We start from the raw sequence: 144179 nt of genomic DNA on the forward strand, positions 1-144179 counted from the left end.
CAATTCATAAACTGTCAAAATAGCCTGTTTGACATCTGCATCATCTCTTGTCCCCTCATCTGACAGCACTGCAAATACCTCACTAGCTCTGCCTGAACTGACATTACCCATAAGTTCTCTGGCCACCCCATTTGCCTAGCCATTTTTCAAATGAAATAAAAATGGCTTTGACAACTTTCTCACCGAAATGTGGCAATGTTTTAACATATTTGTATACATCCCTACCTTCTCCCTTCATTCTCCATCATGTTAACTTGACTTTTCTGACTAATTCACAACTTCTGAAGTTTCAATTCTCTCTCCCTTTCTCTTTCTTTTCTCTCTCTTTCTCTTTCTGCTCAGCTAAGAATCTTTTCTCCCTTTCTTTATCTTCTAACTTCAGTTGCCTCATTTGCAATTTAAGTTTTTCTAACTCCACTGCACTTGTCTGTTTCCCTGATATACCTAAGAGCTTGATCAACTCCATTACAATTTCAGCTTTCCTTTTATTTCTGGTGAAACCCAATTCTAACCTGTTTGCTAATTCTAAACGTGTGTCCTTCCTCTGTCTTTCTAAACTTTCTTGGCAATTTTGGGAAGCATGTTCAAACCCCAAAACCTTTTTTAGCAATGTTAAGAGCCATTTCCCTCACTGTTATTTTAACCAACTACAAGTAACTGAAATTAAACAAATTTTCTCAGTTAAGTTTTACTTAAAGATATAGAATACGAATCACCAAGTATTTAAATCTGCTGGGATCTTTCGTACCCCAAATCTGTTCAAATCTGAATCCCGGACGACGAGCCCCCAAACTGTTTCGACATGGAGGTCAAACCCTTCTGTTAATTAAAATCAAACATTCAGAAAAGCTCGTCTCGCTTCGTAATCTGTTAAAATGTGAGTGACAAAGAACTTCTAACTTCCACTTATAAAGAAAAATAATAATTTATTTTCCTAACTTTAATAGTGAACATTAAACAAAAGCTATTCACAAATCGACATCCCCTTTTTCTTAACTACACATTGGCTGACCCAAATTCTATAAAAAATATGCTGTTCCAAAAACACATTTATAAAACATTACATTAACTGAATCTCAAGACCACACAGTCTTTGTCTTCTCTGTGGTCTTCAACCTTCTGTCTGCTGATCTTTTTTACTGCGAGAATGTTTTACATGAAAAGGTACCTTTCATTGAGTGTTTTCTAATTTCTTTAACAGCAAGATGTGAAATTGTTAGCTCTATGGCAGTTGCTCTCTCCCTAATTTTCAAAATGCCAAGTTTATATATCCCAAATGACACATTAAATTCTTATATTTCCATTGGTTTCTAGGTGTCAAAACAATAAAATTCAAATTCCATTGGCTTTGGTATCCTGGGCATAATTTATACTAATTGGTTAAATTTGAACTACTGTCAAAACAGCAACTAAAACTCAGGTATCCAATTAACAGCCATTTGCTCCATGATTCTATTTTGGAACAGCTCATCTCCCAGCTTTTTCAATTGAGCAGCTGAGCCTGCACTTTATGTTTACTTCAATATTCAGAAAACACTTCCTATTTTAAAGTGAACATGCGTATTTTCAGCTTCACAACAGATAATGTATTGCAACTCATCAAGACTGTTGCTAGGTGCTGACTCAGATTTGTTCAAGTTATGCTTACCATTAAGCAATAGAAATTTGGGTCTTAACTCAATTGCCTGAATATTGAAATTGGTTAAAATATTTAGCTGTAAAACATTGGAAGGGAAATAATTTGTGCCACTGTAAATCAGCAGCTAAGTTGATTGTATATTCTGATGTCCAGCTATGTGAAGATATAGACAATTGTGAAGCAGCTCATTTGAATCTAAAATCATTTTTACGATATTGGTACAGTCGCACATTGTGAGCCAGGAAGACATAAAGTGAATTTTGAACATTTGAGCGATTTACTCATTTGGCACAGATTACATTGTGCACTAGGAGTATGCAGGATTCAGGGTGAGACAGCGGATACAGATCTAAACAAGCATATAGTTTGAGCAGTGGCAGTTTGCACTGCAGCCTGCTGTCTGTACTTTCGAGTTACCAAGCAAATCAATGCAATTTCCCCTGTGAGACTGCCTCTGGCACAGGTCAGAAAACCATTGAGCCCAATTTGAGGAGGTTGCCATTGCATATGGAACTTGCAAGTTGCTTTCAATGGAAAATATATCAGCAACACACACCAGATAAATATCATTGGACAACCTTTTAAGTTTGTCACATAATCACAAGAGAACTTGTAATTAATGATACATTTACCAGTTTAAAAATAAACCCCCCAGTGAAATGTCTCCTTGGTACAATAATGTTTCTCACAACCACTGGCATGCTGCACATTTGCTTCTTTGTCTCGCAGTTAGGTCAATGAAACACCTTGAGACGTTTTGTTTTATGAAAGACAATAAAAGTAAGACATTATTGCAGCTTTAAGGGCTCAATCTGTGAGGAAAACCTACATACACAACAGATTTGGGGCTGTTCAAGAAGAGCCTATTTCACCAATCTGTTTATGACTAAAAGGGTAGGAATCCTAAAATAGAAAGAGTCAATGAGTAACGTGTGAAGGGTGATCACTGAGAACTGGTGAAGGATGATGCAAGAATAACCAGTGAAGAATAATCAATGATCAGTGAAGGATGATCAGGAGTAAACAATGACAGCTGAGAAGAGAGTAAGTACTGAAGGATGATGAGTTCAAAGTTTGTGAGAAGATTTGTAGCTCGGGTGCTCGTTGTTGTGGTTCTGTTCGCCGAGCTGGGAATTTGTGTTGCAGACATTTTGTCCCCAGTCAAAACTGCACAAAACACTACATAGGACAAACAGGAAGACAGCTAATGATCCGCATCCATGAACACCAACTAGCCACGAAACAACACTACCAGCTATCCTTAGTAGCCACACACGCAGATGACAAGCAACATGAGTTTGACTGGGGCAACACTACTATTTTAGGACAAGCCAAACAGAGAACAGCCAGGGAATTCCTAGAGGCATGGCATTCATCCACAGATTCAATCAATAAGCACATCGATCTGGACCCAATATACTGACCACTGCAGCGGACAGCTGGAACTGACAACCGGAAGCAGCAGGTACAAACCACTATAAATGCCGGAGGAAAGATCACAGAAGCGCTTCACAGGAGGCTCCCAAGCACTGAGGATGTCACCTAGACAGGGGACGAAATGTCTGCAACACAAATTCCCAGGTTGGCGAACAGATGATGAGTGATTGATCAGTGATGGGAGATCAATGAGTAACTAGTTACAAATGATTAGTGAATAACCAATGAAGGTGATCAGAAAATAACCAGTGATTTGTTGATCAATGAGTAACCAGCGAAAGATGATCAGTGAGTAACTAGTGATGGATGGGAAGCATAGTGAGTCTGGCTGGGAGAGGCATGGGCCTTAATTTATTACACGGGGAAATGTTCATAGCAGTCACTCTCATAAAGCCAATGTACTGCTGGCAACATCTGGACAGAGAGCTAGAAGCTGTACAAAGTTGTCCCAGTGCTTTCCCTGGAGCATCAGAGGCTGAGGGGTGACCTTAAAGAGGTTTATAAAATCACAAGGGGCATGGATAGAATAAATAGAGAAGGTCTTTTCCCTGAGGTGGGGGAGTCCAGAACTAGAGGGATTAGGTTTAGGGTGAGAGGGGAAAGATTAAAAAGGGACCTAAGGGTCAATGTTTTCACACAGAGGGTGGTGCATGTATGGAATGAACTGCCAGAGGAAGTGGTGGAGGCTGGTACGATTACAACATTTAAAAGGCATCTGGATGGGTATATGAATAGGAAGAGTTTAGAGGGATATGGGCCGAGTGCTGACTAATGGGACTACATTAATTTAGGATATCAGGTCAGCATTGATGAGTTGGACCAAAGGGTCAATTTCTATGCTGTACATCTCTTTGACTCTGAGTTTGATTGAAGTCACTCGAGAATGTGAAACTTTCCTGATCTGCAGTCAGCAGTCTCTGTCAATCCCTCCACTCCAAACAAATATGGCATGAGCTGTAATTTATTCATCAGTACTTTGGAATAAGTCCCAAGTTCTCAGTTTGGTTTTGGGATTTTGTCACAGTCACTTGGAGAAAAAGAATGAGAGTTGTTTATAGGAGTAGATGTTGATACTGGCCCAAGTAATGCATCAGTTTAAAAAACAAAGCACTTCACCAGAATTTCCTTTATATTGTTCTTGGTCTTTTGGAAAAGGAAGATTTGAATTTATATAGAAATTTTTACAGTAACTGGAGGTCTCAACACGCTTTGCTGTCAATTAAGTTCTTTTGAAATACAGTTGCAGTTGTAACATACAATTCATCAGAAATCTGACAATAAGCGGAAGAGCTTGAAGAATTTCCTGCAGAAATTATATCCAACATAAATCATAATTTCTGGGATCTTTTGTATACATTTAAGAAAGTGCCATGCTATAAAATGACCCTATCCACTGACCTGATCATATCCCATAGCTTAACTAAATGGGTAAACAGTTAATATTTCTTCTCTTGAGATGGTTGAGAGTCTTTGGAACTCCTTGTACAAAGAGCTGTTGGTGCAGAGTCCTTGTGTGTATTTAAGGCTGAAATAGATTCTTGATCAGAAGGGGAAGCAAGAGTTAGCGAGGTTGGATGTGAGGAATGTCAGATCAGCCATGATTCTATTGAATAGTGAAGCAGGCTTGAGAGGCCAAATGACTTACTGCTGTTCCTATTTCTTATGGGCCCTGATCAAATTAATTACACTTGTAGACTTTTAGAATGGTAAAAATTAAGACATTTTTAAACTCTAAGAACACTAATGGGCATTTTTTAAAGTGCTTAAGTAAATGTTTAATTAGCTCTAAAATTCTGCTGGATTGCACTGATTAGTAGAGTTTATGTTAGCCAGTATGCAAACACTTTTAAAAGCTAAACAATTTTGAGCAGAAGTTTTAGTCAGATAGCCAATTGCTCTCAGAACTGTAGGCCAAATTTCTGTCACGATGCCCTCATAAATATTTTTACTGCTCAAACAGAAACATTAGATTAAAAAAAAACAAAGAACAGTGGATGCTGGAAGTCAGAAATTGCTCGGCAAACTCAGCAGGTCTAGCAGCATCTGTGAAGAGAAAGCAGAGTTAATGTTTCAGGTCAGAGAAGAAGGATCACTAGACCTGAAATATTAAATCTGCTCCCTTTATAGATGCTGCCAGATTTGCTGAGTTTTTGCAGACATTAGAATGTTTAAAGCTAATGTCTGGAAGAAGTACTAGAGCAGCTGCTGCTAGTTTGATTTGACTGGAAGTGCAATATAAAAATCGATCCATTTACACTGCAGTTCAGAAATAGTAGTACTGGGAGGGGAGGGAAGGGGCCTGAGTTATTTATTGTCCTGTGATCTTTGAAATAATGTACAGGACAATTTTACACAGACATAAGCCATTGTGTTAGACATCTCCAAAGCCTGATGAATTGTTCACTGTACTTTTATCCAAGAAAGTCCACATGCTAACTATAAATATGTTGTAGATATAATATGATCCTGCTTCTCAGGATTGTTGAGTTCCTGTTCAGTGAATGTGGGGTTGACCTTTCCTGTGTCAGCTGGTCCTTCCAGCTCATCCTTGGTAATCGTATTCTGTGGGTAAAGAGAGGAAGGGTGTCGAAATGAACAACATCAAGAGTCATTCCAGCACATACAGTTTCAATTCAAGTCTTTCAGAAGCAAATGTGCCATCTAGTTTTGTGTATAGGAATCTGAACCCGCGAATATATGTAGCCAGTAACATCCTTACATTCTTCTCTCAACTGACTAACTGCGATGTCAGTGCAACTGATTTTTTCAGTGAAGCTCTGGTGAAATATCTATATAAGGAAATAAAATTTTCAGTTCAGGGCTTTTGTAGTGCAGTGGTACTGTCCCTTCATCTGGGTCTGGGTTCAAGTCTCACCTGATCCAGTTTGTGTCACAGCATGTCTGAGACAGATTGTTTAAAAATAACATGCGATATTTCAGTTTGCAGAACAATCTGCAGTACCACTTTGGGTGGGAGCACCAGAAATCATTCATTTGTGTTCTCAGCAGCTGGGTACATGGTGCTATTGCAGCTCCATCACATTCATTCTGGAGCCAGTTCTTGTATTCATTCTCAGGATGTGGGTGTTGCTGGCCAGCATTTATTGTCCATCCCTAATTTGTCCAGAGGGTAGCTTATCCTCTCGGATTGCAGAAGACTGGACACTTTATCCCACCTAGGAGACATCTCAATGTCTCAGATCACATGATAATTTTAAGTAAGGAAGGTCCCTTGGCCTCTGTATTTGTATCAAATCAGATAGCCTACTCACCCAAACAAGTTCTCACTGTCAGCCCTACTGTTTTGCATTCCAGTTATTTTGTGTCCACAGTTCATTTCATGTGTTGTACAATCCTCATAGGTAAAGTGAGTTCACAATTTGAGTTGATGTCTCATTGTCCTATTATTATGATTTTGTTTGGAGCTGTATTCTGGCTATAGTAACATAACAGTTAATTTCTAACTAGTTAATACATCATTTAGTGAGAACCCCTCTCTCATTTCTCGGCAGAAAAGCCAAGTTTTTCCAGTCTTGTGGCTGTCCTCTAAATATCCTGGAGTATCCCGAGGCAGCAGATCTCTGGCCTGGGACTGATTGCAGATGGGAAGTAGTCACCCCACTCAACATTTGATTAGCTAGTGGAGGACACCAACTTTGCTAATTTTGCTGATGCACCATTTGGAAAATAACAGTGAATTGCTTTTCAGCCACACCCTGAATTCTGAGTTGGTGTTATTGGAAAGCCTTGTGTCCCCAGATGTGCAGCTCAATACTCAGGCACAGAGATTTTCTGGTTCCTGTTCAGCCAGGAAGGGACAAACTGAAACTCATACAGCTGGGGAGATTTACTAAAGATATCAGTTTTGGAGAATGAAGATCTTTTTAAACATAGGACCGACTGGCGAATTTTGCTTGAAAATTGGATTTAACACACCACCAGCAGCATGTGGAGTATCTTGTAATTGTTTGCTATGAGGAGTTTAGTAATTTACTCTATGCATTAGTCTGTTCACTTACAGCTTGAAAGTTACCTACAATGCCCCATTCCCAGTCCTTCACCTGAATGCCACTTCTGACCATGCTGTGTTATAACTGGCGGAAAAGCAGGAGCACAGTTATGTGACACAAAACATGAAAGAATTTCTAATTTAGAACATAGAACAGTACAGGCCCTTTGGCCCTCGATGTTGTGCCGACTTTTTATCCTACTCTAAGATCAAACTAACCTACAGACCTTTCACTTTACAGTCATCCATGTGCCTATCCAAGTGTCACTTAATGTCCCTAAAGTACCTGACTCAATCACCACTGCTGGCGGTGCATTCCATGCACCCACCACTCTATGTGTAAAGAATCTACCTCTGACATCTCCCCTAACCCTTCCTCCAATCATCTTAAAGTTATGCCCCCTCATGATAGCCATTTCTGCCCTGGGAAAAAGTCTCTGGCTATCCACTCTATCTATGCCTCTCATCAAAATGTACACCTCTATCAAGTCACCTCTCATCTTTCTTGCTCCAATGAGAAAAATCCAAGCTCCCTCAACCTTTCTTCATAAGACATGCCCCCTAGTCCAGGCTGCATCCTGATAAATCTCCTCTGCACCCTCTCTAAAGCTTCCACATCCTTCCTAATGAGGAGAACAGAACTGAACACAATATTCCAAGTGTGGTCTCACCAGGACTCTTTAGAACTGCAGCATAACCTGGCAGCTTTTAAAGTCAATCTCGCACTAATGAAAGCCAACATACCGTACACCTTCTTAACAACCTTATCAACTTGGGTGGCATCTTTGAGGGATCTATGCATGTGGACCCCAAGATTCCTCTGTTCCTCCACACTGCCAAGAATCCTGCTTTTAACCCTATAATCTGCATTCAAGTTTGACCTTCCAAAGTGAATCACTTCACATTTCTCCAGGTTGAACTCCATCTGCCACTTCTCAGCCCAGCTCTATATCGTGCCAATGTTCCTTTGCAACCTACAACAGCCCTCCACACTATCCACAACTCCACCAACCTTTGTGCCATTGGCTAACTTACTATCCCATCCTTCCACTTCTTCGTCCAAGTCTTTTGTAAAAATCACAAAACGCAGAATTCCCAGAACAGATCTTTATGGAACTCCACTGGTCACCAAGCTCCAGGCTGAATACTTTCCATCTACCACCACCCTCTGTCTTCTACAGACCAAACAATTCTGTATCCAGACAGCCAAATTTCCCCGTATGCCATGCCTCCTTTTCGAAAGAACCTATGATGGGGAACCTTTTCAAACTCCTTGCTAGAATACATACACATCACACCCACTGCTCTCCCTTCATCAGTGCGTTTTGTCACATCCTCAAAGAATTCAGTAAGGCTTGTGAGGCATGACCTGCCCCTCACAAAGCCATGCTGACTCTCTTTAATCAAACTATCGTTATCCAAATAATCATAAATTCTGTCTCTCAGAAACCTCTCCAATAATTTGCCCTCCACCGACATAAGACTGACTGGTCTGTAATTCCCAGGGTTATCCCTATTCCCTTTCTTGAACAAGGGATTAACATTTGCCACTCTCCAATCACCGAACACTACTCCAGTGAACAGTGAGGACACAAAGATCATCGCCAAAGGCACACAGCAATCTCTTTCCTTGCTTTCTTTAGTAACCTTGGGTATGAAAGTCAATGAAAGCAAGCAAGCAGGTACAGCAGGTAGTGAAGAAAGCTAATGGCATGCTAGCCTTTATAACAAGAGGAATTGAGTATAGGAGCAAAGAGGTCCTTCTGCAGCTATACAGGGCGCTGGTGAGACTGCACCTGGAGTATTGTGTGCAGTTTTGGGCTCCACATTTGAGGAAGGACATTCTAGCTATTGAGGGAGTGCAATGAGGTCAACTCCTGGAATGGCGGGACTATCATATGTTGAAAGATTGAAGTGACTGGGCTTCTATACCCTTGAGTTTAGAAGGATGAGAGGGGATCTGACTGAGACATATAAGATTATTAAAGGATTGGATACTCTGGAACTAGGAAGCATGTTTCTGGTGATGGGTGAGTCCAGAACCGGAAGACACAGTTTAAAAAGAGGGGTAGGCCATTTAGAACAGAGTTGAGGAGAAACTTCTTCACCTAGAGAGTGGTGGGTATATGGAATGCTCTGCCCCAAGTCTTTGGATAGTTTCAAGGAAGAGATGGATAGAGCACTTAAAGATAGTGGAATCAAGGGTTATGGGGATAAGGCAGGAACAGGATACTGATTGTGGATGATCAGTCATGATCATAATGAATGGTGGTGCTGGCTTGAAGGGCCGAATGGCCTACTTTGCACCTATTGTCTATTCTATATCCTGTCTGGCATAGGGGACTTAACAATCCTCATAGTTTTCAAAATTTCTAGCACACCCTCCTTCTTAACATCAACCTGTTTGAGTGTATCAGCTTTGTTTCACACTGTCCTCAGAAACGTCAAGGACACTCTCAATAGGGAATAGTAAAGCAAAGTAATTCATTAAGGACCTCCCCTACGTACTCCAACTCTAGGCACAGGTTCCTCCACTATTCCTGATTGGTCCTACCCTCACTCTGGCCATCCTCTTGTTTCTTACATAACTGTAGAATGCCTTAGGGTTTTCCTTAATCCTACCCACCAAGGCTTTTTCATACCCCTTCTAGCTCTCCTAAGTCCATTCTTCAATTCCTTCCTGGCTACCTTTGAACCCACTAGAGCCCTGTCTGATCCTTGCTTTTTCAACCTTAAGTAAGCTTCCTTCTTCCTCTTGACTGGATGTTCCACATCTCTTGTCATCCAAGGTTCCTTCACCTGACCACCCCTTCCTTGCCTCAATGGGACAAACCTATCCAGAACTTGCACAAAGTGCTCCCTAAACAACCTCCACATTACTGTCGTGCAAATCCTTGAGAATACTGTTCCCAATTTATGCTCCATAGTTCCTGCCATTGTAATTCCCCCTCTCCCCATTAAATATTTACCCATCCCATCTGCTCCGACCCCTCTCCATGATTGTAGTAAAGGTTAGGGAGCTGTGATCACTATCACCGAAATGCTGCGCCACTGAGAGATCTGACACCTGACCTGATTTGTTACCAAGCACCAAATCCAATATGGCCTCCCCTCTAGTCGGCCTATCTACATATTGAGTCAGAAATCCTTTCTGAACACACCTGTCAAAATTTGCTCCATCCAAACTATTTGCACTAAGGAGGTTCCAATCAATATTAGGGAAGTTGAAGTCACCCATGACAACAACCCTGTTAATTCTGCACTTTTCCAAAATCTGTCTCCCAATCTGCTCCTCTGTGTCTCTGTTGCTATTTGGCGGTCTATAGAAAACTCCCAATAAAGTGACTGCTCCTTTCCTGTTTCTGACTTCCACTCATAATGACTCAGCAGACAAGCCTCAATGACCTTTCCTTTCTGCAGCTGTGATACTAACCCTGATTAGTAATGCCACTCCCCCACCTCTTTTACCTCCCTCCCTGTTCTCTTTGAAATATCTAAACCCTGGAACATGCAACAACCAATCCTGCCCTTGTGATCTCCAAGTTTCCGTAATGGCCACAACATTACTGATCCATGCTCTATTTTCATTACCCTTATTCCTGATGCTTCTTGTGTTAAAATAGACACTTTAAACAAACAAATTTGATTTAAAACATCCATGAAAGTAAAAAACACAATTTAAACTGTGCAATCACTCTCATCAAGTACCTGTGAGTGAACACTTCTGTTGGCAAGGTAAGTGTGGCATAGCATATCCCTGTATGTGAACAAGAGCTTCACGTCCACCGTGTTCTTCTTCCCTCCTGTGGGAATCAGTAGCGGGTTTAGTGCACAACAATCACATGACAAGAACAACAGCTCTGAATGTAATTGAAGAAATGCTATGTTATTTCAGAACTAATTCTCCTCAGAGCAAACTGCTGATCACAGTCATCATTATTAGTGGGGTTCAAACGGGACTTATAGCCACACAGATCTCAAAATGACTGATCTTGGATGCTTAACAAATTCAGGTTTGGTTAGGACCTGTATGGGAGACTTCCTGGGAATATCAGGTGCCATAAGCTTTAGACGGCTCTTGATGTCCCTACCTCAGGGCCTGGAGGCCTGGGTTCAAGACCCATCGCCTCCAGAGATCAAAACCTTGTGGGCCTGAAATAAACCTTTGCTGTTGATGTCAGCAGCCACTAAATGTGGGGTTGTGTTCAATGGCTACTGACATCAATAGGAAAGTTGTATTTCTGATCTGCGAGCCCCCACGAGTCACGTGTAGATCCTGTAACTCATAAAATTATGAGTCTGCTGAAAAGTATAGATCTCAAGCTCACTCAGCTGTGGAAAAGCCTGATTAGGTCCCATGTGGATTATAGTGAGCAAATCTGGACACCACACATTAGGAAAGATATACTGACTATGGAGAGATTAGAATTTAGGTTTGCAAGAATGATAACCTGGATTCCAGGGATTGTTAGGAGGAGAGATTATACAAAGCTTTTATTTTCTCTGGGAGTTAGAAGGCTACGGGATGATCTAAATTAGTCTTTAAGACATTAACAGGAAAAGATAGGATGTCTAAAGATAGATTATTTCCACTGGTTAGGGATTCCAGAACTAGGGGGTATAGTATAGCCAGAGCATTTTAGATGAGACATCAGGAAACTCCAATACACTAAGGTTGGTAGGTGTTTGGACTGTCTTTCACAAGTGGCAGTTGATGGGAGTTCAGTTATTAGTTTTAATTCTGAGGTTTATAAACTGTTCTTAAGCACAGATTTTAAGGGATATGAGCCAAAAGCAAGTATATGGAATTTAGTCATAGATCATCCATGATCTTATTGAGTGATGAAACAGGTTTGGAGCCTGAATGTCCTATTCCCGTTACTATGGTAATTCCCTTTGGGATCTGCCATAAAGTGTAGATCCCTATACTCATTCCTGTAGGGATCTGGTGCAAAGTGCCGACCCTAAACCCCGTTCACATAGGAATCTGTGGTAAGGTATTTATCACAAACTCACTCCTGTGAGGATCTATTGAAAAGTGGGATCCCAAGCTCATTCCAATCTTGATCTGCTATAAGGTGTTAATTCCCAAACTTATTCCATAGAAATCTGCTACAAAGTTTGGTCCCATAACTCATTGCCTTCAGGACCTGCTGCAAAGTGTGGATTCCCAAACCCATTCCCATAGGGATCTGCTACAAAGTGCAAATTCCAAAACTCATTGCTCCCAGGATCTGATGCAACGTGTATGTACCCAAACCCATTCCCATAAGGATCTTATGGATTTGGTGCAAGGTGTGGATCCCTGATCTGGTTCCTGTGGGAATTTACTGCAAAGTGTGGACTCCCAAACTCATTGTCATAGAGGACTGCTGCAAAGTATGGTTCCTAACTCATTCCCATTGGTATCTGCTGCAAAGTTTGATTCCCCTAACTCACTGCTGTAAGTCTGGATCCCCAAATTGTATCTCTGTAGTGATGTGCTGCAGATAATGGATCCCAAACTCATTACCATCATGAACCTACTGTAAAGTGTGAACTCCCAAATACATTGCCGTAGGGATATGCTGCAAAGTTTCTCTCCCTAGCTCATTCCTATAGGGATCTGCTGCAAAATGTGGATCCCAACAACTCATTCCTATTCATAATGGACGGCAGCTATATTTGGACGGAGTTGTGTAAGAGAATCTTGGCTCTATCTGATTTTTTTTATTGCATAGAAATTGATATCAATACTTCTTTATGCCTCTTCAAAACAATGTTATTACTTGCCTTGCCTAATAAACTTGATAATGTAAGAGAAAGCACTAACCTGTCAGCAAACTGATTATGAGACCAAGGACCAATACAGTCATAGTTCCTATTGGGCTCAAGTAAAGATACGAGATTGAATACAAAGTGTCTGCAATTACTGGTCTGAAATTGAAGAAGAGAACATATTTCAAGATTGGTGTTGACATACAATAAAGACCATGTTGTGTTATGCTGTGAAATAGACTGAATAGATTTGTTGGTAAAGGGGAACTCAGTAAGAATGAGGAGAATAATCTGTCAATTTACTGTTGCTTGAAATCTTGAAATTGGGTTTAAATCCCAGCCAGTCTGATGAGATAGAAACCTAACTTCCTTCAGTCTGCATGTTGGCTAAGTATGGATATGATCACCTGATAGCACTGCTCATGACCAAATTGGTAGCCACAGAAGGAATCATTATTTATAGGAATTGAAAATGTCACTGGTAAAATTAAATCTTCTGTTCTGAAAGTGGTGTTTTTGATACTACAACTTTAGATATAATAATTCACCTTCAGACTCCCCAGATCCTGCCCACTATCTATAAGGGACAGGTTAGGAATGTATTGGAATATCCTTACTTGACTGACTGAGTGCAGGTCCAAAAACATTCACATATCTAAGCACAATCCAAGAAAAAGCAGTTTGCTTGATTTGCAACCCATCCACCATCTTCAGGGTTCACTGCCTTACGAGCAACACAGTGGCGATTGTACCATTTGTGCACCTCAGCAACATGCCAAGGCTCCTTGCTAAAGTTGTGATCTCTTCCATCTAGAAAGACAATGGCAGCAGATGCATGGGAACACCATCACCTGCAGGTTCCCATTGAAACCACACTCCATCCTGACTTGGAACTATGCTGCTGTTCTTTCAGTTTCTCTGGGACAAAGTTATGGAACTTCCTACCTCACATCAGTGGGGGTGTTCTTCCATCATGGTATCACATCAAGTTATATTTATATAAGTATTGGGTGAATTGTAGGGAATAAATTTCAGATCTTTAAGCCTAAGTAATTAATGGCACAACCACCAATCGTGGATTGATTTTAAATCAGGAAAGCTCAAAAGGCCAAAACTGGTGCAGTGTAGAGACCTCAGAGGATTGCAAGGCTGGAGATGATTGCACGGTTAGGAAAGTGTGAGGCCACAGCGAGGTTTATAAACAAGGAAGAGAATTGACTGGGAGCCAGTGCAGGTCAGTGACTAGAGGGATGATAAGTAAATTGGAGATGATGTCAGTTGAGAAACACGCAGCAGGGTTTTGGATGACTTCAGGTTAATGGAGGGTAAAATGTGGGTGGCACGGTGGCACAGTGGTTAGCACTGCTGCCTAACAGCGCCAGAGACCCGGGTTCAATTCCCGCCTCAGGCGACTGTGTGGAGTTTGCACATTCTCCCCGTGTCTGCGTGGGTTTCCTCCGGGTGCTCCGGTTTCCTCCCACAGTCCAAAGATGTGCAGGTCAGGTGAATTGGTCATGCTAAATTGCCCATAGTGTTAGGCAAGGGGTAAATGTAGGGGTATGGGTGGGTTGCGCTTCGGCGGGTCGATGTGGACTTGTTGGGCCGAAGGGCCTGTTTCCACACTGTAAGTAATCTAATCTAATCTAATTCTATTGGAATAAAGGAGTCTAGTGTGATTTAGCAGCACATGAGAGAACTGTTTTTGCCCGAGGTTGTGATGGTGTTGATATGTGATCAAAAGCACACCTTGGGATGATATATGTAACCAAGGGCAGCACTTGGACCACAACAGTTTGTGAATATGACTCACCACCAGCTTATCAAGGATATGGATATGGGTAATAAATGCTGACCTAACCAGCAATGCTCCCGTCCCATACATGAATAAATAAAAGTTTGAGAGATTGTTCTGATATTGACATGATAATACTCAACTCTGTAATATTGCTACTTTGCAGAAGGGGAGTGAGAGAGATGAGGACCCCAAATCAGGCAATCAGCATCATCTAGAGGACCCTGAGACAGGTAGTCAGCATTACCAAGAAGAATGAGTCAAATGAAGATCCTGAGACAAGCAATCAACAAGAGCTGGTGAGCTGAGAACCCAGAAGCAGATAGACTCGTGGTGAACCTGTGTGGCTGTCTGGAGCAGTGGCAGTTGGGTCAAAGGGAACAGAGAAGTTCCAGAAGCAGATAGACCCGCAGCAGGACTGCTTCAACAAAACTGGAGTGTGATGTTTCAGGAGACCAAGTAGGTCATTGGTGAGTATTTCTGTCTGACCGATCTTAACTCAACATCCATGAATACAGTTTAGGAACATTACAAAGTAATTTGTAATTTAGAACTTCAAAAAAAAAATTTAATAGAGTTGAGGGGTTCTACTTGTTTAACATAATCAAGAATAACATTTCTCTTGTCTAGTTAAGTCAGAGTAAAGGTAAGTTAAAAGCATAGGTCCATAGACTATGAGAAAGTGAAGATTGCAGATGCTGGAGATCAGAGTCAAAACATGTGGCGCTGGAAAAACACAGCAGGTCAGGTAGCATCTGAGGAGCAGAAGAGTCAATGTTTTGGGCATAAGCTCTTCATCAGTCCATAGACTGTTTAGTTATGATGTGTCTTGGGAGCTCAGGCCCTTGATTTGCTCTTCGTGCACTATGAGAAATCATAGACTCTTCTGGTGGTCTGGATAACTGAGAGTATAGGAGGTCCATTTGTCTGGAGAACTTGATTGGGCAGCTGGGTGATCATAATTTATCCATGAGGCTGAGAGCTTTGTTGATTGCATGTTTCTGACGTATTTCCTGTACACAAAAAGCAGGATAAATCCAACCTGGCCAAATGCCACATCACCGGTCTACTCTCAATCATCAGTTAGCTGATGGAAATTGCCATCAATCGTGCCATGAAGCAGTACTTGCTTTGCAGTGCACTTGTTTAGGAATTACCTGTTCGCTCATGTTCAGTTTGGGTTCCGTCAGGCACTCAGCTCCTAACCTCTTTACAAACATGGACAAAAAAGCTGAACAACTAAAGGTGAGGTGGATGTGACTGCCTTTGACTCCAGGGCTGCACTTCACTGAGTGTGGTATCAAGGAGCTCTAGCAAAACTAGATGGGAATTGTGGGAAATCTGTCTGCTGGTTGCTGTCATTTCTGACATGAAGGAAGAGGCCTGTGGTTGTTGGAAGTCAGTCATTTCAGTTCCAGAACATTCTTGCAGGAGTTTTGTACGATATTCGAAGATCTTCTCTACTCTTCATCATCCTATTAAGCATGTTAAGATTGTGCAAAGGAGCTGAAATTGGGCTAGGACCTGAAGCCCCCTTCTTGCACTGAAAAATAAGGCCGCAGCAGAATTGGTGCTTTGACCAAGGATAGTGGCTACTAAACTGAGTGAATAACACCATGTGGTGAAGCTGAGGCCCACCAGAGCTCCAAGCCTGTGTCAAATGTTGGTGTTATTTTTCCTCCTTAATTATATACCATTCCTTGCCCTCCCCTCCACTCTTTGATAATGGGGCCAGTGGGAAACCTCTCTGTCAGTGGATACCACTTACCAGTATTCCCAGTCTCTCCAGCACCCTGTCCCTTTTCCTGAATGTGTGAAATGGCTCCATTCATGAGAGCCTGTCTGTGATCTGAAAACAAAGCAATCCCCACCTGATATTTGAGAGATCATAGTGTTAGATCACACTGGTGAAGGTAGATGGCTCTTACACAGGGACAGTGGTGAAAGGGTCCAACACATTGCCTGATAATTTTGCTTTATTGGTGAACTGCTCAAAGAGCATAAGAAAGTAAGAAATTTTATTGACAATTCTCTGTGAACCAGACGCCAAATGTATGGATAGGATTTGTTGAAATAACTTATCCAGTTGTTACTTTAAGAATAATTAAGAAACATGTAACCTTAATAAGGAGGAGAAGGAAGAATATCTAATGCAAGGAGAAAGAAAGATAAAATGATACATGTAATTTAACAAAATGATTTCCACAGCAGAACCAGACTATTACACTTTAGGAACATGAATATCCATGAACACTTTGTTCAAGGCTACATTTCTTCTTGCTTTACCTGGAAGTCATCTCTGTAGTTTGGTTTATTGTTGTCCAGGGGCTTCCTGTCACTGGCTGTGGAGTGTCAGTGGTGTTAAAGAAGCATCCTGCTGTATTGAGGACTAGTGGTCGGGTTTGGTCAGGTAGTGGTCGATAAACTTGTCCACCGATTCCTATCCACAGTGTCAATATGAAACTGACAGCAAGGCCAGATAGTGCACCCTGGGATCAAATAGACAGTTATCAGATTTAGTGAGAACGTTTAACACCAGCATTGTAAAACAGTTACAAAGTCAGCCTCCAGCTTCCACCTTGAGATCAGCACTCTCCCTGGTCCCTCCTGTTGCTTGTGATCTGAGGGTTTTACCCCCACACCCTCAAAATAAATTCTAAATTCCATCTCAACCCAAAGGAAGCCAAACATTTGCAAAATTCATTTCAACTTGAACCTAAAGTTGGAAAGATTCAATTAATTTTGCCTAGACTTTTCCCTAATAATATGGATATTATGAATAGGAAATGTTTCTTCTAAACCTGGATCATATAATTTGACACTGTTAGACACAGTCCATTTTGTACATCATCTTACAGTGGAGTGGTGGAGGCTTTGATGGGTTTAATGAGCAGAAGAGGTATAGACTTTCAAGGAATCATAAGGACTTAGGTGAAATAGGCCTAGTCAAGATGAGATTTAGGTCCTTGATAGTCCAAGTAGTGCTTTCAATCTGCCTCAGCATGGGTGACAGATTGCAGTCGTCTGCTGTGCCTTGGCACTACAGAGAGTGAGGCTCTGGCTGTGGATGAAATCCCGGACTGAGAGCTTTCCTTTGGTAAGGATAGTGATAAGGAAGCTGAGGAGAGGCCTCAGTATCCATTTCATTTGCTGTGCCACTCAGACACCATCAAGCTTTTGGAGCCACGGACTGTCAAGAGCTGTCATCCTGGATTGCATCAAGCCAGCCTTTGGGTCCAAACATCCTTGTAACAGTCTCGATATAATGTATAACAATTCAGGTATCAGTATCTACAATGTCTTTTACAATGGTCTCTCCCATCAGCCAGATTTCATTATCAAGTAGACCCTGAATCACTACCGCCTACACACACATCAGTACTCTAAGTCAGTCATTAGTATGATGTCCTTTAAAAAAAGGAAGTTCACACAGGTATACATGTGATCACAAGTACCATTTGACCTGGCTTATCCCCCACTCAAATATCATTGTCAACCATGGTTCAATGGAGAGTACAGAGACATACCGGGAGCAACACCACACATACTTAAAAATGAGCTGTCAACTTGGTGAAGCTAACAAACAGGACTACTTACATGTCAAACAGCATAAGCAGCAAATGATAGTTGGAGCTAAGTGATCCCAGAACCAATAGATCAGATCTAAGCTGCCAATACAATCATGTATAATGGCAGACAATTAAACAAGTCACTGGAGGAGGAGTCTCTACCAAATCCCAATTGTTAGTGATGGAAGAGCCCAGCACATCAGTGTAAATGAAAAAGCTGAAGCTGTTGCAGCAATCTTCAGCCAGAGGTTCTGAGTGAATGATCCATCTTGGCCTTCTCCATTGGTCCTCAGCTTCACAGATGCCAGTTTTCAGCCAATTTGATTCACTTCATTTGATATCAAGAAATTGTTGGAGGCACTAGATATTGCAAAGGCAATGGACCCTGACAGCATTCCACAACAGTATTGAAAATGTGTGCTGCAGAACTTGTCACACCATTAGCCAATCTACCTGACAATGTGGAATATTGCCCAGGCATGTCCTGTACAAAGAAAGCCAAGACAAATTTAACCCGTCTAATTATCACCCCATCAGTCTACTCTCAACCATCAGTAAAGTGAAGGAAGGTAACATCAACAGCGCTATCAAGTAGTACCTACTTAGCAATGACCTGCTCACTGATGCCCGGTTTTACATTCTGCCAGGGCCACTCAGCTCCTGACCTCATTACTGACCTGGTTCAAACATAAACAAAAGAGTTGAATTTCAGAGGTGAGTTGAAAGTGACAGAGTGGCTGCATTTGAGAAGATGTGACATCAGGAGCTCTAGCAAATCATGGGCCAAACTCTCCTCTGGTTGGAATCATACCTGGCACATAGAAAGATGGTTGTAGTTGTCAGAGGTCAGTCATCTCAGCTCCAGGACATCTCTGCAGGAGCTCCTCATGGTTGCCCAACCATCTTCAGCTGCTTCATCAATGACCTTCCCTCCATCATGAGAAGTGGAGATGTTTGCTGATGACTGCACAATGTTCACCACGATTTGCAACTCCTCAGATACTGAAGTAGTCCATGTTCAGGTGCAATAAGATTTGGATAATATCCAGACTTGGGCTGACAAGTGGCAAGTAACATTATCGTCACACAAATACCAGGCCATGATTATTTCCAATACGAAACAATCTAACCATTGCCTCTTGATTTTCAATGGTGTTGCCATCAATGAATCCCCCACTATCAATATCTTGGCAGTTATCATTGACTAGAAACTGAACTGGACTCATCACATAAATACAATAGCTACAAGAGCAGTTCAGATGCTAGTAACTACAATTAGTAACACAGCCCCTGACTCCCCAAAGTCTGTACACCATCTACAGGGCACAAGTCAGGTGTATTATGGAATTGCCTGGATAGGTTCAGCTCCAGCAACACGAAAGAAGCTTGAAACCACGAAAGAAGCTGGACATGGTAGCCCACTTGATTGGCATCAAATCCATAAGCATTCATTCCCCCCCACCAGTTAAGCTCAGGAGCAGCTACGTGTACTACCTATAAGACGCAGCGAAGAAATTCACCAAAGATGCTTAGATAGCATCTTCCAAACCCATGACCACTTCCATCTAGATGGACAAGGGCAACAGATGCATGGGAACACCACCACTTGCAAGTTTCTCTCCAAGCTGCTTACCATCGTGACTTAGAAATATATTGCTGTGCCTTCATTATCAATGGATCAAAATCCTAGAATTCTGTCCCTCAGGAAAAGATTGTAGTGGCTTAAGGAAGCAGCTCATCACCACCTTCTCAAGGGAAACTAGGAATGGGAAATACAAATACTGGCCTGCCGGCAATATCAGTGTCCCATGTGTGACTAAAGATAAAACATACACTTTTTATACTACCTTCTGCATTACAACCACTGAACACCAGTTATCTTTTTTTTATCTAAAACATGTCTTGTTTCTAAAGTGGAAATAGAAATCGACTTTTTGCATCTCCACTTCGAAGGTTTCCGTTGCAGCACTAGAAAACTTTTTTTCATGCTCTCTTTGCCATTGCTTTGATTCTTGTACAATCAAAATGATCTTGTCACCTCCAGCAGTTACAGTGTTGCTTCTGTTTAAGAGACGCAGGTTGGATTTAAGTAATGCAGGTGAGATTTAAATAGTGTAAATTAGATTTAAGCAGTTTGGTTGGGTATATGAATAGAGTGATATAGGCAAAATGCTGGTAAATGGGACTCAGTCAGATTGGGATGTCAGGTTGGTGTGGAGAAGTTGGACCGAAGGGTCTCTTTCTGTGTTCTATGACTCTTTGATTCAGTGCAGGTTAGATTTAAGTAATACAAGTTAGACTTAATGGGAATTGGGGGCCCTCTTGTAGTACAGTGCTAGTGTCCCTGCCCCTAGTCTGAAAGACCTAGGTTCAAGTCCTACCTGCTCTAGAGGTGTGCAGTAACCTCGGAACATGTTTATTAGAAAAATAGGTTTGAAAAAAATGAATGAGAACAGGTTAAATTTAAACAGTGTAGATTACATTTGATGAGAGCAAGATGGATTTAAGCAAAGTAGGCTAGATTTAGCTAGAGCAGGTTAGATTTAAATCATGCAGGTTAGTTTTAAGTGTTAACAATATTGCGCACTCTGCTAATGCATGCAGAGTACAGGCATATGCATGCCCTCTGTGATCACGTTGCCACACGCTGCCACACACACCAGACTCAAATCAAGGGCTGGGGTTGTGAAATCATAGACAGCATGTCACTTGGTAAGTGCTAATGCATGTTAGTCCTGGCAACCTGGAGCCATCGTTGCATTGAGCAAGCAGCACAAAGTTGGCTGTCTGCATTCTCTTTGACTGATGTGGGGTAATTTCACATGATTCTCAAGCTGCTTTTGGGGTTATCTAACTTAACCCTGAGTTAGTGAATCCTAAAGATGTTAACCCATAAAACAAACTATCTAATCACTTGAGTGTTACGCCTGTAACTGCCTACAGCATCTAGTCAAGTTCAAACTATGGTAATTGGCTTTGAAATCCGAAAGTGCCTGTTTTAAGTGTTGTGTAGAGTAATTGCTTTGAAAGGTTTAATATTGGACATTGCATTAAATTCAAGCCAGTCTAAAGGTTCATACAAGTTTGGATCAGCATAAGGTTGAACATCTTAGGATCTTGTGAAGTACAGGTGCAGAGGTCTTCTCATAATTGAGTCACAAATGTCTGTCTCATTTGAGTATTGCTCAGAAAAGACATTTTGTTGAAGTTTCTTCTCTTGCACCCAGCAAGTCAATTTACAAGAAATACTAATGTCGTGGGAAGACCATTTAAACTATATGAGAGGAGAGTACTGATTTGTTGGCATTAGGAGTCTGATTGGTAGAGGAGCTGCCATGAGAATGCATCAGTTAATAATTGCTGACAGTTAACTATCAAGCTTTATTTAAATTTAAGAAGTTTGACACTGACTAGTCAAGGCATTGACCTGAGAAATGAACCAGGGAATGACTTTAACTTATTTTGTTACATACTTTTTGTCTGCAAAGAACAGGGCCTTAAGCAGTAATAAATGTGGCTTCCAGTGTCCACCTTAATTGCCGCCCAATAGACAAACCTTAACCAATATCACTTTGTTCAAGATACAAGAGCCACCTCTTGTTCAGTCACTAATGGTTGTGCCTCTATCATTGTAAACTAAATAGACCCTTCGAAATATTTCAGGCAAGAGGAATGGGCAACATTCTACAGATAAATACCCCTAAAAGCAGGTGCCACATTAGCATGGGGATGTGATAATCCCTACTAGGCCCATGAGTAATCACTAATTGATCTCTTTGTGGATTTAAAAAAAAGGATGTTTTAATGCTGGTGGTCAGTAGGATAAAAAAAAGCAAAAAAATAGTCACAGTGATTTTCGTGGCTAATGTGGCACCTGCTTTTAGGGGTATTTATCTGTAGAATGTTGCCCATTCCTCTTGCCTGAAATATTTCGAAGGGTCTATTTTCTGTTCTTCTTTTCTCAATTTTTTTCTCGTTTTGTTGGTTTTTCTGTACTTATCATCCGGAGGGAGCTTGTTTGCAGAGGTGATGACAGCAGTGGCTGGGGCCTTGAGTGGTTGGCTGTGAGGCGGTTGGTGTGGGTGGGCAGAACTCTGGTGGTCAGTGGCATTGCGGCTTCTTCTCAGTGAGGAACGCGGAAGCAGCCAGGGGGTGGAGGAGTACGAGAGCAGGCTGCCCGGTATGGCTGGTAACGAGGGTGGGAATAGGCAGCTCTGGGTGATCAGAGCAGGAGTGGACAGCCGAGAAGGCCGGCAATGACACTGGGAGCAGGCAGCTCAGGGCCAGAGACAGTGGGAGCAGGCATCTCAGGGGCAGTGACAGTGCAAGCAGGCAGTCCAGAGGCAGAGACAGTGGGAGCAGGCAGTCCAGAGGCAGAGACAGTGGGAGCAGGCAGCTCAGGGACAGTGACAGTGGGAGCAGGCACTTAGGAGCAGTGACAGAGGGAGCAGGCAGCTCAAGGGCAGTGACAGTGGGAGCAGGCAGCTCAAGGGCAGTGACAGAGGGAGCAGGCAGCTCAGGGACAGTGACAGAGGGAGCAGGCAGCTCAAGGGCAGTGACAGAGGGAGCAGGCAGCTCAGGGACAGTGACAGAGGGAGCAGGCAGCTCAGGGACAGTGACAGTGGGAGCAGGCAGCTCAGGGACAGTGACAGTGGGAGTAGGCAGCTCAAGGGCAGTGATAGACGGAGCAGGCAGCTCAAGGACAGTGACAGAGGGAGCAGGCAGCTCAAGGGCAGTGACAGAGGGAGCAGGCAGCTCAGGGACAGTGACAGAGGGAGCAGGCAATCCAGGGGCAGCTAATGGCAAGAGCTGGAGCAGGCAGCTCACGGCAGCGATGAGAGTTGGGAGAGACTTCCTGTGACAGCAGACGTAGCTGGAACAGGCTTCAAGGTGGCGGGAACGTGTTGCCCACATGGTGGCGGGATGGGGTGGGGTGGGTGTGTGGTGTGTGGGGCGATGTGGTAGGGGTGGCTGAGATTAATCTGAAGTGCAGAATGTCTAGCTCTTGTGGGGAGTGCGAGCACAGCATTACCAGGCACTTTTGGGCTGTGGTGTTGTACTGTTAACTGTGTTTCCTTGTTCTTCTGCTTTTTAGTAAGAAAGACTGTAATACCCAGCATCTTAACTTTGTTTTCCTTATTCTCTGCTTTGTATCTAAGATTCTATACCTAGGTACCTTTGCACTTAAGATGGCATTGTAAGTGCCGACTTGTAAACGTTTCACTGTACTCAAGTGAATACATGTGACAATAAACTGAATTGAATTCAGTTCAATTCAATTCACTTCATTTGTTGAGATCATAGCTAATCTCTGACCAAATCTCATCAGCTTTGACCCATATCCTTTTAACCAGCTGATCTAATGAAACTCTCTCAGTGAATCCCATCTTTAAAATTTACTCTTGAACCAACATCAGTTGCCATTTGTGGAGAAGAAATCCAAGCTATTACACTTTACATCCTTCAGTGTTTTCTAGTGTCATTTCTGAAAGTTTGAGCTCTAATGTTTAGGCTATGCTCCTTATTCCAACTCCCCAACTAGCGGGAACAGTTTCTTTCCACCTACCCTATTCACATTTTTTCATGAAAACTTCAATCAAGTACCCCTTAATCTATTAAATTACAGAGAAAACAATACCAGTTTGTGTGATCTCTTCTTATAGTTAACTCTTGGAGTTAATCTGGAAAAGTAAAGCTTCACTCCTCCTGAGGCTAATATATCCCTCCAAACATTCTTCAGGTGCCGTCAATCCAAAGCTCTCTCAGGTGGAAACATGGCATATCCCTTGTATTCTTTAGCGTTCTTGATTTTCTGTACATTTTTGTCATTTTTAATGATTGATGTACCCAGTCTACCAAATCTCTTTGGACCTCCACATATTCCAGATTTTCCCCTCAGTTTGGCATCACCCTTTCATCAGTGTCTGATGGCTGTCAGGTACTTACAAGTGAACTAGCACAAGGGAATATCATGCCAAGCAGGAACAAGCCAAGCAATGGACCACCAACAATCCCAAATATAGTGAGGGCAGCCTGGAAGACAGAGGAAAAAGTGGAGGGCTGTTACTTTTGTATAATGTCTGTCTGGAAAGGCCAAAAGCTGACATCAATGAAAATCACCAGATGTATTTTACATTGCTCTGCCTCTCAGTTTAAAATAGGTTTTAATCTTTTCACTGCTGATGTCACCAGAATAACTAGTTACCTTGAATCCTTAAGCTGCATGTTGTAAAGTCCTGCTGCAGCTTTGGAATTGACATATTTTAGTGAAATTTCCTGTTCTCTATTAAACTTTCTTTCTCCTGGAGGAACTGTCTCTAATAGTCCAAAATATTAATTGATTGAAAGCTCTGAATCAGAAAATGTTTCTTAATAGATATGCATTTCAATGTAATGCTATAACAATTGGAGTTGAACCCAACATAAACTGGCAGGCAGATAGAACAAGCAGGGCTTTCAGCACATTCTTCGGCTAGGAATAAAGGTGGGCATGCAGTTTCATATCACCGACCAGTGTGCCAATTTCCCAGCTCCTATCTGCGCCAGCGTCAATCTCTGGGTCCTTGCATGTGGCGAGGGACAGGTCAGCTGCAGAGAAACAACCTCCAAACAACAGACCAGTAATCAATATGCCAGGTAGACTTAGAGGCCTCCTGGTCTGCTTGAAGTGCAGCAGCAGGTCTCCCATCACAATGGTGGCCTGACTGCAGAGGTCATTGCATATTTTAAACGTGAAATGTTTGCAGAGAGGATGCCACCATTTTGAAGTGCCTTCTCCTTCTCCCTTACCATATTCTGTACTGTTTTCAAGATAACTGGCTTCCTGTTAGCCCTCAAGCCTTGAGAGGCACTTATCAATGGGTGGCAAACCCACCTCTGCCATCTAAATCACATTGAGTAATTCTATCCCACACAGCAGACGTCTGATCCCCATTTGAACCTGATAGCAGGTTTTTTTTAGATTAGATTAGATTAGATTAGATTACTTACAGTGTGGAAACAGGCCCTTCGGCCCAACAAGTCCACACCGCCCCGCCGAAGTGCAACCCACCCATACCCCTACATCTACCCCTTACCTAACACTACGGGCAATTTAGCACGGCCAATTCACCTGACCTGCACATCTTTGGACTGTGGGAGGAAACCGGAGCACCCGGAGGAAACCCACGCAGACACAGGGAGAATGTGCAAACTCCACACAGTCAGTTGCCTGAGGCTGAGGTTTCAGAAGTCCACAGGGAATATTCTGTCTAATAAAATCACAAGTAAATACAAGGTACAAAAACGTAGTCCAATACAATTGCAAACTTCAGATAATGGGGATAAATGATCAGGCTTTATTCTGTGACTGATATTGTCTGTTGCTGTTTAGGTGAAATCATTTCCTAGATATTCTCATCCAGTCTGATGCTAAATGCAAAATAGATTTTTTTTACACTTGACATAAATCTGAAGTAGATCAATAAGTGTCAATTTATTAGAACCCACCTATGTATTTTGCAGGGGTATGACATTTAGAAATTTGTTCAAAGAATAAAATTGCTCATAAGTGTTGTTAGGTGAAAGTTCTGCACTGAATTTTTATGTTTATTACTTTTACTATTGCGTGCATGATGGGATGTTGGTGGTGACTACCCTCTCTGTTTGGTGATTATGTTAAAAACAAATATTAAAAGGCATTAGTTTGCTTTTGGTTTAGAAAAATAAAAAGGCGATTTTTGCTAAGGGTAAAATATGCATCGACTGAAAAGCTTGGATGCAGTTTGCAGAACAGACCTAGTTGGTGTCAGATGTTGAGAACAGTTTGTCCTGCAGAAAAATTGTTATTTCAGAAGTGCCAGGAAATAGGGGTTACTTCAATGCAAGGGTTTTAGTTGGAACATTTCAGATCAGAAGTGTTTAGTGACAAACATAAATTGAAGCTAAGGAGGTTTGAGCTGAGTGTATGAGCAATTAAAGAAGTGGTAGTGAGACTGTCATAGAGTAGTAGAGTCATAGAGATGTACACCATGGAAACAGACCCTTCGGTCCAACCCACCCATGCCAACCAGATATCCCAACCCAATCTAGTCCCACCTGCCAGCACCCGGCCCATATCCCTCCAAACCCTTCCTATTCATATACCCATCCAAATGCCTCTTAAATGTGGCAATTGTACCAGCCTCCACCACTTCCTCTGGCAGCTCATTCCATACACATACCACCCTCTGCGTGAAAATGTTGCCCCTTAGGTCTCTTTTATATCTTTCCCCTCTCACCCTAAACCTATGCCCTCTAGTTCTGGACTCCCCACAACCCAGGGAAAAGATTTGTCTATTTATCCTATCCATGCCCCTCATAATTTTGTACACCTCTATAAGGTCACCCCTCAGCCTCCGACGCTCCAGGGAAAACAGCCCCAGCCTGTTCAGCCTCTCTCTGTAGCTCAAATCCTCCAACCCTGGCAACATCCTTGTAAATCGTTTCTGAACTCTTTCAAGTTTCACAACATCTTTCTGATAGGAAGGAGACCAGAATTGCATGGAATATTCCAACAGTGGCCTAACCAATGTCCTGTACAGCTGCAACATGATCTCCCAACTTCTGTATTCAATACTCTGACCAATAAAGGAAAGCATACCAAACGCCTTCTTCACTATCCTATCTACCTGCGACTCCACTTTCAAGGAGCTATGAACCTCCACTCCAAGGTCTCTTTGTTCAGCAACACTCCCTAGGAACTTACCATCAAGTGTATAAGTCCTGCTAAGATTTGCTTTCCCAAAATGCAGCACCTTGCATTTATCTGAATTAAACTCCATCTGTCACTTCTCAGCCCATTGGCCCATCTGGTCCAGATCCTGTTGTAATCTGAGGTAACCCTCTTTGCTGTCCACTACACCTCCAATTTTGGTGTCATCTGCAAACTTACTAACTGTATCTCTTATGCTAGCATCCAAATTATTTATGTAAATGACAAAAAGTAGAGGACCCAACACCAATCCTTGTGGCACTCCACTGGTCACAGGCCTCCAGTCTGAAAATCAACAGACCACCACCACCATCTGTCTTCTACGTTTGAGCCAGTTCTGTATCCAAATGGCTAGTTCTCCCTGAGATCTAACCTTGCTAATCAGTCTCCCATGGGGAGCCTTGTCGAATGCCTTACTGAAGTCCATATAGGTCACATCTACTGCTCTGCCCTCATCAATCTTCTTTGTTACTTCTTCAAAAAATTCAATCAAGTTTGTGAGACATGATTTCCCATGCACAAAGCCATGTTGACTATCCTTAAGCAGTCCTTACCTTTCCAAATACATGTATATCCTGTCCCTCAGGGTTCCCTCCAACAACTTGCCCACCACTGAGGTCAGGCTCACCGGTCTATAGTTCTCGGCTTGTCTTTACCGCCCTTTTTAAACAGTGACACCACATTTGCCAACCTACAGTCTTCCGGCACCTCACCTGTGAGTATCGATGATACAAATATCTCAGCAAGAGGCCCAGCAATCATTTCTCTAGCTTCCCACAGAGTTCTCGGGCATACCTGATCAGGTCCTTGGGGATTTATCCACCTTTAACCATTTCAAGACATCCAGCACTTCCTCCTCTGTAATCTGGACATTTTGCAAGATGTCACCGTCTATATCCTCCATATCCTTTTCCACAGTAAATACTGATGCAAAATATTCATTTAGTATCTCCCCCATTTTCTGTGGCTCCACACAAAGGCCGCCTTGCTGATTTTTGAGGGGTCCTATTATCTCCCTAGTTACCCTTTTGTCCTTAATATATTTGTAAAATCCCTTTTGATTCTCCTTAATTCTATTTGCCAAAGCTATCTCATGTCCCCTTTTTGCCTTCCTGATTTCCCTCTTAAGTATACTCCTACTTCCTTTATACTCTTCTAAGGATTCACTTGATCTATCTTGTCTATACCTGACATATGCTTCCTTCTCTTTCTTATCTCGTTATCTCATTTCTGAAAGCTTCCAATTTTCCTTTACCTGTGAACATTTGCCTCCAATCAGTTTTTGAAAGTTCTTGCCTAATACCGTCAAAAATGTTTAAATCAAACTGATAGATGTGATTGAGATCTCGCTCTGGTATTTAAGTGCTTTAAAGTGATGTTGGAATAGGTTGGATTTAATTTTGATGTGTTCAAAATCTTTCAAATTATGTTCTATGTAAGTAATTTGGTTTGTTCCTTTTTACCTTTTTTTTCATGTAACAAACTTGTGTTTTATTTTTAAAACCAAATTGGCAGTTTTGCAGCTTACGTTTCAGTGAAAGGCCACCACAACAATTTAAAAAAGACATGATCTATCAAGCTAGATTTCGGTCTGGAGTCAGGCTTGGCCAGTTCTGGGATTATAACACCAGTTTCTAAATCTCCTTACAAGGAGGGTAAAGCTATAGTCCTAAACTGGTCACCTTCGACAATCTGAACATGGGATGATTGCCATGAGAAGTTGAAATGTCACAGTCATGCAGTAGGAATGGTTGGGGTGAGTGACAAATGTGCATTGCTAGAGAGTTGACTAATTATCATTCCTCAGCCAGATGTGTTAACCCAGCAGTGGATGATTAAAATGAGAGAAATTTGTATTTATGGGCCTGAGCACTGGATATGCTGATGAAGAATAAAATTCAGCAAAAGTGAAGTCCAGTTACATCTATTAGCACAGGTGAATCCTACCTGCAGAACGCTTCCCATCAGAGAGGATAATGCAGCCATTCCAATGCAGATGATTCCAAACATTAAGCCTATAAAACAATGAGTATAGAAGAGTATATCCCTTTTAAATGCAGCATATTCATAACCAAACACAGTGATTTACAGTTATTTCAGAAAAATAGGTAGTCTTAATTGTGTTGGCAAAACTTTTGAATCCAATAAATTTAGAAAAATGATATTTGAGTTAACACAGCTGGAGGGTGGTTCACAGAAATAGAAATAGAATACTCGACTCAGGAATTTGGTCAATTGAGCTCTTTTTTTTCAAAGCTACTCAAATATTTAGTATTTAATTTAGTTTAGTTTCTTCCACTCTTAGTCAGTGGTAACAAGCTATCTGTTATTGAGAGCTACATAGGTTAATAAAGTGCATATTTGAAGTTGATTCCCTAGTCAGCAAGGCCTAATTTGGATTTCTAGCTGCAATACATACGGGAGGTCTTTGCTCATGCATGGAGTGGATAGGCCAGCCAGATGGTTGTCAGCTTCAGCAGCGTACTGAACCTGGTGGCTGAGGGTATTTAGAGAAGTTGCTGTTCTAAGTTTTGAAAAAAAGTCATCTGAGAGAGGTTGTGAGGGACAGTGAGACATGGGGACTGCAGTTCAGAAGCATTAATTAGATAAGTGATTGGTTGCTGAGTTTTAAGGTTCTTTTTCCTTTCTCTAATCTTGGGCAATCATTCCAGTGCCAAAGAAATATTAGATGTGAAGCTGGAAAAGCACAGCAGGTCAAACTGCAGGAAAGTCAACATTTCAGGCCAAAACCTTTCGCCAGGACTGGGAAGAGGGAGGAAACTCATAAGTATATTGGGGGAAGGGGATGGAGCTGGGAAAAGGATAGGTGGGACGGTGATAGGTGAATGCAGGTAGGGGGTTATTGTGATTGATCAATGGAAAGGGTGAAGTGGATAGGTGAGTAGGAAGATGGACAGACCAGGGAGGTGAGAAGGGAGTGGGGCTAGACATGGGATAAGGCTAGGGGAGGAGGGGCTTTGAAGCTGGTGAAGTCGATGTTGAGGCCATTGGCCTGTAAGCTTCCCAGATGATATATAAGGTGTTGTTCCTCCAGTTTCTGTTTGGCCTCACTCCTGACAGTGGAGTCCAAGGATGGACATGTCACCGGAGGGGTGGGAGGGGAAATTAAAGTAGATGGCAACTGGAAAGTCAGGTTGGTGCAGGGCACAAATGCTCTGTGAAACAGTCTCCGAATCTGCATTTGGTATCCTTGATGAAGAGGAGACCACGTCGGGAGCACAGATACAATAGATGATGCTGGATGACGTGCAAGTGAATCTCTGTCAGATCTGGAAGGATTGTTTGGGGGCTTGGATGGAGATGAGAGGGGAGATATGGAGGCAGGTGTTACACTTCTTGTGGTTGCAGGGAAAGATACTGGATGTGGTAGAGAAGTTGGTGGGGAGTGTAAAGTTGACGAGGGAGTCGTGGAGTGAAACATCCCTGTGGAAAGTGCACAGGGGTGGGGAAGGAACTTCATTTTTGGTGGCGGGATCTGATTGTAGGTGGCAGAAATGTCAGAGAATGATGCTTTGGATTCGGAGGTTGGTAGGGTGCTATGTGAAGACTAAGCGGACTTATCCTTCCTGTTGTTGGGGGAAAGGGTTAAAGGGCAGAAGTGTGAGAGATGGAGGAGATGCTGTTGAGGGCATCCTTAATTACCGAGGAGGAGAAATTATGGTTCCTGAAGTAGGAGAATATCTGGGATGTCCTGGAGCGGAATGCTTTATCCTGGGAGCAAATGCAGCAGAGGCAGAGGAATTGGGAGTATGGGATAGCATTTTTTCGGGAGGGTGGGTGAGAGGAGGTATAGTTGAGGTAGTTGTGGGAGTCAGTGGGTTTGAAATAGATATCAGTGATGAGTCAGTTTCTGGAGGTGGAAACAGAGAGATCAGGAAGGCGAGGGAGGTGTCGGAAATGGTCCAGGTGAATTTGAGGGCGGGATGGAAGGTATTGGTGGAGTTAATGAACTGCTTAAGCTCCTTGTGGGAGCACAAGACAGCACTGATGCAGTCATCAATGTAGTGGAGGAAGAGGTGAGGGATGGTGCTGGTGTAGTTTTGGAAAAGGGAATGTACCATGAATCCTACAAAGAGGCAGGATTAGCTCATGAGCTGAAAATGTGTTGCTGGAAAAGGATTAGCTCATGCCCATGCGGGTGCCCATGGCTACGGCTTTGGTTTGTAGGAAGTGGGATGAACCAAATGAAAAACTGTTGAGGGTGAGGACCCCAGTTCTGCCAGGCGGATGAGAATGTCAGTAGAGGGGAACCAGTTAGGCCTATGGGAGAGGAAGAAATGGATATTTAGACCCTCTGTGTGAGGGATATGTGTGTAAATGATCTGTACGTCAATGGTGAAGGTGAGGTGTTGGGGATGGGGGAATTGAACATTTTGGAAGAGGTGGAGGGTGTGGGTTGTGTCTTGAATGTAGGTAGGGAGTTCCTGCACCAAAAGGAAAAACAGGAAGTCGAGATAGGAAAAGATGAGCTCGGTGGGGCCGGAGCAGGCAGAGACAATCGGTCAACTGGGGCAATCACAGGTATGGATTTGGGTAGGAGATTGAAACGGGTGGTGCAAGGTTGGGGAACTATCAGGTTGGAGGCTATAGTGGATGGATTCTCTTCAGGCCTCTTTTCAAGAAAGAAACAGGGAGCCTTCAGTCCATCCTGATGGGCAATGAACATGTACAGGGATCTCCCGAACTGATGGTCTGGGAGATGATGGCTTGGTGATCAGAGGTGGGGTCATAGTCGAGGGGACGGTAAGAGAAGGTGTCAGAGAGTTGGTGTCTGGCCTCGGAAATATAGAGGTCAGTTTGCCATAATATCACTAACACCCCCACCACCTCTCCCTCTCCCCTCATCCTTATCAACAGGTTCAATAGTGAGGTTGGGCTTGGAGCTGCCTGCTGTTCAACATAGATGTATAATCCCTCTACATGTTGATTGCCCAACAGGATGGTTAGAAGGCTCCCTGTATCTTACTTGAAAACAAACCTGGAGAGTATCCATCCACTACCAGCTTTTTTTTTGCATAGTGTATGTGGAACATTTATTACTTCAGTCTATCCTAGGCCTCTACTCAACCGTTTATGCAATAGGTTGATTACATCCTTGGAGCTGCTTCCTGCTCTAATCCGGAATTGGAAAAATTTATCAGTTTGCTTCTAATTTCCATATTTCTCTCGCCTTTCTCTGGCTCATCTCTGACTTTTCCCTTCTTTCCTCAAATTCGCTGTTTTCCATTTCTGGGGACAGGGTGTCCACCAATATCCATTACAAACCCATCGAATCCCACAGTTACCTTGGCTACACTTCCTCACAACCTGCTTCCAGCAAGGACACAATTCCATTTTTCCAGTTTCTCTGTCTTTGTCACATCTGCACTTTCCACTGGGGTGCATCAAACACATTATCCTTTTACATCAGTCAAGATTAGGAGATGCCGGTGTTGGACTGGGGTGTACAAAGTTAAAAATCTCACAACACCAGGTTATAGTCCAACAGGTTTAATTGGAAGCACACTAGCTTTCGGAGCAACGCTCCTTCATCAGGTGATTGTGGAGGGCTCGATCGTAACACAGAATTTATAGCAAAAATTTGCAGTGTGATGGAACTGAAATTATACATTGAAGAATTGATTGTCTGTTAAGCCTTTCATCTGTTCGAATACAGTGATAGTTTCACTTCTTTCATGTGTAAATCACAAAACCCTTTTTTTTAAAGTTGCATTCTCGGGTTAGCTGTTAACAATGGTGATAGCCAGACAATATGTTGAAGGTGTTAGCCCCCTGTGTTCTCTGTCTATGACCTGATGTTTAGATTGATTCCAATCTAGAAAGTGAGATAACAGAGTTTTACATAAATTCATGCAGTTTTTGAGTTCAGAGTTCTACATGAATGTATGTAGTTTTTGAGCAAAGTGCAATGTAACTCTGCAAGTACAAAAAAATTCACCTCACAAAATATATGTGTGCATGTGGGTCTTTGTCTGTGAGGGGGTGCATGTGTGGGAGTGTGTGTGTCTATAAGGGTGTGTGTGGGTGTCTGTGTGCGCATCTGTGTATACCTGTGTCCGTGTGAATGTGAGAGTGTGTGTGTGTGTGTAGTGCAATGGTGATCACGTGTAATGTGACATGAACCCAAGGTCCCGGTTGAGGCCCTCCCTATGGATGGACTTCGGGACAGGCAGCAGAGGAAAGTGGCCGAGCAGAGGCTGATAGCTAAGTTCGGTACCCATAGGGAGGGCCTCAACTGGGACCTTGGGTTCATGTCACATTACACGTGATCACCATTGCACTACACACACACACACATACACAGATATTCCTACACACACACTCTCACATACACACGGACACAGGTACACACAGACAAGCACACAGACACCCACATACACCCTTGTAGACACACACACTCCCACACATACACCCCCTCACAGACAAAGACCCACATGCACACATATATTTTGTGAGATGAATTTTTTTGTACTTGCAGAGTTACATTGCACTTTGCTCAAAAACTACATACATTCATGTAGAACTCTGAACTCAAAAACTGCATGAATTTATGTAAAACTCTGTTATCTCACTTTCTAGATTGGAATCAATCTAAACATCAGGTCATAGACAGAGAACACAGGGGGCTAACACCTTCAACATATTGTCTAGCTATCACCATTGTTAACAGCTAACCCGAGAATGCAACTTTTTAAAAAAAAGGGTTTTGTGATTTACACATGAAAGAAGTGAATCTATCATTGTATTCTAACAGATGAAAGGCTTAACAGACAATCATTTCTTCAATGTATAATTTCAGTTACATCACACTGCAAATTTTTGCTATAAATTCTGTGTTAGGATTGAGCCCTCCACAATCACCTGATGAAGGAGCGTAGCTCTGAAAGCTAGTGTGCTTCCAATTAAACCTGCTGGACTATAACCTGGTGTTGTATGATTTTTAACTTTGTACATCAGTCAAGGAAGCTATCTCCACCCTGGCTTACCGGGCTCTTGGCCGTGTCCATATTATTTCCGGCACTTTTAGAACCTTGCACCCCACCATTCTCTGCATTAAAAGGATCGGCCTATGCCATTTCTACCACATCCAGCAGATGGCACCACCAAACAAATCTTCCCCTCCGCACTGCTGCCACCATTTTGCAGAGACTGTTCCCTCTGCCACATCCTATTCCACTTCTTCATTGCTCCTAACAAACTCTCATTCCCATGGCACCTTCCCATGCAATCACAGAAGATGTAACATTTGCACTTTCACCACTTTCTTCCTCACGTCTCCAAGGCATCAACCACTTCATCCAGATGAAGCACCATTTAGCTTGAATTTCTTTCAATCTAGTCTGTTGTATTTGCTGCTCACAATGCAACCTCTTTCACATTGGCAAGATTAAATACACACTGGGTGAACACTTTGAGAAACTCCTCTGCCAGTCCATAAGAATGACCCCAACCTTCCAGTTGCTTATCATCCTATGCAAACATTTCTGTTTTGAGCTTCCTATAGTCTTCCAGTGAAACAGGAATCCTGTGTTTTTGAGGTAGAGGAACAACACCTCATCTTCCCCTTTGGAAGTTTGCAGTCTTAGGGAGTTCAACAGCCAACAACGTTAGAGCATGATTTTGATCATCATCCCCTTTCCTCTTCCACTCCCCTCCACCCCCAACAACATCTTTTCACACCTATCATTTACATCTACTTTACATATGTGTATCCCCTACATCACCATTAGCACTTCCTTTGTCTTTTGCTGTGGGTATCTATTCCATTTGGTCCTCATACCTTCTGTTTAAGCTTAAACCCAACAATTTTCCAGCTCCTTTCAGCTCTGAAGAAGATTCATATTGGACCTGAAATGAAACTCTGTTTCTTTCACCACAGATGCTGCCAGACCTCCTGAGTTTCCCCAGCACTTTCTGTTCTTATTTAAGAATTCCAGCGTCTTCAATATTTTGCTTTTATTTGACACTGGGAATTTATTAGATTAGATTCCATACAGCATGGAAACAGGCCTTTTGGCCCAACAAGTCCACACTGACCATCCGAAGAGTAACCTACCTAACCCATTTCTGTCTGACTAATGCACCTAAAACGATGTGTAATTTAGCATGGCCAATCTAACCTGCACATCTTTGGAGTGTGGGAGGAAACTGGAGCACCCGAAGGAAACCCACTCAGACAATGTGCAAACTCCACACAGATAGTCACCCAAGGCTGGAAGCGAACCTGGGTCCTTGGTGCTGTGAGGTAGCAGTGCTAACCACTGAGCCACTGTGCTGCCCCAGACAGATTTATCTGTCAGTGCCGCACACAAATGTCATCCCCATATCAAAGCACCACCTACTCGTTATAGTATATCGGGCCACATACTAAGCGGATCTGTGGATCATCCTGCCTTCAACAGTGAGGCCATAAGAAATTGTAAACAAACACAGAAGTTGCTGGAAAAGCTCAGCAAGTCTGGCAGCCTCTCTGAAGAGAAATCAGAGTTAATGCTTTGGGTCTAGTGACTCTTCATTAGAACTGATGATAGCTGGGAATTGTCGAGTTATTGGAAATTGTAGCTAATCATATGAAAGAGTAAGCCTGCATGTCAGCTCTCGAGTACAACACCTCATTTTTCCTTGCGTCTCCTTGGCTTGCTGAATTCCTTTGACATATTATGCAACATTCCATGGTGATCTCAAGAGTTTTGGCAGTACTGAGTTCTGCCTTCAATATTTTCTAATCAACCTGTTTGGAGATTAGATTCTATACCTAAGACCATAGACCATAAGACATAGGAGTGGAAGTGAGGCCATTCAGCCCATCGAGTCCACTCTGCCATGTAATCATAGGTGCTGAGCATTTCAACTCCACTTACCCACACTCTCCCTGTAGCCCTTAATTCCTTGCAAGAAGAAGAATTTATCAATCTCTGCCACTGTAAATTCCACAGTCTCACTGCAAACTGAGTAAAGAACTTCTTCTGAATTCCTTACTTGGTTGCTGCTAATTTTCCAGTTCCCGCAAGTTAGAAGCACTCCCTCTGTATTTACACTATCAAAGTCTTTTGAAGACCTCCACTAAACCCCCCCCCCCACTCAGCCTTCTCTCTTCAAGAGAAAAAGACTGAGCCTGCAGCCCTATTGCCATGCTCTTGATAATTACTGCAAATTTGTTAAAACAGATCTTGACACTAAAAATATGTTTTGACACATTAAAAAAAATCAAAGAACTGTGGACGCTGGAAATCTGAAACAAAAATAGAAATTGCTGTAGAAACTCAGCAGGTCTAGTAGCATCTGTGGAGAGAAAGCTGGCTCAACATTTCGAGACCAGTCACCCTTCTTCAGAACACATTTTGATACTTCATTTCTACTGGGACAAACACAGTAACTGGAACAGTGCAATGTCTGTGCTTTTGTTCTGTTTTATCATTGCAAAATCAGTTTATTAAAGCCATATCCTCAACAAGATGTTAATACGTGCAGCACAACACACAACTATTAGCTGTAAATACAGATTATAAAGTTAAGCAGTAATTTCAAAATCTTAGGATAAGGTAAGAGGGGCCTCTCTAAATGGTTTGAGGCCTAGTATTGCTGATACTTCGTTTTAATTGCAACACACCAGAAAGGCACTTAAATTGGATTCTGTTGATACAGCACTTACAATGTAATTTAATGTAAGTTTAGCACTCCATTTGGCGCTCTCAGGACAAACAACACAAACAGAACCAGAGACCATGTAGGTATTATGTACAGGGGTTATACCTGCTCCATGCCTCTGGAGCAGGTGTAACTTGAGCCCAGGTCTTTTGTTTTAGAGGTAGGGACATTACCACTGAACCATTATATCTCCTCATGAGGGTTGTCCTACACTGGAATGTTGAATTAATTAACCAGTAGTCCATTGTCAATAACATTGAGTTAATGTTGAGTTCATTTAGCTTTCAAGTAAAAGCAGCATCAAAACTGTCAAGAACTGATTAGAGGCATCAGGCAAGAACAATTAGAAGATTACATTGATTTTCAGAGTTTACAGGTTACAAGTGGAGGATAAGTCTGATAGATAAAAAGTTAGATTGTTTTGAGATCTTGGTAAAGAATGAGCTGCTGTATAAATGCTGAGCTACCAGTGGCCTACAGATTGGCTTTCATTTCCCAACTGTCAACTGGATCAACTAGTACCGGTTCTACGGAAATTCCAACTTGGAAGAGGTTTCTACATGTATCTGAACATTTGTAGCCATGAAATTCAACTTACTGAGTCCCTTTGTGACCCAAGCAAGTTTCTGCTCCGATAAACCGAAGAAAGGCTTGATGACGTCCTCCACTGTGACAGCAGCCAATGCATTGATGCTAGAGGAAACCGTACTGGAAAAAGATGAAAGAAAGAGAATCAGGGCGTCAATACAGAAGGAAATGGCATTACAAACAGATGATTTGGAAGGAACAAGGACGTTAACAATGAGGATTATTGAATGGAATCAGATATTCAGTACCTCAAAGTCCCACTGTATGCGGCTGCAACAAAGAGTCCTGGAACACCAGGATAATCCCTCAGAATATCCATCACCAGGTATGGGAGCAACTGAAACACAAGAGTATAACAAACCTGATTTAGCACATTAAGACCTACTTAGAAGGAGATTTTTCTGCCTCATATGATGTGACAAATTACTAAGGAATACTGTGCATTGCAGTCCATTCAAGCAAAATCCTTGGCAAACATTACCCTTCCCAGTTTACTGAAGCAAGAACACTAACAAAAAATGCCCATCCCAATTTTTATACTCTATACTCTATTATGTTTCAGTCTTCCTGAAAAATGCTATCTGTCTCTGTCCGTTCAAGTGAGATTCTGACAGAATCCTGTCACTGAAGCAAAATCCAGGCAACAAAGATAAAAGTTGCTGAAGTAACTCAGCATGGCTTTGGGTAGGGGAAGGGGGAAGTGGACAGAAGTAAATGTTAGGTGGAGCTGGAGCCCAGAGAGAGAGAGAACACAGTTGGATAGATAGGTGAATGGGTAACAATCACTCTGGGAAAATCAGTGGCTGCTAATGAGGACCATTGGGCTAGTTGTGGTACCACGTTACATGTGTGGATTGAGATAAGGGCAAGGAAGAAGGTGCTCATGATCTAAAATTATTGAACTCAATATTGAGTCCTGAGAGCTGCAGGGTCCCAAACAGAAAATGAGATGCTGTTCTTTCTGCTTGTGCTGAACATTGCAGGAGCACTGTAGAAAACCCTGAGACAGAGATGTTGGCCAGGGAACACAGTGGTTCATTGACGTGGCAGGCAGCAGGAAGCTCACAGTCATTTTTGAGGACATTATGTAGGTGTTCTGTAAAGCTCAGTCTGTGTTTCATCTCCCCAGTGTACAGGAGACCACATTGTGAGCATCAAGTACAGTAGACCAGATTGAGTGAAATGCAGGGTAAGTCGCTGCTTCACCTGGAAGGTGTGTCTGGAACCATGCATAGTGAGGAGGGAAAAACTAAATAGGTAGATGTTACATGTCATGCGATTGCATGGGAAGGTGTTGGGGTGGTCTGTGGAGGTGTTGAGAGTGGAAGACAAGTGAATCAAAGTGTCCCTGCAGAAGGCTGACAAAGGAGGGGAATATAAGGGAGGAAAATCTTTTCAAAACTCAGTCTGGTGGTGGCATGCTGCTGGAGATGATGTATGTGGATACTTGTATGGTGGTAAGTGAAGACCAGGGGAACCCTATCACTGTTGTCAAAGGGAAGAGAAAGCATGAGGGCCAAAGTGCAGGAGATAAGATGGACATGGCTGAAGGCTCTGTCTACCATGATGATGGGGAATCCTCAGTTGAGAAAGAAGATGGACACTTCGAAGTCCACCCTCCCCCACCCCCCTCCTTATAGAAGCTGACATCATCAGGACAGAAGGCAGAGAAACTGAGAATCTTTAACAGGAAGTGATTTTTGAGGATGCATAGTGTAGGTAACTGTGGGAGTGAATGGGTTTTGTGGTGGATATTGGTGGCCAGCCTATCCCCAGAAATGAAGACAGAAATGTTGAGAGGGGAAGGGGAGAGGAGGAGTCAGTGACAAAATCCAGTAAAACCTGGAAATGACCTGGGAGTTCTCCAGAGTAATCTTGAATATCTGTAACTTTAGTTTTGACCAGTCAGAAGGGACAGAAGTGTACACCAAATGTGTACTGTTTGGGATTCCCCAGGAATATACCAGATGTATTATACAGTTATGAAATAATCTTGGGTAATCCCCAAATGGTACTCACTCAAGGCACTTTCCTGGGAAATATTATCTATTCTGTACTTGAGAGATATTTCTGGGATTGCTTATGATTTAGAGTCTTGAAAATTTCATCTAGCTCTGATACAAAGACAGTGTGCAGGTGATTTTTTCCCCAGAGAGTGGTGAACCTGAGCAGTTCCCTTCCATAAATTGCATTTGAGGCCAAAATATGCTTTCAAGAAGGAATGCAATATGGTTTTTAGTGTTAAAGGGATCAAAGGGCACTGAGTTGCACGGTTAGCCATGATCATACTGAATATCAGAGCAAATGACCTACTCCAGTTCCTGTTTACAAATAAGTAGGTACTAAACAGAGTTTCATAGAATCCCTACAGTGTGGAAACAGGCCATTTGGCCCAACAAGTCCACACTGACCCTCCAAAAAGTAACCCATCCAGACCCATTCCCCTACCCTATTACTCTACAATTCTCCTGACTAATGCACCTAACCAGCATATCCCTGAACACTATGGGCACTTTTTGCATGGTCAAATCACCTGTCCTGCACATCTTTGGACTGTGGGAGGAAACCCACGCAGCTATAGGGAGAATGTGCGAACTCCACACGTACTCCACAAACACAGTTACCAGAGGCTGGAACCAAACCCAGGTCCCTGGAGCTGTGAGGCAGCAGTGCTAACCTGAAATAATGGATTGTTGGAGTAGTGTGACAAATGCTATCTATGTATATAAGTATCATTTTTAACATTTGAATTTCAAAATTGTGGCATATAGGAAGATCATTTGTGAGAAAGACTTTGCAACAAATAAATTTAGGTTTAACGGTCCTTGCAGTGACTTAATCCAGTATTTGTCAGAGCAGAGAGGCATTGGAGTATGAATGGAAGATTGTCTATACTATGCTGCTTTATGCAAGAGAATACAGACATTGAAGACCAGTGGATTCTTTTTGGCTCAGAATAATTGAAGTTTGATTTTAGCTTTGAAAACTCAGAGAATGACTAGGCTTCAGCACTTTGGAGGAGACAGAATGAGGATTGAAAAACATTTAGTTTCTCTCCAAGTAAAGGAGTATAGGATTGTTTTAGGGAAAGCAGTTACCTCAGCATAAAAGTTTAGTTTGTGAAACTTCCAGACCAGATGTGTGTGGTTGTAAACCTGCAGATTATAAAAAGACTGAGAAAGTCTAAACTCTTAATTTTGTGAGTATTCCTGAAAGAAAACTTCACAACTCATAGAGCAGAATTGGGGAGAATCAATTATGTTGAACTGGTAGATTTGATACAGTGGGCTAATATATCTGGATTTGAGTCTTTGTGATAGATAATGTCAGTAAATGGGATGAGAGTTCATTTTACTGTGTGTTTCAAATTTGTTTAAATAGCAGAGTTTGGTCTTCTTCTTCTGTCTTTATAGATAGAAGCAATTGACTATATTTCAACTTCAACTAAAATATACAATAATTCTATAAAGCCAACTTTCTTTCTGAAATTCTGACCTGTCCTGTAGTAGATATCTGGGATAATAACAGCAGTAATAGGCTAGCAGTAATCCACAGTGAGTATGGTTTTCCTCTAACATTATCTTAAAGGGCGAGTGAAGTCATGGTTTAAATAGGAAGCGTGTGCTTGGTATATTCTCCACAGAATGGTGGATGAAATCAGAGTGGGATGTTAAAGAAGATGTTAGGACCCTGGTTTCCATGTGCATACTGTCTCACAGCAGGTACAACTCAGAGCCTTGGACATATGAAAGTGACCACTTCCCAACAGCAACTGGTACACTACTCGAACAGAACAGACACAAGAGGGTTGACGACTAAAATTCTCGAACAAAACTCTTTCACTAAGAAAATAGCTTCAATTTTTCCTTAATCCCCCTCAGCCATCTATAAAGTATGAGAGATAGTGAATAGCCAGACCTGGCGCAACAGGCAGAGAGCTAACTTCAATAGGATAAGAAAGGATTTAGCCCGGATTACAGGAAATTAAATTGTGACATAAAAAACTGTCATGACACAATAGTTAGCCTTTATAGAAGAATGTTTCACGTACAGGTGAGATACAATTCAACAAGGGCAAAAGGCAGAGGAACAAAAACCTGCTTTGATAACATGAGAAATAGGCAAGATATTCAAACAAAAGGCGACTTGATGGAAGTTTATAAAATACTGAGAGGTGTGGATAGAGTTTATGGTAGTTGCCTTTTCCCTAAGATGGGGAATTTCAAGACTGGGGGCACATTTTTAAGGTGAGGGGAGTGACATTTAAAAAAGACGTAAGAGACAAATCTTTTACACGGAGGGTGGTTCGCATGTGGAATGAACTCCCCGAGGAAGTGGTGGATGCAGGTACATTTACAACTTTTAGAAGACATTTGGATGCATGCTTGAATAGAACCATAGAAACGTCATGAAAAGGTTTGGAGGGATATGGACCAGGACCAGGCAGGTGGGGCTAGTTTAGTTTGGGATTGTGTTTGGCATGGATTAGTTGGACCGAAGGGTCTGTTTCTATGTGTATGACTCTATGAATTTATGAAGAAAAGAAAGTATAAGATGTATGAAGCTGAATTATTCATGCATGAATCAAGTCAAATACAAAAAAATTGATAGGGAAGTGAAGAGGAAAGTAGGAGTGGCAAAGAGAAAATGACAATAGAATTGCCAGACAGAATTCAAAGATCTTCCATTGACATTTAAATAGTAAATGGGTAGTAAGGAGTGGCTGTGAGCTTACTAGAAATAAGGATAAAAATCACACAACACCAGGTTGTAGTCCAACAGGTTTAATTGGAAGCACACTAGCTTTCGGAGCGACGCTCCTTCATCAGGTGATTGTGGAGGGCTCGATCGTAACACAGAATTTATAGCAAAAATTTACAGTGTGATGTAACTGAAAGTTTTGCTATAAATTCTGTGTTATGATCAAGCCCTCCACTATCACCTGATGAAGGAGCGTCGCTCCGAAAGCTAGTGTGCTTCCAATTAAACCTGTTGGACTATAACCTGGTGTTGTGTGATTTTTAACTTTGTACACCCCAGTCCAACACCGGCATCTCCAAATCATTAGAAATAAAGAGGATGATACAAAGTTAATGACATAGGGCAATGTTAGGTTATTTAGTGAGTACATTGTATAAGTGTTTACTGAGAAGGTCATAGAGTCATAAAGATGTACAACGGGAAACAGACCCTTCGGTTCAACTCATCCATACGGACCAGATATCCTAACCCAATCTAGTCCCATTTGCCAGCACTTAGCCCATAGGGTGGCACGGTGGCACAGTGGTTAGCACTGCTGCCTCACAGCGCCAGAGACCCGGGTTCAATTCCCGCCTCAGGCAACTGACTGTGTGGAGTTTGCACATTCTCCCCGTGTCTGCGTGGGTTTCCTCCGGGTCCTCCGGTTTCCTCCCACAGTCCAAAGATGTGCAGGTCAGGTGAATTGGCCATGCTAAATTGCCCGTAGTGTTAGGTAAGGGGTAGATGTAGATGTAGGGGTATGGGTGGGTTACGCTTCGGCGGGGGCGGTGTGGACTTGTTGGGCTGAAGGGCCTGTTTCCACACTAAGTAATCTAATCTAATCTAATCTAATCTAATCTAATCTCTCTAAACCCTGCCTATTCATGTCCATCCAGATGCTTTTTAAATGTTCTAATTGTACCAACCTCCAACACTTCCTCTGGCAGCTCATTCTATATATGCACCGCCTTCTGCATTGCCCCTTAGGTCCCTTTTAAATTTTTCCTCTCACACCCTAAACCTATGCCCTCTAGTTCTGGACTCACCCACCCTGTGGAAAAGTCCTTGCCTATTTACTCTATCCATGTCCCACATGATTTTATAAACCTCTACAGGTCACCCCTCGGCCTCCAATGCTCGAGAGAAAGTAGCCCCAACCAATTCATCCTCTTCCTGGAGCTCAACCCTCCAACCCTGGCAACATTCTTGTAAATCTTTTCTGAACCCTTTCTGGTTTCACAGCAACCTTCCTGTAGGAGGGAGACCAGAACTGCACACAATATTCCAAAAGTGGCCTAACTAATGTCCTATACAGCCACAACATAACCTCCCAATTCCAAATCTCAATGGTTTGACCCATAAAGGAAAGCATACCAAACAACTTCTTCTCTATCCTATCTATCTGTGACTCCACTTTCAAGGAACTATGAACCTGCACTCCAAGGTCTCGATTCAGCAACGTTATCCAGGACCTTACCATTAAGTGTATAAGCCCTGTCCTGATTTGCCTTTCCAAAATGCAGCACCTCACATTTATCTAAATTAAACTTCATCTGCCACTCCTCAGTCCATTGGCACATCTGATCAAGATCCCGTTGTACTCTGAGATAACCTTCTTCTCTGTCCACTCCACCTCCAATTTTGGTGTCATCTCCAAATTACTAACTGTGCCTCTTATGCTCACATCCAAATCATTTGTGTAAATGACAAACAGTAGAGGGCCCAGCACCGATCCCTATGGCACTCCACTGGTCACAGGCCTCCAGTCTGAAAAACAACCCTCCACCACCACCCTCTGTCTTCTACCTGTAAGCCAGTTCTGTATCCACATGGCTACTTCTCCCTGTATTCCATGAAATCTAACCTTGCCAACTGGTCTACCATGAGGAACCTTTTCGACCACCTTACTGAAGTCCATATAGATCGTGTCCACTGCTCTGTCCTCACCAATCCTCTTTGTTACTTTTTTAAAAAACTCAATCAAGTTAGTGAGACATGATTTCCCATACACAAGGCCATGTTGACTATCCCTAATCAGATCTCGCCTTTTCAAATACATCTGAATCCTGTCCCTCAGGATTACCTCCAACAACTTGCCCACCACCGATGTCAGGCTCACTGATCTGTAGTTCCCAGGCTTTTCCTTACCACACTTCTTAAATAGTGGCACCATGTCAGCCAGCCGCCAATGTTCAGGCACCTCACCAATGACTATCACAAAATATCAGCAAAAGCAGAGATGGTAGTGGCACGGGTTAAATTCAAAGTAGGATTTACTGGGGAAGTTATCTAAAATGAGAGTCTTAGAATTATAAGAGACCACTTTGTTTTCTTTTATGGCTATAGATGAAAAATCTGATATGTAGTCTCTGCTTTAAATATGCAGAATGTATAAGGAATTGTTTACAACTTTATAAAATCAAGAGGAGCTAACTTATGAACAATGTTATTATTTCGGGACATAAAATCTAGACGAAGGTGGCACCATTCATTTTGGTTCCGGACATTTCAGCGTAGCAACAAGCCTCATGGTCATGGTGTTTAGCAGTTTCCGCAAGGAGTGAAAAAGAGAGAAGCAAGAAGTCCCCCAAAAGTGAACTGTGATGATTTTTCCCCTCCCCTTTCTTTGTAAAGTTGTTCTCTCTAATTTACTGTTGAAAAAGCAGAAAATTACATTCAGAGATGCTGAAAAATAATTCTAAACTTAACGACAATCAGAAAGACCCCAAGTCCAACCAAGCAAACTGTGAAGTACAGCCTGATAACACCATGGCATCATTGAAGAATCAAAAGATTGTGAAATCAACTCATCCAGTTTGTCATTTTGACTGATACTACAGAACTGTTATCTTCTGATTACTTTTCCCCTCCATCCATAATATTTGCGTTCAGTTTGTTTGATTTCTTTGTGTGCCTGTGTGTTGAAAGCTTTTAAAAGGGATAATTTTGAAAATAGATAAACTAGAAATTATTTTCTTCTTGTTGTTAGAGTTAAGAATATTACAATATATTGCTCTTTTCTATTGCTACTGCAGGACCCTGGTGTCCCTTGTTTGTATCCCTGGCAGCTGTAAACCAGGCAAATTTGGATTTATGGTAGTTTCTTCAAATCTTCACATTTCTGGTGACTGCTGGAATGGTGTGCCTTGATTTCTAACACACTATTCCATTTGCTTGTGACAAAGTTTTGGGGCTTGTTGGGTTTTTTTTGAACAAGGACAATGTAAGCTTGGATCTGGACTTAGTGTAAGTAATATAGGATAAAAAGGACAGAAGCCAGTCTTTTGCTTTAAGAAATATGATGGCACCAGAAGCTGTGCAAAACTTACTACACGTGGAAAAGATGTCTCCATTGAACTTGGGAAAGATCACAAAAATCAGATTAATTGAATTAGCAAGTAAATTGGAAGTATAATTTTCTGTCAGAGCTAAGAAGGCAGAAAGAATTAGAGAACTAGCACCATAACTAAGCTTGACAGAGATCTAAGAGAGACTAGGTTCTACAAACAAGGAAACATTGGAATGGAGATGAGAATGTTGTGGGGATGATATGTAAGTTTGCAGGTGACACAAAAATTGGCCCAGGTGGTTGGCAAAGAGGAGAAAGGTGCTAGGTTACAGGAGCAAATAAATAGATTAGTGATATGGCCAGATCAGTGGCAGATGGAATTTAACCCTATGTAAGGGTACAAGGGATAAATGTGAGATGATATATTTGTGAAGGAGGAGTAAAATAAGGAAGTGCTCAATGAATGGCAGGACCCTAGGAAGCTCAGAGAAACAGGAATCTTGGGGTGCTTGTCACAGATCCCTGAAAGCGTTAAGACAGATTAATAGGACAGTTAAGAAGGCATATGGGATGCTTTTCTTTATCAATTGTAGCATAGTTTATAAGAGCAAGGGGCTCATGTTAGAGCTGTACAAAATCTTGGTTACGCCACAGCTGGAATACTGTGTGTAGTTCTGATTACTGAACAATAGGAATGATGTCATGGCTTTAGAGGGATGCAAAGGAGGTTGACTTTTCAGCAATGAAGAGAGACTTGGAGGGGAACTTGCAGGTGCTGTTTCCATGTATCTACTGTATTTGTCCTTCAAGTTTGTATTGGCCATGGATTTGGAATGAACTGTCTAAGGGGTCTTGATGAATGTATGCAGTGCAGCTTATAGATGGTACAGACTGCTGCCACTGAATGTCAGTGGTGCAGGAAGTGAATGCTTGTGGTTGTGGTGACAATTAAGAGGACTGTTTGTCCTGGATAATGTTAAGCTTCTTGAGTGTTGTTGGAGCTGTGCTTATTCAGGCAAGTGTGGAGTATTCTGTTACACTGTTGACTCGTGTCTTGTGGATAGGCTTTGGGAGGATAGGGGATGAGTTATTTGTAGCATGCTTGCCTGCCATTCTTTTATTTTTGTTTGTGATTACAGAGAAGAGTAAGGTGATGCATTTTGTCAGAAAGGACATAGAGGGGAAATGTATACTTACTTAGTGATACAATTTTAAAGAGAGGAAATGAATAGAATGATATGGGACGTTCATGTGTATTACTTTTTACTGGTGGCAGGAAATGTTAATCAAAGTATATCAAACCTTAAGCTTCATATTATAGAGATATTGAATTGAAAAGCAGGAAAAATGATTTTGAACTTTAATATAGCTCATGTCAGACTGCACTTAAAACAGTATGTCCAGTTCTGGTCTCCATGCTTGAGGAAAGAGATTAAAGGATTTGAGAAGTGCAGAGGAGATCTCCAAGAAGTTGCCCAAAAGTGGGGGAGTTTAGCTACAGGGTGAAATTGGAGGAAGTAGGATTGTTCTCTGTGGAGTAAAGTTGGAGAATGCTTGGAGATCTATTAGAGGAAAATATGAATGTTTAATTAGTTGGACACAGGAAAGTTGTTGCCATGAGTTTATGGTACCAAAACTGAAGGACACAGATTTAACAGCAAGAGACATGGGGACAAACTGTTTAATGCAGTGGGTGGTATCTCCTGGAGATCACTGTTTCTGATGAAGCCGAGATAATCATTGATTTCACAGGATATTTGGATAGATTGTTGATGGAGATAAACTTGCAGAATATTTGATCATGGAGCAGGGGAATATGACTGACTGAATTACTCAGTAGCGAGCTGGCAAGAAGCCAATGGGGTGCATGTCCTGCAGGGCTGAAAAGATATTTGATGACTCACTGTTGACAGCTTACCTGGTCTGGTGCTCTGATTTTCTTCTGAGTCAGAGGATCACATTGATGATAAATAGAGTACATAGTGAGCCCAGTAAACACTGCACAGAATGCTGTTATCCACAGACCAACCAAATTGAGGTAGAGAGATCTGAAATAAAGAAAATCTGAGAATGGCAGCTTAAAGGGGCTGAAAGTGAAAAGATCACAATTTATTCACATCTATTTGTAAAATTAAAAATCATAGCACAGCCTAGAGGAGAATTAAGACAGAGTCTCAGCTGTGGACCATTTATAAGCGGTCCACAGATCCCAATTTTTCAGAGCTTGTGAAATGTCTGAGTCTGATCAGTTACCACAGCACAATGGTAAAATCTTACTTTAAAGGCCCTCAACACAGAAAGAATAAAAGACAAAGAAAATCCAGATTCTTTTTCAGGTGCGTTGTTCCTAGACCTATCATATCAAATCTGTGAACCCTGATCAATATGTGTTTGTAGAGTTATTACAATATTCCAAGGGCAGTACGGCAGCTCAAGTGTTAACACTGCTGCCTCACAGTGTCAGGTACCTGAATGCGATTCCACCCTCGGGTGATTGTCTGTCAGAAGTTTGCACATTCTCCCTGTGTCTGCATAGGTTGCCTCCTGGTGATCGGGTTTCCTCCCACAGTCCAAAAATGTGCGGGTTCGGATTGGCCATGAGAACTGGACAATTACAGTGAGAGGGTCTGGGTGCGATGCTTTTCAGAAGGCAGAGTGGATTTGATGGGCAGAATGGCCTGCTTCCATGCTTCTATGACTCTATCAAATTCTGATTGATACTACAATATATTTCTGAATTGAAAACTTTATGGTGATTTGATTAGATTAATCCTTTGGCTCGGGTTTCCTCTGCACTGTATTACAAACACCATGGTGGTTGGAACAAGTGGAGAGGAGCTGGTGCCATGGTGGGGGAATACCTGGAAATTGTGGGTAACATGAAATGGGTTTATTTGTAACCACCGCTGAGCTACTTGAGCACTATGTCACAAACTGTAATAGATTCAGGCAACAGTAGAGCTCATACTTACAGCTTAGCCTCAAACTGGTTTTTACATGCGATGTACCGCTGAACCTGAGACTGATTGATGCCATAAATAGCTGTCCACATAAAACTTCCACCAACCACGATCGTCCAGAAGCTGTGTCGCCTTAATGGGTTTGGATCAAAACTGAAAGGAGACAAGGGAACGGTGATGAGGATTCATTGTTCAATTTACTGTTGGGTTATTGATGGACTAACGATGAGACATTAGAGACAAGCACTAGCACATGCCTATATGAGCACATGATCTCAACTAGCAGTACAGCGCTGAGGGAGTGGTACCTGTTCAAAACATGATCCCTTTGACCGTGAATGGAATGAGCTGCCAGAGGAAGTGATGGAGGCTGGTACAATTACAATATTTAAAAGGCATCTGAATGTGTATATGAATACAAAGTGTTGAGAGGAATATGGGTCAAATGCTGGCAAGTAGGACTAGATTAGTTTAGGATATCTGGTCAAATGGATGAATTGGACCAAAGGGTCTGTTTCCATCTGTACAGCTCTATGATTCTATACTGGCTCTTATTATTTGTGGCTCTAGCTGCCTGACCTGACAGTTCTGTTCAGAAAATGTAAATAACTTGTATGTTGTTGTCCAATAACATAACACTTGTCAACATTTCACAATACTCAATTAGTTCATTCTGTGCTCTTGAAGTGAACTCCACTGATCTTTTTTGAATTCTGTGATGGGATAATTTATGGCCACCTGAGATGGCAAACAGGGCATCTATTTAATGTCTCCTTTAAAAGGCAACATCCCTAATAATTCAGTAGTCTTCCAAAATATCAACCAGGAGTATAGGCTCAAATCCCTGCAATAGGTTTGGCAATGTAACCCAACTTGAATATCATCAGGGAGATCTTGTGCTGACTATGTCACAAAAAAAAATTGCCTACAATGGTAGTAGTTTTGCCAACTTTAAGTACATTTAAGTTGTCATTGGACAAGCATATGGACGTACATGGAATAGTGTAGGAGATGGGCTTCAGATTGGTATATCAGGTCGGTGCAACATCGAAGGCCGAAGGGCCTGTACTGCGCTGTAATGTTCTATGTTCTATGATCATGAGTCAGACATTCATAAATTGGGCACCATCATTTTTTCTTTTTTGTGATTATAAACTGAAACAGAAGTTGAACTGATATAATAGAAAAAACAAAGAGTTTTGCAACTTGAAAATCAGGTGTTGCATATTTTTGAGCTATGCAATACAGTGTTGTTTTTTGAAGCCGTAAGAGGGAGGATCCTAAATTAAACAGCTCAGGAATCCTTCAAGTTAATGAAATTCTGTCTGACAACAACCTTCTTGTTGAGCTGCAGTATTAAAAAGTTGTAAGTGCCAGCAACAGCAGAACATGAAATGTCCAAAACCCACAGTAAGAAAGCATTCACCTCTACCTCACTGTCTCCCTCTGTGTGGGAGGAAGACAGAAAAACCTCAACAGCTTAAAAGAAAGAATTGTAAAAGAATTATTAAAAGATAACCATCACCCTACAGACAGCAGCATATCTTCATTGCAAAATCAAAGGACTGAGAAAATCATTTTCTACCTTTTGGTCAGGCCATTTGCTCATCAGAATTTTGTTTAAATTGTACATATTTTCCAGTCACAATATATGTTGTAAGCCATTTTTCTTTTGTCTCTATTAATTATGATTCAATGTGTATATATCTGGGGTTTTTGAAGGGATATAGAGTCATAGAGATGTACAGCATGGAAACAGACCCTTCGATCCAACCCGTCCATGCCGACCAGATATCCCAACCCAATCGAGTCCCACCGGCCAGCACCCGGCCCATATTCCTCTCTCTACTGTTGTTAAAAGTATGTTGCAGTAAAAAGCTACTTTACAGTTACTGACAAAACCTGATGTGAATTGCTTTTGTCCTGTAGTAGTAATTAGTTAGGAAAATTACTTTACTAGCTCATTTGGATTTTATTCATTTATATATTTTGTGATGGCTTGTTGAACAATGGGACATGATTATCAATATATTCTTCTTAATTAGTTTGTGACAGTGCAAAGTCTATGGGTGAAGATATATCTGCTCTCTAAAGATCTTAATTATTAGGGTGGAATGGTGGCTCAGTGGTTAGCACTGCTGCCTCACATTGCGAGGGGTGTGGGTTTGATATCAGCCTCAGGCAACTGTCTGTGTGGAGTTTGCACATTCTCCCCATGTCTGCGCGGGTTTTCTCCAGGTGCTCCGGTTTTCTCCCACAATCCAAAGATGTGCAGTTTACGTGAATTGGCCATGCTAAATTGCCCATTGTGTTCAGGGGTGTGTAGGTTAGATGCATTAGTCAGGGGAAATGTAAGCAGTAGGGAAAGGGTCTGGGTGGGTTACTTTTTGGAGGTCAGTGTGGACTTGTTGGGCCAAATAGCCTGTGTCCACACTATAGGGATTCTATGATTATGACTGACCAAATGTAGTTGTAGTTATTGCTACCATGCGCTAGCCTTCTTGATATCTTGGAACAGTGCCTCTTCTGTATTCTACGGTGGTACATCCTCCACCACTAAGATATGTTCAAATCTAATATGTGAATGAATGAAGGACGGAAGGAAGTAAAGCCTAAACTGTTTAGCCATTCTTGATAAGTTCAACCTTTCTTTCCATGAATTAGCCAAATGAAACTTTTCTGAATAACCTCAAATCCCAGTACATCCCCTCTTAAGTACAAGGACCAAAACTGGACACAGCTTCCCAGGTCTAGCCTCACCAACATTTCTACACCAGTAATATGTCTTCTTTGTTTTTAGAATCCAACCCCCTTGTAATGAATGCTATTGCCTGCTTGTTTTTGTATTTTTTCGCAGTTTATTTTCATGACCAGGTTTTGTCATTGGCCACTGGTTCCTAAAAAAAAAACTTCCAATCCTCTGGCCCATCACTAGTTTTTACCGTTTTGTAAACCTTGGCTTTTCATTAGATACTCTCCTTGTTAACCAAAAATGGTTCATACAGTGTGGAAACAGGCCATTTGGCCCAACAAGTCCACACCAACCCTCCGAAGAGTATCCCAACCAGGCCAATTACCCTACCCTTCATTTCCCCTGACTAATGCACCTAATCTACACATCCCTGAATATTACAAGCAATTTAGCTTGGCTAATTCATCTAATTCGCACATCCTTGGACTGTGGGAGGAAACTGGAGTACCCGGAGGAAACCCACGCAGACACGCAGAGAATGTGCAAACTCCACACAGACAGCCACCCAAGGCTGGAATTGAACCCGGACCCCTAGTGCTTGAGGCAGCAGTGCTAAAAACTGAGCCACCATGCCACCGGTTTAACCTTCTCTTTTCATCCAGAATATTTTTGCTGAGTATTATGAAATATCTTCTGAAATATCTCCCACTGCTTATCCACTAATTTTCCCCTCAGTCTACTTTCCCAACTCTCTTTATCCAAATCTTTCTTCATACACTGCATCTGCCCTTGTTAAAGTTTAGGACAGTTGTTTGGCCACCATATTGATCTCCCTCAAAGTGAATTTGAAATTTGACCATTCTGTAATCATTATCCTTAAGCTGAAGATTGCCTATTAATCCTGCCTCATTATTCCTTACTATAACGTAAATGGCCTGTTCCCAGGCAGGTTGTATAGTGTACCACTCTAAGAAATAATCCCAGATGAGATCTACAAATTTGGCTTCCATGTTACTTTTGCCCATCTGATATGCACAGTCAAAATACAATCGCCCATGACAATTGTAGTGCCCTTCTGACATGCTTCTATTACTTTCCTACTTATACTTTGTCTTACAGTGAGGCAACTCTTTGAGAATCTATAGACAATTCCTACCTGTGATTTATTTCAGTTGCCCTTCCTTATTTCCACTCAGGACTGAGAATTATTCAGTAAAACAATGATTAAAGCAGGAATCATTTATTACTGCTGCAGACTGTGAGACTCATGCAGCAAAACTGCAAAAAGGATAGAAATTCTCAATTTTACCTCCAAATGGCTAGAATCTTCTGTTTTAACCACTGAACAGAATAAAACACTCAACAGCTGCAGTGGAGAATCAATGACCAAGTGACATCATGAGACTATTACTTCAGAAACTCAGCTAATATACTGGGGATGTGGGTTCAAATGCTGCCATGGTAGATGGTGGAAATTTAATTCAATTAATACAGAGGAATCTCGATTATTCAAACGACACGGGTGGAGTGTATTTTGTTTGGATAATCGAATACTGGATAACACAGATTAGCCAAGCATTGGGACCTTGAGATCTTGCCGAATAATCCGAAATTTGGATAATCGAATGCCAAATAATCGAGGTTCCTCTCTCTCTGGAATTAAGAATCTAATGGTGACTATGGGACTGCTTTTGATTGTCAGAAAAATGCACCCGATTCACAATCATCTGCTGGGTCTTCTTCCAAATATTATTCAAAATGGAGTACTGATTCATCAGTTGAGGGAGGATGGTATTCAAGTAGAATGTTTCTTTGCTCATGTTTAACCTGATGACATCAATCTTTATGGGGTGCAAAGTCAATACTGAGGACACCCAGAGCAACTCCCTCCCAACTCTACACCACAATGCTTCCTTAGCTGGTCTCTCAGACATAAGGTTCCAGATCCACAGCAATGTGATTGACCTTCTGCTCTCTGAAATGGCTTTACAAATCACTCAATTGTATCAATTGCTACAAAGTCTCAAAAGAAAAATGAAACTACACACACCGCCTGGCATCAACCTACACACTGGAAACAGCAATTTCATAAACAACACTGCAAAGTCCTCCTTACTAACATCTGTGATCTAGTGCCAAAATTCAGAGAGCTATCTCATGGACTAGTCAAGCAACAATCTGACAGAATCACACTCACAGAATCATACCTTACAGACAATATCCCAGACACCACCATCACCATCACTGAATATGTCCTTTCCTACTGCAAAACAGATCTACCAGAGGTGTCAGGACAGTTGAGAGAGTTATTATAACATGAAGTTGGGAAGGATTTACTGTGGGAGTCCTCAACATTGACTCTAGACTTCATGAAATTTCATAGCATCAACTTAAACATTGGCAAGGAAATGTCCTACTGATTATCACAAACTGACCTCTCTCAGCTGGTGAACAGTATTCCTCTGTTTGTTTTCATTCATTCACAGGTTGAGGGCATTGCTGACTAGGCTGGCATTTATTGCCCATCCCTAATTGCCCAGAGAGCAGTAAGTGTTAAATGGCAGCAGTATCCTTCCCTCAAGGGCAAAAATGAGCCAGATGGGTTTTTGCAACAATTCTAAATGGATTCATGGTCATTCAAATTCTACCATCTGCTGTGGCAGCATTTGAACCTTGGTCTCCAGAACATTACCCAGGTCTCTGTTATAACAGTCCAGTGATAATACCACTTGGCTGTTGCCTCCACTATTATAGCAATAGCACTGAAGACTTGTGCTCCAGAACTTGCTGCACTCATAGCCAAGTTGTTCCAAGTCCGATACAAATTTGGCATCCACCCAACAGTGTGGAACACTGCTCAGATATGCACAAAAAGCAGGGCAAATCCAACCTGGCAAATTACTGCCCCATTAGTCTGCTCTTGATCATCAGTAAATTGATGGAAGGTGACATCAACAATGCTAGCAAGCAGCATCTTCTCAGCAATAACCTGCTCAGTGACGCCCAGTTTGGGTTCCACCAGGGCCATTTAGCCCCTGACCTCATGACAACCTTGGTTCAAACATGAACAAAAGAATTCCAGAGGTGAGGTGAGAATGACAGCCTTGACATCAAGGCTGCTTTGGACTGAATGTGGCATCAAGGCTTTCTAGCAAAATTGGAATCAATGTGAATCAGGGGGCAAACTCTCCACTGGTTGGAGTCATACCTGGCACATAGGAAGATGGTGTGGTTGTTGGAGGTCAGTCATCTCAGCTTCAGGACATTTCTGCTGGAGTTCCTCTGGGTAGCATCCTAGGCCAATAACTTTCAGCTGCTTCATTAATTACCTTCCCTCCATCATAAAGTCAGAAGTGGGTATGTTCGCCGATGATTGCTCAGTGTTCAACACCATTCACGATTCCTTAAACACTGAAGATGTCCGTGTTCAAATGCAACAAGACCTGGACCTTACCCAAACTTGGAATAACAAGTGGTAAGTAACATGCATGCCACACAATACCAGGCAATGATTATCTCCAATAAGACAATCTAACCACCGCCCTTTGACATTCAATGGCAATGCAATCGTTGATTCCCTCATTATCAACATCCTTGAAACTTAACTAGCCTCCCTGTATAGATACAGTGGCTACAAGAGAAGGCTAGGAATACTGCAGTGAGCAACTCACACCTTGACACCCCCCCCCCCCCCCCCCCAAAGCCTGTCCATCATCTACAAGGCACAAGTCAGAAGTGTGGACTGGAGGAGTGTAGCTTCACTAATAATCAAAGCTTGTTTTAAAATTCATTCATGAAATGTTGGTATTGTTGGCTGGGCCAACATTTATTGCCCATCCCTAAATGTCCAGAAGACAATTAAGAGTTAACTTCATTGCTGTGGGCCTGGAGTCACACAAAGGTAAGAATGGCAGGTTCTTTCCCTAAAGGCCATGAGTGAACCAGCTGTGTTTTACTAACAATTGGCAAAAGTTACAAGGTCATCATTAAATTCCTAATTCTAGATTTTTAAAAAGTGAATTCAAATTCCACCAATTGCTCTGGCAGGGTTTGTAGTGGGAATTTCGATAATGACAATGATACCAATGGGCCATCACCTCTCCTCTTCCAGTACATTGTTAAAAATCACACAATACCAGGTTATAGTCCAACAGGTTTATTTGGAAGCACTAGCTTTCTGAGCGCTGCATATTAATATTAATGAACCAAAACCTATAACCCATTCTAAAAGATGAAAAACTTAACCGCAATCTAGGCTTGTTCAATATATCATTTCAGCTGCATGACACTGTAATCTTTTGCTATAAATTCTCTGTCTAATGGTCCTGCACCACAGCCACCTGATGAAGGAGCAGTGCTCCGAAAGCTAGTGCTTCCAAATAAACCTGTTGGATTATAACCTGGTGTTGTGTGATTTTTAACCTTGTCCACTCCAGTCCAACACCAGCTCCTCCACATCATGGCATCCAGTACATGCTAGCTCGCTTCATTGGCACCACATCCTCAAGCATCTATTTCCTCCACCACTGATGCTCAGTAGCAGTAGTATGTACAAAAGATCACTTCAATCTAGAAGGACAAGGGCAACAGATAAGTGGGAACACCACCATCTGCAAGTTACCCTCCAAGCCACTCACCATTCTGCCACTCTTTCAGTGTTACTGGGTTAAAATCCTGGAATTCCCCAGCTAACAGTATTGTGAGTCCAGCTACATCACATGAAGTGCAGTGGTTCAAGAAGGCAACTCCCCACCACCTTCTCAAGGGCAACATGAGTTACCAATAAATGTTGGCCCAGCTAGCTAGGTTCATGTCCCATGAGTAAATTTTAAAAAAAGCAGAACTTTGTATCACTGTGAAATCAACATATTTTAAGCAAGCAAAATATATAATTATATGGGGAAGACATTACATGAAAAGTAACGTTACTAAGAAGACTTATTTGCAGAGATGACAAAATTGGACATCTTGAATAAAATAATTTCCAAGATTCAGAATAGCTTCCAAATTAGATATCAAGGCCACAAGAGCATAAGACATAGGACCAAAGACATATTCCAAATGTGGTTTGACCAGAGTCTTATATAGCCTCAGCAGTACATTTCTGCTCTTGTTTTCTTGCCCTCTTGAAATGAATGATAACATTATATTTGCCTTCCTAACTGCTAACTGAAAGTTTGAAAGTTTAGAAAATTGTCTATGCCTCTATTCTTCCTACCGATGTGCATAATCACACTTTCCTAAATAGTATTCCTTCTGTAACTCCTTTGTCCACTCTGCTATACTGTCCACATTCTTCTGCAGCCTCCCCACTTCATCAACATACCTGCCCCTCCACCTATCTATGTGGCATCTGCAAACTTAGCAACAATGTCTTCGGTTTCTTCATCCTGATCATTAATGTAGAATGTGAATAGTTGTGGTCCCAACACTGACACCACTGACACCTATGGAACTCCAAAGGTCACTGGCTGCCATCCTGTAAAAGATCTCTTTCTCCCTATTCTCTGCCTTCTGCCAATCAGCCAATCCTCTATTCATGCCTGCACCTTGCTCCTAACATCATGCACTCTTGTCTTATTTAACAGCATCCTGTGCAGCACCTTGTTAAAGGTCTTCTGGAAGTCCAAATAGATCATATTTACTGGCTGTACTTTGTCTAACTTGCTCATTATCTGTCCAAAGAGTTTGAATAGATTTGTCCCGCAACCTCCCCTTGACAAGCCACATTGACTCAACCCTGTTTTACTGTACACTTTGAACATAGAACAGTGCAGCACAGTACAGGCCCTTTGACCGACCTGTTGTCCTAAGATCAGACTTACCTACATACCCTTCATTGTACTATCACCCATGTGCCTATCCAAGAGTCGCTTAAATGTCCCTTATATTTCTGAATCAGCTACCATTGCTGGCAGTGCATTCCATGTACCCACCACTTGCTGTGTAAAGAGCCTACCTCTAACATCTCCCTTAAAATTTTCTCCAATCACCTTAAAATTATGCCCCCTCATGATAGCCATTTCCACCCTGGGTAAAAATCTGATGATTCACTCTATCTATGCCTCTCATCATATTGTACAGCTCTATCAAGTCACCTCTCATCTGTCTTTGCTCCAGTGAGAAAAGCCCTAGCTCCCTCAACTTTTCTTCATAAGATATGCCATCCAATCCAGGCAGCATCCTGGTAAATTGCCTCTGCACCCTCTCTAAAGCTTCCACATATTTTCTATAATGAGGCAACCAGACCTAAATATAGTATTCCAAGTGTGGTCTAACCAGGGCTTTATAGAGCTGCAGCATAACCTCATGGCTTTTAAACTCAATACCCCTGCTAATGAAAGCCAATACACCATACGCCTTCTTGACAGCCCTATCAACTTGGATGGCAATTTTGTGGGATCTATGGATGTGGACACCAAGATCCCTCTTCCTCCACACTGCCGAGAAGCCTGCCTTTAACCCTGCAATCTGCATTCAAATTTGACCTTGCAAAATGAATCACTTCACATTTTTTCAGGTTGAATTCCATCTGCCACTTTTCAGCCCAGCTCTGCATCCTGTCAATGTCTTGTTGCAGCCTACAACAGCCCTCCACACTATCCACAACTCCACCAACCTGTGTGTCATAGGCAAACGTACTAACGCACCCTTCCACTTCCTCATCCAAGTCATTTATAAAAAGCAGAAAGAGTAGTGGTCCCAGAACAGATTCCTGTGGAACACCACTGGTGACCGAGCTCCAGGCTGAATGCTTTCCATCTACTACCACCCTCTGTCTTCTATGGGACAGCCAATTTTGTATCCAGACAGCCAAATTTCTCCCCTACCTCCTCCAACTCCAGGTACAAGTTCCCTCCACTATCCCTGAACAGCCCTAGCTTCACTCTGGCCATCAGCTTGTTCCTCACGTAAGTGTAGAATGCCTTTGGGTTTTCCTTAATCCTACCCACCAAGGCTTTTCCATGCCCCCTTCGAGCTGTCTTCATCCATCCTTCCTGGCTACCTTGTAACCCTCTAGATCCCTGTCTGATCCTTGCTTCCTCAACCAAATGTAAGTTTCCTTCTTCCTCTTGACTAGACTTTCCTCATCTCTTGTCATCCAAGGTTCCTTCACCCGACCATCCCTTCCTTGCCTCAGTGGGACAAGGAAGTGTTCCCTCAGGTAGCAAGTGCTCCTTAAACAGCCTCCACATTTCTGTCATGCATTTCCTTGAGAATATGAGTTCCCAATTTATGCTCCACAGTTCCTGCATTGTAATATGGAGGAATAGAATTGTAACTCCCCCTCCCCTAATTAAGTACTTTCCCATACCATCTGCTCCTATCTCTCTCCATGACTGTAGTAAAGGTCAGGGAGTTGTGACCAAGCACTAAGTCTAATATGGCCTCCCCTCTAGTTGGACTATGTACATACTGAGTCAAAATCTGCCCCATACAAACTATTTGCACAAAGGAGGTTCAAGTTGAAGTTACTGCTGCAAGTACTCCGCAAACTTCTTCTTAACAGTGGACTCTAAAACCTTACTAATGACTGAGGTTAGGCTAACTGGCCTATAGTTTCCTATTTTTGGCCCCCTCTGTTTTTCAACAGTTTGGCCATTTTCCAGTCCACTGAGACCCTTGCTGACTCCAGTTATTTCTGAAAAATCAGCACCGATGTCTTTCCACTCTCCTCAGCCATCTCCTTGAGAACTCTGCAATGCAGCCTGTCTGGTCAAGTTAATTTATTCGTCTGGTCCAGGTAATTTATCCATCTGGTCTGGATGATTTACCTCTTTAATCTTGTTGACCCTGTGCCATTTTGCTCATGGTTGAGGTAGTAATCTAAAGATGATTGCATTTTTGGTTCTGCTATGTAATCTGGCCCATCACTGTTTCATACTCCCTCAGCAGAACCTTTTTTCTCTTTCTGCCTATATCATTGGTACCTATGTGGAGCACAACAACTGGATCTTTCCCCTCTACTCCAGGTTCCTCTGCAGCCTAGGTGAGGTATCCTGAACCCAGGCACTAGGCAGGCAATACAGCCTTTGGAACTCTTGGTCCTAGCCACAGAGAACAGTATCTATTCTCCTGACTAAACTATCCCCAAATATAGCCCCTCTTGAATGGCTCTCTATCCCACGGTGTTATGGCTAGTTTGTTCATCCTCCCTACAGCTCCCCCAGTCTCATCCAGACAGGAATCTCAAACCTGTTTGACAAGTTGAAGGGCTGAGGCTTTTTCAGCACAACCTCCGAGGTTCCTCTACCTAGTAATGACATCCTCCTGTGCCTGACCGAATTCGAGGTAGTTCATTTAAGGGGTGTGACTGCCTCATGAAACACAAGTGTCAAGGTAACTCCCCCTCCCTGATGTTAAAAATCGCACCACACCAGGTTACAGTGCAATAGGTGTATTTGGAAGTGCAAGCTTTTGGAGTGCTGCTCCTTCGTCAGGCCTCCCTGCTGTGATGCACTGTTAGAAACTCAGATGCCAGTTCATACATTGTGAGCCAGAGTTCCTCAAGCAAGCAACATTTGTCACAGATGTGGTGACTATGAACCACAGTGACTCCACAGTTACAACATGGCCCAGAATCTCTACTTTAATTACTTCATTTGTAATTTGATTTTTCAAAATTTTGTTCTCATCTCTTAGGTTGTAGGCTGTAAATATTTCCCCTATTTACCTTTAGTCTGAAATTAACCTATAATAGCCATTCAAATTATTAGCTATCACCAATTAGCAAATTTACCTGTGATGCCACTGTTTTGTGCTGGGTCTCTGATCCTGGGCTTCAGCTTAGAGCCATAGAGTCACAGAGATGAACAGCATGGGAGCAGACCCTTCGGTCCAACCCGTCCATGCCGACCAGATATCCCAACCCAATCTAGTCCCACCAGCTAGCACCCAGCCCATATCCCTCCAAACCCTTCCTATTTATATACCCATCCAAATGCCTTTTAAATGCTGCAATTATACCAGCCTCCACCATTCCATACACATATCACCCTTTGCGTGAAAAAGTTGCCCCTTAGGTCCCTTTTATATCTTTTCCCTCTCACCCTAAACCTATGCCGTCTAGTTCTGGACTTCCCCCACACCCCACCCAAGGAAAAGACTTTTTCTATTTATCCTATCCATGCCCCACATGATTTTGTAAACCTCTATAAGGTCACCCCTCAGCTTCCGACACTCCAGGGAAAACAGCCCCAGCCTGTTCAGCCTCTCCCCATAGCTCAAATCCTCCAACCCTGGCAACATCCTTGTAAATCTTTTCTGAACCCTTTCAAGTTTCACAACATCTTTCGGGTAGGAAGGAGATCAGAAATGCACACAATATTCCAACAGTGGCCTAACCAATGTCCTGTACAGCCGCAACATGACCTGCCAACTCCAGTACTTAATACTCTGACCAATAAATGCCTTCTTCACTATCCTATCTAACTGCGACTCCACTTTCAAGGAGCAATGAACCTGCACTCCAAGGTGCCTTTGTTCAGCAACACTCCCTAGGACCTTACCATTAAGTGTATAAGTCCTGCTAAGATTTGCTTTCCCAAAATACAGCATCTCCCATTTTTCTGAATTAAACTCCATCTGCCACTTCTCAGCCCATTAGCCCATCTGGTTCAGATCCTGTTGTAAATCTGAGGTAACCCTTTTCGCTGTCCACTACACCTCTAATTTTGGTGTCATCTGCAAACTTACTGACTGTACCTCTTATGCTTGCATCCAAATCATTTATGTAAATGACAAAAAGTAGAGGACCCAGCACCAATCCTTGTGGCACTCCACTGGTCACAGGCCTCCAGTCTGAAAATCAACCCTCCACCATCACCCTCTGTCTTCTACCTTTGAGCCAGTTCTGTATCTAAATGGTTTTTCCTGTTAAAAAAAACTTACACTTCATAAGCCAAAAAACCCAAAAAAAATACCCTGTTCCCTACTGCAGTGAATTCCCACACTGCCTCCAAATTCCCCAAAATATTTATTCATTCAGACTGTGTCTCACTCTGGTTGTGATCTCTCATTCTGGAAACTCACTAATACCAAATCAGAAGCTGAACATATCAATACACAGTTGGTCACATCGCCAATGAAGTTATTGCTCACCAAAGGGTAAAAGAAATATGACATATTGAAAGCTTTGGAAAATTATTTCAACATCAGAACTAATAAAATTCTTGCAAGGACCAGATTTAATAGAATAATTCAGTATCTAGAGGTTCCAAAGTTGATGTAATTAATGACTTCTGCAAATTAGTGGCCTATAGGAAGAATGTTATGAAACTTGAAAGGGTTCAGAAAAGATTTACAAGGATGTTGCCAGGTTTGGAAGGTTTGAGTTATAGGGAGAGGCTGAATAGGCTGGGGCTGTTTTCCCTGGAGAATTGGAGGCTAAGGTTATAGAGGTTTATAAAATCATGAGGGGCACAGATAGAGTAAATAGACAATGTCTTTCCCCTAGGTTGGGGGAGTCCAGAACTAGAGGGCATAGATTTAGGGCGAGAAGGGAAGGATTTAAAAGGGACCTAAGGGACAATGTTTTCACATAGAGGGTGGTACGTGTATGGAATGAACTGCCAGGGAAAGTGATAGAGGCAGATACAATTACAACATTTAAAAGGCATCTGGATGGGTATATGAATAGAAAGGGTTTAGGGTGATATGGACCAAGTGCTGGCAAATGGGACGAGATTAATTTAGGATATCTGGTCGGCATGGATGAGTTGGACTGAAGGATCTGTTTCTGTGCTGTACATCTCTATGAGCTCTATAAACGCAACTATGATCACTTATTTTTGGAATGCATGAGTTAGATTTATTATAGTCCAATGAAGACCTAACTCTTGAGAGAGCGATTCAGATGGTAAGTGAAGCAGACGTCCCAAAGCAGCATATATCCATCCTAAATAGAGAACTCCAACCTTGGCATTGGAGGTCAGCAGAGTCCATTCCATTCTTAATAGTAGAAAACTGCGAACAACGCATGCATGCAACCAATGCAATGAATAGGACAGGCATTAGTCATTAAAATATCCTCATCAACACCGGGGAGCAAAGAAACCTCACAGGCAAAGAATTCTCAAAAGCAAACGTTTGATCTGCCTTTTTCAAAAAAACATGCAGATATGGGATACTGTTTCCAAAAAAGCAAGAAAATAAATTGCTACCCAGAGAAAAATGGCAATGTGGTAAAAGAGTCTGCAGTAGAATATGTACCTAAAGTTTTCTTAACAGAACTAGGTGATCTAGAATTACATTTTGGCAAGATAATATTTACACCAATGGTTATCTCAGAAATGTAAGTTAAAAATCACTCCATTGTCAGGTAGTGATCCCTGGTTAACAAAATGCTGTATACTAAAAACAGTGTGACAATATGTTTCAGGAGATATAGCACTTAAGATGAAAGGATTTATCCAAGCAACTCTCCAATGTAGGGACATTGATTAATAGAAAACCGAGACATGCTTCAGGATCAAACATTCTTACTGTGAGTCGTATGCTCTTGTCTTGACCCCAGCCTTATTGAAAAGGTAGAAGAGGCTATAAGCAGAAAGTAAAGATTCCCACTGATCAGGGCTTTCTAAATTAGTTAAACTGGTAGGGAAGCTGAATACTAAATACAACATTATGCTGCAAGAAGATGCTAAACTCTGTGTCTGCATATACGCAGAAAGATTCCATATCCTGTAATGGAGCAAGAAATGACAAGATTGATTGGCATTTCCCAGTCACAAAGTTAATCGACTGATGCTCTGCATCAGACACGAATGGTACTATTTAAACTTTTGTTGACCTTACATTACTTGACAAGACAGTCACAAGAGAAATCTGTGCCAAACTGTCTAGATATAGAGTTTTCATAAAATCTGATGTAAATAGAGGGTTCAGGCAAATGCTATTGGACAAGCAAACACATTTACTATATTTATGACTCAGTTTGTGATATTTTATTTCAACTGATTACCATTTAGGATCGTCTTAGCTCCACCAGACATGGTCCATGTGTGCACAGATCTATTTGTTCTTTATGGAAAGTTGTCACTGGTTCTTTGCCACAATGGATAAAACTTAAGAAGTTGTATAACCATTGCCAAGTGTGTGTTTATCCATGTCTTATATGGGATATCTGCAATGTATGATTTCCCTGATGTGATTGTTTAGGTCAGTTTACTAATCGGTTAATTTGCAGACAGTACCAGATTTGAGCATGTCACAAACTTCCCCAAATGGGAAGTCAAGCATGGAGTGGGGATAGTTAAATGCTCTTGAAGAATTATACTGTTTTGCTTCATTATTAATCCACTCCACTCCAATGTAGTGCTCTACTAGTCCATGAGAATTACTAATGTGCAGGAAAATGAAAACTCAGCTCTCTATTCTGTTCCATTTAGAACAGGAACAAAGATGTGGATTCGGAATCTGAACAAGACAGGCATGGGTCATCCAAGGGCCTACAGATAAGCAGAAATGGTATGATATTTATTTTGTTGAATGGGTCATACGAACGAACTGCAAAACCTTTCTAGGTTAATTGTCCAGCATGAGACAATACAAGTAATTAATTGGAACAAGCCCAATTAATTACTTGATAATGTGAGGGAACTACGGATCTCAGATTGTCAGGAACAGAATCAAATTCAATGTTCTTCAATCCAGCAAATCACTAGTCCTTCAAATCGTAAGAGAATATAATCCAGGAGAATCGTAAAACCTCCAGATACCTGAATTGGTCAAGTCAGAGACTTGTGGGGACTTGATAAATATAATTATATGCATGAACATATAACATTAATAATGAGAAATGAAAGCTTGGAGTTGAATATGGGTCAGAAGGGGTTAATGCTTAGAATTGCCATAAGCATTACCCACTGTAATTATACCCTCTAAACTTGTTGTTAGAACAGTTCCTTCTCAAGATCTCTGTGACAATGTCTGTCTTATCAATGTAAGATAACGTGCAATAAATTATGTTTTGTCAACACAACAGACTCTTCTATCAAATCAGGAAGTGATTTTTCTTCTACCACGGTACACCTAACAGACTCTGCACTTTTGTACATTTAAAGAGAATGGTGACAGCAGCCTTCACCATGAGCATCAGCTCGGACAATAGGATGAGCTGCTATGCCCGTGCAACACAGGTTCCCCAGGCAGGTGTTCCACTCCCAGCTCTAAAATGGCAGGCAAGCACCAGGTGGAGAGAGGATGCTCTTCATTGATACCCTCAAGGCCTCACTGGCAAAGTGTGGCATTCCCTCAGAGACCTGGGAATCACTGGCCAAAGGCCATCCAAAGTGGAGGAGGAGCATCCAGCAAGCCAGGCGAAAACAGCGAAAGCAGCGCACTACCACACCAAGACCTCACCCATCCCTTCCCACGACCACCTTCTGCCCCAGGTGTAACGCAGCCTGTGGTAGTTGCATTGGTCTGTACAGCCACCTACAGAGTCACCCTGAGAGTGGAAGAGAGTCATCTCATCTGTGAGGGACTGCCAATGAATGTTCAGCACAAATAACTGACATACAAGATTGCTTGGGGAAGTAGGGGTGCGGATACTAGAAGGGCTCATCATATTCTTCCAATCTTCCCTTGAAATTAGGGGAAATGCTACAAGATTGGAGGGTGCCAAATGTATTATGCTTTTTAAAGAAATGGTTTACGATATTTCTAGTGACTATAGGTCAGTTAATTTCAGTGAGAGGCAAGGTTTTAGAAACAACAATCAGTGAAAAACTTAACAGGCACTTGTTTATATGAGCTTGATTGTATGCTGTTGTTTATATGAACATGAAGGAAATGTTTTAGAAAATATCAATACAAGGCTATTAGTGAAATCTAGGCTCATGGTGTAGGAAGGTCACTGTTCAGAAACAGCCTGTTGGTTGTTTTTCAGACTGAAGGATGATAGTGATGTTCCCCAAGTCTCAGTGTGAGGTCCACACGGTTTTTGTTATAAATAAATAACTTGAAAATTGCAATACAGAGTAAAATTTCAAAATTTACCAATGATACAACAGCAAAGATGACACTAAACACCTGAAACAGGACACAGATAAGCAAGCAGGATGGACTGACAAGTTGAAAGATGGAATTTAATACAAACACATTTGAACAAAAGAGCAAAAGAGAAGTACAGCAGAGGAACAGGCCCTACAGCCCTCCAAGCCTGTGCCGATCATCATGTCTTAATTAAACTAAAAAACAAACCTTTTGCCGTAATTTGGTCCCTGTTCCTCTACTCCCTCCCTATTCATGTAACCATCCAGATGCCTCTTAAATGTTGCCTATTTCCACCTCCTCTTCTGGCAGTTTGTTCCAGACTCTTATCACTCTCTGCGTGACATTCTTCCCTGACACAACTCCCTTAAACGTTTCCCATCCTCACCTTGACCCTGTGCCCCTTGTAACTGACACTTCAACCTTCGGGAAAAGCCTCTGACTATCCACCCTATCTATGCTTCTCATAACTTTGTAGGCCTCTATCAGGTCTCCTCTCAGCCACCGTTTTTCCATGAAAACAATCCTAGTCTTTTGTATCTTTCTTCACAGCCAATGCCATCACCAAAGCTTCCACATCCTTCTCGTAGTGTGGCAACCAAAACTGCACACAGTACTGCAAATGCAGCCGAATAAGGGTTTTACATAGCTGCAATATGGTTTGCCAACTCTCCTGTTCCATATCCCAGCCGATGAACATAAGCATGCCATATGCCTTCTTAATCACTTGGCCACTTGTGTTGCCACTTTTACGGAGCTGTGGACCTGCATGCCCAAACCCAGATAACCTGCATGTTAATGTTCCTAATGGTTCTGCCAAGGTTTGAGTTGAGGTAGGTAAAAACAAGGACTGCAAATGCTGGAAACCAGATTCTAGATTAGAGTGGTGCTGGAAAAGCACATCAGTTCAGGCAGCATCCGAGGAGCAGGAAAATCGACATTTCGGGCAAAAGCCCACCATCAGGATGAAGAGCCCTCGATCACCGGGAGAATCTCCTCACTGCCACAGCCCCCGATCACCGGGGGAATGTCCTCACTGCCACAGCCTATGATCACCAGGAGAATCTCCTCACTGCCACATCCCTGACCATCGGGAGAATCTCCTCACTGCTACAGCCCTGATCACCAGAAGAATGTCCTCACTGCCACAGCCCTGATCACCGGGAGAATGTCCTCACTGCCACAGCCCCTTACCACTGGGAGAATGACCTCACTACCACAGCCCCTTACCACCGGGAGAATGTCCTCACTGCCACAGCCCCTTACCACTGGGAGAATGTCCTCACTGCCACAGCCCTGATCACCGGGAGAATGTCCTCACTGCCACAGCCCCTTACCACTGGGAGAATGACCTCACTACCACAGCCCCTTACCACCGGGAGAATGTCCTCACTGCCACAGCCCCTTACCACTGGGAGAATGTCCTCACTGCCACAGCCCCTTACCACCGGGAGAATGTCCTCACTGCCACAGCCCCTTACCACTGGGAGAATGTCCTCACTGCCACAGCCCTGATCACCGGGAGAATGTCCTCACTGCCACAGCCCCTTACCACTGGGAGAATGTCCTCACTGCCACAGCCCCTTACCACCGGGAGAATGTCCTCACTGCCACAGCCCTGATCACCGGGAGAATGTCCTCACTGCCACAGCCCTGATCACCGGGAGAATGTCCTCACTGTCACAGCCCTGATCACCGGGAGAATGTCCTCACTGTCACAGCCCTGATCACCGGGAGAATGTCCTCACTGCCACAGCCCTGATCACCGGGAGAATGTCCTCACTGCCACAGCCCTGATCACCGGGAGAATGTCCTCACTGTCACAGCCCTGATCACCGGGAGAATGTCCTCACTGCCACAGCCCCTGATCACCAGGAGAATCTCCTCACTGCCACAGCCTATGATCACCAGGAGAATCTCCTCACTGCCACAGCCTATGATCACCAGGAGAATCTCCTCACTGCCACATCCCTGACCATCGGGAGAATCTCCTCACTGCCACAGCCCTGATCACCGGGAGAATCTCCTCACTGCCACAGCCCTGATCACCGGGAGAATGACCTCACTGCCACAGCCCCTGATCACCGGGAGAATCTCCTCACTGCCACATCCCTGACCATCGGGAGAATCTCCTCACTGCCACAGCCCTGATCACCAGAAGAATGTCCTCACTGCCACAGCCCTGATCACCGGGAGAATGACCTCACTACCACAGCCCTGATCACCGGGAGAATGTCCTCACTGTCACAGCCCTGATCACTGGGAGAATGTCCTCACTGCCACAGCCCTGATCACCGGGAGAATCTCCTCACTGCCACAGCCTATGATCACCAGGAGAATCTCCTCACTGCCACATCCCTGACCATCGGGAGAATCTCCTCACTGCTACAGCCCTGATCACCAGAAGAATGTCCTCACTGCCACAGCCCTGATCACCGGGAGAATGACCTCACTACCACAGCCCTGATCACCGGGAGAATGTCCTCACTACCACAGCCCCTGATCACCGGGAGAATGTCCTCACTACCACAGCCCCTGATCACCGGGAGAATGTCCTCACTGCCACAGCCCCTGATCACCGGGAGAATGACCTCACTGCCACAGCCCCTGATCACCGGGAGAATGTCCTCACTGCCACAGCCCTGATCATCGGGAGAATGTCCTCACTGCTACAGCCCTGATCACCGGGAGAATGTCCTCACTGCCACAGCCCTGATCACCGGGAGAATGTCCTCACTGCCACAGCCCTGATCACCGGGAGAATGTCCTCACTGCCACAGCCCTCGATCATCGGGAGAATGTCCTCACTGCCACAGCCCTGATCACCGGGAGAATGTCCTCACTGCCACAGCCCTGATCACCGGGAGAATGTCCTCACTGCCACAGCCCTCGATCATCGGGAGAATGTCCTCACTGCCACAGCCCTGATCACCGGGAGAATGTCCTCACTGCCACAGCCCTGATCACCGGGAGAATGTCCTCACTGCCACAGCCCTCGATCATCGGGAGAATGTCCTCACTGCCACAGCCCTCGATCACCGGGAGAATCTCCTCACTGCCACAGCCCTGATCACCGGGAGAATGTCCTCACTGCCACAGCCCTCGATCATCGGGAGAATGTCCTCACTACCACAGCCCTGATCATCGGGAGAATGTCCTCACTGCCACAGCCCAGAATCATAATTTTGTAAACCTCTATAAGGTCACCCTCAGCCTCCGACACTTCAGGGAAAACAGCCACAGCCTGTTTAGCCACTCCCTGTAGCTCAAATCCTCCAACCCTGGCAAAAGCCTTGTAAATCTTTTCTGAACCCTTTCAAGTTTCACAACATCTTTCGGATAGGAAGGAGACCAGAATTGCACTCAATATTCCAACAGTGGCCTAACCAATCTCCTGTACAGCTGCAACATGACCTCTCCACTCCTGTACTCAATACTCTGACCAATAAAAGAAAGCATACCAAATGCCTTCTTCACTATCGTATCTACTTGTGACTCCACTTTCAAGGAGCTTTGAACCTGCACTCCAAGATCTCCTTGTTCAGCAACACTCCCTAGGACCTTGCCTTTAAGTGTATAAGTCCTGCGAAGATTTGCTTTCCCAAAATGCAGCACCTCACATTTATCTGAATTAAACTCCATCTGCTACTTCTCAGCCCATCGGCCCATCTGGTCAAGATCCTGTTGTAATCTGAGGTAGCCCTTTTCGCTGTGCACTACACCTCCACTTTTGGTGTCATCTGCAAACTTACTAACTGTACCTCTTATTCTCGCATTCAAATCATTTATGTAAATGACAAAAAGTAGAGGACCCAGCACTGATCCTTGTGGCACTCCACTGGTCACAGGCCTCCAGTCTGAAAAACAACCCTCCACCATCACCCTCAATCTTCTACCTTTGAGCCAGTTCTGTATCCAAATGGCTAGTTCTCCCTGTATTCCATGAGATCTAACCTTGCTAATCAGTCTCCCATGGGGAACTTTGTCGAACGCCTTACTGAAGTCCATATAGATCACATCTACCACTCTGCCCTGCAATTTGAGAGGGAGTGGGTACAATCTGAAGTGACAATATTTCAGTTGAATAAAGGGAAATATGGAGCTATGAGGGAGCAACTGGCCAAAGTTCAATGGTATAATACCTTAACAGGGAAGACCGTGGAGGAACAATGGCAGATATTTCTGTGTATAATGCAGAAGATGCAGGATCAGTTCATTCCTAAAAGGAAGAAAGATCCCAGGAGGAGACATGGGCGGCCGTGGCTGACAAGGGAAGTAAAGAAGCATATAAGGTTAAAAGAGAAAAAGTATAACTTAGCGAAGATAAGCGGGAAAACGGAGGACTGGGAAGCTTTTAAAGAACAACAGAGGATTAGTAAGAAGGAAATACGCAGAGAAAAAATGAGGTACGAAGGTAAACTGGCCAAGAATATAAAGGAGGATAGTAAAAGCTTTTTTAGGTATGTCCAAGGCAAAAAAATGGTTAGGACAAAAATTGGGCCCTTGAAGACAGAAGCAGGGGAATATATTACTGGGAACGAAGAAATGGCAGAGGAATTAAATGAGTACTTCAGATCTGTGTTCACTGGGGAAGACACAAGCAATCTCCCTGAGGTAACAGTGGCTGAAGGACCTGAACTTAAGGGAATTTCTATTTGCCAGGATTTGGTGTTGGAGAGACTGTTAGGTCTGAAGGTTGATAAGTCTCCGGGACCTGATGGCCTGCATCCCAGGGTACTGAAGGAGGTGGCTCGGGAAATTGTGGATGCGCTGGTGATTATTTTCCAGAGTTCAATAGAATCGGGGTTGGTTCCTGAGGATTGGAGGGCGGCTAATGTTGTGCCACTTTTTAAGAAGGGTGGGCGGGAGAAAGCAGGAAATTATAGACCAGTTAGTCTGACCTCAGTGGTGGGAAAGATGCTGGAGTCTATTATAAAGGATGAAATTACGGCACATCTGGATAATAGTAACAGGATAGGACAGAGTCAGCATGGATTTATGAAGGGGAAATCATGCTTGACTAATCTTCTTGAATTTTTTGAGGATGTAACTCGGAAGATGGACGAGGGAGATCCAGTGGATGTAGTGTACCTGGACTTTCAGAAAGCTTTTGATAAAGTCCCACACAAGAGGTTAGTGAGTAAAATTAGGGCGCACGGGATTGGGGGCAAAGTACTAGATTGGATAGAGAATTGGTTGGCTAATAGGAAACAAAGGGTAGTGATTAACGGCTCCATTTCGAAATGGCAGGCAGTGACCAGTGGGGTACCGCAGGGATCCGTGCTGGGACCGCAGCTTTTTACAATATATGTAAATGATATAGAAGATGGTATCAGCAATAACATTAGCAAATTTGCTGATGACACAAAGCTAGGTGGTAGGGTAAAATGTGATGAGGATGTTAGGGGATTACAGGGTGACCTGGACAAGTTAGGTGAGTGGGCAGATGCATGGCAGATGCAGTTTAATGTGGATAAATGTCTGGTTATCCACTTTGGTGGCAAGAACAGGAAGGCAGATTACTACCTCAATGGTATCAAATTAGGTAAAGGGGCTGTTCAGAGAGATCTGGGTGTTCTTGTCCACCAGTCAATGAAGGCAAGCATGCAGGTACAGCAGGTCGTGAAGAAGGCTAATAGCATGCTGGCCTTCATAACAAGAGGGATTGAGTATAGAAGCAAAGAGGTGCTTCTGCAGCTGTACAGGGCCCTGGTGAGACCACACCTGGAGTACTGTGTACAGTTCTGGTCTCCAAATTTGAGGAAAGACATTCTGGCTATTGAGGGAGTGCAGCGTAGGTTCACGAGGTCAATTCCTGGAATGGCAGGATTGCCTTACACGGAAAGACTGAAGCGACTGGGCTTGTATACCCTTGAGTTTAGAAGACTGAGAGGGGATCTGATTGAAACGTATAGGCTTATGAAAGGATTGGACACTCTGGCAGGAGGGAACATATTTCCGTTGATGGGGGAGTGCCGAACCAGAGGACACAACTTAAAAATACGGGGTAGACCATTTAGGACAGAGATGAGGAGAAACTACTTCACCCAGAGAGTGGTGGCTGTGTGGAATGCTCTGCCCCAGAGGGCAGTGGAGGCCCAGTCTCTGGATTCTTTTAAGAAAGAATTGGATAGAGCTCTTAAAGATAGTGGAGTCAAGGGGTACGGAGATAAGGCTGGAACAGGATACTAATTAGGAATGATCAGCCATGATCATATTGAATGGCGGTGCAGGCTCGAAGGGCAGAATGGCCTACTCCTGCATCTATTGTCTATTGTCTATTGTCTATTGTCTATTGCCCTCATCAGTCCTTTTTGTTACTTCCCCAAAAAACTCAATCAAGTTTGTGAGACATGATTTCCCACACACAAAGCCATGTTGACTATCCTTAATCAGTCCTTGCCTCTCCAAATGCATGTACATCCTGTCCCTCAGGATTCCCTCCAACAACTTGCCCACCAACGCCATCAAGCTCACTGATCTATAGTTCCTTGGCTTGTCTTCATCACCCTTCTTAAACAGTGGCACCACGTTAGCCAACCTCCAGCCTTCCGGAACCTCACCTGTGACTATTGATGATGCAAATACCTCAGCAAGAGGCCCAGCAATCACTTCTCTAGCTACCCACAGAGTTCTTGGGTATACCTGATCAGGTCCTGGGGATTTACCCACCTTTACCTGTTTCAAGACATCCAGCACTTCATCCTCTGTAATATGGACATTTTGCAAGATGTCACCATCTATTTCCCTGCAGTCTATATTTTCCATATCCTTTTCCGCAGTAAATACTAATGCAAAATATTAATTTAGTATCTCCCCCATTTTCTGTGGCTCCACACAAAGGCCACCTTGCTGATCTTTGAGGGGCCCTATGTTCTCCCTAGTTACCCTTTTGTCCTTCATGTATTTGTAAAAACTCTTTGGATTCTCCTTAATTCTATTTGCCAAAGCTATCTCATGTCCCCGTTTTGCCCTTCTGATTTCCCTCTTAAGTATACTCCTACTTTGTTTATACTCTTCTAAGGATTCACTCGCTCTATCCTGTCTATACCTGACATATGCTTCCTTCTTTTTCTTAACCAAAACCTCAATTTCTTTAATCATCCAGTATTCCCTATACCTACCAGCCTTTCCTTTCACCCAAACAGGAATATACTTTCTCTGGATTCTCGTTATCTCATTTCTGAAGGCTTCCCATTTTCCAGCCATACCTTTACATGCGAACATCTGCCTCCAATCAGCTTTCACAAGCTCTTACCTAATACCGTCAAAATTGGCCTTTCTCCAATTTAGAACTTCAACTTTTAGATCTGGTCAATCCTTTTCCATCACTATTTTAAATCTAATAGAATTATGGTCGCTGGCCCCAAAGTGCTCCCCCACTGACACCTCAGTCACCTGCCATGCCTTATTTCCCAAGAGTAGGTCAAGTTTTGCACCTTCCCCAGTAGGTACGTCCACATGCTGAATCAGAAAATTTTCTTGTACACACTTAACAAATTCCTCTCCATCTAAACCCTTAACACTATGGCAGTCCCAGTCTATGTTTGGAAAGTTAAAATCCCCTACCATAACCACCCTATTAATCTGACAGATAGCTGAGATCTCCTTACAAGTTTGTTTCTCAATTTCCCTCTGACTAATGGGGGGTCTATAATCCCAATAAGGTGATCATCCCTTTCTTATTTCTCAGTTCCACCCAAATAACTTCCCTGGACGTATTTCCGGGAATATCCTCCTTCAGCACAGCTGTAATGCTATCCCTTTTCCCTTATCCACCTCCCGCACCACGCACCCCCTTCTCTTGCCTCCCTTTCTGTCCTTCTTGTAGCATTTGTATCCTGGAACAATAAGCTGCCAGTACTGCCCATCCCTGAGCCATGTTTCTGTAATTGTTATGATATCCCAGTCCCATGTTCCTAACCATGCCCTGTGTTTTTCTGCCTTCCCTGTTAGGCCCCTTGTATTGAAATAAATGCAATTTAATTTATTAGACCTACCTTGTCCCTGCCTTCCCTGACTGTTTGACTCGCTTCTGTTCTCAACTGTACCAGTTGTGATTGGTTCGGTGCCTGTGCTTCCCATACTGACCCTGGTGAGACAGTAGGTCCTGAGGTGATAATCTCACTGTGTGTCCAGCCAGTGTGAAGTAGCTATCCGATCTCAAGGCCAGCCAGGTCCTGCTAAGGTCAGATTGAGTCCGTACATGGGGGTGAAAGGTCAGGGAGGAGATTAACTCCATGTCCTTTGGATCAGCAATATCACAACAAGATTCATGAAGAGTTCTGGGCAACTTCCTCTTAGAGGCACCATTTGAATGTGTGGCCATTTCGTGTCTGAAATGGCCATAAATGTGATATCTATGTTTTTATACCTACTCAGTTCAACATTTGTAGTGTCTGACCCTGAATGCTAGTTTCTGACCCTGGCGTCTTTTTGTCTGATTTGAGGTTTGGACAGGTCAGCATCTGATCCTTCTCCTCTCAGTCATTTTTGCTGCCAGTTCCAGTTCATTGGAAAGACATTCAGCTTTTGGTGTTTCTAACTTTATGTCTGTATTGTAAATGCTTTCCTCGCAGGGCTACCTGTGAGGAAGTTACTTCCGGACAGGTCCAAGTAATGGCATTGCCCATTTTCACTTATTTTCAGACAGGTAAAAACTTGATTGCACAATAATCAAGTCCCAGTGAGAAAACCACCCTCCAAACATTGCCAAATAATTCTCATATGCCCAAAGATAAGTGTCAGATTCTTACTCCCAGAAGTTGAGTCTTCCTCCATGATATGAAATATTCCAGATGCGTTCAAAACTTCCTTGGATTACTACACCTCGGATTATCACCGCCAAAAATCCAGCTATCATAATGCCCATCTGGAAGACATCAGTCCAAACCACGGCTTTTAGACCACCCTAAAAATACAAGAGGTACCAAACATAACATTTGGAATCTAACCAAAAGGAACAAATGTTTATATGTGCCACATCCAAATAAATTATTTCAAGGAACTTCACCTGGGCATTAAGATTTTAAAAAATGACACAAAGCCCCGCAAGAAGATATGAGGGTAGATTACAAAACCTTTGTCAAAGGAGTAGGTTTTAAGGAGTGCCTTAAAGGAGGAGAGTGCATTAGAGAGGTGGAGGTGTGTAAGATGGGAATCCCAGAGTTGCAACTGAAGGCATGGGCAACGGGGGACAGATTAATTTTGGGACTATGCAAGGAAACAGAAGAGAGGAATGCAGATATCTCTGAGCGGTGATTGGCTGGGTGAGATTGCAAAAGATGTGGAGGAATTGAAAATGATTTACAACAGAGTGCTGGAGCTAAGTGGTTCATGGAGATAAGCAAAGGGAGGCAAAGAGGTGTACTGTTGATTTTACTTTTGCCTAAATGTATTCAGCTTCCAGGAATTCTTACTCTACTACAAGAGAAAAAACTGGTTAATCAAGTAAATTATTAAAGGTTATTCTATTCCTAAGGGTCAAAATAATACAGCATCTAGTAGTAAGGTCAAGAAAATATATAAAAACTTAATAAATGTAAAAGTAAATTAAATTTTTAAGTCATTCCTTAGAATATATTATGGACAACAGGATAGTTAATGTGTTATAGCTGCAGCATGTGGAAGTTCCTGGGTACCAATTTGGTCCAGAGCAAACACGTACATGGCAAGTGTTTGAGGTTTGAGCAGCTTTGGCTTAGACTTGATGAGATGAAGGCAGAGCTGCAGACACTGTGGTGCATCTGGAATGTTACTTGGATTCTTTGGATCAGGAGACAATCACACCTCTTAGGGTTGTAGTATGATTTTGTTAGTGTTCAGGAACAGGATTGGTGAATGAGGTAGGTAAGAGGACCTAGAGGGCAGGAGCCAGGTTCCTCAGCCCTTGCTAATGCGAACAGATTTGTCGTTCCTTCAGCTTGTCAAGAGGAGAGTGAAGGCTAAAGGATGGAGGAGCTAACTGACCATAGTACCATGGTGCATGAAGTCACTCAAGGAGGGAAAGAGGAATGTAATTGTAGCCATGATGTGATGGTGCCGGCGTTGGACTGGGGTGGACAAAGTCAGAGGTCACATGACACCAAGTTATAATCTGAACATCACCTGACTTAGGAGCAGTGCTCTTAAAGCTTGTGATTTCAAATAAATCATATGGTTTATAACCTGGTGTCATGTGACTTCTGATTTTGTCCAGTCAGGTAGAAAAGTAAGAGATTGGGTGATCAGAGTCCCACATAGCTTGGCAACAATGGAGAAATATCAGAAGAGAATGGAGAAAGTGAGGACTGCAGATGCTGGAGATCAGAGTCGAGTGTGGTGCTGGAAAAGCACAGTAGGTTAGGCAGCATCCGAGGAGCAGCAGAATCGACATTTCTGGCATAAGCCCTTCATCAGGAATGGGACTTGTGGGCTGCGGTGGGGGCACATATTTACCTATTGCACATACCTACCTATCCTCATAAGAGGATGGTGTGATCAATTGTGTCAAAGGCTATAGGCAAGAAAGTTGAGAAGCATTGTTGCAGAGCAAGGGTGGACACCTGATTGGAGGGACTGAAACTTAGAGTTGTGGGGAAAATGGGCAATTCAATTGGGAGATACCAATACATTCATGACTTTAGAGAGAAAAAGGAAGTTGGATTTGGAATGATAGTTTGCAAGGATGCAGGGATCAGGAGTTTTATAGTGGCAGATTTGAAGATATCCATTTGAAGATAATGCCACATCTACATGAATCCATCTGTAGAAATGCACCTGCTTCAGGATCTTTTTCCTACACCTCGTTTACACATTGGCGTCAAGATATATGCCCAGAAAAAATTTGTACAAACATAGGTGAATGTATCCACGTACCTTTCTGTCCATCTGCAGCAATACACAGTGAGACACGTGCATTAACACACATATATGCAAATATAACCAGATTAAACTTACCAGGGTACAATAAAAGGTGCAGACCAGACCAGTTGCGACAAGAACGCCCCAGAGATCAAGTCCAGTTACTGGTAAAAGCAAGGGTTATTCCAACTTAGTGGAAAATGAATTTTCTTTTATATTAACAGTTTAACTTATAAAAGTATAAACAACCTTATAAATTAAATATAGTTCAAAAAGGAATGAATCAGTGCTTATGCCAGAGGCTGAGAGAGAAAAATTTGGACATTTTAATAAGTAATAAGTAAGCTGAAGGAACGACAAATCTGTTAGCATTAGCAAGGGCTGAGGAACCTGGCTCCTGCCCTCTAGGTCCTCTTACCTACCTCATTCACCGATCCTGTTCCTGAACACTAACAAAATCATACTACAACCCTAATAAGTAATCAGATGAGTGGACTGACAGTCATAGAGTCATAGAGTTGTACAGCATGGAACCAGATCCTTTGGTCCAACTTGTCCATGCCAATCAGATATCCTAAATTAATCTAGTCCAATTTGCCAGATTTTGCCCATATCCTTCTAAACCCTTCCTATTCATGTATCCATCCAGACGTGCTTTAAGTGTTGTAATTGTATCAGCCTCGACCACTTCTCTGGCAGCTCATTCTATACATGCACAACCCTCTGTGTGAAATGTTTGTCCCTTAGGTCTCTTTTAGATCTTTCTCCTCTCACCTTAAACTGCACCCTGAGGTTTTGGACTCCCCCACCCTGGGGAAAAGACCTTTGCTATTCATGCGCCTCAATTTTATAAATTTCTATAAGATCACCCCTCAGTTGTCGACCTTCCAGGGAAAACAGCCCCAGTCTATTCCACCTCTCCCTATAGCTCAAACCCTCCAACCCTGGCAAAACCCTTGTAAATCTTTTCTGAACCCTTTCATGTTGAACAACATCCTTCCTATAGCAGGGAGACCAGAATTGAATGCAATATTCCAAAAGTGGCCTAACCAATGTCCTGTACAGTCACAGCATGACCTCCCAATTCCTACACACAATGCATTGACCAAAAAAGGTAATCATACAAAACATCTTCTTCACTATCCTGTGTCTTTGTGATTCCACTTTTAAGGAACTATGAACCAGCAATCCAATGTCTCTTTGTTCAGCAACACTCGCCAGGACTTTATTACTAAGTGTATAAGTCCTTCCCTGATTAGCCTTTCCAAAATGCAGCACCTCACATTTATCTAAATTAAACTCCATCTGCCATTCCTTGGCCTATTGGCCCATCTGCTCAAGATCCCATTGTATTCTGAGGTAACCTTCTTTGCTGTCCACTACACCTCCAATTTTGGTGTCATCTGCAAACTTACTAAGTATACCTCATATGCTCACATCCAAATCATTTATGTAAGTGATGAAAAGTAGTGGATCCAGCACTGATCCTTAAGGAAATCCACTGGTCACAGGCCTCCAGTCTGAAAAGCATCTCTCCACTACCACCCCCTGTCTTCTACCTTTGAGCCAGTTGTGTATCCAAGTGGCTATTTCTCCCTGTATTCCATGAGATCTAACATTGCTGAGCAGTCTCCCATGGGGAACCTTGTCGAATGCCTTACTGAAGTCCATATAGATCACATCTACCGCTCTGCCTTCATGAATCCTCTTTGTTACTTCTTCAAAAAACTCAATCAAATTAGTGAGACATGTTTTCCCACGCACAAAGCCATGTTGGCTATCCCTAATCAGTCCTTGCCTTTCTAAATACATGTACATCCTGTCCTTCAGGATTCCTTCAACAACTTGCCCACCACCGAGGTCAGGCTCACTGGTCTATAGTTCCCTGGCTTGTCCTTACCAATTTTCTTAAATAGTGACACCACATTAGCCAACCTCCAGTCTTCTGGAACCTCACCTGTGACTATCGATGATACAAATATCTCAGCAAGAGGGCCAACAATCACTTCCCTAGCTTCTCACAGAGTTCGAGGGTGCACCTGATCAGGTCCTGGAGATTTATCCACTTTTAAGCATCTTAAGATGTCCAGCACCTCCTCCTCTATAACATGGACATTTTTCAAGACGTTGCAATTTATTTCCCCAAGTTCTTTATCTTCCATATCCTTCTCTGTAGTAAACACTGGGGAAAACAATATTGATTTCCCATCTTTGCCCTTTGAATACAAAGTGACATGGAGAGATAGATAATGATAGAATGATAGAGAGGGGTGAGATAAGTATTGTCTGAAGCACAATGAAAGATAAAGTAACACAAATATGTTTAAAATCACACAACACCAGGTTATAGTCCAATAGTTTATTTGGAAGCTCTATTTGGACAACCACCCTGATGAAGGAGCAGCAATCCAAAAGCTAGTGCTTCCAAATAAACCTGTTGGACTATAACCTGGTGTTGTGTGATTTTTAACTTTGCATCCCAGTCCAACACTGGCACCTCCAAATCACAGATGTATTGAGTGAATCAAGCAGAAAGATGATATTGAGTGTGATATAGAGATGGATGGAAAACAAAAGGCTAGTAGAAACTGATATAGAAACAGGAATAAGATAGAGCAAGGTTGGGTGAGGGAGCTACAAACAATTGTGAGATTTTGAAAGCAAAAGGAGGACATAAAGGACAAAGAGAATAGAACAGAGATGCTAGTAATGTTTTTTTATTCCTGGTCATTAGTGGTTGCCTTATTGCTTCTGAGGAGATGAAGCATGAGGACAGACATAGAGTACAATAATCCACCCAAACTGGTGACACTCAGTCACTGAATTCCTTGGATTGAGGCTCATACAGACAGAGATAGATATCTCAGTCAGAAACAAGGGCTGTTTCTCCTCAGGGCAACAACATTTAGGGCTTGACTGTACAGTAATTGGTTAATAGATGTGTAAGTAATGTTAACTTGCACTTACCCTGATTCAGTGCTAGTGCAGGAGCGTAAATGACAATCCCAGTGTATAGCACCTGTAAAAAGATCTCCTATATCATTAATCAATAATCTCAATCAGAACTATGTCTGGTACTAAATTAATAACTTGACCAAGTGATTAAATTAGTGAGGTCGCTCTACCATATTCCTCAGGCTCAGTGCTGAAGGTGGGAAAGCTGAATGGGAAACATTTTGTACACTACCATGTTTCCTCTTAAGTTGCTCACTGGAAGAGGTGAATACAATTTACCTGTCTGCTTGTATCTTAAACATCCGATCGGTCCTTGTGAATGAAGCTGGACAGTATTCACACATTTAGAATAAGACAGAAAGCTTTTGAACTTTATTTGATTATCCCCTCATTAACGGGTAGTTTAAAACTCAAGTGTCTTGGATATAATTGGAATTTAAATAGACAATAGGTGCAGGAGTAGGTCATTCTGCCCTTCGAGCCTGCACCACCATTCATTATGATCATTGCTGATCATCCTCAATCAGTATCCTGTTCCTGCCTTATCTCCATAACCCTTGATTCCACTATCCTTGAGAGCTCTATCCAACTCTTTCTTAAACGAATCCAGAGACTGGGCCTCCACTGCCTTCTGGGGCAGAGCATTCCACACACCCACCATTCTCTGGGTGAAGAAATTTCTCCTCATCTCTGTCCTAAATGGCCTACCCCTTATTCTTAAGCTGTGTCCTCTGGTTCGGGACTCACCCGTCAGTGGAAACATGTTTCCTGCCTTCAGAGTGTCTAATCCTTTAATAATCTTATTTGTTTCAATCAGATCCCCTCTCAGTCTTCGAAACTCAAGGGTATACAAATCCAGTCGCTCCAATCTTTCAACATAAGATAATCCCGCCATTCCAGGAATTGACCTTGTGAACCTACGCTGCACTCCCTCAATAGCCAGAATGTTTTTCCTCAAATTTGGAGACCAAAACTGCACACAATATTCCAGGTGCGGTCTCAACAGGGCCCTATGCAGCTGCAGAAGAACCTCTTTGCTTCTATACTCAATCCCTCTTGTTATGAAGGCCAGCATGCTATTAGCTTTCTTCACTACCTGCTGTACCTGCATGCTTGCCTTCATTGACTGGTGTACAAGAACACCCAGATCTCTTTGTACTGCCCCTTTACCTAACTTGACTCCATTTAGGTAGTAATCTGCCTTCCTGTTCTTGCCACCAAAGTGGATAACCACACATTTATCCACATTAAACTGCATCTGCCAGGCATCTGTCCACTCACCTAACGTGTCCAGGTCACTCTGTAATCTCCTAACATCCTCCTCACATTTCACCCTGCCACCCAGCTTTGTATCATCACCAAATTTGCTAATGTTACTATTAATACCATCTTCTATATCATTAATATAGATTGTAAAAAGCTACGGTCCCAGCACTGATCCCTGCAGTACCCCACTAGTCACCGCCTGTCATTCCAAAAGGGAGCTGTTTATCACTATTCTTTGTTTCCTGTCAGCCAACCAATTTTCAATCCAAGTCAGTACTTTGCCCCCAATACCATGCACCCTAATTTTGCTCACTAACCTCCTGTCGGTGCTGTAGTTGATTTGATACTCACTGTTTGAATAATGTAGAAAGTGGTCCCAGTGTATCGAGCTAGTTTGTTGAACCTCATATCTAAATACTGCAGAGAGAAAAATAGTCAGTGTCAGGTAACTTACGTTTACAATGGTTTAGCTTGTAATCCAGAAAAGTTAAATTCATTTAGTCGATTCTTTTTTAACTCTTACATATTGTTGCTATAACAAGAGATAACAGGATCGAGAGCAGATATCCCTCTTCTGTCAAAAGCAACGAAGTCCTGACTCATGATAGTAAAGAGTCTTCCTTTCGAACCTACTCAACAATGGGTGAGCTTACTGCAAGCCTAATGGAGAAAGTGGGGACTGACCAATGATGGTGCTGCAAACTGATACTTATCTCACACTAAGTATTGCACGCACCAGCACAAATACACACTTTCTGTCAGGAAGTGAAGAACCTCGATTCACAGGAGAAGGAGACTTAATCATGGAGGCCAGGGTGCAGCAGAAAGCTATTCTAGGACAATCGCAATGTTTAAAAGGCATCTGGATGGACATATGAATAAGAAGGGTTTGAAAAGGTATGGACCGGGTGCCTGCAGTTGGGACTGGATTGGGTTGAGATATCTGGTCGGGATGGACAAGTTGGACCGAAGTGTCTGTTTCCATGCTGTACATCTCTATGACTCTATCTCTATTGCCTAGATGGATATCCTCTTTAACAATTGTGGTTTTATTGAGTGACTGTGTCAGATTGCTATTCAGGAGAAAGGGAAATAAAATTGCTGAGCTAGGAATCAATCAACAACTGTGTATGTGCCCTTTGTTGCAAAATCCTGAAGTAGACCCCTATCCTGGCTCGAAAGAAAGCCCTCGCAGAAAAGTTAAGGGCCATGGTGATTTTATTTGATGTTGGCAGTGTCAGCACTGATGTGCTCCTTGTGGTTTTCTGAATGGCAGCCCATGTAACATATACCATAGAGAGTTAGGTTCATAATCAGTCAGATATCTGGAAGTTTATGAACAAATAACTGCATAAGTGATGCGACATCTCAGAATTACATATACAGTCTAAGTTATATGTTAACCTAGATTACTGATATATAAATTATTGCTTAATTGATGAACTAATTTACTTAACTGCTCAGTGGCTAAATGAATGGGGAGTGAGAACAGAACATTTCATATTAACAGAACATCATACATGCATGATGTCATAAGCTGTCTTAAAGGTCTAGACAGGTATACGATCCTTTATCCAAAACGCTCAGGACCAGCTGGTTTTAGGGAGTCGGAATTTTTCTAATTTCGGAATAAGTGACACTTTGATAGTGAAATTTTTAAAAATCTCACCGAACAGCAGCCTCACAGTGAGTACAATGGGCCCTGAAACAGAATTGAGGCCTGCCAGTGCTGGGCCATACCTACCCTCGTTGCATCTTTCTGAGATTTGTGAAATAATACAACAGATGCTATCTTAGACCTGAGTTGTAGCTGACAGCAAAAGAAAATAACTGACCAGTTGCTGACCCACAGTTTGTTGATGTACATTTCCTCGAGTTGGGTTGGTGTAAGTGCACTCCAACTGTCTGATGAAATCTGTTTTATAACTTCTGTTTTTTGCTGATTTATTTTACAGATATCAAGTGGACAGGCTGTAGGCATTTTACCATTCATTTTCTATATTTTCATTTCCAAGGGATTATTTTGACCTTATTCTGAAGTCCCCAAAAATGCCAAATAAATACACATAACCAAACCTGAAAACTAAAACCTACTAACCGTAATTAAAAGGCATTCAAAAGTAGTTAAAAATCTCTCTTATTTTAAAATTCCTTCACACACTTTCTTTATCCATTTCAGCTTCAAGACTACATTGACAGATGAAGTCAGTGACATAAGTAGGAAATCGTATCCAGTTTATTGATATTACATGTGTTGCTTCTGGGTTTTAAGCCCAATTGGAATATTAAACTGTGCTGAACCTTAGATTTTGGCTGAGTGTAAGTTTAGTCAAGATGATTGCTGTGAGACAGAGACTTCTTGACACATCTTACTAAACCCATCTCATTAATGACCCAGTGCACCATTAAAGTGCTCTCTCACCTGATTCTAGTCCCATCCTCCCACCCACTATTCACAGAACAACCAGATATCTGCAGGAAGACCAGCACTTCGAGCACCCGCATCATCATAAAAAGACTATTGTGCAGCCAGACAAGCATTGACAACCTGGCATTGCCCCTCACTGACGACATAATGGTAATTCAGCCATAAAACGACTTTGCTCATGGCACATAGTTGCCATGTAGACACTCCCTCGCATATACAATCCCATTCTCTCACTTAAGTTATTCTTTAACTACAAGACTGCATAGTTAACTTGTCCTTAGCTTCATCCTATCAAAACTAAACACTGCGTCACAGATCAAGTGCTCATTTATCAATGTCCATTGAGGAACATTAGATATAGGAAAGCAAGCAAACAGTTCCAAAGATCATCTTTTATTTACAGCATGTGAAACTGAATGAACGCAACATGAACCAAATGCTGGTAATTTGACCAATAACTCTGTCACATTCTGGATGGTCTGCTATACCCTGCTCTCATCGACTGGAACCAGGTGTCAGTCAGCTCGTATCAGTTTGGAGCACCCAATGCAGCTGAACGCTGTCATGGATGAAGAGAGCTTTCTCTAGCTTAGTCCGCCCCTTCCTTCTCCTCCTCTTGCGCCTCTCCCTTCTCTTCCTCCTTAGAAGACTGCTCCCATACTGTCATTTCCTCATCATCTTTCGTAGTGCTTTGTTGTCTGCTCCAGTGCGCATCATACTCAGACAATATGACAAACTCTGTCTGGATGATACTGGACAGACACCCAGACCAATCCAAGCAGCAGAGCCACATCTTCAGCAGCCCTATTTTTCCCTGGAGTATCGGAAGCTGAGGGGTGACCTTAAAGAGGTTTATAAAATCATGAGAGGCGTAGACAAGGTCTTTTCCCTGGGGTGGGGGAGTCCAGAACTAGAAGGCATAGGGTTTAGTGTGAGAGGGGAAACATATAAAAAGGACCTAAGTGGCAGCATGTATGGAATGAGCTGCCAGAGGAAATGGTGGAGGTTAGTACAATTGCAGCATTTCAAAGGCATCTGGATGGTATATGAATAGGAAGGGTTTAGAGGGATATGGGCCAAGTGCTGACAAGTGGGACTAGATTAGGTTAGGATATCTGGTTGGCATGGACGAGTTGGACCCAAGGGTCTGTTTCCGTGCTGTACACCTCTATGACTCTATGACCGTATTGTCTGTTCCACCATGGCCTTGATCGAAGCATAGGCAGCACCATTTGGTGGTTACGCAATGGTGGCAGTATCCATATTGACAGTGGTTGGTCCCCGTCATTCAGTAACCTGTCTTGGAAGGCACCTGGACCCTCAAAAGCACAAGAGTGCTCCAGGATGGAGGAAAGGTGGCATCTGCCAGTATAGTGGGTACACTCTTCCGGTGTTATGGACCAGGCCAGACTCCCTCAAAACATTTCAAGAAGGGAGCCCAGACGCTAACTTTGCTACTTGTTTTAAGCGGATATTCCAGGAGTGAAGCAGCTGGCCCAACCACTCAGTTTTTTAAACAAAACAGTATTTACTTACACATGGACAACAGAAAACTGAATTTACAAGTACTTAAAAACTCAATCAACTCCATGACAACTTAATGATACTGTTCCAAATATTTGCAACATCCCCATAAACAGTCTTTTGGCAGAAAGGGTAAAATTGAACACTGGTGCTTACAGGACAGACGTCAGAGAGAGAGGATCAGCATGGATCTGTTTCCTTGACCTGCAGCCTCAAAACATAGACAGACTGCTAAACCAAACCAAACCAGAGAAAAGCTGAGCTGAGAGAACTGGCCACATCCTTTCATTGTACAAGTTTTTTTTAACTTTAAAGCCTTTTGGCTCATACAATATCCGTTAGCTATAATCAAACTGGCCCCAAACCAGACACATTGGAACTTCTGCGTTTATGACCCCTCTCAAAAAAAACAAAGACAACCTAACCTTGTTAAAGGAGCAGCATCGTAACGTCAGGAAGTGATAGTGGTGATCACAGATCACTTCAACATGAATGGAACAGAAGCCCTTCTTGCTGTTGAATTCCACAGCATTATGTTACTGTGTTTTCAATGTCACGTGTGTGAAGTCGATGATACCCAGTACCTGGGGGAAGCCAGTTATGTTTCTGAACCCTATTGCCCGGCTGCAACACTAATCCCATCATGATAGATTGAAATGAACTGATATGATCTTGTACAGATGTTATCAGTAATTGTCCTGATGTATTTGTTGGTGCATTACTGAGAGATCCTACGCAGTTCACTATTGCTTCCTAGAGGGAGCCAGTTACACAGACATTCAAAGCAGCTGTCCCCTTCACAATCACCAGGAGAGTATGGCCTATCCCTCCTGCAGGTCCCTCTCCAGCATCTGGCACAGTTCCATCACAGTGTCATCGGATGCACAGAACCTGTGTGACACTGCAACTCACTCATTCCCAGAAATAGAGTCAGGTCGAACAACATTTGGCCTTTTGCAGACCCTAAGCACCCTGGGGACGCTACAGCAGCAACCTCTCCCTGATGTGCGTGCACAGTGAGGCCTGCTGGTGTTGCTGGGCTTGGTGTCAGCTCTGGCCCTCCTGGGTCTGCCTTCACCTCCTAAGGAAGGCAACCACAGCATCTCCCCAGTGGCTGGATGCAGGACTCTTGATGGAAATGACTGAGATTGGGAATGTAAAGAGTAAACAGGTTCTTAGCTCTGAGAAGATTCAGATGAGGCTGAGCACGCTCCTCCACGCAGTGAGACATGCTGTGCTCTGAGAACAAGGAACACGCCTCTATCATTCATTCAGCTGCAGCTTGGTGGCTACACCAGCTGAGTGACCAATATATTACACCAAAAGAGACTGGTGGACACTGACATCTTCCAACCCATCAACCATGAAACCTCTCATGCATTCAGTAGAACCGAACATAATGCTTCCATGACAGATAATGAAGTGATCATCTCCACCACCATCATCAGCCTTACAAGTTACACAAGGTATGAATTGCTTTTGGCCAGCATTCATCACTTTTTAAGTCATTATTGCTAATTTGTGATTCATTGAGATGCCAATATTTAGTTCGAAAGCAGCAATGGGGTGATGCAAATTACCTTTGACCAACATTTTAATCCTCAACATGTGAACTCTGCATTGCAAATGGATGATGAAATTATTGTAAACTAAATGTAGTTGTAATTTGCAAGCACATGCTTCATGTATTTGCCCCTGTAAAATCATCGTGCCCAGTCAACATGAACCCCAAGCTTTCGCCCATCAAACTGACACTGTCTCTGCCCACCTTGGCCATTGTCCACCTCAGTTTTGAGTTTCAATTAGCATTTAGTGAACTGCAAGTGATGTTATGGAACACAGTCCCGAGTAATAACAACACTATCAGCATCAGGCTCTGCCTCATTGCCAGGTACCTTCCAAGCCCAGTTTTCCCTTGCAGTGGCTTGATAGCCCATTTCTGCCACCTTTGCTTCCAACATCCCCCCTTGCCTCTTGAGCTCTAACACTACCATTTATCAAGGCTGTACTGTGGTCCTGTCGGCTGTCCCTGTGGAGACCACAGTTGTGATCACTGCAAATAATACTATCCTCCTATAGCCTTCATACCCTCTAATGCTTTTCAGTGTAACCTCACTTGTATTTTAACTTACACCCTCACACTATTGCCATCCTCTCCCTACCTCAACACATGCCTCTGCTCTCTCCTCAGCCTTGAATGCCCACCCAATTTGAAAATGTGCTTCCCTTTACCCCTCTATCCAATCTATATACATTCTGCTGCATTCTCTGACAGTCCCCTTCGCTATCTGCTCATGGATCAATGCATGGAACATGTGCAGGGAGGGTCAGTTTTGTGCAGGAAAGTCATGTCTTACCAACTTAATAGAATTCTTTGAGGAAGTGGCAAAGTTGATTGATGAGGGAAGGGCTGTAGATGTCACATGCATGGACTTCAACAAAGCATTTGATAAAGTTCCCTGGTAGGCTGATGGAGAAAGTGAAGTTGCATGGAGTCCAGGGTGGACTAGTTAGGTGGATAGAGAACTGGGCAACAGGAGACAGAGAATAGCAGTGGAAGGAAGTTTCTCAAAATGGAGACCTGTGATTAGTGGTGTTCCACAGGGATCTGTGCTGGGACCACTGTTGTTTGTGATATACATAAATATTTGGAAGCAGGTATAGGTGGTCTGATTAGTAAGTTTGCAGATAACACTAAGATTGGTGGAATAGCAGATAGTGAAGGGGACTGTCAGAGAATACAGCAGAATGTATATAGCTTGGAGAGTTGGGCAAAGAAATAGCAGATGGAGCTCAATCCGAGAAAATGCGAGGTGATGCATTTTCGAAGATCCAATTCAAGAGCAAACTATACAGTAAATGGAAAGGTCCTGGAAAAATTTATGTACACAGAGATCTGGGTATTAAAGTCCATTGCACCTTGAAGGTGGTAACACAGGTCGATAGAGTAGTCAAGAAGGCATTTGGCATGCTTTCCTTCATTGGACAGGGTTTTGAGTACAAGTGTTGGCAGGTCATGTTACAGTTGTATAAGACTTTGGTTCGACTCCATTTGCAATACTGTGTACAGTTCTGATCACCACATTATTGAAAGGAAGTGGATACTTGGGAGAGGGAGCAGAGGAGGTTCACATGGATGTTGCCTGGCATGGAGGGCACTAGCTATGAACAGAAGTTGAGTAGATTAAGATTATTTTCATTAGGCAGATAGAGGTTGAGTGGGGACCTGATTGAGGTCTACAAAATCATGAGAGGTATTGACAGGGTGGATAGCAAGAAGCTTTTTCCCAGAGTGGGAGACTCAATTACAAGGGGTCACGAGTTCAAGGTGAGAGGAGAAAAGTTTAAGGAAGATTTGCGTGGAAAGTTCTTTATGCAGAAGGTGGTGTGTGCTTGGAACGCATTGCCAGTGGAGGTGGTAGAGGTGGGCACAATAGCATCATTTAAGCTGAATCTAGACAGTTATATGAATGGGCAGGGATAGATAATTGGAAATAGGCAACAGGTTTAGACAGAGGATCTAAATCAGCACAGTACAATAACTGGTTTGGCATATTAACTGAGTTGCTGAGCCATTGAGTATCACAGCATGGAAATAGACCGTTTAGACCATCATGTCCACATTGGTCATCAAGCGCCTATCTACCGTTATTATATCTCCCAGCACTTGGACTGTATATTTATATGCTAAGACTTTTCTTGTATTCATCTAAATGCTTATTAAATGTTGTGATGGTACCAATTTTAACTATCCTTTCAGGTAGTGAGTTGCAGTTACCCACTGCCCCCTGGATGAAAATACATTTCTCAAAATCTCCTCTGAACATCCTGCCCCTTATTGTAAATCTATGCCTCCTGGTTATTGACCTCCGCAGACCTTTGAAGACTGAGGGGGAACCTTGTAGAGGTTTATAAAATCAAGAAGAGCATAGCCAAGGATGAATAGCCAAGGATTTTTTTCTCAGCATATGGGAATGCAAAGCTCGAGAACATAGCCTTACGGTGAGAGGGGAATGAGTTAAAAGGAAACTAATGGGCAGCTTTCTCATGCAGATAGTTGAGCATGTATGGAACGAGCTACCAGAGGAAGAGGTGGAGGCAGATACAATTACAATACTTAAAAGGCTGACGATTCATGCTTTCTATTTATATGTTTGTGTTTCTTTGGGTTGGTGATGTCATTTCCTATGGTGATGTCATTTCTATTCTTTTTCTCAGGGAATAATAAATCAGGTCCAAGTCAATGTGTTTGTTGATAGAGTTCCGGTTGGAATGCCAGGCTTCTAGGAATTCGTCCGGAGGCTCACTGAGGATGTTACCTAGTATGGTGACAAAACGTCTGAAAATGAACCTCCCAGCTCAGCGAGCAAACCTACATCCAGAACCTCAACCTGAGCTACAAATCTTCTCAAAACTCATTAGTGTTATCTCTAAACTTACTGATCAAAAAATGGTCTAAATATACACTGGATACACTTATCAAATGAGTTCAGTAATAGCGTACAATTGAAATTGTATGCAGGAATAAATTGGGATAGTAAGAGATTGCTTACTGTAATGGATTTAGTACCCTAATGCTTTGGGGCCAGTAGTAGGTTCTAGTAGAAAATCTGGTACAGTACTAGATTGGTTACAGTTGGTTGCAATAGTTTGAATACAGTAAATGATTTGATTATAGTAAGAAACAGAATTCAGTAATGAGAAGAGCAATGGTCTTGCAGTATTATCACTAGACTATTAATCCAGAGACCCAGGTAATGTTCTGGGCACCTGGATTTGAATGCTGCTGTAGAATGAAATTTGAATTCAATAAAAATCTGGAGTGAAGAATGGAATGATGCCTGTGAAGCTATTGTCAGTTGTTAGGAAAACCTATCTGGTTCATGATTTGAAATTGCCATACTCGCCTGATATGGCACACATGTAACTCCAGATCCACAGCAATGTGGTTGACCCTTAACTCTTAACTCTTCATTAGAGATGGACAAGAGATGCTAACCTAGCCAACGTCCCATCAATGATTTTTTTTTAAAATTGTAATTATTAAACCAGCCTGGTAAGGTATTGCAACAGTTTACATACAGAATGTTTACAGTAAGATATTGGAGGAAGTAATGGGATCGATTAAAGCAATATTCAGTCAAGGTTTGTGTGCAAATTTATTGGTACTGAAATAGATTTAGTACAGCAATAAATTGTGTACTATAATTAATTCAGTGGGCGGCACGGTGGCACAGTGGTTAGCACTGCTGCCTCACAGCACCAGAGACCCGGGTTCAGTTCCCGCCTCAGGCACCTGTCTGTGTGGAGTTTGCACATTCTCCCCGTGTCTGCGTGGGTTTCCTCCGGGTGCTCCGGTTTCCTCCCACAGTCCAAAGATGTGCAGGTCAGGTGAATTGGCCATGCTAAATTGCCCGTAGTGTTAGGTTAGGGGTATGGGTGGGTTGCGCTTCGGCGGGTCGGTGTGGACTTGTTGGGCCAAAGGGCCTGTTTCCACACTGTAAGTAATCTAATCTAATCTAATCTAATAATGACAGACTGGTTACAACAAACAATTGGGTACAGAAATAGATCAAGTTCAGAAATTAATTATGCATTTTAATGGACCTAGGACAATAATGGATCATTGCAGTTATTTCATATTGTTTAATATGAAATAAAGTACAGCTATAAATTGAGTATAATAATGAATTGTCATAAAGTTGGTTGCAGTAATTGATTGAGAATAGTAATAGATTGAATACAATAAATTGTAATATAAAGACAAACCACTGCAGATGCTACAGCTCTGAACTCAAAACAGAAAATGCTAAAGATCCACAACAGACCTTGCAGCATCTGTGAAGAGAGAAACAGAGTTAACAATACACACACTCAATGAGGACTGAATTTGCAGAGTAGAAATAGGACACGTCTCCAGAGGAGATGTGAATGGTTGATAATGAACATGTGTCACAGGAGCAGAAGAGATAGCAGCAGGAGTAGACCGTGTGGCCTTGCTGCACCTTTCAATCTGATTATGGCTGATCATGAGCTTCAACTTCATTCCCTGCACACTCCTCATATTTCTGATGCTCGAAGAGGCCAAATATCTGTCACTCCCAGCCTTGAATATATTCAATGGTGGAGCATCCTCAATTATCATAGGTGGTGAATCCCAAAGATTCACAATTCTTTAAGTAAAGGAAATTCTCCTTATCTCAGTACCAAATGATTGGCCTTTACCCTCAGACAATGGCCCTATGTTGTATATTTCCCAGCAACTACTCAGTATCTATCCTTTATACCCCTTCAGAACTTTGTGAGCAGTGCATGCAAAATACTAAACTGAAAGAAATAACTGTTTCACCTTGAGGAAGGATTTAGTTGCCTCAGGCTGTAAGAAGAGAGAAGGTAAAAGCAGAGGAACTGTATCTTCTGCTCTGTGGCAAGGCGAAATGGGTACATTAATGCATGATTAATAATGGATTGGGCCAAGTAACAGATTGGACACAATAATAGATTGGGTGCATGAATGGATTGAATATATTTCAGATTTAGGTACGTTAATGGATTAAATACAGGAATGGGTGAGGTATGATAATGGATTGGTTACATTGGGCTTCGTAGAGCTGTAGCATAACCTCACAGCTCTTAAACTCAATTCCCTTGCTAAGGAAAGCCACACACCATTCGCCTTCTTAACAACCCTATCGTCTTGGATGACAACTTTGAGGGATCTATGGACATGAATCCCAAGATCCCTCTGTTCCCTTACTCTGCCAAGATTCCTGCCTTTAAGCCAGTATTGTGGATTCAAATTTGACCATCCAAAATGAATCAATTTGAACACCAGGTTGAACACCATCTAGTACTCATCAGCTCAGTTCTGCATCCAGTCAATGTTCCATTGCAACCTACAACAGCCCTCCACACTAACCACAACTCCACCAACCTTTGTGTCATCAACAAACTTACTAACCCATCCTTCCATTTCTTCATCCAAGTTATTTATAATAATCACAAAGAGCAGAGGTCCCAGAACAGATCCCTGCGGATCACCACTGGTCATCGAGCTCCAGGCTGAATACTTTCCATCTACCACCAGCTTCTATGGGCCAGTCAATTCTGTATCCAGACAGCCAGATTTCTTTGTATCCTGTGCCTCCTTACTTTCCGAATGAGTCTACCACGGGGAACCTAATCAAACAGTTCATTAAAATCCATGTGCACCACATCCACTGCTCTACATTCACCGAAGAGTTTTGTCACATCCTCAAAGAATTCAGTAAGGCTTGTGAGGCATGGCCTGCCCCTTACAAAGCCATGCTGACTATTTCTAATCAAACTATGGTTTTCCAAGTAATCATAAATCTGTCTCTCAGAGTCCTCTCCAATACTTTGCCCACCACAGACTTAAGACTGACTAGTTTATAATTCCCAGGGTTATTCCTATTCCCTGTCAGAACAGGAATAACTTTTGCCACCTTCTAATTATGTGGCACTATTCCAGTGGACAGAGAGGACACAACCATCATCGCCAAAGGCTCAGCCATCACTTCCCTTGCTTTCTGTAGTAACCTAGGGTATATGCCGTCTGGCCCAAGGGATGTATCTATCCTGTGTTTTCAAATTTTCCGCACATCCTCCTTCTCAACATTAACCTGTTTGAGCATATCAGTCTGTTTCACACTGTCCTCAGAAATTACAAGGTCCCTCTCAGTAGTGAATACTGAAGCAAAGTATTCATTAAGGGTCTCTGCTATCTTCTCTGACTCCAGGTGCAAGTTCCCTCCACTATCGCTGATCTGCCCTACCCTCAGCTTTTACTAAATGCTGCTCTTCTTGTTCACATAACTGTAGAATGCCTTGGGGTTTTCCTTAGTCTTACCCACTAAAGCTTTTTCGTGCGCCCTTCTCGCTCTCCTAAGTCCATTCTTCTGTTCCTTCCTGGCTACCTTGTAACCGTCTAGAGCCCTGTCTGACCCTTGCCTCCTCAACCTTAAGTAAGCTTCTCCACAGTAAAAACTGATGCAAAATATATGTTTGGTATCACTCTTGTCTCCTGTGGTTCTACATATAGACACCCTCATTGATCTTTAAAGGACCCTATTATCTCACTAGTTGTTCTTTTGCTCCTAATGTACTTGTGGCTCACAGTACTTCTGTCTTGCTCTTCTGTTTAATGTAGATGCAAACCTCGGGAGCATGTCATGGTTGTCAGAAGTCGTCCATCAAGTCAAGGGACACAACCTTCAATAAGGGGATCCTGGCACAATTAGTCAAGGGCAGCTTCATATCAGTCCAGAGGTTTGTGAACGGTCAATCAGCCAATTGTAATATCAAAGTCAGGATCCTTTCTTCATAGGATGCTGGTCAAATGTTGGTGCACTTTTGTGGGCTCTTTTCTCTTAGGGTGAGAGCAAGGGTTGAATTGAATGAGAGGACAATGGATGGCATAGCTATTATTGTACATGCTTATGGATAAATGTGATGTGATGTCCTGAGTGAGAAAAAAGGCAGCTCAAAGCCATGCAAGGTGGGGATGATGGGTGTTTGGGTGGCTGACAGTGAGGGAGAGAAGAGATTGCAGGCAATAATGAGGGTGACAGAGCGTGAGCCTTGATGGGCTGTGGATGATGGGAGAAAAATGGAAACAAAATTGGCTTGGTCATAGAAGACAGAGGGTAGCAGTGGAAGGGTGTTTTCAGAATGGAGTCTGATAACTAGTGGAGTTCCGCAGGGAGCAATCTTAGGTCTTCTGTTGTCTATAGCATATATAAGTGATCTGGAGGAAAATGTAGGTGGTCTGATTAGTAAGTTTGCAGATGACAGAAGATTTGTGGAGTGATAGTGCCAGCAGCTGTGATACAACAGGATATCGTTAGATTGGTGACTTGGGCACAGAAATGGCAGATGGAGTTTAATCCAGACAAATATGAGGTGATGCATTTTGGAGGATCAAATTTAGATGTGAATTACACTGTAAATGACAGAACCCTTAGTACATTAGCATACAGGCGGATCTGGGCATGCAGGTCCATAGTTCCCTAAAACGTGGCAATATAGGTGGCCAAGGTGATTCAAGAGGTATGTGGCATGTTTATCTTCATCGGCCAGCGCATGGAGTATAAGAGTTAGCAAACCATGTTGCAGCTATATAAAACCCTCATTAGGCCACATTTGGAGTATTATGTGCAGTTTTGGTCATCACACTACCAGAAGGATGTGGAAGCTTTGGAGAGAGTGCAGAGAAGGATCACCAAGATGGTGCCTGCTCTTGAGAGCATTGGCTGTGAGGAAAGGTTAAAAAGGCTAGGATTGTTTTCCCTGTAAAGATGGTGGCTGAGAAGAGACCTGATGGAGGTGTGCAAAATTATGAGAGGCATTGAGAGGATGGGTGATCAGAGACTTTTCCTGAGATTGAAGTTTCAGTTACAAGGGGAAAGATGTGAGAGGGAATTGTTTTCACACAGAGTGGTTGGAGCCTGGAACACACTGCCAGAAGAGGTGACATTTCAGGGGCATCTGGTTGGTTACATGAATAGGGAGGGAGAAGAGGGAGACAGGCTGAATAAGGGCAGAAGGTTTGTTTTTTGAGTTTGATTAGGGCCTGATGATCAGCGCAGGCTTGGAAGGCTAAAGGACCTGTTCCTGTGTTGTACTTCTCTTTTGTTCTTTTGTTCTCTTAAATCTGTCACCAGGGTAAATGTGACAAACCGTGCAGGTCAACTCCAGACTGACAGCACAATCGCCAATTGAAGACTGCTTCAGCCCCAGTGATGTTGATTTATCTTGGCAATGATGCATTCTTCCAGGTTCGGCAGTTCGGAGAATCATGCTGGCATTGATGTGAGGGGCACATGGGACAGGATAGGAAGTTATTTAGGTTAAGTTTTGGATGATGGTGCAAGGAGTCTCTTTGGGTTTCACCGAGAGAAACTATTCATGAAACTCAACAAATCAGCTTCAGAAAGATTTGTCTATGTTTTATATTTGGGTAAAATTGATTATCTTTAATGGCACATTATGAACAAATGAATTCTGTGACCAGAGAATTTAGCTGATTAGTGTTCAGATTCATAATTTGCTTGCCTTGAACTAATGTGCCAATTTATCCCCCACCTTGCTGAAGAATGTGATACTGGAATGCAGTTAAACAAGTTCAAGGAACACATCTAAGCAACTATTGTTCACCAGTATACATAAATATCTGGTGTCGACATTTATTTAACTGTTGTACCACCCTTTTGAATTCACTGACTAATAATGAATGTCTTTGTTCACTCTGAGTGATTCAGAGTTTTTTCTAAATTTTATGTAAAGATTGATGAAAACAGTGATCAGTTTCAAAATGCTCTGTATTCAGCAGGTTTGATCTGTGCTTTAATTAAATGCTGCTCTCAATATGAATGTAGGACAGGGAGAGGAGGAAAGAGTTGTTCTATAAAACCATAAGACATACATTCATAGAGATGTACAGCATGGAAACAGACCCTTCCATCCAACCTGTCCATGCCGACCAGATATCCCAACCCAATTTAGTCTCACCTGCCAGCACCCAGCCCATATCCCTCCAAATCCTTCCTATTCATATACCCATCCAAATGCTTCTTAAGTGTTACAATTGTACCAGCCTCCACCACATCCTCTGGCAGCTCATTCCATACACGCACCACCCTCTGCGTGAAAACGTTGCCCCTTAGGTCTCTTTTATATCTTTCCCCTCACCCTAAACCTATGCCCTCTAGTTCTAGACTCCTTGACCCCAGGGAAAAGACTTTGCCTATTTATCCTATCCATGCCCCTCATAATTTTGTAAACCTCTATAAGGTCACCCCTCAGCCTCCGCTGCTCCAGGGAAAACAGTCCCAGCCTGTTCAGCCTCTCCCTGTAGCTCAGATCCTCCAACCCTGGCAACATCCTTGTAGATCTTTCAAGTTTCAAGTTTCGCAACACCTTTCTGATAGGAAGGAGACCAGAATTGCACGCAATATTCCAACAGTGGCCTAACCAATTTCCTGCATAGCCGCATCATGACCACCCAACTCCTGTACTCAATACTCTGACCAATAAAGGAAAGCATACCAAACGCCTTCTTCACTATCCTATATACCTGCAACTCCACTTTCAAGGAGCTATGAACCTGCACTGCAAGGTCTCTTTGTTCAGCAATATTCCCTAGGACCTGACCATTAAGTGTATAAGTCCTGCTATGATTTGCTTTTCCAAAATGCAGCATCTCGCATTTATCTGAATTAAACTCCATCTGCCATTTCTCAGCCCATTGGCCCATCTGTTCCAGATTCTGTTATAGTCTGAGGTAACCCTTTTTGCTGTTCACTACACCTCAAATTTTGGTGTCATCTGCAAATTTACTAACTGCACCTCTTATGCTCGCATCCAAATCATTTATGTAAATGACAAACAGTAGAGCGCCCAGCAAAGATCCTTGTGGCACTCCACTGGTCACAGGCCTCCAGTCTGAAAAACAACCCTCCACCACCACCCTCTGTCTTCTACCTTTGAGTCAGTTCTGTATCCAAATGGCTAGTTCTCCCTGTATTCCATGAGATCTAACCTTGCTAATCAGTCTCCCATGGGGAACCTTGTTGAATGCCTTACTGAAGTCCATATAGATCACATCTATTGCTCTGCCCTCATCAATTTTCTTTGTTGCTTCTTCAAAAAACTCAATCAAATTTGAGAGACATGATTTCCCACACACAAAGCCATGTTGACTATCCCGAATCAGTCCTTGCTTTTCCAAATACAAGGACATCCTGCCCCTCAGGATTCCCTCCAACAACTTGCCCACTACCGAGGTCAGGCTCACCAGTCTATTGTTCCCTGCCTTGTCTTTACCGCCCTTCTTAAACAGTGGCACCACGTTTGCCAACCTCCAGTCTTCCGGCACCTCAACTGTGACTATCGATGATACAAATATCTCAGCAAGAAGCCCAGCAATCACTTCTCTAGCTTCCCACAGAGTTCTCGGGTACACCTGATCAGGTCCTGGGGATTTATCCACTTTTAACCGTTTCAAGACATCCAGCACTTCGTCCTCTGTAATCTGGACATTTTGCAAGATGTCACCATCTATTTCCCTACAGTCTACATCTTCCATATCCTTTTCCACAGTAAATGCTGATGCAAAATATTCATTTAGTATCACCCCCATTTTCTGTGGGTCCACACAAAGGCCGCCTTGCTGATCTTTGAGGGGCCCTATTCTCTCCCTAGTTACCCTTTTGTCCTGAATATATTTGTAAAAACCCTTTGGATTCTCCTTAATTCTATTTGCCAAAGCTATCTCATATCCCCGTTTTGCCCTCCTGATTTCCCTCTTAAGTATACTCCTACTTTCTTTATACTCTTCTAAGGATTCACTCAATCTATCCTGTCTATACCTGACAGATGCTTCCTTCTTTTTCTTAACCAAGTCCTCAATTTCTTTAGTCATCCAGCATTCCCTATACCTACCAGCCTTCCCTTTCACCCTGACAGGAATATACTTTCTCTGGATTCTTGTAATCTCATTTCTGAAGGCTTCCCATTTTCCAGCCGTCCCTTTACCTGCAAACATCTGCCTCCAATCAGCTTTTGAAAGTTCTTGCCTAATACCAACAAAATTGGCCTTTCTCCAATTTAGAACTTCAACTTTTAGATCTGGTCTATCCTTTTCCATCACTATTTTAAAACGAATAGAATTATGGTGGCTGGCCCCAAAGTGCTCCCCCACTGACACCTCAGTCACCTGCCCTGCCTTATTTCCCAAGAGTAGATCAAGTTTTGCACCTTCTCTAGTAGGTACATCCACATACTGAATCTGAAAATTGTCTTGTACACACTTAAGAAATTCCTCTCCATCTAAACCTTTAACACTATGGCAGTCCCAGTCTATGTTTGGAAAGTTAAAATCCCCGACCATAACTACCCTATTATTCTTACAGATAGCTGAGATCTCCTTACAAGTTTGTTTCTCAATTTCCCTCTGACTAATGGGGGGGTCTGTAATACAATCCCAATAAGGTGATCATCCCTTTCTTATTTCTCAGTTCCACCCAAATAACTCCCCTGGATATATTTCCGGGAATATCCTCCCTCAGAACAGCTGTAATGCTATCCCTTATCAAAAATGCTACTCCCCCTCCTCTCTTGCCTCCCTTTCTGTCCTTCCTGTCGCATTTGTATCCTGGAACATTAAGCTGCCAATCTTGCCCATCCCTGAGCCATGTTTCCGTAATTGCTATGATATCCCAGTCCCATGTTCCTAACCATGCCCTGAGTTCATCTGCCTTGCATTGAAATAGATGAAATAGATGCAGTTTAATTTATTAGTCCTACCTTGTCCCTGCCTGCCCTGACTTTTTGACTCACTTCTGTTCTCAGCTGTAACTGTCTCAGATCGATCTCTTTCCTCACTATCTCCCTGGGTTCTCCCCCCCCCCCCCCCTCCCCCACTCCCTTACTAGTTTAAATCCTCCCAAGCAGTTGTAGCACATTTCCCTGCCAGTCTATTAGTCCCCTTCCAATTTAGGTGCAATCCATCCTTCTTGTACAGGTCACTTCTACCCCAAAAGAGATTCCAATGATCCAAAAATGTGAATCCTTCTCCCATACACCAGCTCCTCAGCCATGCATTCATCTGCTCTATCCTCCTATTCCTGCTCTCACTAGCTCATAGCACTGGGAGTAATCCAGATATTACTACCCTTGAGGACCTCCTTTTTAAATTTCTGCCTCACTCTCTGTAATCTCCCTTCAGAGTCTCAACCTTTTCCCTTCCAATGTCGTTGGTTCCAATGTGGACAATGCCCTCCTGCTGGCCCCTCTCCCCCGTGAGAACATTCTGCACCCTCTTTAAGACATCCTTGATCCTGGCACCAGGGAAACAACACACCATTCTGCTTTTTCTCTGCTGGCCACAGAAACATCTGTCTGTACCTCTGACTACAGAATCCCCTAACACAATTGATCTCTTGGAAGCCGATGTACCCCTCGTTGCATTCGAGCCAGTCTCAATACCAGAAACTTGGCTGTTCGTGCTTCGTTCCCCTGAGAATCCATCACCCCCAACATTTTCCAAATTAGCATACCTGGTTGAAATGGGTATTTCCCTAGGTACCAACCTCGCTCACCCTTCCTGGAGTTAACCCATCTATGTGACTGTATCTGAGACTTTCCCCCCTTCCTATAACTGCCATCCATCACATACTATTGCTGTTGCAAATTCCTCATCGCTTCTATCTGTCTCTCCAACGGATCTATTCATTCTGATAAGATTCACATCCAACAGCATTTCTGGCAGATGTAATCCGCAGTAACCCTTAAACTCTTTTTAAACTCCCACATCTGACAAGAAATACATATCACTGCAAAGGCCATTTTTGCTCCTTCACAATCTATAGACCCAGAAAATAACACCGTCTTATTCCTGTACACACTCTGCCCCAGGTTAAATTAATAGCTACGGCTTATATTTTAAGTTTAATCAAGAGAATTTCACTGTTTGGTAATTTTCCCAGATGCACTCCAATGTCCAGCAATACATGAATTCAAACAGCAAAGGCAGTAATTGTGCAGGTTCTCTCTCTCTCTTGCACTGTCCTCACCATGTGCTTCCTTTGTCTGTTCTTCTCCCTTTCAAAACTGCTGTTGTTTTGACTTTTTTTTCCAAAGTTCCAAAACAATGCAACAGCATCTAAAACAGTAATTGCTGCTCCTGGAATTGGAGGAAATCACCTCCATCACCTAAAATACCTCAAACAAAGGAGCAGCTCTTACAGCCAGAAAGTTTTCCCATCCTACATCTTGGATTACCCAGAATCCATTATAGGAACAAATATTAGGCCATTCGGCCCATTGAGTCTGATCTGCCATTCAATCATGGCTGACAGGTTTTTAAACTCCATTCTCCAACTTTCTCCCCATAACGTTTGATCCTCTTGGCAACCAAGAACTTACTAACTCTGTTTTAAATATACGCAATGGCCTGGCCTCCATAGCCTTCTGTGGTAATAAATTCCACAGATTCACCACTGTCTGGCTAAAGAGGTTTCTCTTTATCTCTGTTTTAAAATGTCTTCCATTTACTCTAAGGCTGTGTCCTCAGGTCCTCGTCTCACCTCCCAGTGGAAACATCTTCCCAATATCTACTCTGTCCAGACTGTTCAATACTCTGAAAGTTTCAATCAGACGCCCCCTCATCTTTCTACACTCCATCAAATATAGTCAAAGAGTCGTCAAATGTTCCTCATATGTTAAGCTTTTCATTCCTGGGATCATTCTCGTAAACCTCCTCTAGACTCACGCCAGGGTCAGTATATACTTCCTGAGGTATGATACCCAAAATTGCTCACAATCTTCTAAATGTGGGCTGACCAGACCCTTATAAAGCCTCAAAAGTACATCCCTGCTTTTATATTCTAGTTCTCGCGAGATGAATGACGACATAGTGTTTGCCTTCCTAACTATTGACTCAACTTGCAAGTTTACCTTAAGAGAAACCTAGACTAGAACTCCCAAGTCCCTTTGCACTTCAGATTTCTGAATTTTCTCCCCATTTAGAAAATAGACCATGCCTCTATTCTTCCTACCAAAGTGCATGACCTCACACTTGCCCACATTGTATTCCATCTGCCACTTCTTTGCCCACTCTCCTAACCTGTCCAAACCCTTCTGAAATCTCCCTGCTTCCTCTTTACTACCTGTCCTCCATCTATCTTTGTGTCATCAGCAAACTTAGCCGGAATGCCCTCAGTTCCTTCGTCCAGATCATTAATGTATAAAGTGAAAATTTGTGGTCCCAACACTCACCCTTGTGGAACACCACTGGCTTCCATCCTGAGAAGGACCCTTTTATCCCCATTCTCTGCCTTCTGACAGACAGCCAAGCTTCTATCCAAACTATCACCTGGTCTCTAACATCAAGGGTCCTTACCTTACTCAGCAGCCTCCCGTGCGGCACCTTATCAAAGGCCTTCAGGAAGTCCAGATAAATAACATCCATGGTCTAACCTGCTTGTTACCTCCTCAAAGAATTCTAACAGATTTGTCAGGCATGACCTCTCCTTGATGAAATTTATTTTACAATGCACTTCCAAGTATTCAGAAATCTCATCCTTTACGTGGACTCCAAAATCTTAGCAATGACTGGGGTCAGGCTAACCGGCCTATAATTTCCCATTTTTTGCCTTGCTCCCTTCTTAAGCAGGGCAGTTACATAAGCTATTTTCCAGTTTTCTAGAACCCTTCCAGACCCCAGTGATACCTGAAAGATCACTACTAAAGCCTCGACTACCACTTCAGCTATCTCCTTCAGAACTCTAGGGTATAGTCCATCTGGTCCAGGTGATTTATCCACTCTCAGACCTTTCAGTTTTTCTAGCACCTTCTCCTTGGTGATAGCCACTCTGCTCCCTGACACTCTTGAATTTTTGGGATATTACTCATGTCTTCCACTGTGAAGACTGACACAAAGTACTTATTCAGTTCCTCAGCCTTTTCTTTGTTCCCCATTACAACTTCTCCAGCATCATTTTCCAACGGCTCAATGTCCGGTTTTGCCTCCCTTTTGCTCTTTATATATCTAAAGAAACTCTTGTAATCTTACCTAAAATTACTGGCTCTCTGATAGTTTTACTCCTCTAAGAGTCAGGTAGGATATGTATCCCCCCTCAGTAGAAACATCTGCTCTCCCCCACAGCTTACATCATTGCTGAATAGGTCAAAGTGAGGACTGCAGATGCTGGAGAACAGAGTCGTGTGGTGCTGGAAAATGCACAGTTAGTCAGGCAGTATCTGAGGAGCAGGAGAATTGATGTTTCAGGCATTCCTGATGAAAGGCTTATTCCTGAAATGTCAATTCTCCTGCTCCTCGGATGCTGCCTGGTTGCTGAATAGCTTGTTGTTAATTGTAAGATTATGATGCTTTGTTCTGAATTCCCCAACAAAGGAAAAGAGTTCCACTTTAACTTTTCTTTCAACTCATTTCCACACTGTAAGTAATCTAATCTAATCTAATTATAACTTTATGATCTTGTACGTCAGTGGTGTTTGTGGGAACATACTATGAAGAGGTTGGCTGCAAGATCAACAGTAGTGACTACACTTCAGAAATATTACATTGGCTACAAAGCATTTTGAAACATACTGAGGTCCTGGAGGGCACGAGATAAACACTTCCTTCGACATAAACACATACAGTTCATTTTATTTATATTATAGGATGTACTGAGGTGCTTCAGTGAAACGTCATCACACAAGGATTGAACACAAATTTAAAGACATTTTGCAAACTAAAAGGTTAAATATAACAAAATTCAATTTGGAACTCCAAATCATTTTTGTAAGGAGCTATGTCATGGAAGAAGGCAACAGTAAGCCCATGTTTATGGACATTGTTTCTGGCAATAAATGCTATCAGTTTGCACTAGGCTTGTATTAATGGTTACATGCCCGAACCCTAACCCTAATCCAAGTTCTCAATGAAAGTCCGACAGACATTAGAACAGGTGACCAAGTGTCTGGAAGACTGATTTAAAGAAGGTGAGAGAGCAGTGACCAGTTTAGGCACAGAATTCCAAACCTTGGGGACTAGATAGCTGAAAGCACCGCCACTACCAATTGAATAAAAGCAAAATAATTCAATGCTGGAGATCTCATAGAGTCATAAAGATGTACAGCATGGAAACAGACCCTTCAGTCCAACTTGTCCATGCTGACCAGATATCCCAACCCAATCTAGTCCCATTGGCCCATATCCCTCTAAACCCTTCCTATTCACATACCCATTCAGATGTCTTTTAAATGCTGTAATTGTACTGGCCTCCGCCATTTCCTCTAGCAACTCATTCCAAACACGCACCACCCTCTGTGTGAAACAATTACCCTTTAGGTCTCTTTTATATCTGTCCCCTCTTACCCTAAACCTATGCCCGCTAGTTCCGGTCTTCCCCCACCCCAGGAAAAATACCTTTTCTATTTATCCTATCCATGCCCCTCATGATTTTATAAACTGTATAAGGTCACCCCTCAGCCTCCGACGCTCCAGGGAAAACAGTCCCAGCCTATTCAGCCTGTCCCTATAGCTCAAATCCTCCAACCCTGGCAACATCCTTGTAAATCTTTTCTGAACCCTTTTAAGTTTCACAACATCATTCCGATAAGAAAGAGACTGGAATTGCATGCGATATTCCGAAAGTGGCCTAACCAATGTCCTGTAAGCCGCAACATGACCTCCCAACCCCTGTACTCAATGTTCTAACCAATGAAAGAAAGCATACCAAACACCTTCACTAAACTATCCATCTGCGTCCCTACTTTCAGGGAACTATGAACCTGTACTCCAATGTCTGTTTGTTCAGCAACACTAACCAGGACCTTACCATTAAGTGTGTAAGTCCTGCTCTGATTTGCCTTTCCAAAATGCAGCACCTCACATCAATCTAAATTAAACTCCACTCCTCAGCCCATTGACCCATCTGATCAAGATCCCATTGTATCCTGACATAAACTTCTTTGCTGTCCACTACACCTTTAATTTTGGCGTCATCTGCAAACTTACTGACTATACCTCCTCTGTTCACATCCAAATCATTCATATAAATGAAGAAAAGCAGTGGACCCAGCACCGATCCTTGTGGCACACCACTACAGAAAGTGCTGGAGAACTCAGCATGTCTGGCAGAATCTGTGGAGAAAAAAAACAAAGTTCAAGCCTAATATGACTCATTTTTGGACTCTTCTGTGTTCTGAAGAGTCATATTGGACTTAAAGCATTATCTCTGTTTCTCACTGCATGGACACTGTCAGACCTGCATTTCTCCACCACCTTTTGTAGATCTAATGTAATTGTAATTGTACTTTCTAATGTAGATCAGTGAGCACAGGTACAATGGTTGAACCGGCCTTGGTATGAATTAGCATCCAGAAAGTGGAGTTTTGGATGGTGTCGAGTATATGAAGGATGCTATGTAGGAGTCTATCATGAAGACTACTAGATTAATCAAGTATAGAGGAAGTGAAGGCAAGGCATGAATGAGGAGTTTCAGACAAGTTGGAGATGAACAATATTACATTGGTGTTGGTCTTGAGAATCGAGGATTATGGGTTTGGAGATCATTTCAGAGTCAAATAGAATGCCAAGGCTGTAAATGGTCTTGTTCATGTTGGGAAATTACCAAGGAAAGGAATGAAGCTGGTGGCTAGGAAATGGAGTTCATAGTAAGGATCAAAGAAAACGTACTTCATTCTTCAGCACATACAGTTAAAAGAAATTCTAGCTCATTGGTTATTGGTTAAGCATAGTTTGTACTTTAAGATTTACAAATGATTATTTTCAGTTCTTACCTCATAAGTACTGGTGATGTTGAGTCTGTAGAATACAGGCAGGAAGAATTCAGCACTGACGATGGTCACTACGGCATAGCTAATGCAGAAAATCAAGAACATAGCCCCAAACTGGTAAACCTCTGCTGGTGTCCCAATCACTGTCACTGCAGACATAAAGCTGGCAGTAAGGGACATAGCCACAGGCAATGCCCTCAGCTGTCTGTCTCCAAGCAAAAACTGGCTGTTGGATTGCTGGCCCCTTGCTTTAATTGCATGATAGACTCCAATGAATGCAGAAACAAGCAGCATGATCACGAATACCACATAATCCCACACTGTGAACTCACCCACGGTTGTGTGATGAGTAGACATTTCGAAACAGATTCAAAGTAGGAGCTGTTCTCTTCAAAGAAGTGAAAGTTGCTTGAAGAAAACATTTAAAAATAAACTTTCCCCAAGTTTTAATTATCAACTCAAGTTCGTAAAACAAACCTCATGTTCTCCGGAAAAATGTCATTGGGAACAGAAGAACAAAGTTGCCAAAAAGGAAAATTTGTCGAAACATTCTGTACATTAACGGAGGTGCTAGATGATGAAGGGACTTTGCAACAGGTATAATTAACTTACTGCGAGCAAGTGCAAGTCAGAGCAAAGACAAAGAGACTCAGAAAGCCCATCCCACACCTTGGTTCTTGGCCTCTCACACAGCATAGCTCAAAGAAACCTTTGTACTGCACCTCACAGATTGAGTCACAAATCACCTTACCTCCCACTAGAAGTGTTTCTAAAGAAACCACTGACTACACTAGTGATTTGTAACCATTCCCAAATTATATAATTGCCTGAACTCTGATTTAGGAGTGTCAATAATTAACTATAGCAAACAGTTTTTACTGTTATAATTGAACTCTCAGCTTTTGACCAAATCAATGTTTTGCTGTATGTAAGCATTTTTAGTATATGGATCCAGAATCACAATACAAGATATACTGGCCTTCTCCCTCCCTGCTTGTCCTCTGTTAACACATTCCTTAGTTGTGTGTCCTTTGCATCTTGACATCTCCGATGAGTGGCAGCCTATTTTTCTGCTCTCCCCTCCTCTTCAGGAGGTGGTAGAAATTTCTGTTCATTACAGATCTCAACCCATTGATGTCAGATACAGTGCTACCCCTACTGCCCAAGAAAGTTTGCCTTACTCTGTGCAGACTGCCTATTGGAGACAGATTTGAATACTCTCTGGTGGGATTCGAAATGCAGGTAGGGGGAATTGTGCATGAGATGTGATGGTAGGGGTCAAGATCTGGCTACATCCTTCTCCTGCTGAATATTTAGATGATGGTATTAAAAGTAATATTAGCAAATTTGCTGATGATACAAAGCTGGGTGGCAGGGTGAAATGTGAGGACGATGTTAGGAGATTACAGGGTGACCTGAACAAGCTAGATGACTGGGTGGATGCATGGCAGATGCAGTTTAATGTGGATAAATGTGTGGTACTACCTAAATGGAGTCAAGTTAGGTCAAGGGGCAGTACAACGAGATCTCGGTGTTCTTGTACATCAGTCACTGAAAGCAAGTATGCAGGTACAGCAGGTAATGAAGAAAGCGAATAGCATGCTGACCTTCATAACAAGAGGAATTGAGTATAGAAGCAAAGAAATTCTTCTGCAGCTGTACAGGGCCCTGGTGAGACCGCACCTGGAATATTGTGTGCAGTTTTGGTCTCCAAATTTGAGGAAAGACATTCTGGCTATTGAGGGAGTGCAGCGTAGGTTCACGAGGTCAGTTCCCGGAATGGCGGGATGATCTTATGTTGAAAGATTGGAGTGACTAGGATTGTATACCCTTGAGTTTAGAAGGCTGAGAGGGGATCTGATTGAGAGGTGTAAGATTATTAAAAGATTGGACACTCTGGAGGCAGGAAGCATGTTTCCGCTGATGGGTGAGTCCCGGACCAGAGGACACAGTTTAAAAATAAGGGGTAGGCCATTTAGAACAAAGTTGAGGAGAAACGTCTTCACCCAGAGAGTGGTGGGTGTGTGGAATGCTCTGCCCCAGAAGGCAGTGGGGGCCAAGTCTCTGGATACTTTCAAGAAAAAAGTTGGATAGATCTCTTAAGGATAGTGGACTCAAGAGTTATGGGGATAAGGCAGGAACAGGATACTGATTGAGGATGATCAGCCATGATCATAATGAATGGTGGTGCTGGCTTGAAAGGCAGAATAGCCCACTCCTGCCCCTATTGTCTATTTACAAAATTAGAAGTTACATGACACCAGGTTATAGTCCAAAAGGTTTATTTGAAAACATAAACTTACAGAGCACTGCTCCTTCGTCAGGTGAAAAGGACACCCCAGTCCAACACCTCCACATCATGTTTTAGTTACACGGTGGTAAAATTGTGTTTGGCCATTTCAAGTTCTCATTCTGCTGCCACTGGTGTTCAACTGGAGGTGGGAGGAAGAGTTAAATTCAATTAAAAGGGGAGGCAGAAATCATGGTGGCAGGGCGCTCCTGCCAATTAGGAGATTTATTCCATTCGGACTCCCAGAGTTTGGGTCAGTGGTGATGGCATCAGATTTTCTGCAGGCAATGGGACTCCATTGGCTGCATGAAATGTCTCCCAGATTTGGGTCTTTTCTATATTACAGACTAAAATGATATACAACGGTCTGCTGACAAGTCCATGCATCTCTTCAGTTTCTTTAAATTCCTTTCTATTCTACTCCAACAAGATGGGATTTTTTTTATTTAGAGCAGAGAAGGCTGGTGGGGGACATGTTTGGGGTCTATAAGCTTATGAGGGGTATGGACAGGGTGATGAGAGAGCAACAGTTCCCTGAGGTTGAGGGGTCAATCATGAGGGGACATAGTTTTAGGGTATGGGGCAGGAGATTCAGAGGAGATTTGAGAAAAACATTTTCACTCTGGGTGGTGGGAATCTGGATTGCACTGCTTGGGAATGTACTGGACGCTGGCAACTTTACAACCTTGAAAAAAACGTTTGGATGAGCCCTTGAAATATCATAACCTTCAAGGATATGGGAAAAGCATAGGAAATTGGGATTAGTATGCCTTTAGTAGTATTATTGTTGCTGCAGACTCAATGAGCCAAAGGGCCTTTTCTGTACTCTATGACTCTATGGCTCCATAAGTGCAGAATGACCAGTTTCTATTCCTTGCTCGCCACTGCGGTCATTTTTGGTCAAGTGTTTTTATGCTACATGACTAGTTTTGGTTTGGAGACAGAATCATTGAGGTTTCTCTTCAAACACCATCTATCATACAGACAAGCTATATATAACGTAAGCTTATACCAGTTCTGAAGAAGTCACTTGACTCGGAATTTTCACTCCGTTCTTTCTATACAGATGCTGCTGTACCTGCTGAATTTCTCCAGCAAGTTGTGTTTAATCTTATACCAGACTCTGACTCCTAGTTAAGTTTGGTAAAGGCTAATTTATCTTTTTCAAATGTTCATGTCCATGCACTCTCAGTGTCAAAAACTTAGTGTCTGTTGTGAATAATAGCGTGTTCCTTCTAGACTGTTCTAAATCTACCCACATGGTGGTATTAATGTCCAGTGATGTACAATCCTGTGACATCACTGTGAGGCTACAACATTAGGTTGCTCCTTTACACAAGCGGTGGGAGTGGTAGTGACAGCCCTATTTGTTGAATATAGACGTAAACATACATTTGGGCCACCCCAAAATGAGGAATTCTGACATGGCATAATCCAATGTTGTTTGAATCTTTTGCTACCTCTTTATTTACTATTCTGCAAGGACACAGGCCCCATTCCAGTCCCAATGGAACCCATCCCATGGTGAAACTCCTCCCTGTCCCAAAACTGGGGTAGTGTTATGTCTCATGGACATTACATTATTCTATCCATAAGGGATATGTTCATGATATCCATCACTGTATCATAGCTTGTGACCTGAGGGTACACATGTCAGATACCATCGTATTTGGGAAACATGAAATATGACACATCATTGGAAGGTTGCTGCTCTTTGTAACTAATAGCTCAATGTTTGCTGAGATATTGATGTGCATGCGAGATCATTATTGAATACCTGTACTAACATCTATTGGATTCTTCAAAATACCACATTTTCTATGCCTTGTTTCTTAAATTACGAGGAATAACATACGCAATGCTACATCAGGTAAAACATCCTGCTAGAAACAAGGCCCACATCATAGTTAGCAATGGTGGCTGTCTATGAAGGAATTATTTTAAGAATATGGTGACAGATATTAGGAAAACTAATTGAACACCATGTGGAAATGGAAATGAAAGAATTTGGATAATCAGCAGGATCAACTTCTGTGAGTAGAAACAGCAAGGGAGATCTCTGGATAAAGTATTGACTAGCCAGAAGGCAGAACTAATTTCCATTTTGTTACAATCTAAGTTCCTTATGGTCCTGAGCACAAATTACCTTGTTTGCCATTGCCAAGGAGAGTCTTCATAGAATTAATATATCTGGTCTTTCCATAATTAGCAGAAAGATCCACAAAAGATCTGTACGGTTCTCAATGACCAAATCAAGCTAAGAATTAATTTCAGGAAAAACAGACACCAGCTCATGTCATATAGGCATCTACCTCAAGTATCTATTGACCAGTTTGTTAGAAGATAGCATAACAAAAAGGGTATAAGTGTAACTTTGCAAAGAATAACTCTTTTGGAGAAGGCCATTGAATTGGTTATTGCCTCAACGTCAATTAAAAGGGCCATACCATTGACACATTACTTGAGATGGATACTAGTATGAAGCCTTAGTGGCAGAATGGCAATTACAACCAATGCTATTGCTCCTATCAGCAAGTGCACCTGACAACAAAATCCATAACAGTTACAGGTTGTCACAGCTTTCCAAATGTGTCCAGCTTTTATTGATATCTGTAAAGCATGTGGCACCAAAGGACATTGGATATGCACATGTGAAGCCAAAAGCACGGGTGACCAACAAGGTCCGTGGCTTGGCTGGTGGTGAGAAGGGCTCTGCCTGTGAGATCCTTTATGCACGCCCGGACTCTCTGCCGCACCGCACGCTGCCCTCGAAGTGGCTGCGGGGGGGACGAGACTGTCACACACCTCCTTCTGGAATGTGCCTATGCAGAGGAAGTCTGGAGAGGAATGCAGTGGTGCTTGTCGAGGTTCGTCCCGAGCAGCGCCGTGACGCGGGACTCCGTGCTCTACGGCCTGTTCCCCGGGACTCACACCGAGACGAACATTAACTGCGCCTGGAGGATCATCAACTCGGTGAAGGACGCTCTCTGGGCGGTCCGAAACCTGTTGATCTTCCAGCTGAAGGAGTTGACCCCGACCGAGTGTTGCAGACTGGCACATTCCAAGGTCCAAGACTACGTGTTGAGGGACGCGCTGAAGCTTGGGGCAGCTGCCGCCAAGGCGCGGTGGGGAAAGACCACTGTGTAAGATCGGCCTGCCGAAAGAAGAACAGGGGGCCCATACAGACGTTTTTTTGGGCTCTGCTGATGCCTCAGCCAAATATAGGTATATATACAAGATTGAAAAAATGCACAGGATTGTAAAGGACAAGAATAAAGTCGAATCTGTGTTTGTAAATATGGACATATGTATGGCATGATCCAATGTACAGACCATCAAATCATTTATGAATAAAGTATATTTTTGAAATAAAAAAAAAACAAGGTGTTACAATACTACAACAGTGGCAGCACAGAAAATGTTAAGAAGATACGCAAATGCAAACATGTTGCTGACATTCAGAGTCAACCAAACAAAAGGCAATTTTCAGATGATGACCAAACCTTTCATGTTGCTAGCCTCACACACTTTGTCAACATTATAAGGTAATCAGAAATATTTACTCTCATTAATATTAGATATTCTGAAAAGGCAAGGTGACGCACACTAAAAGCTAAAATCCATACAGGAGCTGGTGCCAATGTATTACCACTCTGTATCCTGAAAGATATGTATCTCATCCAGTGGTGTTCCATCAAACAGCCAACAAGACACTGCCTCACAGTATATATTGGATCACCAATTCCATGCATTGACAGAATATGCCAGCTCATCTTAGCTTCCTGATTTTTTTTTAATCTAGATACCAACAGTCCAGTTTTGGCAGGACAACAATCTGCACAGATCTTGATTTCATCACAATTCATAGATTCACTCCACACCCACTGTGCTGGGACAAACTGGATGTGACAAAATCAAGTGTGTTTTCCAAGGATATGACTTGGAAGTGAGGTATTAGACAGATAACAATCACACTAAGTGGAATACTAAATTGAAATAAAGACCAAAGATGTTCCTTTTAATCCACATGTTGATGCACTTGAAGTGAAAGATATTCTCAAGTTTGAACTCTCACAGTATTGTGAACTGCTGCAAATGAGCAACAAAGGAATTGCAGAAGTTCATTATCCAGGATTTGGAGAGGCCGGTGTTGAACTAGGGTGTACAAAGTTAAAAATCACACAACAGCAGGTTATAGTCCAACAGGTTTATTTGGAAGCACTAGCTTTCAGAGCGCTGCACCTTCATCAGGTGTTTGTGGAGTATAAGATCGTAAGACACAGAATATATAGCAAAAGTTTACAGTGTGGTATAACTGAAATTATGTATTGAAAAAGACCTGGATTGTTTGTTAAGTCTCTCATCTTTTAGAATGACTATGTTTCAGTTCTTTCATATGTAAATCGTAAAACCTTTTGAAAAGTTACATAAAAGTCTCTATTTGATGCTAAAAATGATCCCATTGAAATATGGGAAAATGCAGTTGAATACCCACATCTACATCAACATGCTCATCAAATGCTGTCTTATTTTGGCACGACCTACTGTTGTAAATCAATATTTTCATATGTGACACAAATTAAAATCTGCTTGAGATATCAGATGATGGATATTCACCTGGAGGACCATTTAAAGCTACAGTCAACAATGTTGGAACCAAATAGCCAATTCCTAACTCACAATAAGCAATCACAAGTCATTAAATGGTTTGTTGTCTAAGCTTTTCACTTATTATTAGTTTTATTGTCAACTCTGCCAAACAAATAAATAAGTCTTTGCTGAATTTTTATTTTGTTTAAAGTCCTCACATAATAGCAGGCTTTAATGAAAATTAGTAAATATGTCAATAAAATATGATATTTTGATGTATATGTTAAATTCTCAGCATGCGGCCTAATAGGATCTTAGTTAAATAAAATGTGGCCTTCCAAAGTAAGAAGGTTTGCCATCCCTGGTTTAACACATAAAAATTAGTACTACTAGTAACACTAACTTATCGTGAACTGAACACAGTAACAGGTCCTGTGTGAACACATTTGCCCTTCCATACTAAAAGAAATGATCAATTTGATTTATTTGTTTAATGATCTGGCACTTTCAACTGGGACTCAGACTAAAATTTGTCTGTATTCTTTCTTCTGTTGCCCTTGCTAAACAATCAGATTTGTAAGTGGGACTTTGAAAAATTCTGATGAGTTTTTCCCTCATTTGATCACATCTAGGCCAACGTTATAGCCAACATTTATCCCTCATTATCATCACCCAAGCAGTTTATTCGGTCGTTTATCACATTGCTGTTTGAAGGAGCTTGCTGTGTATTTTGTTAGCTGTGAAGTGTTTTGGATGATTCTGAAATTGTGAATGGCACTGTCTTAATTCAAGCTTTTCTCCTTTGATATGAGTCCTCAAACAGTGTACAGTGTAATGTTGCACACTGATTCCAAAGTGTTTTTGGGAGGGGCTAATAGACTCACTGCAGCTTTACCTGGGAGGTGGATCTGGGGGCTTGGACAGTGAGGAGGGAGCAAGTAAATGAGCAAGTGTTGCACCTTCTGCAATTGCATGGGAAGGTGGTATGGAGTGGAGGGGAAGTGGTCCTCAAGAGAGGGAAGCAGTGCCGCTGATATCATCAATGTACCAAAGAAAGAGTGGGGGCCCAGGTTGGACTGGAACAAGGAATGCTCAATGTACTGCAATACAAGACAGGCATAACTAGGTTCCAATGCTGGTTCCCATGCCACACCTTTGTTGAAGGAAGTGAGAAGAAACAAAGAAGTTTTTAAATATGAGAACAATGCTTAGCCCAGCAGAGGAGGTAGTGGAGGATGGGGATAGTTTGGGCCTATTTTTCAAGAAGGACTGGAGAGCCCTAACACCATCCTGATGAGCTGTAGACGTCGAAAAAGATTGCACGACCATGGTGAAAAGAAGACAGCTGTTATCCACAAACTGGAAATGTTGAAACTGGTGTAAAGCATCTGAAGAATTGTGGATGTATGTGTGAAGGGACCGAACAAGGGGAGAAACAAATTGAGTTGAGGTCGAAAGAGCTAAGTTCCATGGGATAGGAATAGGCAGAAACAATGGGTCTTCCCTAAGCAGTCCTGTTTGTGGACTTTAGGAAGAAGGTGGAAGCAATCTGTTTTGGGTTGGGGAACTATGAGCTGGTGGACTGTAGAGAGAAGATCTCCAGATGAGATAGCATTAATGACAATCGTGGACACAGAAGGCTGATGTTCAATGTTAGGATCATGATGTATGGGGAGACAGGAGGAGGTGTCCAAGAACTGGCACTCACCCTTCTTGAACTACTGATGTAGGGATACTCACAATGCTGTTAAAGATACAATTCCAAGATTTTGACCAAGTGACAGTGAAGGAATGGTGATGTGAATGTCCCTTATGGAGTGAAATCTGCCATTTTCACTTAGTCTGGCTTAGCCTACATGTGACTCCAGACCAACAGCAACGTTGTTGACTGTTAACTACATGCTGAATTGACCAAGCAGACCACTCTGTTGTATCAAATGTTACAAAGTCTACAGGTATATGGCTGCAATATTGATCTTATTGTCAGAGGTGACCTTGTATACTGAAATTGGCTTGTTGAGAAGGATTATAAGATATGCACCATAAATCCTGTGAGCACTATAAGTTGTAAAAAAAAAACTGGAACATTGCATCCCAATAAAGACAACATAACTTCATCTTGATTTGGCAATTCATTACTTTAATGTGTTTACAGTGTAGATTATAATTGATAGCTCGCTTCAGAGATAATAAATTAGAAAATAAATCTTTATTGCAGGGAGTAAAGGTCAAGGCTTCATGCAAATTCATTTTTGATGGGGCATGATTATTATCTCACATTGGAACAGTTTCTCTTAAATAAGTTAAAAATCACACAATGCCAGGTTATAGTCCAACAGGTTTATTTGGAAGCACTAGCTTTTGGAAGGCTGCTCCTTCATCAACAGCCACCTGATGAAAGCTAGTGCTCCCAAATAAGCCTGTTGGCTATAACTTGGGGTTGTGTGATTTTTAACTTTATACACCCCAGTCCAACACCGGCACCTCAAAATCACTCTTGAAGAAATACAATATTTATATCATGTCTTTCACTAGCTCGGGATTTTACAGTACTTTTGCAACCATAAGTGATAGTCATAGAGGTATACAGCATTGAAACAGTTTAAGGATTTTTGAAGTGTAGGCCTTGTTACAAACATAACATTCAATTTTCACTTATCAAGTTCCCAGCAACATGATACTGACAGAAGTAGGTTGAAGGATAAATAACCCTGAAGGAACTTTTAGTTCTGCTGAAGAAGAAGACAGCATACCTGCTTCATGTCTTATCTCAATGACAACATCTCTGAAAGTGGCATATTCTTTCAGTCCTAAACTGAAGTGCCCCCAAGATTAGGGATCGAATTTTCACAACCAAGGTGGCTGTCTCAAATACAGAAACTTTTTGACTCCAAAGACCCAACTTGGTTTAAAAGGCTCCATTTGACCTAGTTTTTGCTCTGTGGAAGCAGGTTGCCCAATCCTGGAAGTCAATACTGGATGGCCAAAGAAGCAGGTGAATGCCAAGGTAGAAGGCCCATATTCTAAATTGGCAGATGACACAAAGATAGGTAAGTAAATATGTTGTGAAGAAGACATAAGTACATTAGAGATCAAATTAGATGAGTTGAGTGAAAGGGCATCAATCTGACAGATACAGTATAATGTGGAAAAATGTGTTATTATTCACTTTGGTAGGAAGAATAAAAAAAACAGCTGAATGGAAAATGACTGCTGAAATCTGAGCTACAGAGGGATTTAGGTACTATAGTGCACAAATTTCAATATGTTAGTTCGCTGCTAGAGCAAATAATCAAGAAGGCTAATGGAATATTTTATTACAAAAGAGATTGTACATAACAATAAGAATTACATGCCTCAGTTATACAGGGAATTGGTGAGACCACATTTCAAATACTGTGTGCTGTTTTGGTCTTAGTCGTGAAGGGAAAATATAAATTTGTTGCAGGTTCCCTTCCGAGGCACTGCATTGAAAGGTTATAGGTTCAAATTGTCCCCATACCCTGCTACTCTAGAGATCTAACAGTAGACTTTTGTAGTGTTAGGAAGATGTGACGGACTGCTCAAAATAGCAGGCAGAACCTGGATGTTAAAAGTCTTATTCTAATTTCTGACTGATACTTTTTTTAATGGCACATATAGAATGGTGATGTAATTTTACTGGCAGAAAAACAGAAGTTACTACTGAGTTGAAATTCAGATGTGGAGGTCACAAACTTTTGGGGTAGGTATAAACACTTTAGAAGCTTGGATAAGATCTATTTAAGTGTCTTGATCTGAAAATTTTAAAAGTCCCAGCACTAGATCTAAATTTGTAAAGAGGTTTAAGCTTTCAGTGAGAGTTAAAGAAAATCTGCCACAGTACTGTTGTTGACGAGCTATGTGATGTCGGTTTGTGCAGCCTTAATAATGGTTTGTTGACATTTCCCAAGGTCTAGTAGCATTGTTATTATGAATGCTTGCCTGAAGTTCAAAAGCTAAAATTACCTCAGCAAAGAGTTTTGAATTCACAGATTGAGTGATTGTTTAAACAGTTATTACAGGATCAGTTTTCTTTGATGTGGAGTCCAAACAGAACTTTTTTTTGAAATTTTAGGAAATTTAAAAAAATTAAATGACAGATTGTTTTTATGATCTATATAAGCGAGAATAACTTTAGATTGTTAGAGGGTTTCTTCTAATCTCATATACCTCCTATGGCTCGACCATGGAGGGTACTGGATGAGTGGTTATGGGTTTTTGCCATTCTTACTAGTATGTTACCCATTAAACCACATGCTCCTACTTTGCATGATAACCTTTGATGTGGTGTCTTTTCAAATGCCTTTGAGAAATCCAAGTACAGAATATCAATGGGCTCCCTTTTATCCACAGCACGTGTTGCTCCTTCAAAGCTCACCAATAAATTTATTAATCATGATTTCCTTTGATTGAACCAAGCTGACTCTTTGTGATTCCCTCGAATCTTTCTAAGCGCCCCCAGTTATAAGCTCCTTAATGATCAATTCTAACACCTACCCTGCAACAGTCACCCTATAGTTTCCTTTCTTCTGCCTCCCTATATTCTTAAATAAAGCAACCATGAGAGGTGGTGGTGTAATGGTGCTGTCACTGGGTAAATAATTCAGAACTGAAGGCTAATTCAGTAAAATTAAATTAATTCAATATAAATCTGGAATAAAAATCTAGACTAATAGCTACCATGTAAGCCTTTTGACTGTTCTAAAAATCCAGCTGGTTCTCTAATTTCCTTTAGGAAAGAAAATCTGCTATTCCTATCTGGTCTGGCATACACGTGACTCCACATCCACAGGAACATAATTAACTCTTAACTGCCCTCTGACTAGTTACAAATGGGCAATACATTTGTAATTACAGGGCGGCACGGTGGCACAGTGGTTAGCACTGCTGCCTCACAGCGCTAGAGATCCGGGTTCAATTCCCGCCTCAGGCGACTAACTGTGTGGAGTTTGCACGTTCTCCCCGTGTCTGCGTGGGTTTCCTCCGGGTGCTCCGGTTTCCTCCCACAGTCCAAAGATGTGCAGGTCAGGTGAATTGGCCATCCTAAATTGTCCGTAGTGTAGGTAAGGGGTAAATGTAGGGGTATGGGTGGGTTGCGCTTCGACGGGGCGGTGTGGACTTGTTGGGCTGAAGGGCCTGTTTCCACACTGTAAGTAATCTAATCTAATCTAATCTAAGCATGTTGGCCCAGCTAAAGACACCCATATCCTATCATTTTTTATTAATTGCTACTTTCCAGGCTGATGGAAGCTTTCCAGAACTATGCAAACTTTGGAAAATTAAGACCAACACATCCTCTGCAGTATCTCTAATTCCTCATTTATGGAGCAGCTTAGCTAAATCTTTTCTGAGCTCCCGACAAAACCTTCACATCTTTTGGTGCCCAGATCTGAAAACATAGTGGGGTCAAATGGTTTTATCTGGGTTCAATAAAACCTCATTGGTTTTGCACTCAGTGTCTTCATTTATACAATCCACCAAGAACTCAGGTTTCAATATGATACCATTTATAAGCACTTAATTCTCAGACGGTTACACACAGCTTGGTATGCAACTAGCCCCACCTCTTTGAACCTGGCTCTGTGCAATATTCAGACACAACATCCAATTAACTTGAACCTCAAAAGCACTGCAAACAATAACCCCATATACAAATCAGAATATCTTGAGGCGGCACAGTGGATCAGTGGTTAGCACTGCTGCCTCATGACGCCAGAGACCTGGGTTCAATTCCAGCCTTGGGTGACTGTCTGTGTAGAGTCTGCACATTCTTCTCATGTCTGTGTGGGTTTTCTCTGTGTGCTCCAATTTCCTCCCACAGTCCAAAGATGTGCAGGTTAGGTGGATTAGCCATTCTAAATTGCCCATAGTGTCTGGGGACATGTAAGTTAGATGGATTAGCCATGGAAAATGCAGAGATAGGGTAGGGAGGTGAGTCTGGGGTGGGATGCTCTTCAGAGAGTCGGTGTGGACTTGTTGGGCTGTTTCCACCCTGGAAGAATTCTATTCTGTTCATATTAAATTAGCATATGGTGGGGATACTGGAGGACCAAGATGGTGGGAGCATGGAGGAACTGCACTTGGGCCGGAGGCATTTGGAGCTGCTGCCTGGCCAAGCTGGGGGCCCATGCCCTTGGCACCATCCTGCCAGTCCACCGTAGTGTGGCCATAGGTCTATGACACAATGTACAATCCATCCACTCTAACCATGGCAACAGACCAGTATTATGGTCTGAAGAGGCTCCAGGAAAGCCAATCCCTCAGCGTCCAGAGTACATTCCAAAACGGAGAGCCAAGACTCCAATGGGAAAGATTGGCCTTGCCTGGTTAATTGGTTTGCCATCTGGCATCATCACCTTTTTCCTTGCCAAACAAGAAGTGGATAAAAACTGTCAGAAACATTTGAAGATCAGGCAGAGGATGAAAAATGCCAATGAGGACCGATACCAGAGTGAACAATACCAGCCCACAAACAGCAGATCATTGCCTCACAAAGTAAGCCATAGAATCCCGGCTAGTGGTTCAAATCCCCAACACCTCTCACTTCCCACTCACCTTCAGGGAGGCTGCCAGCTTTCAGTCTCTCCCACTCATAAACAATTGAAAGAACTCACGAGGACGAACCGTCAGTTGGGGACTTAGTTTCTTCCACAATCTGGGAATATTCCTGTTGGTGGCAGTGTTGGGATGGAGGAGAAAAGTTCACTTTTGTATTGACCTAGCACTTGATTATCAGACAACCTGATTTCTGTGTAAGTGTGCAGGAAGACAGCTCTATAACTTTAATGATCGCTGTTTATATTCTGAGATTTCACTTTGTTTTCTATAGCATAACTAATAAAAGTGTATATGATTCATATTCAGAAAAAAACTAGCATATGGCTCTTAGTTTCCTTCCAAGTCTGAAAATGGGAAAATCTCCCAATTCACTTGTAATAATTTGCAAATGCTATCCACACAAATGGGCTTTATTATCAGAACTTTGCATTGAGTGATAAATGTATTTCCACTTCAAATTAAAACCAAATGTTCATCTCCTACCTTCACCATCAGTCCTGCTGGATTTCTAAACTATCCTTGCCTACTTGTACATGTTTATCTGCAGGGAGTACCACAGATTCCCATTTCGCTCTACGACTATCTGATGCTGCCTTTCATTACAGTCCTGTCTGCTATAATGCGATAGGTGCGTTCTTGTGTGACCTCGCACTATAGAAAATCATGCAATAAGTATAACAGGGCTTTGAGGAAAAAAATAGGGTTGGGCAGACCACCAAAAATATTACTCAAAATCAAACAAATATAGTAGTTAGCCTAACACAAAGAATAGCACAGGGGTTTAGATCAGAGTGGTGTTGGAAAAGCACAGCAGGTCAGGTAGCATCCAAGATGCAGGAAAATCGATGTTTCGGGGAAAAGCACTTCATCAGGAATAGAGGCAGGAAGCCTCTTGAAAAGCACTTCAAAATAAAGCATGAAAATCAACTGAACATGTGATGTCGACACAGAGACTGTTTTGGCGTAAGCATCATATTCCTCTGCACACCGCAACACTTAAAATCTTGAGGATGGAATCATGTAATAGCCAACACATGTATGCGAAAGTTCACATTCTACAAATGGCGTTAACAGCCAATTTGTGTTGACAAAACACGTAACAGCAGAAACCACTTCATGCTGTGCTATTTATCCAGTAGGTCATAGAGTCATTGAGTCATAGAGATGTACAGCACAGAAACAGACCCTTCGGTCCAACTCGTTCATGCCCGTCAGATATCCTAATCTAGTCCCATTTGCCAGCACTTGGCCCATATCCCTCTAAACCCTCCCTATTCATACCCATCCAGGTGCCTTTTAAATGTTGTAATTGTACCAACCTCCACCACTTCCCCTGGCAGCTCATTCCATACACGCATCACCTTCTGTGTGAAAAAGTTGCCCCTTAGGTCCCTTTTACAACTTTCCACTCTCACCCTAAACCTGTAGTTGTGTACATGATTGAAATCTGTTTTTCAGTGCAATATTTCCTCTCTTTTGTATGAGTCTAATTTTGACTAGTCCCAGGATTCTTGCACCTTTATGCAGTATCCCAATACCACGCCACACATTCTTGATTCTTGTATGGTCTTATCAAAAAGATCTGAGATTTCACTTGCCTCTCCACACATGGTCGCAATGCTTTGGGTGGTGGCTTAGTTATCAAATGCAGTTCTCTTTAAAAAGAGACAAGGACACATTCACCTCTAAACAAAAGCTATCAATTTAGTGCTCTAATCTATATTTCCCTTTGACTGGAATGCATGTTAACTTCAACTGCTGTTACAATCCATTATTCAATTTTAATTGTGTTTTCTATCATCACTTTCCATTCTCATCCAATTTTGCAATTCAGCTATTACAACCTTATCTAATCCCAGAGCCCTGGAGATATTTGCAGTCCAATGAAACATATTCTTGTAATATCTTAAAACAAAAATCAAACTTTTCTATCTGAGTCAAGCAAAACCATACTTTATTCATTCTTTCTCTGAGATTACTTTTTTAAAAATTACTTGACAACCTACTCTAGATATTTGATATATCTTTACATAAACTTGCCCAAATTCAATATTTCATTTAGTACTGTAAAACACTAACAATCTTCCTTCCAAGCATTAAAACCACTATGTTCATGTGTTTTATTACTTTCCAGAATTCCTTTAAATTTCAGGATTTGGAGGTGCCGGTGTTGCACTGGGGTAGACAAATGTGAAAATCACACAACACCAGGTTATAGCCCAGCAGGTTGAATTGGAAACACTAGCTTTTGGAACCTTATGGTCCTGCTCCCACAACTACCTGAGCAGTGCTTCAAAAGCTAGTGCTTCCAAATAAACCTGTTTGGCTATAATCTGCTGTGTGATTTTTTTTAACTTTAGATTTCAGATAATTGTTCCCCTTTAAATGATATTGAATACCATATCAGGTGAATCTTAATATAATTTCTTATTGTGATTTCTTATTTGAAATGCCTGATACTCAATAAATTTGGTGTTTTCATAGTAGTTCTCTAATACTATGGCTTACTTTGTGAGGCAATGATCTGCTGTTTGTGGGCTGGTATTGTTCCACTATGTGGAAAGAATGCGTTACTTTTTCCAGGAAAACAACATTGTGGCAGATGAAAAGTCATGAGTTATTCTTCTGACAGCCTGAAGTGCTGCAACTTTTTCTGTCACAAGGAGCCTACCTTTCCCCAAGGCACCAGATACTAAAACCTTTCAAGAATTGATGTACATAGTTAAGGAATTTTATGACCCCAGCCACCTCTAATTTTGAGATGCTATCACTTTTAATAAGCAATTCAAAAACCAGGAGGATCTGTGTCTGGAAGTTTGACTAGGTTAAGATGCCTAGCAGAAGCTGTCACTTTGGTTTAACCCTGAATGAGATGCTTAGAAACTGTCTGGCATGGATGATGTTACTATTCAAAAATGCCGACTAGTTGAAGCCCAATTGGACTTCAAACAGACACTTTGAGTAGCTTTATCATTGTAAATGCAGCAAATGGAGCTTATGAGTTGCAGGGCATTCCAGTGGAAGTGGACAGCCTCACCAGTCCAACTGAGCATGGGGAACACCACCTGAGTGCAAGCAATTGCATGACCTCACTCAGGACATGTCCTGACTGTAGGGATTCGCAGCTGTACAGGACGTTGATTAGGCTATTTTTGGAATATTGCATGAAAAACTGATCTCCTTTCTATTGGAAGGATGTGAAACTTGAAAGGGTTCAGAAAAGATTGGGTTGGAGGATTTGAGCTATAGAAAGAGATAGGGCTGTTTTCTCTAGAGCGTTGAAGGCTGAGAGGTGGCCCTTATAGAGGTTTATAAAACCATGAAGGGCACGGATAGGGTAAATAGACAAAGTCTTTTCCCTGGGGTATAGGTTTAGGGTGAGAGGGGAAAGATATAAAAGGGACCTAAGAGGCAACTTTTTCACGCAGAAGGTGGTGTGTGTATGGAATGAGCTGCCAGAGGAAGTGGTGGAGGCTGATACAATTACAACATTTAAAAGGCATCTGAATGGATATATGAATAGGAAGGGTTTTAAGAGATATGGGCTAAGTGCTGGCAAATGGGACTAGATTAGGTTAGGATATCTGGTCAGCAAGGATGAGTTCGACTGAGGGGATTGTTTCCATGCCATATATCTCTATGATTCTATGACTCTATGACTCCAGGTTAGCCCACAGTAAAACCCTAAAGCAAAGCCAAGCCTCAGCCAAACGGTTAAAATTTCATCAGGACCCAGGCCATCTAACCATTGTAGTTGTTGCTGGTAATCAGACTTGAGACAGCAAGAGAGTCCGACCAGGCTTAACTTGAGTAAGATAGCTCATAGGGTGGTATCCAGGAGGGTATCCAGGGGAGTTCATACCCTGGAATGTCCACCTGCACCTGATTTGAAACCAATCAAGTTAAACATCTGTTCAAAAAGTCATCAAGTTTTAATGGAGGTTGATAACGGCACGGCCGTATCAATGATCGCAGATCAATTAAATTCATTCTGAACTCCAGCCTTTAACTTTTTGCACACCTCAGCTAGGGTGAGGACCTATACTGGGCAGCCTTTACATATTAAAGGCACAACTTTGGATCTGGTCTGTTCTGAGAAGCAGCTGGTTCTGTTACCTGTGATTATAGTAAAAAGGTCGGGCCTAAGCTTAATGAGATGAAACTGGTTGAGAAAGATTGACCGAGATTGGCTCGATATTTATCAATTAGAAATTGTCTACCAGAGTGAAGTCCTAAGTAAATATCCGGAAATCTTGCAAAAAGGTACAGGGACAATCAGAGGAACATTGGCCTACTTGCGTGTTGACCAGGAAGCAATTCCATGATTCGCAAGGCCTGTCCAGTGCCATTTGCCAAAAGTAGAGACAGAAATCAGATGCCGGTCAGTGAAGGAATCATCAAACCAGTCCAATTCGTGGAATGGGCAGCACCAGTCATTCCGATTTTGAAGCCTGACAGTTTGGTTCACCTCGGTGGGGATTTTAAACAAACAGTAAACCACATAGAGCATTTATAAGCAATGCTGGCAGGGCGTTGGCCTTCATGAAGCTGGATATGAGCCACACTTACTTGCAATTGTATTTAGACTAGGATTCCCAACAGTATGTTACAATTGATACCCATAAGAGCTTGTACCAAAATGCGAGACTGCTTTTGGGTATCATCAGCCTGGTCAAGTTTTCAGCGGATGATGGAAAACTTTTTGTAAGGTTTGCCATTTACTTAAATGACAGAGAAAACTAATAAGGACCCCTAGGAGAAATTGGATATTCCTAAGGCATTTTCCATGGCAGGTCTATGTCTTAGAAGGAAAAATGTGTGTTCCAGGTGATCGACTTGGGCTACAGAGTCGAAAAGACCAGGTTATACCCATTGGTGGATAAAGTGAGGGCAATCAAAGGTTCCCCACCTCCTACCTATGTCCATGATCTTCAGTCATTTCTTGGGCTGACATTATTAGTTCATACAGAGCCTGGTATCCCTCCTGGCATCTTTGCATCAACTCCTAAAAAAGGGTCAGCTTTGGGAATGGTCACAGATAATGGGCCATCGTTCATCAGCAAAGAATGTGGTCATTTCTTAGTCAAATGGGATTTGACTTATAAAGGCAGCTCCATAACATTCATCATCTATTGGTCTGTCAGAAAAAGCAACCCAAAATTTAAAAGCAGGCTTGAAGAAACAGCCTGGCTGAATGCCAAACTGATCCAGTTCCTGTTTAATTATTAAACTGCCCCACATGTTACTACAAGGGTAGCATCGGCAGAGTCGCTAATGCATCGAAGACTGCACCAGGTTAAATCTGATCTTCCCGTACCTGGGAACAGAGTGACTTAAGACTTTGCCAAGCAAGAGACTGTTTGATACTGGGAATGATGTTTGCTGTAAGAATCATGGAAATGACCCTGCGAGGTTAGGATAAGTGACATATAAAGTTTGGGTTGATGCGGTGGTCCTGAATTAGCTTGGGGACCATATGAAAACCGCAATTTCTCAAATGCTGCAGAGCAAAACACACTGTGCCCCTCGGAACAATTGGAAATGCTGCTGAAACCCTTGGTTTCACCTCTCTGTTGAGTAATGTCAAGTCCTCTGATTCAGAGATGGATGTGATGGAAGTAGACGCCTCGTCCTTTTGTCGCCGGAAGAAGAGAGTGAAATTCCATTGAGGCATTCCATGAATTACAAGCTGCCCCTATCAGATGCCGAGTTGAAAGAACAGGATCCGGTACTAAAATGATCCGAGACTCTCCAAGAGAAAGGATCAGGTAAAAACAATGACTGCAGATGCTGGAAACCAGATTCTGGATTAGTGGTGCTGGAAGAGCACAGCAGTTCAGGCAGCATCCGAGGAGCAGTAAAATTGAAGTTTCGGGCAAAGCCCTTCCTCAGGAATACAGGCAGAGAGCCTGAAGGGTGGAGAGATAAGTGAGAGGAGGGTAGGGGTGGGGAGAAAGTAGCATAGAGTACAATAGATGAGTGGGGGAGGGGATGAAGGTGATAGGTCGGTGGGGGAGGGTGGAGTGGATAGGTGGAAAAGGAGATAGGCAGGTAGGACAAGTTTGCTGGAAGTTAGCTGGAAGTTTGGAACTAGTGTGAGGTGGGGGAAGGGGAAATGAGGAAACTGTTGAAGTCCACATTGATGCCCTGGGCTTGAAGTGTTCTCGGGCGGAAGATGAGGCGTTCTTCTTCCAGGCGTCTGGTGGTGAGGGAGCAGCGGTGAAGGAGCCCCAGGACCTCCATGTCCTCGGCAGAGTAGGAGGGGGAGTTGAAATGTTGGGCCACAGGGCGGTGTGGTTGATTGGTGTGGGTGTCCCGGAGATGTTCCCTAAAGCGCTCTGCTAGGAGGCGCCCAGTCTCCCCAATGTAGAGGAGACTGCATCTTGAGCAACGGATACAATAAATGATATTGGTGGATGTGCAAGTAAAACTTTGATGGATGTGGAAGGCTCCTTTAGGGCCTTGGATGGAGGTGCGGTATGTGGACGAGATGTGTTGGAGGGCATCTTTAACCACGTGGGAAGGGAAATTGTGGTCTCTAAAGAAGGAGGCCATCTAGTGTGTTCTGTGGTGGAACTGGTCCTCCTGGGAGCAGATATGGTGGAGGTGGAGGAATTGGGAATACGGGATGGCATTTTTGCAGGAGGTAGGGTGGGAAGAGGTGTAATCCAGGAAGCTGTGGGAGTCAGTGGATTTGTAATAAAATGTCGGTGTCAAGTCGGTCATCATTGATGGAGATGGAGAGGTCCAGGAAGGAGAGGGAGGTGTCAGAGATGGTCCAGGTAAATTTAAGGTCAGGGTGAAATGTGTTGGTGAAGTTGATGAATTGCTCAGCCTCCTCGCAGGAGCACGAGGTGGCGCCAATGCAGTCATCAATGTAGCGGAGGAAGAGGTGGGACTGGTGCCGGTGTAATTATGGAAGATGGACTGTTCTACGTAGCCAATAAAGAGACAGGCATAGCTGGGGCCCATGCGTGTGCCCATGGCTACCCCTTTGGTCTGGAGGATGTGGGAGGATTCGAAGAAGAAATTGTTAAGGATAAGGATCAGTTCGGCCAAATGAATGAGAGTGTCGGTGGAAGGGTACTGTTGGGGATGTCGGGAGAGGAAGAAACAGAGGGCTTGGAGGCCCTGGTCATGGTGGATGGAGGTGTAGAGGGATTGGATATCCATGGTGAAGGTGAGACATTGGAGGCCGGGGAAACGGAAATCTTGGAGGAGGTGGAGGTCGTGGGTGGTGTCTTGAACGTATGTGGGGAGTTCCTGGACTAGGGGGGATAGGACAGTGTCGAGGTAGGTAGAACTGAGTTCAGTGGGGTAGGAACATGCTGAGACAATGGGTCGGCCAGGGTCGTCAGGCTTGTGGATCTTGGGAAGGAGGTAGAACCGGGCAGTGCGGGGTTCCCGGACTATGAGGTTGGAAGCTGTGGGTGGGAGATCTCCTGAGGTGATGAGGTTCTGTATGATCTGGGAGATGATGGTTTGGTGATGGGGGGTGGGGTCATGGTTGAGGGGGCAGGAGGAAGAGGTGTCCTCAAGTTGATGAATTGCTTCAGCAGTGTAGAGGTCAGTGCGCCAGACTACCACTGCGCCCCCTTTATCTGCTGGCTTGATGGTGAGATCGGGATTGGTGCAGAGGGATTGGAGGGCTGCGCGTTGTGAGGGTGAGAGGTTGGAGTGGGGGAGAGGGGTAGACAGGTTGAGGTGGTTAATGTCCCGGCGGCCGTTGGAAATGAAGAGGTCGAGAGCGGGTAATAGGCCAGCACGAGGTGTCCAGGTGGTTGCAGTGTGTTGGAGGTGGGCGAAGGGGTCCTTGGAAGGTGGGCGATCATGTCTCATTGGTCAGGCACCACTGACTTCAATGAGTGCTTTGAGCTTAAAACTCTGAGTGGACTGATTCCAGTTCTACATTTTAGAATCTCCAGATAGGTTTTGATCTTGATAATTGCCATTCAGCCTCCAAATGGTGGGCTAAATGTTAAAGTGAAAACAATATATTTTACTGTCAGTGCACCTGTTTCGTGTCTATTGCCACTGTTTACTGAAGATATCGACGTTTCTGCAGTGGGTGAAAGGAACTCAGAATCAAGTTCAAGTCTGAGTGAAAATTAATGGAGACTGCTATACATGTAGAATCTTTAACTTTAATCAAAATACTTTACTAGTTAATAGCAAGACAAAAGTAACATTGCTGCATTGTTGGTAATATTTCTGATTTGTGCAATTCTAAACAGTAACATATGCAGTGGCTTCACATTGCTATGTCAGTCACCAAAGTTCAGCTGGTCTGATTGTGATCTGAAATCAACTTTAATCACTTGACTTCTTTAATCAGAAAATCTATCTACCTCAGCTTTGATAAATTGTTTTTGAGACCATCAGATCCAAGGATCTCTCAGCGTTTAATCCCATTGCCATTCCCATTACTTTTCTTCAATGAATATTGATTAATCAAAGTTGTTCCCTCCCTTTTGCCTCTTCTCAGTCACACTTGGGGTTTTTTTGTCTTCCCCTGTGATGACAGATACAAAATTCTTGTTTCAAAACTTCTGTCGTTTCCTTATTTCCCAACATTAATTTCCTTTTTTGGTCTTGAAGGTGTTATTGAAGTGACATGTTCTCAAGGTGAAGCCAAACACTTCAGCAGAACGCTAACAGAGGATGATAACTGACTACCTGCTGTTTGAAAAAAATGCATTAATTCCCAGTGACCCAGCTACAGAAAACTATAGTGCCCAAGATCATTGAGTTTTCACTGTCTGATTCGAATGTTAATGCGGTGTTAGGAGATGTACTGTAGAAAGCCAAGATCTTGAGAATGTGACCAGGTTTAAACACACAATTACATCTTTTGTAACTGAACTATACAAGTACAGTGAAATGGTGATTGGATTAAATCAGTTTACATCGGTTTTGGTGAGTAAAACAAGAAATTCACAGAGCATAGAAATGGCAATATTTTTTTAATCGCCTGCATTGACAGATGTGACAATGCTTGAGGCATAACAAGAAGAGTTATTTAGATATAATACTTTCTACTCGGTATGAATTGGGCTTTGATACTGGTGCTCAAACATTAACATCGAGACTGTGGTGCTGAAAAATCACAGCAGGTCAGACAGCACCTGAGGAGCAGGAGAATCGACATTTTGGGCAAAAACCCTTCATCAGAAATGAGGCTGGGAGCCTAGGGAGTGGAGAGATAAATGGGAGGGGGTGGGGCTGGTCGGAAGGTAGCTGAGAATGCGATAGGTGGATAGAGGTGGGGATAATGGTGATAGGTCGGAGGGGAGGATGGAGTGGATAGGTGGGGAGGAAGATTGGCAGCTAGGACAAGTCCTGAGGGCGGTGCTGAGTTGGAAGGTTGGAACTGGTGAAGGTGAAGGAAGGGGAAACGAGGAAACTGGTGAGATCACATTGATGTCGTGTGGTTAGAGGGTCCCGAGGCGGAAGTTGAGGCACTCATCCTCCAAGCGTCGGACTGTTACCCGCCCTTGACCTCTTTAGGGACATTGACCACCTCAACCTGTCCACCCCCCTCCCTCACTCCAACCTTTCACCCTCACAATATGCAGTCCCTCTGCTTCACCCTGTGGCAGCACAGTGGCTCAGTAGTTAGCACTGCTGCCTCACAGCACCAGGGCCCCAGGTTTGATTCCAGCCTCAGGCGACTGTCTGTATGGAGTTTGCACATTCTCCCCGTGTCTGTGTGGGTTTCCTCTGGGTGCTCCGGTTTCTTCCCACAATCCAAAGATGTGCAGGTCAGGTGAATTGACCATGATAAATTGTCCATAGTGTTAGGTGCATTAGTCAGAGGGAAGTGGGTCTGGGTGGGTTACTCTTCGGAGGGTCGGTGTGGACTGGTTGGGCTGAAGGGCCTGTTTCCACACTATAAGGAATCTAATCTAAACCTCAACCTCACTATCAAACCAGCAGACAAGGGGGGTTGCATTGGCCGTTTGGCACACTGACCTCTACACCGCTGAAGCCAGGCGCCAAATTGAAGACACCTCCTCCTACTGCCCCCTTGACCACGACGTCACCTCCCATCACCAAACCATCATCTCCCAGACTATACACAACCTCATCACCTCAGGGGATCTCCCACCCACAGCTTCCAACCTCATATTTAGGGAACCCCACACCATCCAGTTCTACCTCCTACCCAAGATCCACAAGCCTGCTTACCCCTGCTGACCCATCATCTCAGCCTGCTCCTGCCCCACCGAATTCATCTCACATACTTCAATACTGTCCTATCCGCCAGTCCAGGAACTGCCCACATACATTTGGGACACACCCATGCCCTCCACCTCCTTCAAGACTTTTGTTTCCCTGGCCCCCAATACCTCATCTTCACCATGGACATCCAATCCTCCATCCTCCAAGCCCTCCGTTTCTTCCTCTCCCGACGTCCCCACCACTACCCTTTCACTAACACTCTTATTTGTTTGGCTGAACTGGTCCTCACCTTCAATAATTTCTCCTTTGAATCCTCCCACTTCCTCCCGACGAAGGGGTAGCCATGGGCACCCACATGGGCCCCAGCTAAGCCTGTCTCTTTGTCGGCTATGTGGAGCAGTCTATCTTCCGCAGTTACACCGGCACCATTCCCCACCTTTTCCTCCGCTACATTGATGACTGCATCAGCACGATCTCATGCTCCCACAAGGAGGTTGAACAGTTCATCAACTTCACCAACGCCTTCCACCCTGACCCTAAGTTAACCTGGACCATCCCAGACACCTCCCTCCCCTTCCTGGCCTCTCCACCTCCATCAACAGTGACCGACTCAACACGGACATCTTCTACAAACCCACCCACTCCCATAGCTACCTGGATTACACCTCCTCCCACCCTGCCTCCTCGAAAAATGCTATCCCTTATTCCTAATTACTCCACCTCTGCTGGACCAGTTTCACCACAGGAAACACCTCCTTCTTCAAAGACCGCAATTTCCCCTCCCATGTGATTGATGATGCACTCCAGCACATCTCATCCACCTCTCGCACTTCTGCCCTCAAATCTCACCCCTCTCCAACTGCAACAAAGACAGACACCCCCCCCCCCCCCCCCCCCGGTCCTCACCTTCCACCCCACCAACCTCCATATATATCACATCATCCTCCGCCATTTCTGCCACCAACAAAACGGACCCCACCAGCAGAGATATATTTCCCTCCCCACTCCTATCCATTTTCCATAAAGACTGTTCCCTTCACGACTCTCTTGTCAGGTCCATGCCCCCTCACAGCACCTTCCCCTGCCACCACAGGAATTGCAACACCTGCGCCCACACCCTCTTCCTTACCTCCCAAAGGCCCAAAGAAGGCTTCCACATCCATCAAAGTTTCACCTATTCGTCCCACCTTTCCATCTCCCTTCCCACCTATCCGCTCCACCCTCCTCTCCGACCTATCACCTTTCTCCTCACCTCCATCTACCTAGTGCACTCTCAGCTACCTTACCCCCAGTCCGACCCCCCCTCCCATTTATCTCTTCACCCCCTAGGCTCCCAGCCTCATTCCTGATGAAGGTCTTTTGCCCGAAACATCGATTTTCCTGCTCCTCGGATGCTGTCTAACCTGCTGTGCTTTTCCAGCACCACACTGTCGACTCTAATCTCCAGCATCAGCAGTCCTCACTTTTGCCTCAAACATTAACATGTCAGACCTTACTTGTACTCAATAAAATATAAAAATATATCAACAAAGGTTAACTCTTCCAATCATTTTAGAGTTTAGTAAAAGTGGAAAATGGAATAATTGACTCAAATTCCAACATTGCTTATCTTTTCCGAACGGATTTCTGCCTCAGCCCTGAAACAGCTCATATCCTACGTCGAGGATATTGTTAAATTATAAGACCATCCCCAACAACGAATTGAACAGAACGAGAGAAGAAATGTTAAGGGCGAGTGGAACTTGCTATGTTCCTCATGCAAAGAACTGGCACTGAAACAACAGGTTGAATAACCTTCCGAGCTGTCGCCATTTTGATTTTGTGTTATATGATAAACTTGCTTAAGGGTGAAAAATCTAACTATTGGAATTGTTTTCAGAAATTCTTGAATACACAGCTATTTCTCAATAGTATGGAGGCATAAATACTCCTGGATGTTTGAATTGAATGTATTAATGACAGGGCAAAGAGTAATATTTAAATAATTGAAAGCTAAAGTTGCAAAAGTATGGTCACTCTTGGGGAAATTACAACACTGGGCATGCCCAAGCAGATCAGCAGTCAAACTGACAGATGCAGTGGGTACTTTGTCAATTTTAGGAGAAAACAATAGTCAACCGACTTATTTTTTTTAAAAAGACTATAACATTTAAATTGGATGTGCTAGAAATGTTACTAATGACTTGTTGTTTATTACTTAAACATTTTATTATATTATGTACAGAGGAACCTCAATCATCCGACATTTGATTATCCGAACAAAATACTCCCTGCCCGTGTCATACAGTGGGTTAGGTTTCATTCGTAGAGGGATTGAGTTCTGGAGCCGCAATTTCATGCTGCCACTATACAAAACTCTGGTGTGGCCACACTTGGAATATTGTGTACAGTTCTGGTCCCCATATTTCGGGAAGGATGTGGAAGCATTGGAAAATGTGCAGAGGAGATTTACCAGGATGTTGCCTGGTCTGGAGGGAAGGTCTTATGAGGAAAGACTGAGAGACTTGGGTCTGTTCTCATTGGAGAGAAGAAGGCTAAGGGGGGATTTAATAGAGACATACAAGATGATCAGACGATTAGATAGGTTAGACAGTGAAAGACCTTTTCTTAGGATGATGACGTCAGCATATACAAGGGGGCATAACTACAAATTGTGGGGTGATAGATTTAAGACAGATGTCAGAGGCAAGTTCTTTACACAGAGAGTGGTAAGGGCGTGGAATGCCCTATTTGCTAATGTAGCCAACTCAGCCACATTAGGGAGATTTAAACAATCCTTAGATAAGCACATGGATGATTTTGGGATAGTGTAGGGGGACGAGATGAGAATAGTTCACAGGTTGGTGCAACATCGAGGGCCGAAGGGCCTGTTTTGCGCTGTATTGTTCTGTGTTCTATGTTCTAATCGAGGTTCCTCTGTGTATGACATTGGCGTTTTGATTCTGTACTTTCTGTATCGGTCAGGAAACTGGGGACCTGGGATGTGGCCTCCTGTAAACAGGCAGTAAACCTAATTTGAAAGAAGAATTGTGAGAAAATATGTAAATTATTAATTAAAGAATGGAAGGATTAAGCCGTTAGTAAATGGAAATATACCTTTCTGTGCAGTTGGAGGAATTATGCATGTGATAGGGGAATAGAGGTATGTACAGCAGATGGAACTCCGAAAAGCTGGAAGATGTTAAAAGCTGAGTGTGAAGGAGTAGATGGGAAGCGAGAAGGGGAACAGAAGAAACAGTGTAATGACACTAAGGCTGAGGAAGATTAAAAAAAGGGTTAAAGCAACAGCGGTGTAAAATGGATCTTATTTCTCCTTGAGATCCCGAGCCTATGCCTGGCATACTGACACTATTTGATTAGATGAAATTAAAGAAAGTAGCTACAATGTTATATGAGACCCTAGTAGTAATCTTCCACAAATCCACAGAAAGTGACTGGCCCAGATGGAGATCCCAGCCATCACTCAAATCCTGTGCAGACCAGTTGGTGAGAGTATTTGCTGACATCTTTAACTCTCCTTACTCCCAGCTGGAGTGTGATTCTGCTTCGGGAGGACCACCATCATCCCGGTGCCAAAGAAAAATCATGCAGCGTGTCTCAATGACTCAATAACTCTGTCCTCCATAATTATGAAGGGCTTCGACAGGTTGGTCATGGCTCACACCGATTCCAGCCTCTGAGATTGCCTTGATCCCTTACAATTCGTAACTGTCGCAGTAGGTCCCTGGCAGATTCCTCCTTCACTTCCTCCTGGAATATTTGGATAACAAGGATACCCTACGTCAGACTCCTGCTTATTGACTACAGCTCCACCTCCAACCAAACTAATTTCCAAACTCCGGATTGTCAACTTCCTGACCCACAGTAAGGATAGGCAACAACATGTCCTCCACAATAATCCTCATCACCTCTGCCCCACAAGGCTGCGTACTCAGCCACTTACTATACTCTCTGTTTACTCATGACTGTGTTGCCACATTTTGTCCTAACTCCTTCTATAAGTTCGCTGATGACACAACCATTGAGGGCTGGATCTCAAACAATGATGAGACTGAACACGTGGAAAAGTGCAGCAGCTCAGCAGCATGGTGTAAAAACAGCAATCTCTCCATCAAAATCACCAAACTGAAGGATGCTGGTCATTGTCTTCAGAAAGAAGAGTGAAGAACATGCCCCTGTCTGCATCGGTGGTACTGAGGTGGAGATGGTTGTGAGTGCTAAGTTCCTAGGAGTAACAATCATCAACAATCTTTCCTGGTCCACCCACACTGATGTGATGTTCAAGAAAGCACAACAATGCCTCTACTCACTCAGAAAGTTAAGGAAATTTGGCAAGTCTGTAAAGACTCTTACCAATTTTTATCGATGAACCATAGAAAGCATTCCATCCAGATGCATCCTGGCTTGGTTTGGTAACTGCTGTTCCCAGGACCATAAGAAAATACAGAGAGTTGTGAACACAGTCCAGTCCATCATGCAAGTCAATCTTCCATCCATTGACACCATCTATACTCTTGCTGCCTCAGGGAGGCAACTAACATCATCAAAGACCCCTCCCACTTGGGTCATAATTCCTTCCATCCTCTCCCTTTGGGCAAAAGATACAAAAGCTTAAATACGCATACGAACAGGTTCAAGAACAGTTTCTTCCCAGCTGTCATTAGACTTCTGAATGGACCTCTCAAATCTTAAATTTAATGTTGAACTCGCTGTTTGTGCACCTTCTCTGCAGCTGTAACATTGTATTCATTTTGTTGTGTTTATTACCTTTATGTATGGTATGATCTGCCTGTACTGCAGGCAAAACAAAACGTTTCACTGTACCTAGGTACATGTGACAATAACAAATCAAATCAAATCCTTAGATTTTGGAAAAGTTCCAGAGGATTGGAAAACTACCAAAGTGAAACCATTATTCAAAGGAGGAGGGAGACAAACACAAGTAATTATAGGACCAGTTAGCAGAATGTCTGTTACTGGGAACATGTTGATGTCTTTTGTAAAGGGTGTAATAGCAAAGCATTTAGAAAAACATTATATCATCAAGCAGAAAGGGCTTGTGTGGTTCAGTGGTAATGTCCCTGACTCTAAACTAGAAGCACATGGTTCAAACCCCTCCTCTCCCAGAGGCGTGTATTAGCATGTCTGAGCAATTTGACTAGAAATAACTACTAGGACGGCACAGAGGATCAGTGCCTAGCAGTGATGCATCACAGTGCCAGGGACCCTGGTTTGATTCCAGCCTTGGGTGATTGTCTGTGTAGAGTTTGCGCATTCTCCCCGTGTCTATGTAGGTTTTCTCTGGGTGCTCTGGTTTCCTCCCACAGTCCAAAGATGTGCTGGTCAGGTGAATTGCCCATGCTAAATTATCCAGAGTGTCCAGGGATATGTAGGTTAGGTGCATTAGTCAGGGGAACTATAGGGTAGGGGAATAGGTCTGGGAGGGATACTCTTTGGAGGGCAGTGTGGCCTTGTTGGGCTGAATAGTCTCTTCCCACACTATAGGGATTCTACGATAGTCAAGCAGCGTCAGCATGGCTTCGTGAACAGGAAAGCATGCCTGACAAATTTATCTGAATTCTTTGGAGAGTTAACAGACAGCATAGATAAAGGAAAACCAGGAGAAGCAATTTATTTAAAACTTCCAAAAGGCATTCAATAAGGTACTGCTCATAAGACTACTTAACAGAAGCTTATGATATTGGAGATAGTGTATTAACATGGAGAGAAGATTGGCTAACTAATAGAAGCAGAGAGTTGGAGTAATAAGGGAATTTTCAGGATGACAATCTGTAACTAGTGGAATCCCATGGGGATTAATACCAGGACCATAATTGTTTGCAATGTAAATTAATGACTTGGATAAATAAGTGAAGGTACAATTGCCAACTTTGTGAATGACACACAAGAAGGTGAAAAGGTGAGGATGACACAAAAAAATCAGTGGAGAGATACAGGTAGTTTACAGGAGTAAGCCAAAAATTGCCAGACAGCATATTAAGTGGGAATATATGAGGCTATGCACTTCATCAGGAAGAATAGAGGAGCTAAATATTATTTAAATATGGAGAGGCTGCAGCAAACATGATCCTTGTTCACGTGTCACCAAAAGGTAGTCACCATGTTCAGATGGCATAGGGAAGGCAAATAGATGACCTTTGTTATAAAAACAGGGATGTCTTGTTAAAACTGTACAATTCACTAGTTAGACCACACCTGAAATACTGGGAACAGTTTTGGTTCCATTATATAAGGAAAGGTACACTGGCATTTAGGGCATTCCAGAGAAGGTTCACAAGGTGAATCTATGGAATTCTTTCCTACAGAGGGTTATCGAGGATATGTCATTAAGTATATTCAAGGCTGAGACTGACAGATTTTTAATCAGACAATAGACAATAGACAATAGGTGCAGGAGTAGCCATTCTGCCCTTCGAGCCTGCACTGCCATTCAATATGATCATGGCTGATCATTCCTAATCAGTATCCTGTTCCAGCCTTATCTCCATACCCCTTGACTCCACTACCTTTAAGAGCTCTATCCAATTCTTTCTTAAATGAATCCAGAGACTGGGCCTCCACTGCCCTCTGGGGCAGAGCATTCCACACAGCCACCACTCTCTGGGTGAAGTAGTTTCTCCTCATCTCTGTCCTAAATGGTCTACCCCGTATTTTTAAGTTGTGTCCTCTGGTTCGACATTCCCCCATCAACGGAAATATGTTCCCTCCTGCCAGAGTGTCCAGTCCTTTCATAATCCTATACGTTTAAATCAGATCCCCTCTCAGTCTTCTAAACTCAAGGGTATACAAGCCCAGTCGCTTCAGTCTTTCCGTGTAAGGCAATCCTGCCATTCCAGGAATTGACCTTGTGAACCTACGCTGCACTCCCTCAATAGCCAGAATGTCTTTCCTCAAATTTGGAGACCAGAACTGTACACAGTACTCCAGGTGTGGTCTCACCAGGGCCCTGTACAGCTGCAGAAGCACCTCTTTGCTTCTATACTCAATCCCTCTTGTTATGAAGGCCAGCATGCTATTAGCCTTCTTCACGACCTGCTGTACCTGCATGCTTGCCTTCATTGACTGGTGGACAAGAACACCCAGATCTCTCTGAACAGCCCCTTTACCTAATTTGATATCAGTCAGGGAACCAAGGGTTATGGGGATAAAGCAGGAAAGTGAAGTTGAGAAATATCTGTTCATCAATAATCTGACTGAATGGCAGAGCAGGCTTGGTGGGCTGAATGGCCTACTTCTGCTCCTCGGTCTTACGGTCCACTGTCACTTTAGAAGTACTTTGGAGCTTTAAGTTCTGAATGAGTTTGCAAAATACAAAAAGGCAAAACATGTCATAAACATCCAAGTAGGCACAAAATGGGCAAGTCCTAAGAGAGCAAGCAAGAAGCCATGGTCCAGTCTGTGAGATGGGTGCTTGACCCTGCCCACATGATATCCTGACATTATGATGAAAGGTACCGCTGTGCTCTGAAGTTCACAAGTGAAGGAGAGAACTGTACTATAAGTGAGTCAAAGATATCCCAGGAAGATGCAGAGAGTCCACTCCAAGTCTAATATCAACACTGTGAGGGGAAACGAGTCCTGGTGCAGTATGAGAGGAAACGAGTCCCAGTGCAGTGTGTGGGGAAATGGGTCCTGGTGCAGTGTGTGGGGAAACAGGTCCTAGTGTAGTGTGAGAGGAAACGGGTCCTGGTGCAGTGTGTGGGGAAATGGGTCCTGGTGCAGTGTGTGGGGAAACGAGTCCTGGTGTAGTGTGTGGGGAAACGGGTCCTGGTGTAGTGTGTGGGGAAACAGGTCCTAGTGTAGTGTGAGAGGAAATGGGTCCTGGTGCAGTGTGTGGGGAAACGGGTCCTGGTGCAGTGTGTGGGGAAACGGGTCCTGGTGCAGTGTGTGGGGAAACAGGTCCTGGTGCAGTGTGTGGGTAAATGGGTCCTGGTGCAGTGTGTGGGGAAACGAGTCCTGGTGTAGTGTGTGGGGAAACGGGTCCTGGTGTAGTGTGTGGGGAAACAGGTCCTAGTGTAGTGTGAGAGGAAACGGGTCCTGGTGTAGTGTGTGGGGAAATGGGTCCTGGTGCAGTGTGTGGGGAAATGGGTCCTGGTGCAGTGTGTGGGGAAACGGGTCCTGGTGTAGTGTGAGAGGAAACGGGTCCTGGTGCAGTGTGAGGGGAAACGGGACCTGGTGCAGTGTGAGGGGAAACGAGTCCTGGTGCAGTGTGAGAGGGAACGAGTCCCGGTGCAGTGTGAGAGGGAACGAGTCCCGGTGCAGTGTGAGAGGGAATGAGTCCCGGTGCAGTGTGAGGGGAAGCGAGTCCTGGTGCAGTGTGTGGGGAAACCATTCACAACCTTGAGATATTTCAAAGCTCCTTTACAGTCAATGACTTGTTTTTGAATTTTGTTCACTTTTTAACATAGAGAAAAGTAACAACCATTTTGTGAAAAGCTAGTTCCCATAAAAAAAACTTGTCAAGATGAGTAGGTAATAGTTTCTTGATAGTGCTTGCGTCATTAATATTGGTTATCACCCACTTTGACCAAGACTCTCACCTGCTATTCTGCTCTGATTTGGACAATTTCTGTTACATAATTCTCATACCAGCTGAAGTTACCATAATTTTCAATCTCTCCCCTCGAATGAGGTTAAACCACCACCAGTTTTCTAAGTTTGTGAGAAGATTTGTAGCTCGGGTTGTGGTTCTGTTCGCCGAGCTGGGAATTTGTGTTGCAGATGTTTCGTCCCTGTCTAGGTGACATCCTCAGTGCTTGGGAGCCTCCTGTGAAGCGCTTCTGTGATCTTTCCTCCGGCATTTATAGTGGTTTGAATCTGCCGCTTCCGGTTGTCAGTTCCAGCTGTCCGCTGCAGTGGCCGGTATATTGGGTCCAGGTCGATGTGTTTGTTGATAGAATCTGTGGATGAGTGCCATGCCTCTAGGAATTCCCTGGCTGTTCTCTGTTTGGCTTGTCCTATAATAGTAGTGTTGTCCCAGTCGAACACATGTTGCTTGTCATCTGTGTATGTGTGCTACCAAGGATAGCTGGTCGTGTCGTTTCGTGGCTAGTTGGTGTTCATGGATACGATCATTAGCTGTCTTCCTGTTTGTCCTATGTAGTGTTTTGTGCAGTCCTTGCATGGAATTTTGTACACCACGTTGGTTTTGCTCATGCTGGGTATTGGGTCCTTTTCCTGGTGAGTTGTTGTCGGAGAGTGGCTATTGGTTTGTGTGCTGTTATGAGTCCTAGTGGTCGTAGTAGTCTGGCTGTCAGTTCAGAAATGTTTTTCATGTATGGTAACGTGGCTAGTCCTTTGGGTTGTGGCATGTCCTCATTCCGTTGTCTTTCCCTTAGGCATCTGTTGATGAAATTGCGAGTGTATCCGTTTTTGGCGAATACATTGTATAGATGTTCTTCTTCCTCTTTTTGCAGTTCTGTTGTACTGCAGTGTGTTGTGGCCCTTTTGAATAGTGTCTTGATGCAACTTCTTTTGTGTGTGTTGGGGTGGTTGCTTTCATAGTTCAGGACTTGGTCTGTGTGTGTGGCTTTCCTGTAAACCTTTGTGGTGAATTCTCCGTTCGGTGTTCTCTGTACCATCACGTCTAGGAATGGGAGTTGGTTGTCCTTTACTTCCTCTCTAGTGAATCGGATTCCTGTGAGTGTGGCGTTGATGATCCGGTGTGTGTTCTCTATTTGTGTTTTTAATGATTACAAAGGTGTCATCCACATATCTGACTCAGAGTTTGGGTTGAATTTGTGGTAAGACTGTTTGTTCTAATCTTTGCATTACAATTTCTGCTATGAGTCCAGAGATGGGTGAGCCCATGGGTGTGCCGTTGATTTGTTCATATATTTGGTTGTTGAATGTGAAGTGTGTTGTGAGGCACAGGTCCAGTAGTTTGAGTATGCAGTCTTTGTTGATAGGTTCCCCATCTTGCTGTCTATTCTGTATGTCCATTACGTTGGCTATTGTTTCTCTGCCTAGGGTTTTGTCGATAGAGGTGAACAGTGCTGTTACGTCGAATGAGACCATAGTTTCTTCCTTGTCTATGTGTATATTTCTGATGATGTCCAAGAATTCCTGTGTTGACTGTATAGAGTGTTACACACAAAAGAAGTTGCATCAAGACACTGTTCAAAAGGGCCACAACACACTGCAGCACACCTGAACAGCAAAAAGAGGAAGAAGAACACTTCTACAATGTATACGCCAAAAACGGATACACTCGCAATTTCATCAACAGATGCCTAAGGGAAAGACAATGGAACGAGGACATGTCACAACCCAAAGGACTAGCCACGTTACCATACATCAAAAACATTTCTGAACTGACAGCCAGACTACTACGACCACTAGGACTCATAACAGCACACAAGCCAACAGCCACGCTCAGACAACAACTCACCAGGACGAAGGACCCGATACCCAGCATGAGTAAAACCAACTTCGTGTACAAAATCCCATACAAGGACTGCACAAAACACAACATAGGACAAACAGGAAGACAGCTTACAATCTGCATCCGTGAACACCAACTAGCCACGAAACGACACGACCAGCTACCCTTAGTAGCACACATACAGATGACAAGCAACATGAGTTTGACTGGGACAACACTACTATTATACGACAAGCCAAATAGAGAACAGCCAGGGAATTCCTAGAGGCATGGCACTCATCCACAGATTCTATCAACAAACACATCGACCTGAACCCAATATACCGGCCACTACAGCGGACAGCTTGAACTGACAACCGGAAGCGGCAGAGACAGGCCACTATAAATGCCAGAGGAAAGATCACAGAAGTGCTTCACAGGAGGCTCCCAAGCACTGAGGATGTCTCCTAGACAGGGGACGAAACGTTTGCAAGACAAATTCCCAGCTTGGCGAACAGAACCACAACAACCAGTTTTCTCTCTCTCTCTTGCTCTCTGTCTCTCTTTCTCATGTGAGAGTAGCTCTAAGATTGTCTGGGTCTTTGGAAACTTTATTTAATTCAGTATTTAAAATCACATCTACTTGGAGTTCAGATTCATAGTTCCTTGAAAGTGGAGTCATAGTTAGACAGGGTAGTGATGAAGGCATTTGATATGCTTGCCTTTATTGATCAATGTTGAAAGGTGTGGCACTGGAAAAGCACAGCAGGTCAAGCAGCATCCAAGGAACAGGAGAGTCTACAGCATAAGTCAGGGCTTATGCCTGAAACATTGACTCTCCTGCTCCTTGAATGCTGCCTGACTTGCTGTGCTTTTCTAGTGCCACACTTTTTGAGTCCGCTCTCCAGCATCTGCAATCCTCACTTTCTCCTTTATTAGTCAGTGCATTGAGTATATGATTTGAGAGGTCATGTTGCGGCTGTACAGGACATTGTTTAGGCCACTTTTGGAATACTGCATCAATTTGGGCCCCCCGTTATAGAATAAATGCTGTTGAGCTTGAAAGGATTTTACAAGAATGTTGCCAGGGTTGGAGGGTTTTAGCTATAGGAAGGGGGTGAAAAGGTTGGGGCTGTTTTCCCTGGAGTTTCGGAGGCAGAGGGCTGAGCTTATTGACATTTATAAAAATCATGAGGGACATGGATAGGTCTTTTCCCCTAGGTAGGGGAGTTCAAAACTGGAGGGCATAGGATTAAGGTGAGCAGAGAAAGATTTAAAAGGGACCTAAGGGGCAACTTTTTTACGCAGAGGGTGATACATGTATAGAACAAGCTGTCAAAGGAAGTGGTGGAGGCTGGTACAATTACAACATTTAAAAGACATCTGGATGGGTTTAATGATAGGAAGGGTTTAGAGGTAAAATGGCCAAATACTGGCAAATGGGGCGAGATTAATTTTGGACATCTGGTGGACATGGACGATTTGGACAGATGGGTCTGTTTCCAAGCTGTAAATCTCTATGATTCTGTGACTCTCGTGAGACCTGGAGGAGCAAGCAGTGAGATGGAGTTACCAGGTATGTACTTTGGCTTTCACATCAGGAAACGTCGCCATCTAGTTTCTATTCAACACATGGAAGAATAGAAACTATATTTCAATGAGGTGAGATTTGGGACTAATGGCATGTATATGCATTTGCTGCTCACTAGCAAGATTTTTGTCTCAACCGTCAAAATGTAATTATAGAATTGGACTTTTACTCCTCAAAGTTGAGAATTTTACTTCTGTTGATCTTGTAATATTGTCCAAAATGATGTCAAATTCATTAAGAGACCCAGATGATTCCATGTATTCTGATTCTCCAATACTGCAATGCTCCTCTTAACCAAAACACTGTTCCTCTGATTTATTTTCCTTTTCTATCTTTTCTGAATATCTTTGAATCAGAAATACCACCCAAACCTTTTCTTCCTTAAGCTAGACTGCTATCATTACTAGAATGGCACCGTCCCACAAGGCAATCTGTGTCTGTACCTCTAATTTTATTAACTGTATATTGTGCATTTGCCCAGTTTCTGTTGTGTTGTGGTTATCACATTTGCCTTCCATACAATAGGTCTCCAATTCAAAGCCAGGCTGAAACATTGTTCATGGACAAGTGCTGGCATATGAGAGAATATAGCTGACGCATTCACTTCTTGAGTACGGCTGAATGGTCTGAGATGATAGGTTTATGTTCTAGTTGTCTCTATGGAGGCGAGAGTTAAAATCCCACTTCTGCTACATGTAATATTTGCTTATCACTCAGATACTTTGGTATCTACTTTGGGCGATTACGTTTCATTCTATTCAGTCTTGTGGTAAAGTGGTAGTGTCCCAATGGCTGGGCAGGAAGGTCTGGCTTCCAATCAGAATTATCCTACAGATGTGTCTGTACTATATCTGAGCAGGTTGCTTAAAGTAACGACGGCCTGCATTCACATCTGTGCAGTGTAACCTTGATGTAGACTTCCATGTACTATACTTGTTCCATTCATCATTGATTGAGAATTGTCATTTTAGTATTAACACTGGAAGTTTTAACACCTCACTGTTTCAATGTTAAAATTACATTTGCTTTTACTAATATGTCTGCTTCATGGAGATGATATTCCCTTTTCAAGACAGATGATGCATTAACAAATGATACATAGGTAGAATTTCCTCAAAGTGGCACTATTGGATAAAATTCAAAGGGTTGAATCTTATTACTTTTTGGCAAAGCACAAGTCCTGTTGACTTTGGTGGAGTGCTTCTCGGTGTGATGCTGAGCGAGTTATCTCTTATCAAACTTGGCACATCAATTGCAATTCCCACTCCAATGGCAATTATCATGACCGATTTCCACCCCACACCCTTAACCATGTACTGTTCCCACAACAACTCGCCACTCACTGGATATCCACCCAAAGACCAACATCCCTTGCATCAGGGCCACATCTGATAAGCTGCTGCACATCTGGAGGAGTGTCTGACTCATGTAGTTGCCCTGCTTGTTGTTGGGACTGAGGAGACCTGGTGAGGGTTAGGGCTAAGGTTAGTGGTGCAGAGGAGAGGGCTCCACTTCCTGAAAGACCAGCAAAGGAAGCCGTGACACCACATCATGCCCAGCATGGATGGAGTTCGCCACCCAGGTCAGTGCAGTCGCCAAGCTGCGGAGACCGGGCTGCAGTGCGTGACCTTCCCTGCTTCAACAGGGCATGTGCCATACTCTTCTCTCTGCCACCTCACGCTCAGTCTATCTCTGCCACTGCAACCCCCTCCCCCAAGGCTAATGCTCTGATACCCAGTCCCCACGTCTGCTCTATGCAGCACCTTCCCTCAGTTGCTCTAATCAACCCCTCCCCCTCACCACTATCCCTGCATCCTCTCTACAAAGAACATCTCAACACCTCACCAACTTCTTCAGGACCAACTTGCACCTTACTCATTCACCCCCTTCCTGTTGTCACATGACAAGCCATCCCATGCCAGAGCATAGCAATGCCATCCAGGTGGGAGGGTGCCTGATTTCCATGCCCTCAGTCTGTACAAGGAGAGGATCCTTGCTCTTGCAGGTAAAGACCAGGTCCGATCCTGTGGGAAACCGGCAATCGAGCGAGCACCACTAATTATTGCATGGAGATGCTGACATTAACCGGCTACTCCGTCCTGTATCGGGTACCACTGTAACCACTGTCGAGAGTATGTTGCTGGAAAAGCACAGCAGGTCAGGCAGCATCCGAGGAGCAGGAGAATCGACATTTCGGGCATAAGCCCTTCTTCAGCCACTTAACTACTGGCTGCCACACCTTCCACCTGTTGTGCCTTAGAAGTACACCAATGGTCCAGGTACCTGAGTGAAGAGCTGCCTATCTCTTCCAGAGGGTACATCCTCTACCCTGGTGTCCAGTGCCTGCAGGAAATTTCAGCAAGGCTGCTTCCTGGATCATCGACCATTTCGATCGGGAATAGATGCTTCACAATGGCGGTTACAGCAGATGACCCTCTGTCACTGGCTTTCAGCTGCTGAAACACTTGACATCACTGTCTCCTTCCTTGGTGTTCATTCCATGATTCCACGGACTTCTCATTTCATGTCACATGACACTGTGATCTTATGCTACAAATTCTGTGTCTTATGATCCTGCCCCACCAGTTACCTGATAAAGGAGCAGTGTTCTGAAAGCTAGTGTTTCCAAATAAACCTGTTGGACGATAAACTGGTGTTGTGTGATTTTTAACTGTGTCTACCCCAGTCCAAATGTGGCACCTCCACATCTTAGAATGGGACAGAATGGGAAACAAAAGGGGTGCGAAGTTGCATTGCTGATTAGGGAAAACATCGCAGCTGTTATAAGGGAGGACCAATCGGAGGGATCTTGCAGTGAGGCGTTATAGGTAGAGCTCAGGAATAGGAAGGGTGAAATCAAAATGTTTGTAGTTTCCTATAGACTTCCCAACAGCTTACGGGAGACAGAGGAGCAGATACTGGAAAGGTGTGAAAAACGAGGGTAGATGTGGTAGGTGACTTCAGCTTGCCCCTTATTGACTGAGACTCCCTCAAAGCCATGGGATCAGGTGGAGAGCAATTTGTTAAATGTGTCCAGAGGGTTTTTGCGACAGTATGTTGACAATCCAACCAAAGAGGTGACCATACTAGTCTTGGTATTAGGGAATCCAGGATAAGTGATCAATGTTTCAATAGAGGACCATTTTAAGCTTAGTGACTATAACTCTGTAAGATTTTGAATAGCCATGAACTAGGACAAGAGTGACCCTTGGTAAAAATCACACCACACCAGGTTATAGTCCAACAGGTTTAATTGGAAGCACTGGTTTTCAGAGCGCTGCTCCTACATTAGGTGGTTATGGAGTATAAGATTGTAAGACACAGAATTTATAGCAAAAGTTTACAGTGTGAAGTAACTGAAATTATACATTGAAAAATACCTCGATTGTTTGTTAAGTCTCTCATCTGTTAGAGTGACCATGCTGGTTTCAGTTCTTTTATATCTAAATTGCAAAATTTATTTTTAAAGTTAAATTCTCAAGTGAATTTTAATAATTGGTGACTGTCAGCCCAGATAATGTATTGAAGGTGTGAGCTCCCCTGTGTGATACTGTCTCTGCCACAATGTTTTTTTCTCTGATTCTAATCTAAAAAAAATGAATTTACACAATCTTACATGGATTTATGCAGTTTCTGAGTGAAGTAAAATGTAACTGTGCAATTGTAAATTCACCCCACAAAATTATATGTGTATGTGTGCATGTGGGTATGTGTGTGTTGAGGGGGGTGGGGCACGGTGTGGGGTTGTGAGTGTCTGTGAGAGAGTGTGTGCATGTGTGTGAGTCTGAGTATAATTGGGTACAAGTCTGTGAGAGGGTGCATTGGTGTGTGTTTGTGTCTGTGTGTGTGTATAGGAGTATGTGTATGTGCACGGCACTGCTGCATGGACCCATTTCTGTTAGGGGATAGCAAATTTGTTGAGTATATCAGAAGAGAGTTCAGGGCCTTCTGGGATTATCAACTCGGGTACAGCCAGTAATCTGGCGATACTTTGGGAGACCACGAAGGCATATTTACGAGGCCTGATCATTTTGTCTTCTGCGACTAGAAGGAGACAGAGGGAGGAGCAATAACTGATGCTGGAGGCCTGGCTGCACATAGCTGAGGAAACATATGATAATAGGCCCTCTTTGGAAGTTGGAACGGGTCATGGCCCTCTGGGCGGCTCTCAACTCATTTCACACACAAGTGGCTAAATAAGAGGTCTCCTTTTCTAAACAAAGATTGTTTGAATTTGGAGATAAGACAGGTAGATATCTGGCATATTTGGCGAGGAGGAACAAAGCTTCCCAATCTATTACATCTGTTAGGGAGAAGGCTGGCACAATTACCCGTGAGTAGAAGAAGGTCAATGTTAGATTTGGGGAATACTTCGCAAAGCTATATCATTCGGAGGGAGGCGAACACAGCGCAGCCCATTTTTGAGAGACTGGACCTTCCCAGTATAAACACAGAACAGGCTTCTCTATTGAATATGCCTACAATGGTACAGGAGCTGCAGGAAGCAATAAAGCATCTCAAGGGTGACAAAGCACCGGGACCAGATGGATTCCCGAGTGCATTCTATAAGGAATTCTTAAATGTGTTGGTGGAGCCACTTCTGGGGATGTATAGCTATTCACGCATACAGGATTGTCTGCCGCCCTCTCTTAGAGAGGCTAATATCTCCCTCATTTTAAAGAAGGGGAAAGAGCCCAAAGAATATGCTTCATACAGACTAATTTCACTGTTGAATGTAGATTTTAAAATTCTATCCAAGATGCTGGCCGTCAGGTTGGAAAAGGTATTGCCCCATATTATAAAAGAAGATCAGACAGGTTTTGTTAAGGGCCATGCTCCTCTAACAATATCAGGAGGCTACTGAACACAGTGCAGTTATGCCAACAAAGATTGATCCCAGGTTTGGTGGTCTCCCTAGATGCAGAAAAGGCGTGTGATCAGATAGAATGACCGTATCTGTTCAAGGTAAGAGAGCGCTTTGGTCTGGGGGAGCCTTTGCCAGTTGGGTGGCGGTATTGTATAATGATCCTAAAGCGGCAGTCATTACAAACGGTGCTAAGTCAGGTAACTTTAATATTGGGAGAGGTAGTCGACAGGGGTGTCCTCTCTCACCGCTGTTATTCACCTTGGAAATTGAGCCATTAGCTGAGGCTATCAGGAGGGATCCTGAAATAGTAGCGCCAAGGGTGGGAATGGGGGAATGTAACATCACTCAAATGCTGACAACGTCCTTTTGTTCTTGGCCAATCTGGAGAAGTCTGTTCCTCGATTGATTCAAACAATTAATTTATTTGATGATTTCTCGGGCTACAGGATCACCTTTACAAAATCGGAAGCCATGCCGGTGGGGGG

The 144179-nt window shown here is 42.9% G+C and overlaps 1 protein-coding gene across 1 annotated transcript; it reads right to left on the reverse strand.

The window, feature by feature from the left end:
* Nucleotides 1–910: 910 nt before the first annotated feature.
* LOC140467220 (sodium-coupled monocarboxylate transporter 1-like) lies at nt 911–103852 on the reverse strand. Its single transcript, XM_072563443.1, has 15 exons — nt 103215–103852; nt 80282–80347; nt 78677–78728; nt 75806–75873; nt 73624–73778; nt 48193–48333; nt 47139–47268; nt 37440–37528; nt 37202–37311; nt 28882–28949; nt 24150–24236; nt 16921–17123; nt 12898–13001; nt 10794–10888; nt 911–5638 (listed from the first exon to the last, which is right to left on the reverse strand). The coding sequence occupies exons 1-15, from the start codon at nt 103566–103568 to the stop codon at nt 5513–5515; spliced, it is 1848 nt and encodes a 615-aa protein (XP_072419544.1). The 5' UTR covers nt 103569–103852; the 3' UTR covers nt 911–5512.
* Between the last annotated feature and the right edge of the window lie 40327 nt (nt 103853–144179).

The sequence above is a fragment of the Chiloscyllium punctatum genome, chromosome 45 (genome assembly GCF_047496795.1).
Source record: "Chiloscyllium punctatum isolate Juve2018m chromosome 45, sChiPun1.3, whole genome shotgun sequence".
Classification (NCBI taxonomy): Eukaryota; Metazoa; Chordata; class Chondrichthyes; order Orectolobiformes; family Hemiscylliidae; genus Chiloscyllium; species Chiloscyllium punctatum.

Coding starts and splice junctions, on each gene's coding strand:
- LOC140467220 (XM_072563443.1), bottom strand. CDS start 103,568: ATGTCTACTCATCACACAACCGTGGGTGAGTTCACAGTGTGGGATTAT. Junction 37,312..37,439: donor GCATACAGTGGGACTTTGAG/GTACTGAATATC, acceptor ATCTTTTTCCAG/TACGGTTTCCTCTAGCATCA. Junction 5,639..10,793: donor ACAGAAGTGTTCACTCACAG/GTACTTGATGAG, acceptor CTTTACCCACAG/AATACGATTACCAAGGATGA.